This window comes from Podarcis pityusensis, assembly GCF_964106645.2.
Source record: "Podarcis pityusensis genome assembly, chromosome: 5".
Taxonomy (NCBI): domain Eukaryota; kingdom Metazoa; phylum Chordata; class Lepidosauria; order Squamata; family Lacertidae; genus Podarcis; species Podarcis pityusensis.
In genome coordinates, this window is record NC_138032.1 from 42,433,477 (window position 1) to 42,542,250 (window position 108,774).

A 108,774-nucleotide genomic window follows, 5' to 3' on the forward strand; every position below is an offset into this window, starting at 1 on the left:
ATTTCAGGCAATGAACAGACTGCCATCACTGCTCTGGGAATCTGGCCGAAGGGAAGGCCAAATATCTCTGTAAGTGATAAAATAAATATTCTCTTCCCAAATTTGGTGCAAGTCCTCAACAGCTTCACAGGGGCAGGAGTTTAGGAAGAGACAGACACCCAACAACGAATAGTCTTTATAACAGCTATATATACAAGATCCTTAACATACTTAGACTGAATAGCCAACCTATAGACAATAGCATTTGCCCTCTCTGCATCAGCCACCACAATTCCATAAACATGAAGATTTGAAAGAGCTGTTTTGAATAATAATTAACTCAACAGGTGTGGAAGGAGGTGGCAGCCCTGAGGACAGCAAGGGGCTGGGGGATGGCAGTTGGAGTGTTTGAGAACAGCAAAGCATCAATAAACATCCCTATCAATCTTTTCCCTCCTGCCCCCAAAGTAGGTAGCCAGGTTCTGATTTATATATAACTTATATAATTCAGTGGCTAGGCTGCTGGTAGAGAAGATACATCATCCTAGAGAGTGAGCAGTATTATCTCTTGACAGCTACTGAATAAAACGATCAACCTTTCTGTCTTTGGAAAGTGCATGAAGAATTATTCACTCTCATTACTGAACTCAGGAGCTGCACTACTGAAGCGGTTCATATGTTAATGGCAACCTGGGTGACATGGCCTTGTCCTCATTTTTTCCTCCTCCTTGTGCCCCACGTCAGTTAGTTACTTCCTCTTTAGGACAAATCACAGTTTGCCATCACATCTAATCTGGCAAACTGTGGTTCACACCTATCCTCCAAGCAGGAATACAAACAAGTTTTGGACCATAGTGTACAATCTTGGAGAGCAAGCACAGAAACTATAGTTTGTACTCTGATGAAATGGCATCTGAACAGAGGAGAGCTATGGACTATCGTGTGTGCTAAAGAGAAGGAAACTAACTGAACCTGAGTATGGGAGGGAATAGAGTTGTGTGTGAACACAAAGCTTGTTCAAATGCAGTCAAACCCCGTTTGTCGAATGTAATCCGTTCCAGAAGCCCGTTTGGCTTCTGAAATATTCGACAACCAAGGCTTCCGATTGGTTGCAGGAGCTTCCTGCACTCAAGCGGAAGCCGCGCCAGATGTTTGGCTTCCGAAAAACGTTAAAAAACCAGAGCATTTACTTCTGGGTTTTCGGTGTTCAGGAGCCAAAACGTTCCAAAACGGAGGTGTTCAGGATCCGAGGTTTGACTATAGTACCAAACCATGTCTGAACGGAGCCGCTATTAGAAGCTGGCTACTGATTCCAAAGAAAAAGCATTCACATTAGTTTCTTAGCAGGATTGGTCAGGCCTATCTCTCACAAATGAGGGAATACTCCTGTTTCTCAGTGTACCATTGCAGATTTCTGTTAGGGGTTCAACAATATTGAATGCTCTTCCATTTAAAAAAATGTATAGAAAACTAGATGGCTAGGAGAAGGATGCTTGCCTTTCTCTCTAACATGTTAGTTTTCTATGTGCATTTCTTTTGAATGGAGGAGCATTCAATTACTTTAAATCTCTAACCATTTACTGAAGTGGTACAGTACAAACACAGGTTTGCCACATGAGACAACTAGAGCTCAGATTGCCTGAAGTAGAACCTTATACTCTTATTTTGTAGCTTCTCTTTACCTGAGCTCTAATTGTTGGGTACATAAACCTCATATCTGAATATTTTGCAAGCCCACATAATCCATGGAAACTTACTCTCCAGCTCATTCATAAATAGTGTTTGCCAATCTCTGAATCAGAATGGTATGAAGTATCTTAAGTAAATATATAACTGTTCAGTCCAGTACATATACAAATGCATGCATAGGACATCATCTTAGAAAACAGTTTTTTTTCAATCTAGTTTACTAATTATACTGAGATGTCAAATCAACATTCAATTACAATGTCAATCAAGCAGTTCCACAGAAACTGAAGAAAGAATCAACGGAAAAAGTGACCGAACTAATGATGTAAACCAAGCTTTCTATTCAGTTATCTGAACGATCCTTGAGAAAGTCAGGCAAACTTAACAACTATCATCAGTAAGCTAAAATGATAGAACCTCGGCCTAACTGAAACCCTGTCACAGTCCAAAGCAAGGGTAACCAATGTGGTACCTGTTGTTGAACTATAACTCCCATCAACTTCAGCCAGCATGAGCAGTTGTCAGGACAGCAGCCATATTTAAGTACTTAAACTGGGCTATAAAGATCCTGGATAGAGTATGGCTTCTCAACAGCATTCCCCTGGGTTCTGTTCAATCACTGTTGGGCTTTCTTTCATTTGTTAAATTAACTAGAAGAATACTGGAAACTTAAAGGACCAACACACCAGCATATTTAACTGAGAGTCACATTGATTTTAATGGAACTTGCTTCCAATTAAGTATGCTTAGGATTGCAGTCTCAAGAGGCCAAATAAAAGGTGAACTGTGCTTATTAAGGTCACTTCTTAGACCTGTTTATTGAACATTCATCCTATTTTTTGTTAGCAAAAAGCTTGCAAGGAGGTTAGACAACATCATTCTGATTTGTTTGAAGGGAGTTTACACAATATTACATCAAGCAATGGTTACCCCCCATTTTCACAGTACTTTCCTCATCACAAAAGGTCTAGTTTTGTGGAAAACACATTTAATAATAATAATAATAATAATAATAATAATAATAATAAATTTTATTTATACCCTGCCCTCCCCAGCCAAGACCGGATTCAGGGCGGCTAAAACCAGGTAAAAACAATTGATTAAAATACAACTTAAAAACAAGATTAAGTAATTTGATGTACAAGAGCATCAAATCAACCACATTTGTGTTCCTTGATTTGGCAGTATGTGACTGAACCCCACCTGAAAATAGCAACAGTCTAGCAGCACCTCAAGATCATTTAATAGTTTTTAAAATGAACAAGGGATGTACTCATGACATTTCACTGAGTCTGGTCCAGACACTGCAGTCAAAAGGTTTCTTAGCAACAATTAGGATACAGGTAGGGTTCCCCACTAGGTCACAACCTGCAGAACCTTCTCATCTCTTGGGTAGAGCCACAGCCATTAAACAGGATTCAGCTGTGGCTTTTCCTGTTTCTCCTCCTAGGCCTCTTACGCACCCTCCACCCCCAGCTGCTGTGTGTCAAAACAAGAGTTTCTCTGGCTGCAGCAGGTGGGGGAAGTGTGAGTGTGGAAACTGAAGCTGCATCCTCCTTCAGAGCCGCAGTAATATTAAAGCAACAAAAGGATTCTCATGGTTGTCGCCTGGCAAGCCTTGATGCATGTAGGGATGTCGAATCTGGATCTTGATCAGCTAGGCTCACACACTGCAGAAGAACTCCCATTTGTGTAAGAACAAAAGAACATCCAAAATGGTGGTTGTTGCATATGCTTGTTTGCAGATAAAGTAACTCTTTGCAGGATCCACTTTTCCAAAACTCTTGAGAGCCTCCAGCTTGCATAGATTTTCCTGCACATTTTAAAAAATACTAACTTTTAAAAATCCCAGTATAAACACATCTTTCATTGGAAATTGAGGGTGGTTTATTTCTGCTATCCTTTTTTATTACTTTACCTTGTTGATCTGACACATCTTAGCCCCTATAAAGCCCCCCCCCATTCATCAAGGAGCTCTGTTCCTCTTCTGTTGTGCACGTAATTTTAAGAGCCTAAAGGTCACCCGCAACAGATTTCACCTCTCTGCCTCCTGACTTTGGGGCTCTTATAGCACCTGCCACAGCTTTCCCCAGGGCAGCCATCATTGCTTCTTATTCCAGTTTGTCACTAAGTACGAGAGAGAGAAATCAAGGGGCAGTAGCTGTCATTTGTTCAAACACAACTGTTGCCATGCAACAGTCACAGTGCCACAATTAATGCTTTTCAGATTTTGCTCTGCAGTGCAGCTATTTGCATAGCTGGATGCTGAAACATGTCTATTTGCACAGAGCTGTCACTGGCTGGTGTTCTGTTCTCAATTAGTATGTGTGCACAAATCCCTACATGCACATATACAGTCTGTTTGTTGTTGTTGTTGTTTTGTTTTCTTCTGAAGGATGCACACAGGCTGCTAAAGAACATTTTAAAATTTCTGAGCAATGCTGGTGATTTTTAGGGTGGAGGCAGAAGATTAGCTACAATAGCAAACAACAGTAATCTTCAGTTTGTAGGGATTTGGAGGGTTTACCTGAGAAATGTCGTTCTTGAAGTTCAGGCCATTCAGTTTGGCCCCTATTTGTATAACCACCAAAATCTTCTACTGAACACACAAAACACCCCCCTATTTCCCACTTCCTTAATATGACCAAAACGGATGCATCTTCCCCAGCTACAGAACAGACTGTTTGGAATCCATCTAACTGAGCTGCTGTATATCCAAATAAGAGGGGTGTGTGTGTCCCAATTAATCACCCACTGCCTCCCAAGTTTCCTTTCCATCTCCATTTAGCCCCCTGGTAAATCAGTTTGACAGAGTATAAGTTTACAGGTATGTTTTGTACCTCAGAGGCACAAGAAGAAGCAGCAGAACAAAAGTTCAAGGCTAAGTGTTTCTGTTCCTTTCAGATCACTCTAAGCACCACGATTATAGCTCTGTAAAAAAAACAAGACATAGCTATAAACTTATAAAACCCAGCCCTGGTGTTGTTTTTTTTATACATCAAGAGGGAGACAGTTCTCTCCCTCTCCCTTATGCTTTTCAGCAGCCAACTCACAAAACAGATTATCAGCAGCAGAAGTCCCAGCACCCAGCTGTAGCAGAACTTCCTCTCCCCTTCAGGCTGAGGGGCAACAGAAACCTCGGTCAGAACATGAAACAGAGTTTGAATTTGTCACAAGATGGACATGGTTTTGAGCCTGGGCTGCAGAGGCTTTAGAAAGGTCAGTGAAGAAGTGACACATCGCCTCTGTGCAGAAACACCCCTTATGAACAGTGGTCCAGACCTCCTCATAGCAACCCAAAAAACACAGGTGGTTAGTTTGAAAAACTGCAGTCCACACCTAGATGGGCTGAGGAAGAAGAAAAACACACTAGTTTCACCCTTAAATGCATTTTCAGAACACCAATAATGTCTTTTATTCCTGAATGAATCTCTTGCCGATGATTTTTTAAAAAGGGGGAGACCCACTTCAAACTGAATAAAATTTTCCATCAATGTGGTTTTTTTCATGCAGAAAATGCAACAAACAAAACAAACTAAGGCCAGTTTGTGTTGCCTGTGTTGTTTCAGGCTGGCTAGTTTATGAATCAGAACAACAAAAGCATTGGCCATAATATGGAACAAGTCTCGTGCTTCCCCCCATTTGTCACCCAAATGCAGGGTGGTTGGCAGAAATTAGTCTACTCTGAACACACAGGGAAATCTGAGCCAGAAAAAAATAGTTTATGAATCAAGGGGCCCGTAAAGAGGAGGGGTGGATTTTGTACACAATTATAAAAAAGCCAAATACATAGGCAATCCAACCTACAAGTCCCTTGATTTTCTTTGTTTTTGATGATGTCTTTTGGATTAATATACTCTATATGGGAGAGCAAGGCAGAATTTTAGCCCTTCAGAGTATGGAATTTTGGAAGTACCTTACATTTTTTAAAAGCAACCTTCTTCACTATCTGAATCCAATCAAGTTAGGTAAGGAAGCCTCTGCAACCTATATCAAGGGTACCTGATCTGTGCATTTTATTTCTTTCCAGAGCGTTCTGCTCTCCTTCCCACCCACTTTCCCCCATACAACATTTTAATCACCAGCTGTGACGCATCTAACAACCTTCTTGTGGCTAATTGAAAAACGTTATCATTCAGTCCATCCCTTTTAAACCAGGGGAGATTTATCATGCTGAAACATTAACCCACGTACTGCTTTCATTTCAAGGGCTTTTCACAATGGTCCTTGCTAATTTTTCTGATTATCAAGGACGTTGGGGAGCTTTTCTTCCTCTCCTCCCCCCCCCCCCCGGGTGAATGCATGGTGTTCCTGCCACTGATAGTACAAACACCACTCACTCACTTAACAGCTGGGCGTCGTGGCAGCCACCACGGCCACCTTTATAAAATAAAAACACAAATAAGAGATTGCAAACTTATGAATTGATGAAAGGCTTTAAACATGAAACTCAAACCCAGAACAAAAATCTTCTAATCTAACAATTCCAGAGCTCTGAGAATGATCTCTGTAGCTAGGAATAGAAGCCCCAAGCTACAGAGGGCTACCTGACCCAAGGCCACTTCTACTACATTAAAAGGTTAGTACTGTGCAGGTTTATATAAGTCTCGATTTTACTACACTCTATGAACAAAAGATACCATTCATTCGCTTAGCACAAGTTCATGCATCAAATCCACCGAGTTATCTTAAAAACTTCAGGTGAGGATGTCAACCAATCATTAGAAAATGGATGAGCATCTTTAAAACATCACATGATGCCCGTATCCTGTGCAAATAGAAGTTTTTAAGAGAAGATAAATATATGGATGGGACGCGGGTGGCGCTGTGGGTAAAACCTCAGCACCTAGGACTTGCCGATCTCATGGTTGGCGGTTCGAATCCCCGCGGCGGGGTGCGCTCCCGTTGCTCGGTCCCAGCGCCTGCCAACCTAGCAGTTCGAAAGCACCCCCGGGTGCAAGTAGATAAATAGGGACCGCTTTATAGCGGGAAGGTAAACGGCATTCCATGTGCTGCTCTGGTGCCGGTTCGCCGGAGCAGCTTCGTCACGCTGGCCACGTGACCCGGAAGTGTCTGCGGACAGCGCTGGCTCCCGGCCTCTAGAGTGAGATGAGCGCACAACCCTAGAGTCTGTCAAGACTGGCCCGTACGGGCAGGGGTACCTTTACCTTTACCTAAATATATGGATAGCATAATGAATTGCTGTTATGTGAGTAAAGCATTTGTTATTTATATAGATTTATATGCTAGCCTCATATTACTTATTATAACCCAGCCTAGAACTATGGCAAACAAAGCGGATAAGAAATACAAATAAATAAAATCATACAGTAGCTAAAGGTATAACCTGGGGTTCTGAGTGCAAAACAATGGGCAAGACAGCACTCTCAGGCACCTGACTTGGTGCCCCCCAATCCTCCTGCCCTCTTAATTTTTTTTTAATTTAGTTTTTTAGCTTCTTAGAGAATGTTGACTGTGTTTTTTTCTGTGTTTTATTTGCTTGGGGTGTACAGTGTTATGTCTGTGTTTTTGGGAAGGGGGATTCACAGCATCTCCAGTTTTTTCTTGTGTGAAACTGGCACTTTATAGCGGCTACAACAGTTTATTCAATTTCCAAACGTGCCCCTTGACAAATAAAAGTTGAGGACTCCTACAAATGCCTTGAGTTATCTCTCATGATTAAGGCTACCCACACTCGACAAAAGGCACCATCAGTGCAGTGGCATAGGAAGGGGGTGCAGTGGGTGTGGGCCGCCCTGAGTGTCATCACTGAGGGGGTGACAAAGTGGCAAAAATATGTGTTTCTGGGTCACTATTGGGTGTGCCGCAATGCTCAGTCGTGCACATATTGAACGTGTGTAAATGGGGGCTGCCTGTACTGTACACACACAGCCACAGCCCCCCCCCCAACACCAGTATCTACTTACTTCTGCATAGAATAGGATCTTAAGACCACTGCCATGGTTGCCAGTTCATTTCTGGGCCTAATTCAATGTGTTCATGTTAGTGTTTAAAACTGTAAACAACACAGCCCCCAATTTTCTGAAAGACTGCCTCATTCCCTATAGACTATGGGTAGGCCAACTAAAGCCTGCGGGCCAGATCAGGCCCAACTGCCTTCTGGATCCGGCCCGCGAATGGTCTGGGAATCGCTGCGTGGATTGCCAGCACGTGCGTTCTTTCCCTCTCCCTCACACGGCGGCGCCGGCAGCGCCTCCTCCCTCTCTCCTCCTGGCTTCTCCCCACCCTGCCTAGAGGAGGAAGGGGGCTGGGCTTTGTTAGTGCCAGCAGCAGCAGCGCTTGAGCGGCCGCCATTTTAAGCAGCCCCTCTCCGGAGCCCTTTGGCGCGCTGCTCATCGTCCCCCCCCCCCCGTTGCCGCCAGCCCCTGCCACTCACAAGACACAGTTAAGCAGCCACCGGGGCTCGTGGTGCTCTTGCATCATTCCCCTCTCTAAAAAAAAATATAGTCTGGCCCCCCACAAAGTCTGAGGGACAGTGGACTGGCCCCCTGCTGAAAAAGTTTGCTGACCCCTGCTATAAACCGTCTCAGGTGCAGCAACTTGTGGGCGGTGTAGCAGCCTCAGAGAGGACCTTCTCTGTGGTGGCCCCTAAGTACTTCTTCCTCAAAGAGGTGTGTCTGGCACCTCTTTACCCTGACTTTTGACACTTGAGGTATATATCTTAAGATGGACCTTATTTTGTCTTAAACCATCTTTAATATGTTTTAACCCACCCTGGGATCTTAGATGAAGTGCAAGAATCCATCCATCCATCCATCCATCCATCCATCCATCCATCCATGAGAGTACCAATAGACATGACTGCAGCAGAACCAAGCAGGACAGAGTTCTGCTTTCTTCCACAAATTGAAACCAGTGCCAATAGGGGCTAATGGAATCCTTATTACTGGGACTATGCTAGAGTTGACTGAATTCTCTCAGAGAAAAACGCACTATTCAAATCTCATCCTGGAAATTAGCACCATTTTCAGTGTTGTGTTGCTGAGTAAATTTTATGTTAAAGTTTATTTACATGCCTGAAACCTCACAATGCTATTTCAAAAGGATTTTGTGTGTGTGTGTGTGTGTGTGAGTAAAACTAAAGAATTAAAGACAAAGTTATAATAAAAAGGAAAAGTCACAGCAAGATGCCTTAGCCAAAGGTAACAGCATGGCATGAAAATCATGCAGAGCCCTCCCTCCTCAGTTGACAGGGCAGTGAGGAAGGAAAATCCAGCCTTGACTTACCACCTGTATTATGTTATGTTGAAAGAAGTATATAGAGTTTCTCTACTGCTGTGCGATGAATTGAATGCAAATTATGCTCCTTGCAGCAGATGGAAGGGGGGGGGGGAGCATAGAAGTTGTTTTTTGCTACCTGAAATAATAGCCACCTGAATTTTCTACTGCCTGTATTGCTCTTCCCCCTCTTCTCACCCACAGCACAGGAAGCTTTGCTAGTGAAATGAGCTGTTGTTGGGTCTTAAAATATTTCCAATTAGTTGAATCAAATATCTGGAGTCTACAGGCAAACACAGAGCTTAGCAATACAGTGAACAGAATGAAGTGCTGCCAGTTACTCTTGTTATGCAGAAATAAGTAGCTATAAGCATTTTTAACAAAATCACATTATTTGGGCTGGTATACAGGCATTTCAGGCATAGGTAGTACTAGGCCTGCTGTCAGGCTAGTTATTAATACTAACATCAAATCTTCAGCCTATGTGGCATATGAATCACAAAAGAAAATGGGTCCTCTGCTTGTTCTGCAGCCAGCAGCACCCACGCATGACTCACTAATAACAGCACACATATTGGGAAGTGAAATCCCACTAAACTCAGTCAGACTTCCTTCCCAGTAAAGGTGTTTAGATTCAGGCTGCTACCGTTAGCACCTCCAGCTAAACCTATCATGAGGGCTGCTACACTGAAAGGATTGGAAGGTTGTCATTCAAACAGAAATCCACTGGGCAAAGATTATTTTTTTGCCAAAATCCCATTTGATTTGCAAATAATAATTTTAAAAAATCAATGAATTGTTTGGTGATCCAAGGACGCTGTAGGATGTTTGTGCAGGCAAACATGTTTCTTGCTTATTCTGACTAAAATAGAAAGGATGAATTGTACACCACATCTCTTGGTTCAGCCACTACCTAACTGGGTTCAGTGCTGATTCGATAAGCTTGAAAGAAAACAGCCTAATTAACACACGGATGAATCCAGACTTCACTCCTGTTGACATGCACATCCTCTGAGCAGAGTCCCACATCAGAGAACACTTTCTCTAGCAGAGTAACTTCTGCAGATTCCCTCTCCCTCTGCAGCCCCCAGTGCCACTGCCTACACTCTGCCGGAGTACTGGTGGGTACTCCAGAACAACATGGGAAGTGGTACTGGGAGCTCCAGGTGATGGAGAAATCCGCAAAGTTGGTTCATCCCATTCACCAGTAGAATCCCTCTGCTGCATCAAAACCCTTCCATGGATTGAGTCAGTCTCTCCGTCAACAGAAGTTAAAGACAAATTTGCCTATTCCTAGTATGGATTACTTAGCTAAAATACACTGTATAGATAATTAATTGCACCTGGCCCACCAAGGCTTTAATTGTACTGTAGTAGCTTTTACCTATATGGATGCCCATATACATGGAAAGCCTGGCATTCCCCAGATGTGTATACAAAGGCACATACTGGCATATTTTTGCTTCCAAAATTCAGACTATTCCTGCAGTAAAGATGGGTAGAAGATCAGAATTTCATCCAGCAATTGAGAGCACAGATTGTTAGCCAAAGTAGGTCAGTTTACTTGAACACTAATTGGTCAGAACTTCCCAGGAAACAAGTGCCCCCCATGTTATTTAGTTGAAAGGTAGAGCTGTTGGCAGTTCTTGTGCATTTGTTCTTGTGCATTTGGGAAACAACCTGCCCAGACAACCCTCCTGAAAAGAGTCTAAGGCTGTGGGAGAGGAATCAATAGGTTTCCAATCCCTCTCCTAAAACAAAGTTTGGGAAGGGAAGAAAAGAATACTATGCTTCCAGGTGTTAAGTGCAATGTTTAGGTAAAAGGAAGAATGTCCTTACTCCCCCCCCCAAAAAAAAAACCATGGGGTGCCACCATGTTTAGTTAGGGCAATAGGGCAGACTGCCCAATTTCAAAAGCAACTTACACCACCACATTAGATCTGTGACAGGCCGAAGGTTTGAGAGAGAGGTGAATTAGTAAAGGACTGTGTGTAGTAAATGCATATGGGGAATATAGCGGCGAAAGAACTCTACTCCAACTTGACAGATCTTTAACACCTATATATAAACCATAATTCCCAAGATTCTGTGGCATTCCAATGTCACATTGAGAACAAAACTCTGGATGGGGACAAGCAAAGGGAAGGAGGGGTAGCTTTAGTTCTCAAAAGACTTTCATTGAATTTATTGAGACAAACTAAATGGTCTACAGTCTGGAACACCATCAAGAATAGATAGGCAACAGCAGGCTTAGTTCTCATGCCACTATTGGGCCGCAAGTAGTTCCCTTTAATTCCTCCTATATAAGTAAATATTGGATGTTCATTGAGAAGGAGGGAAATAAAACATTAAGATTTCTAGCCAGCTTTGCAGTGCAGGCAAAACCTTTCACCTCTGGCAATAATAACCTAGTGTCTACTGATACTGAATTGTGGTTGACACCGGGTTGCAATATACAGCTGCTGCCTACGTACAAGAGAACACACTATAACGATGAACATTCTGCAAGTAATTCATAATTTGCAAAGTGTTTATTAGGGACAGACAGAAGGAATTGTTGAGAGTTGGGATAAGTAATATTATTATGCAGAAACATTATGCCGCTATGCAGCTACACTATGGAAAATGTGATACCCAGCAGAGGCAAGTCTTTTTGACCCTATAACAGTGTACAACTGACCATGTCTAACCAGAAGTAGGTCCTATTGAATTCAACAGGGCTGACTCTCAGGGAGTAATCTTAGGACTTCAGCCTTAGGTTCTCAGAGGAAGGAATTCCCCTCCTCTCACAATGGACTAGTCAATTAAAAGTCCACTTATGATGGCCCATAGAATTTAAAGAGAGTTGTTGAAAATGAAGCCTCTTTCTGTCCACATAGCCTTGCCCTTGGTTGTGTTTGTTGCTGATGCAAAGTGTGTGACAAAGGAGGATCCCAGAAACATGCACATATATAATAACTTGAGAACTCAGCAAACTACACAGCTGAGGTAGTTAAGAGTGCATATTAATAGGAATATGAGATTAGAAGGAAAGTGCTGTAAATGAATCATTCTGAGTGAAATATAGGGTGGTGGAAAGGTTGTTTATAAAAAGTACAGGCATCACTAATATGGCCTTCTATCCAGCAGCTGCCGAAAACCATAGATCTACTTCTTTGACTGACTGGGGGGAGACGAGACTATGTAGAAAGGCCCTATAACACTGATTTCAAATCAATGCCTAGTGGCAGCATTATGCTACACGTAAGCCATATGCAAAAGGAATTAACTTTTTATCCAGATATGTACTGTGTTGCTCAAGACTTTTGTCTTGCCCATATAAATTAAAGGCTGTTAGCAATTACAATTACAACATTTCACAGTGTCTGTGGTTAGATTCAGATATTCATTTTTGAAAGAATGTAGCAAACACAAGTTCACACATTATTTTCATATTTTCATAATTTCTTCTGAACTTGCTCCCATGTGGCAGGCCTGAGATTTATCATACCTCGGATACAATGAAAACATACTGTATCTAGTAATAATACCTCACTACACTGAAAAGAGCATTCGGAAGAACCACAAGGAAGTGAAAGGTAAAAGACACCTTGTGGTGACATTTCCTCATTTGGTACAATTTATTTTTAAATCTTGCATCCCAGTTCTATATAGGAGCTTCAAAAGAGCTAAGAATAAAAAATCTTTTTTTTATTAACAGGCCAATCAAATCAAATAATATACCTACACATCAGCTAATCATTAAAAGGTGGCCGAAGGAGGGAACTGAAAATGTGGCTGAGAGGCAGTTACTGCATGACAAGAGTACATTTTTACATTCATGAACATCGGCTCTGCTACTCAAATACAAAACACGGTTTTATTTGTATATATAAACATATATCGACCCACCCTGGTACTCCACTGAAAGAAAGCATCATAAGGAAACAGAACCATAGATATTTTAAAAAGACACTTTAGAAACCAGCGCTTTGAACCATTCAAGTTTTCACAACAAAATTTATTAGAAGAATAGTGGTTCTGAAAAGTCTAGCATCCAGTGAAAACTACCATACACGTTACAGCTGGGAATGTGTTTTCAAAATGACATGGCCAAAGAATACAACAGGGCTGTTAAACCCTTACACATGCACAACGAGAGAATCAGCGCTTTTGACATACAATGCAAAAAAAAAAAAAAAGTGGACCACGTGAATTAAAAATTTATAAGTACTTATCACATACATTAAGACACAGCTTATTTAGTCCAGTCAAAAAATCAGAACTGCATTAAAAATTAAATGTAGTGCAATCAAACCAAAACCTTAATTTGTGATCATAAGTGCTCTACTACATAAAATGTTGATCATAGCAAGGAACAAAAAAGTTCAAATCACACAGTACAAAAAAAATCTGTAAATAAATACAAACTACAGTACAAGAGAAATATTAAATTATACAATTCCGTCAAACTGTAAACAGTATATTGAAATGAGGTCCATAGATTAAAAAGGGGGTTCCTGCTTTATTTTTCCATGACACTTGTACTTTTAGAGGTCTGTGAAAAATGCCATTTTTTCATACTCTACATAAATAGAACTTTCTAAGGTGTAAAGCATCAAATAATAAAGCAGAGGCATTGCTGACGCACAATTATGGTGAAATTAATGCTGGTGCGAGCAGCAGGCTTTATTTTAATGTGTTACACACATGCTCACCAAACAGACCCACCACTACAGGCATGAAATGCCAACACACTCACAATTAGTGCGCGGCACAAGAGGTGACACACCCAACAAGGAGCATAAAGGTAGGCGCTATCATGTGCTCCCACAATCTATGTGCTGCTGCTGATTATTTGAAAGTTTTACACTCTTGCCATAAAACACCAACTTTGGCAGAAGGGTTACTAATAAACTCAAGCCCATCTGGCCCATTGGCTTCCATCACAGTGGCCAGTGCACAGAATTCCTAGAGACATTGCATAACTAGAATGTAGAGGTCAGACACCCAAGGGCCAGGGCTCAAGTTTAGAAGTACCTGGGATGAAGGAGAAACCACAGCCGTACTGAGAAGCTGCCCCTGTTCCATTTACAGGGACAGCCAGGAATGTATTTGACATTAGCTGTGCTGGCTTGGTAGTGGCATTTTTAAATATATACGTTTAAGATTACATATATAATATATATGTATATAACATAATACACATACTATATATAGAAATTTCTTACAATACATAATTATCAGGAACCCCCATGCGATCTTGCTCAGTAGTAATAACTGAATATACAGAATGCCACTACGTGTCTGAGGCACTGCGTGCTGGAGAGTAATATGCAGCTTTAAAATCCGTTTGGCTGAGTTATACCTGGATACCTGAACTGAGTTTAAGTTGACATTCATCAAGGATGTGCTATTAGCACATCAAAAGAAAAGCAAAAACAAAATACAAGTCACTGCTAGGTTTAAGAATAGTGTACAAGTACCTGAATTGAGTGAGGGTAGTGTGTAAACTGTCCCTGAGGGTTTTCAAACAGTGTGTGTAACAAGCTGGAATCCTAAGCACGTTAGTTTATAACTTACACTGCGGACTGATACCAACATTTGACAATTTAACAAGTGGAGGTTAGAAAGAGTTATGAGCAAACACTCAAAACATATTTATACATGTTTAAGCAGCAGTAAGCTGCTGTAAGCAAAAATCCCATGGATATAACCACCCAATGGGACTCTGAGAGGCTGCAGTCTGTAATCTGTTTTTCTGATGCTAGGGCATATGACAGCCGCCATCCACCCTCTCTCAACAAGTAAAGAAGTTTCACCTGCTAATGTAGAATGCACCTAGTTACAGACTAGCAATTCAAGATTAGATTTTTAATCAAAGACTTTCCTATTACATACTAAAATCTCTTAAGATCACTAATGCTGGTATGCTAATCTAGTTAGTTTTTTTTTTTAATTTCCCCCTTCATTTAAGAAATATACCATTCGACAACTTAAACATTAAGATCCATTTTCAGTCCTCTGATGTAAAAAGCATGTCAGTGAATTTATATTAAAAATTTACATGGTAAAAAGGCTTGAATTTCAGCCAAAGATTCTAAATACTGCTCATTCCCTGAAGACAAAAGGGAGAGAGAATCCCTACCCATTTTCCTAGTGATATACTTTCAAACTGAGCACTACACAATGGTCTAAAACTATTCTTCATTTGGGAAACTTTACCTAGCCTCCCCCATTTAGATCCCAAACCTTAAAGCCCTGAAATGGTCTACTGAAATGTTTAATTAAAATATCATGCGTGTACACCCAGAAGCTGCCTGAACATTATAAAATTCCTGGACTGAAACTTTTACAGTACCTTAGACTCTGAAGACCAGATAAATTAAGACTCTAGTTGTAACAGTAAAAGTGCTGAAAGGTCCCTTTTCTGTCTTTTTTTAAAAAAAACAACAAGCGGTCAGACAAGTGCTTTAATGGTCTATCTATCTTTCTATCAAGTCTGTAAAGGTCTGATGAGTGTAGCACCAAATGTGAGGTACATTAGAGGCTGAAGTGGCATGTCCACAATTTTAGAGTGGGAGAGGAAATACTTAAGTCAGATTTTTATAAACTAGCGACCAAAGACGCAATGTATTTATTGTATAAAGAGATGGAACATCTAATCTTCTAAGGATCTTTTTTTTAAAAAACTTTGTACTAATAAAAACGGATTGTGCAATCAGGTTAATAATTTCAGAATTTTATAATGAATGTTTTCAGGCCATTACCTAATTACAGGTAATTTTGCAGGCTTAAAAATATTACTGACTTATACAAACTGACTAAATCAAATCTAGATATCTGTCAGAAAGATGCTGCAGTGGCCAACAACTTGAGTTTTTATTTCTCTGGCATTTTGAGTGCATCTGTGGATTATTTTAGGTGCCTACATAGATTCATCCATAAATTTGCAAAAAGTAACATTACAATACTTGTTACATCCAATTAAACTGCATCTGCATAATTTTAGACTTCAACAAAAGCTTGCTCACTTGCAAAATTTCAGTTTATGACTAGATATTCTATGGTGTATTTCCAAGGAAGTTGCCAAGTTCTACATTTGAGAACTCCATAAGGCTAAAGGGCCAAAAGACGCACATCTCCAAATCCTTCCCTCTCTTCCAAGCCCTAGATCAGGCCCAGACCCTGGTCAGTCTGCAGCTCCTTCCTTCTGCCTATCAGCCCACAATGTCAGAGGCCCAAATATCTACAACTGCATTCTTCTCTTTGTCTCCTTTGGACCTAATGTGAAGCTGCAAGCTTTTGATGGAAGGAGTGAACAGAAAATCTCTATCTCTAGTACACCAAATTCTCCATCAGTGATGTTCACAATCTTGAACTGCCCAGATTTGGCCAACCCTGGTATATATCACGACAATTTAACAAACTGTTCACTTATCAAAAAAACTTGGAAAGCACAGATATAATGACCACATTTGGGCATAATGTTAAACTATGGTTTAGTATTATGCCAATGAGCCTCGCCTCCTGCCGGGCTCATGTATTTCCTCTCCTTATTCCTGCTGCACAGCAGGGAAGAATTTAAAAGCTTTGGTTTGCTTTTAGTTAAGTAGGGTGTGCCGCTTCATCCTAACTGGGGATTGTTGTCTAACACTAACTTTGGCTAACGTCACGAAGCCAGCTGCTTAACTCATGGTCTGAAAGTGGCTTATTTTTAAACTAACCAGTCTGTGTTGAACCACAAAGCCTAGCTTGAATGAAACATACCACAGTTAACTAAAACCAAAAGCAAATGTTTCTGAGCTGCTTCTGTGGAAAGTGTGGAGGGAAGGAGAGAACATGCGAATTTAGAAGGAGACTAGACTTGTTAAAATGGTGCTAAATCACAGTGTTTTAAAATTCAACTATGAAAGCCATTAGACACCCATGTGTTATAAAAGCCAACTGCAGAATGTGTAATTTGCAGACAGCAGGCAAGTCGACTTTTTTAATTACATTTCTGAAACTGCAAGGGAGAAAAGCAAAAGATGCCTGATCCACAAAGAATGGACACCCTATAACTTCCTAGAAGCACCTATTTTTTTGCCTGAAAAGATATGGAAAAAATTATTTTTAGGTCAAGTTTATCTTTTCAAGGCTGCCCAAGTCCTTCAAGCAGCCTTGGCTAATATGTGAACCATCCCACTATGGGGCTGAAAGCTAGACTTTTAAAAGTTTCTGTTTTAGAGTTCTAGCAAAGTGCTTTTGGATAAGAAAGGGGAATGCTAGGAATGCTTCCCCAACCCACTCAGGTGCCATGCCTTTATCCTCTTTATCACCTCTGAGACACTCAGAGACTTTAGGAAGATTTAATCCTAAATTTATTATACATGGAGGGTGGAATCTGCTTTTCCCTGTCAACACCACAATGAAATTTGATTCCCTTTCCATTTTTTTGGCTTGCTAAGGAGCTTACCATGAGACATCAATAGCATGATGTCAATGGGATCACAAATACAGCCAATGTGTGGAGGTTTTCATGGGAAAACATTTTTTTTTAAAAAATGCATAAATAATTCCTGACAGTTTCTGAGCAATCATGGTGTCATCTGAGATCATAGTTCAAACTGCCCCATCATTTGTCAATATGCTTTGGGATAAGCCACAGGAAACAAAGCAGACCTGCACTGCTACCATGTTTATAAGGTACATCTCATTCTTAAAGGATAATGAAAATTTATTCCAGATTTGCATTAGAAAATATTTAAGAAAACATTCAGACTAGGCCTTTCCTTTGGAGGCAGAGCAGCAGGCAGTATGGAGCAGTCCTAGGGCCATACAGAAGCAAGGGCATATTCTTGGGGCATTTGGCTAATGCAAGAAGAGGATCTTCGTGCCCCTGGAGGAGTTATCTTTCAATTCTTTTAATAAACTCAGGAGTTTGGAGATTATATATATATATCTATATATATCTATATATATATATATAAAGTAAGGGCAACAGTCCAAACCCTACAACTTCCATTCTTTATAGCTGTAGTGAAAACAAAAAGGCCTGGGGCACAGAAAATGAGGTTCTAGAATGGCTGACAGAGGTAATAGTGTATCAGATCGCCAGGAAAGAGCTTTTATATTTTACAGATCCAAGTAAAAACTGATACATTTTCTACACACTGGGCTCGCTCCACAGAACTGCACAATAATTAACTCCACACTTGTACCCCTACAACACTAAGCCTTACTCATCTGTATAACCTGCTGTAGCAAAAGGTCACCAAGCAACATCTAAATTCCAGTACAATAGTGAACTTGATTTTAAACGTTACACAAACACACTCTAACATTAGTCTTCTAGGCTGGGAGTAGAGGGAGAACCTATCCTTCATGATACCTGGTCTGTATAAGCAGAGGCTGCCACAAATACTGTTCACAGTTTCATTCTGTCATCCAGGTGCACATGACACCGTCAACAGATACACAATAATTCCACCAAATTTTGGTTCTGGATCTAACACAATCAAAATGTCCAGTTCTTCCTCCCAAAGACTTCACCATTTCTGGAGCATTGCACTTGGCTTGTCCCCTCAATATGCTCTCAAAAACGACAGGGAAAACAAGGCCTAAGCCCTATGTCTTGCGCAAGTTACATGAGCATCCATTTACTGGAAAACAGGAGAAAACAAGGCTTCTCTTACAAAGACAGCAGCGAACCACATCTTCCCACATCAAGCTATGGTCAGTTGAGGATTTTGGCCATGCAAACTTCTGTTCAGCAGAAAATTAAGCATGCTAATGGATAAACACTGATTCCATTTTTTCCTAACAGGAAAGATGCTCCCAAATACTACTCAAAGCTGCACCAAAGGCATCTGTCAGAGCAGTCTTACTTCAGTGAATCACTTAGGATCTAGAGTGAGATACGGTCACAGGATGAGCCACCTGGGCAAAAACAGGTGAGATGAAGTCTTAAACAAAAGTTAAACATTAAAAAGGTGCACCTGAATATTACAGACTAAGTTTACAAAACCTACAATAAGGTAAAATATAGATATATTTATATCTTTTGAATATTCAGCAGCTTTTTGTTTATTTTTGAGAGGCTTCTGAAATTTTAGAAAGGGACAACTAACTAATTTCAACCATGCTTCACAAAACAATAATGGCTATTTTATATTGCAATTACAAAAGTAATGCAATTAGTGCTTTAAAAATAACCTACTTTTTCCTTTTCTTTTTTTAAGCAGAGACCTTTTGAGGAAATATGGTTGTTCCAAAGCTTCTGGGATTTTTTTTTTACCTGAATAGGAAGTGATCACAGATATTAAGTGTTATATTTCAAAGCTTTGCAGATAGGAATCTTACAATCGTCAGGTCCCAGGACTTTTATCTGAGAAAATTAAGTGTTTGGTTGTTTAATTCATTTTCTAACCAAAGCAATAAGAATACGCAACTATCACTATCTATTTACAGTTCTCAACCTATGGTCTGAAATGACGTACAAGTAGTTCTCTTTCTAAACTGCAGCATTAAAGGGTAGGCACACCATTTTTCTGCTGCACGATTGTCATCCACTTAATGATACACATAGAAAATATTTAGGTAAGTAAAATGAACACTCCACATACACTATGACAAGGTTTTACGGAACTCAACTCATACATCACTTAAATAAAAACAACCACAAAAGGTTAAACCTCTGACAGTAAAACTCTATGCAAGTGTTACACTTCTAGCTTGCAGCAAATCTTCTCCCACACTTTCAATAGCAGATGAAACCACAAATTTAAAACAGTGCATTTTTATTGCAATTTCCAGAAAAACTGGAGTATATTGCAGAGTTTCTACACCACTATGGAGCTTCAAACAGGTTTCTGTACTGAGATGACACCTAGATAGCTAAAGGAACTCTGCTTTTGAGTATGGAAACACATTAAGCTACCAAAACAAAAAGAAAAGTCTAAGAACAGTAGTACAAAGCATATCTGGGCCAAAAGCCCAGTCTCTCTCAAGAATGAGAAGTGCATATTTAACACGACAGCAATGGTGTGCCTAACCTTTGAATACAGTGGGTTACTGGGAAGCAATCAACCAATCAAGAAGGCCAACTCAATTAATTGCCCCCAAATTCAAGCAGCAGCCCTGGGGCTATCTAGGCCTTCTTCCTATGAATCTTAGCATCCACTTTCAGTCATTAACACAGGATAACTAATTAAGAACAGTGCTCAAATGATGTCTCACATACAAATTCCATTGCCTCTTTTGGTTGTGCAAAGCAGTAGAGTGGAATCTTACCAATCTTTTGCACAGCTAAGATTAAATTGTTTCTCTACCCAAAGAACCATTAAGTTTGATTCAGTGAAGCTGCAAGTCCAGAAAGCTTTATTTAAAGCTTAACATGTAAGAATGTTCAGATGCCTCTGCAACTAACAAGACTGAACTGTGGATTTAGGAGTGCTAGTGGTGATCTGCCTATGCGAGTGTGTGCTAGTCCCCTATTAAAATCAATAGTGGATGAAATAAAAACAGAAATTCAGGATATGCAAGCACATTTCCTGCTACTGGCAACTGTAGTATTTAAAAAGGAAACACCCATTGGGTGTTCAACCCTGACAGTGTTACAACTAGATAAGATGCTCAGCCTAAGTCAGACCAGAGTGATCTGATAATGGGTTTTATTAAAATTTGTAAAAATTTCTTCCCTGAACATTAACATAGATCCTTCATTTACATGACTATTTAGGCAGACTATTGAGGTTGTATGTTTAGAGATCAGTTGGTTTGATGAGGATTTTTGTTTGTTTTTTGCCCAAGATTACAGTAAGCTGTTATATGTATTCCTGACTCCCAGAAGAGAGTTCTTTAAACAAGATGTTGGAAACGCACAGTTTAGCAAACTCAGAATCCAGTCTGTTAAAAAGCACGTAGGTCACAAAAAAGCCATTATTTTGTTAAAGTGAGGAATACCCTAGTATATCATTCAATGTACCCTGATGCTCCTGAATGGAGTGTTGAGATAAGGCTACATCCTCAAGCAGGCAAGCTGAACTCTTTCGCCTTTGCAAAAGAGCAAACACAATTACAGTGAAGGTAGTGTTCCAAAGGAATGAACCAAAGCATTCTGAAGGTAGTGTATGTAAAGTTCCCCCATCCCACTCCCACCCGCCCCGCCGGGTGAGCACTAAGCAGATTGCAAATAGTAAAGGAGGAGTTGAATTTAAAACAAAATGGCTCCGATTAGACCCAATTGACTAGGAATCCAATCACTAATCACTGAATTCAAAATGACTAGCCATACTTAAAAAGGTTAAACTCTCTTTCAAGCCAACTGGATCAAAGAAGAAAAAAACTGTGAAAGCCTAATTATAAGCAATTATCCAGTTTTTGTTTTACAAGTCTGGTACTAGAGCTCAAGAAAGTGTTTTTTTTAAAAAGGCCATATGAAGAAAGCAAACCCAATAAAATAACTGAAAGTCCATGCAGGCTCAAGAGGCAAACAGTCCACTTCCATGTCTGCATTCTTTGTGAGGTAACTCAATTCTCTATAGAATATTAGAGAAACATGCAAAAGGCCAAAAAAAAAATATCCCCCAACAACAAAACAAAACAAAAACACAAAAGAGGGCTCTAAGCCATTCCGGGCCAGAAAATTTACAAATATGCAACATTCAGAGCACCCTTTTCCCCCTGTGTCCACACAAGTCTTTGCTGAACTGCAAAGGAGCATGTCCTGCACCCAGTGACTGAAGAGGAGTTGGGTACATACAGCAGGAGTTGAACAATGCCATAGTGCTCACCCAGTTTATAATGTAATTGGCACTCTACAACATCCCTAATCATCCTTTGACTCATTCGCACTCTGTGCTGCCTCTCCCTGGGGATCTATCTCAAGCTTTACAGAGACATCCTGTCCCTCCGACCGCATTAATTTCATTTTTTTCTTTGGAGGGTTTTTCAAAGTGCCCAGCCTCTCTTTCACTTTATATTCCAGGGTGCTATGGGGAATCCCATAAATACTCTGAGCTTTGGAGACGCTCATTTTCCCACTCATCACCACAGAGATCGCTTCTTCCAATATCTCACTGTTGTACTGTCTGTATCTGCCTCTTTTCTTCCGAGGTTGCTTAGAGCCAGGATCTCCCTCTTGATCAGAGGTGGGATATGGCTGTCCAGAGGTAGATTGCTCAGCATCTGAGCCCCAGGAGTCTGGTCCGGGATCCAGCAAGCTCCTTCTGTTTTGTTTCGGAAGGATAGCCCTTAACTTTTTACTAAGCGCGCTCTCCGTTTGTGAACCCATCACCAAAGAGCTATAGCTATACTGGTCGCCAGAACGGGACTCCCATGAAAGGTCCATGCCTCGAACTTGTGGTATCTTTAAATCCACAGGAGTTGAATGGCTCATGTCCTTTTTCCCATCCTGTTTAGTTTGAAGTGCCATTTTTTGAAAGGCTGAATTTTCTGTAAGAAAAGGAAGGTCACTGATGTTGCTGAGTGCACCGTTTCCCCTGAATTTCATTCGGGTGAAGTTGAATTCGTAGTGTGGTTTTGCCCAAGAAGCCTCCCTGGATAGTATCATGTGCTGTCCGTGATTCTGCAGCCCAGACGGCCCATGGCTGGCAGCTGTAGCATGCTGGTTTCTGCTCAGCAGTTCTTCGCTTATCTGCAGTGATCGAGCCAATGGAACTTTGAGAGATGTGGAGTGGCCAGACCCTTCCCTCGTTCCATCCTGCCAACTTCTCGGGGGCACCCCATCACCACTCCGAAGTCCCTCTGCATGGTGCTGGCTGGGTCTCCCAGGTCGCCTAATTGGATGGAAGGAAACTGATGTGAGCAGGACTTGCACAGGTAGGGAGGAATGGGTGAGGGGGCCACTCCTTTATTAGAAGACCTTGCTTGGGTAACATCACTTTTGTGGGTTTTTATTTTTATTTTTTTAAGTCTCAGCAGTCAGTTTTTTAAAAAATTGTTCAAAAATAAAGAGAAGCTTTTTGGGCAAAGAAAAACGAAACCTGTCAGCTGGTCTTTGGTTGGGTTCACAAAATCTTGGAGCAGAAAAGGCTTCGCGCAAGTGTCTGAAAATAGCATCTTAATTATAGATTAGAAAGGAATAATCATTTGCTAGAGTCTATTCACGACTGTATTACTAGTGTGACGTTACCACTAAACAAGTACAGTAATAAAAGAGTAAGCCAAGTGACAAAATGCAGCAAATTCAACACACATACTCTCACACACCAGCCACCTGCACTTTTTATAAAATGCTGAAAGCTCTGGAGGGCATGGATTAACACTATATATGCTAAAGTTGCTGCTCAGCATCAAGAGCGCTCAGCAGAACTCAAAGGTGTTTGCTTATTTTGCATTAAACATTAGAACAGACAAACGGAATGGTTCTCAAATAAAAATGTTGCACAAATTCAGACTCCCATTTCCTTTTAAAATTAATCATAAGCCACATAAATATCAATTTGATTCTGTTTTTCACATGCCTAGGTAAAGAAGCAGGATATTTTCTTGCCACATATGTATTATTTATTATGCTCTTTCCAACTTTACTGATTAAACAGATCCGGGTTAAATCTATTTTAAAAAAAGAGTATGATCTACAGTCTAATCAGACTATCAATCTTGTTTTATGTACACAATTATTTCATTCCCTGTAAATAATATGAACAAAAAGTATGCAATGCATTCTTGGTACTTTGCTCATTAAGATGATTACTGTGTATATCCTATCTAGCAGACAGTCTTTATATATTCACAGACCCCTTTAACCTAGCCATCTGAGATAGGTATTTTAGGACCCACCTTACTCTCTTTACTGTAATTTGTATTTCAATATTGTATTTTTACATTTTTGTAACCTGCCCTAGGACCTCATGATGAAGGGCAGGTAAGAAATCTAATCAACAACAACAACAATAACAACAACGACAACAACGTACAGAAGATTTGGATGCATAGCAAGGCAGAAGGAAGAACTTACATTCAAGTCTGGAATTCCTAACTCTTTAGTAAATGCCTATTAAACATTACTCAGAATTTGAAGATTCTTAATTTGGTAACGAACAGTCCACATGAATTCAGAACAAGAACCACCCCAGTGTCAAGGAAAATAATAAATTTCTACCAGAACTTTAAACATGCATTGACTATTTCAGCTAGTTCTAAAACAGTGAATCACTGTCCAGATATAAAGATTAACTAGCGCAGGCTTCTTCAAACCCTCCAGATGTTTTGAGACTACAATTCCTATCATCCCTGACCACTGGTCCTGCTAGCTAGGGATCATGGAGTTGTAGGCCAAAAACATCTAGAGGGCAGAGTTTGAGGAAGCCTGAACTAGCACTTTGAAAGACAAAGGGCAATAGTTAACTGACATTTAACTTAACAGTACAAAGCAGAAACACATGCTGATCTCTTAAAGATGCTTTCAGTCAGCCATGTAGGAACACTTTCTTTTTTTTAATGCACAGAACCTGTTAGAATATTCAGAAAGGGAACAGAAATTGATATTCTCCTTCACAATACAGTGTTTAGAGTTCTGACATACAGGGTTAAGTAATATATCCATGTTGTGAGGAATTTAAATGTCTCTTTTGCAGTTATAAGTCAGTGACTGTCAACAATGGTTATTTTTATATCACTAGAAGTCCAGCAACTTGAAGATTATGTAATTCCACATCTATATTCAGCCGCTTAATATTCTAAAGGCCAATTAGCTTTAAAATTATACAAAAAATGTATTCTATTGCAGCATTTTAAAGTATCACCCCAAATTTCTTTATTCTCATGTATCTTCTCCCTATCAGCACATGCAACAAAAAATACAAAGTTGATGGGATTGTATAACCTTCACCAAGAAAAATTTGCACCCAGAAACTGCCTACAAGTCTAATAATAGTATAGTATTAGTAATGTTTGAATTATTGAGTATTCATCTTGGAAACAGCTCCAAGGTAAGTAATTACAAATCCGTCATTAGAAAACAAATGGAATTATAGCACTGTACTATAATAGTAGGTTATACAAAAAAATAATCCTAACAAATATTTTACAATTCTTGCTCAACCACTATCTTTACTTTAGTGGCCTTGCCTAACATTCTGACTACTAAAGGAAACACTGTTTGGTTTGCTGATCTATTCAAACTAGGCAGCCATCATCCCATCCTATCAAAGGCTGAGATCGGGTTCAGATACTCATCAAGCCTCATGTGATCACCTGTGGGATGTGCATGGAACTACCAAAGGTTCACAACCCAACAAAGATCATGTGCAGCCACTGGTTGTATGACCTGATACCCCATACATGAAGCCACTGAAACTGCATTGTGATAACACTTTTTGACTTGCTACAATCATGAAAACTGCAGTAGTCATTTGTATAAGCTTCAAGGGGAAATGGTTGTTCATACAACTGGCACCCAACATAACCCCTGCCAAGTTGTTAGCCCACTCATAGGCCCAATGCTCCCATAGTCAAATGCACAGGTGTGGCTGAGCATGTGAACAAAGTCAAAATAGTCAAATTTTCAAAAGGTTGAAAGATCATAGCTCTACATTTCATATATCAGGTACAAAACCAAAGTATTCCTGAAATGGAATTAATTTTTCAGTTGACTTCATATTTAAGGATTGGAAGAAGGTGTTTTAACAAGATGTAATTATACTCTGAAGGGTTAAATCAACCCTGTCTATGGAAGCAATAAGGAAGAATTTGACCCTCAGTTTGTTGTTATGCAAATAACTTGAGGGGGGTTTTAGCTTAAAAATACTAAGAATTTCCCTTACCCATTCCCAGGAGTAGCGGAGCAGCCAGGTGAATGGCTCAAGGAGGCGCTGCCTGCACATGGACTTTTCTTAGTGGACAGATCAAGTACTCCGTCTGCAGAGACATGAGAATTACTTGAGAATAGGAAGAAATTAATAAAACTAAACACACACAAACATACAACTTGGTAAGTTTTTATGGCTGAAACTCTCTCAGTTAATCTTGGGTTGCTTTGGAACTTCCTACTGAACCTCAACCAAAGTCTCTTGATATATCAGCCATTATTTTATTTTCCTTATTTTGTTTTGTTAAGGGCATATCGATATTATGACTTTCATTCAATAAAATATTAATGGTAGATTAAACAGTATGAACACATTATATCTGAGAGCATAGAATGCAGGTTAATTTCAAAACATAGTTCTCTGCATATACTTCATAATGTCTGAAAAGTGGATCAAGTTACTTCTTTTTGTGCATGTATACTTCTTGTTATCCACCATACATTCATTAAGATGTAGTCTATGTACTGATAGTTTCAAGTAAGACACAAAGCAGAACAGGAAAGAAAAAACATCTTAACAAGCAGAACCGAAGTTCATGTACCCATAAAAGAAAACTCAACAAGTGTTTAATTCAAGAACTACAAAATGGAGCAAGAGTGGAGAAATTATTGCCTTACAATTATTATTGCAAACAAACTGCAGCTTTCATATTAAGTATTTTCTGGGTACACTTCATTTTATTTAATATATTTATATTCCATCTTTAAATTTAGCAAAAACAATACAATTTAATGGGAAAGCTTACAGGGCACTCTCCAGATTCTGTGGACTACAACTTCTATTATCCCTGACCACTGGCCATGTTGGCTGGGGTAATGAGAGTTGTACCCCACAATATCTGGAGTGCACCACTTTGGCTACCACTATTCTTGCTTTTTAAAAAGTGCTGCAGTCCAGATATTCAGTCCATGAGCTATTCAGTTAGAACAGAGATAACTAGTTCAGCAATGCTAGCCTTGCAAGTTCCAAGGCAGATGGTAGAAAGTCATGTGACTGGATTTTAAAAGTCATGTAATAATATATTTTGCATTTATAAGATAATTGAGATATTGTTAGCCATTAGTGGAAGACTAACTAGTAAGCTTGATGAAATCATTTTTTCTACACAAAGACTACAGCCTATCTTCCATGAAGCTTAAGTATAAACATTCTTAAAAGCTGCACAATTCTGGAAGGTAATAAGCTACTTGTTATTACTAACAACTTTTAAGAGGTAGCCAGTGGGAAAGAGGAAGGGTAAGTGGTGGCAAGTGTACAGTAGTTACCAGACAATTTGCCAACATGTAAATTTACAGATGCCCGCATCCTACAAGCAGGATAGATTCTCTCTTCTTTTTCTTAATAAGCTGGATAGATTCTCAATGAATTACTGCTGTGTTTCATATAACACCTAAACTCTCAAGGGATCCAACTCCATTCCCAGCATATGGAGTATACAGCAACTTCTAATGCACACAGGAACTCACTTTTTAGCAGCTGCAGCTCAGTGAAACAGTGTCTCCTTTTCCAGCAAACAAGTACCAAAGCTATGGTTGTACAGACCCCCTTTAAGACTCTTATCCAGAACTTTATTATGAATCTAAATCTTTCTGTTCTCTCCTCTATCGAAACAATTTTGGAACTGTTTCAAGTCTGTTTGTAACTACATTATTAGTACAGTTAAGGAGGCTTGTTAATATTTGCTGTCCATGCATTTATATGCTAAAATGTACTATTTGGCTCACAAAAATGGAAAACATTCAAGTTCATAATTATTCAAAGTAATGTTATTTAAAGCAAACCTAAATTTCAAGATCATCTATACTGTTTAACAATAAAGAATATTTAGTTTTTCAACATGTATTTTTGCAATTTAAGGGGCCAGAGTAAGGTCTGAAAAAGGTCTACTTATTAATAGAGAGATGGGGCAGTACCTCATTACACCCTGTCCAATTAAATACTTCTTTGGTTCTGCGAGAAAACCAACTAGAAGACCCATGTTATTCTTCCAAGGTAGAGATTCACAATCCTTTTCACTATCACTTTTCATCTGTGTCTGGTGTAGGTGAAGTTTTACACATATGAAATAACATGCAGAAGTGGAGAATAGCCAGCTGTGCATGCTTACAAGGATTTGAGGCTTACAGTAGCTAACAAAATTAAGTGTGACTCAACAACATCAACCTGTGACAAAGATTAATTCTAATTTGCATTACATTAAGACTTAAGTAATAACAGTATTTGTCGGTAAGACACTATTTCTAGTGGGTCAAGTTTCTGGTTCAATAGCTTAAGAAAGTGTTTAAAAGCTAGTGGATTCTGTATATATGTGGAACTCTCTCTGGTAAATTATATGAGGAAATGCTACAGGAATAGGTATATGTAGCCTTGAGACCAGAAAGGCAAGTGGGCAAACAAATTATTTCAAGAAATACCAGAATGGAAAGAATGAATGGTTTTTTCAGCTTTCTATGAAAACAAAGCAAAGAAGTTACAGGTTTAAAGTGGGAATTTGATGCACACTCCCTTAGGAGAAAGCACAATTGAACACAGTGGGATTTTATTTAGTAAACATGTATCAGATTGCACTGTAGATTACCTAACCGTAATGATTCAGAAAATGGACAAGTTGCTTAAGCTGAATGTGAAAATTTCTTAAGGTTTTTAAGAAAGCTAAAAAGAAAATGCTAGACAATAATATTTTAAAATGCTTTATTTTCTAACACATATGTATTGACTTTTCAGCAAAGTCCAAGTGGCATACAAAATAATCCAACTTTAGGGCAAACAATTGCTTTTAATAGCTTATGGATTTCTCTCGTCTCTAGAATGCATTAAAATAAACATACATTATAATGTAAGATGAAGGGCAAAATTCTTCAGGTCCATTAAAGTACTGCGTATATGTTCACTTCCAAGGGGAAAGAACAAAATGTTCAACTGCTACAACCTTGCATTTGTTCTTTCAAAAGCACTTGGTCAGCACCAACGTTTTCTTTTAACATAAGCACCACAATCAGAGGTTGACAAATGCAGTTACCATATCTTAAGATGCTGGCAACCACCTGCTACCTCCAGTACAAGATGAGAAACGTGGGGCTCATCTCTAATGTTGTTCGGGACTTTGGAAGAATGTAAGGGCCTGCTGGATTGGGCCAATGACCCATTCAGTCAAGCATCCTGTTCTCACAGTGGCTAATCTGATGCTTGTGGGGCTCAGAATGACACAAGCCACAAGGTCCTGACCCTGCACCAAATCTCCTTTGAATGTCGGAAGACTAGGTGGAGAACAGGGTCAGTGATAACCACAACTGATTCCTGGCTAACAAGGTCAGTCAAAATCTGTGGATCTTGTTTAAAGCCCTTCACCAGAAGACACACTCTTATGTGTAGGATAAAGATAAAGGTAAAGGGACCCCTGACCATTAGGTCCAGTCGTGACCGACTCTGGGGTTGCGGCGCTCATCTCGCTTTATTGGCCAAGAGAGCCGGCATACAGCTTCCGGGTCATGTAGCCAGCATGACTAAGCCGCTTCTGGCGAACCAGAGCAGCACACGGAAATGCCGTTTACCTTCCCGCCGGAGCGGTACCTATTTACTTTGATGTGCTTTCGAACTGCTAGGTTGGCAGGAGCAGGGACCAAGCAACGGGAGCTCACCCCGTCACGGGGATTCAAACCACCGACTTTCTGATTGGCAAGTCCTAGGCTCTGTGGTTTAACTCACAGCGCCACCCGCGTCCCAATGTGTAGGATACCACATACTTAAAAGATGTCACACACAAAGAACTAAACACACAAAGAAAGTTGTAATTGACACGAAGGACTATATTTTAAGTAAATAAAACCGCCTTTACTAAGCGGCTGCTGTAAGACAATTTGAGTATTCAGCTCCAATTACATGCATTCTGCTTATGAGCAAATTGCCAAAATACTTGCCAAGTGTGATTACAGGCACAATTCACTACATGGAGGCTGGAAGTACACTATCAAACCCATTAATTTCCCAGAGAGTAAGTTTCTTTTCTGGCAGACCCAGCATCCATCTGGAATATGCTTAATAAAATGAGGGCACATAGCTGTTAGCACTTTCGCACCATTTTCAGCACAGCTTTTCTCCATTCCCTTATGCACTACTAATCAATCCATGCCTCTCTTCTTTCCGTTCTATGATTTACTTAGTCATTAATGGCCAGCAAATTGCAAATGGTTGCAAGGGGCTATGAACAGAAATGTGGCATACCTTGTTCGCTAGGATCCAACTGAGACTTTCTGACAGTGAGGTCCAAGGGCGAGTCCTGGTCAGCCATGAGAAGTTTGCTGAGCACAGGATTTTGAGCCGTTGCACCCACAGGGGATGAGGCTACCAGAGATGCTTTCAGCAGGCTTTGGTTCTTTGTGCTATTGGGCGAGCTGGAGTCCTGAGTAGAGCTAGTTTTTGAGGTATATTCAGCAGCAAACTGTCGAATCATCCGCTGCATGATCTCACGGGCCACTAGGGGAATGTTGGGGTCAGAGACCCTATGACTGTCTAAATGGTAAAATAAAATTAAATAAATAAGAAGGAAGTTTTATGTAGAACAAATTTTAAAGCAAGACAACTTCCGATACTGAGGGTTGTGGGTTTTCTTAATTTAAAAAAGCTACAATATTATAACGTGTAAGTGCAAGATAATAAAAAGGCACAGATCTTACATCAGGGGCTCTCTTAATTGCATCTTCAAGATCTGAAGCAACTTACAGAATTGTGCACCCATTCCCTACAGCTCCCTCTCTTAACTGCATTTAAAAGAGCCGCTATGTCTGCACCAGCTCCTTAAGATCACAATGCCCAATTTTTAACACAGAGAATTTAAAAATGATATAATACATTCACAAGAATGAAATAATTTCTTCAATGCTGGAATGGGAAGAGGGAGGCAAATTAAGCATGTATTTCTTTGTATGGCGGTTTAAAGAATCACATTCCAGTATAGCAGCCCTTTACCAACATAAGACAGAGACCCTATGTATGTCCCCAAATTGAATTCTAGGTCTGCAATAATCTGCCCACCAAAATAAGCTGAGCTACAGAGCATGAACTAATAAATTATCAATGTGAATCTCACCTAAGCCGAAATTCTCTAGGTAGAATTAGATAAGCAATCTTAAATCCACAATTTCTCTTACCTTCCCCACAACCACATGGATATAATATTTGCCTATTTACTGGTTCTGAGATAATATATGTGTGGTACTTTGAACACAAACTCTGCTGTGTAGATGCTATTATTACTAACTCCCCAAAATTCTTCTCTTCCCACCAGTCCAGCTGCCTGAGAAATCTTGGGCACTACCAGGGCTTTTTTTCAGCTAGAACTCACCAGAACTCAGTTCCAGGTGGGTGTGATTGCCATTATAAGAGAAAAAGAGAAGTGTTCATGGCACCTCTTTTTCTAGAAAAAAAAGCACATGGCACCCTGCATGGAGACAAACTACCCAGAGGGTGGTGAGCCTTTTGGGCCCAGTGGGACAGAACTTTATCTCCCCTCAACTCTGTGAGCCAACTTCTAACAGGTGGGTAGGATTGCCCAAATGTCAATCATCTAACATCACAATAACACCGGAGGATTGATACATCAACATTGGGCCACAGGAGTCAGAGGACTCAGGAGATAGTTCAAAAGTCTTGTTCTTCTCTGTATGCAGCACTTCACAAATGCCTGAAAATTGTTGGGCCTCTGGGAAGTGCTTGGGAAGCATGTCAGGTGCAAGATATATTTAAAGGTGTCAACCAGTGTCCTTTATAGATTATTTGTACAGATTAAAAACCTTGAGATTTTATGGAAATAATACATGGCTATCTCAAAAAAAGTATATTAAAAAGATCAGTTAGCTAAGCATGCAAGCCAGTTAGAGTATTGATTTCATTCTTTCATCATTACCAACCTTTTCGATAAAAGACTGCATGGATAAATTCTTCCGCTTGCCTCTCGAACCGAATGATTTTCGCTTGCTCTTGTCTAAGCAGAGCTTGGTGCCCAACTTCCAAAGCTGGCTCATCCAGACTGACTAAGTGTTCCTATGAAAAATATTTAATACAAATGTAAAAATATAAACACCTCTTCTTTTTTTATGCTGACTTTAAAAAAACTGCTCACTGTAAAGACAGTGATACAATTTGATCTGATACAATTTGGAATATACGTCAGAATTTGTCAGCCATCTCTCATTGCTTAACATTTAGGGCTGCACATTTATTAAGAAGCAGTTTCCACTAAACTCAGTGGCAGCTACATCTGAGTAAATATATTCAGGATCTTAATTCATTTTAAATGATGAATGCACCAACAAAGTCACAATATTAAATACAAAACAAGAAAGACAGAACCATCTTTTCATTATTTAATAAAATTTACCATATAAGGAAAAGTATTCAAAATTTTCACTTCAAACTGATTAAACACAGGGTTGTTCCAACCAAGGCATTGGGGGTGTGTGTGGAGGAATGGCAACCTGCCTGGCTGCTGATTGCAACTCTACATTATGTGAACGGGCAGGGGAAAATTGGTTCAAGGAAAATATGGGGGGGGATTATGTCGCCACTGCTGCTTTTCCTACTAAGTTCTGCGCCAGTCTTGAAAATTTTACCACTTTCTCCTGCCCTCCAAAAAAACTACTTCATTTTTCTCCTCCCACCCACCTAAAAGTCCCTTTCCATCAAAACCTCTACCACACTACTCATAAACTATATTTAGGGAGAGTACATGCAAAGTAGCTAAGGAAACTGATCAACACTGAGGTCAAATCACATGCCCAGTTAGGCATGTAGGTAACCTATCCATTTTCTGTCAAGGTTGAACTTAAATCTCCAGAGTCAAGATTTTATGAAAAAATGACTGTCTGAGAACCCAATCATAAGCACACAATGAAATTCAGTTTGTTGATGCTCTTACCCCTATTTAAGAAATTGGGAACTTTACATCTGAAATAGACCTCTTTAAAAGAAATCCCACATCAAGCACAGCAGTTTGTGAAATCACTAATACAGGAAACAGTTACAAAGTCCCTACTTTCCATATGCAACCACTAGATAGCACTCCTGGCCATGGTTGCCACCTGGCCTTTCCAAGAAGAAACCTGGATTCAGAAGATATTGCCAAGCAGCAAACCAGGTTCTTTAAGAGGAGTGTGATTACGTTCAACAGGAATTTCCCCCTGTCTCCATTAAATCCCTGTTGATTAATTCTTATCCAAAATAGTCTGTAGGTATTTATGCAGGATGAGGACAGATGCTGCTGGATCCAAAATAAAGAAAAATTGCAGTTTGATGTTATCCACATGCAACTCTTTCCAACAGTCTAACCATCTCAACCCAGTGACATTATACAGCTGTTAAACCATATTGGCAAGTGAGTATCTCTAAAAGGTATCATAGAAGTAGTAAAGGTGCAAAAATGATAATCAAGGTCACAGCCTTTAAAATATTGCTTTAACTATGGGAGCACGTGTAAGTAGTTCCTGAATGTTATAGATGGAAATGAAAAGAAATGCTCGGTAGAGCCTTTCTTGTACTAAAGTGAAGAAAATGACAAGATGGTGTGCTCACCCTAGTTTTGATGTAACAAAATAAGTGGAGGGGGAAAAACACACCTCTTTCCATTTGTAGGTTCTCATAAATAATTATTTCACCCCACACAATATATAAATAACATGAAATTTCTATAAGACAAGATGGTTTCTAGTAGATATAAACCTATCAATGAGTATTAGACACAATACCTAAATGTTATGCTCAAGTTCAAGAAGCAACATACCCTTCAGAATCAAAGTCTAGAACTGAAACAACAGGAGGCACCCATTATCATTCTGTTCTGTTTCTGAGCTTTCTAGTTATTATTCACCACTGTTGGAAACAGAATGCTGAGCACAACTGAATGGACAGATCCATTTTTAGGTTCTTAATCCAAAAGGTCGTCAAAACATTGCCCTTCAACACACACACACACAATGGGAACAAAGAAAAAGAAAGGACTTTAAAATATATGATCAATGCCCGTTAAGAGGTTGGGTATGAGGTAAAGTTTCTAGCATGTCTTAAGAAACACTCTCCCAAGTGCTTCAGGCAACTTATACCTTTAATATCCCACATAACTCCTTGCCAGAATTATGCAAAATAAGCAGCTTGGCTTAAGCTCTTCAACCTATGCATAATTTATAAAGGCTAAATAATTTTATTTTTTTCTTGGCACAATTTAGTTTACCTTGCTACCTGTTTGATTCAATTTTTGAAACAGAAGTGCCCACATGAATTTTAAGACCCTACTTTATTCTGCTTTGTCTGAAAATCCATCCTTTCCTTACAGGTAAAAATACCTTGTATAGAACAAGGTACCTAATGCTAGTATATATCAGTAAAGAACTCACAGCACTTTAAAAAAAAATACTTTCAGTAACACTGGCTTCATTGAATAGGGTTGCTGCTGTCCACATATGCCAACTGAATATGGTGTTATAGCGGTGAAGGACAAAAGTGGATCGAAAAGCAATTGTAAGGAAGGAATAAAGAAGTGGATCAATTACAGTTAGGCACCAAATGTCTTCAAGGAAAGAACTACCCTGTGTGCTGGTGTATAGCACACTGTCAAACATAGGCTAATAACACAAAACACAACATGCTCAACAGTTCCAAAACATCAACCACCCTCAGACTAAGGCTAGGTAGGGTATTATGTAGCCCCAGCAAATCTTAGTACAAAAAAGCAACAGTGAAGGATATCTCATGTATCCAGATCACAGCAAGGACTTACACCACTCTTGACCTATAGAACCACAATACGTAGGATCACAAGAAAGAACTTGGTGATGCGAAACTTTAGTGAAAATGTACTGTACACAAACCCAAGGATAACAGGGTGCTGATAAAAAAGTGCTACAGAAAACAAAGAAAAATAGAACATTTGTGAGTTCTGACTTTCCAAAGGAATTCTACAGTATTTATTCATGTCACACTTTCTTCCACAAGGCAACTCAACGGTGCATAGATAGGGTTCCCAAGTGCTTTCCCAATCAGGCACTGGCCAGAACCAATGCTACTTTAGCTTCAGCAAGCCTGTTGCAACATGTGCCCTCAAGCCATGCCCTAGGATCTGGACACAAATGCCAAACAGAAATTTCAACTCTTAAGCTAAAACGCAAGATGCAACACAAAGCACCAGCACTGGTAACCAAGGGAGGGGGAGGGCAGTTTAACACCAAAGTGTATCTTAACATACACCCAGAACAGGGATGGGCCAATGATCAGCACCAAGATCAAGAAATGTTTATACCCAGGTAAGTCCCCAAGAGAAGCTACTAAAGGAATGCCAAGCACAAACAACCAAGGCCTTGGATTTCAAGCACTCTGCTCACTGGCGGTGCTAGATCTAACAACTCTATACTATCCTTTCTTGCATAATAAGCACAACCAGAAAATACACGGCAGAATAATCATGACTAAAGTAAACTATGACTGCCTACTGTAAACCACTTAGAAGTCTTTCGTTGTAGTAGACTGAAAATAAATGTTAAATAAATAAAAAATAACTTCAGTGCAATATGCTCCTCTGGAAAGATGCATACAGTCCCTAATATTAAATTTTCCAACATATAAACCCCACCTCAATTATGGAGGTGACCACAATGACAAGAGGAGCATGTATCAGCGAGACTGATGGAATGGGGATACAGATTGAGGCTTTCTTGTGCACTGACCAATCCACTCCTTTGCAATGAATGAATATATATATGAATGATTTGGTACCTACTTTTCTTTATAAAATAATCTGAAACCAGAGTATAACACAATAAAATGAATTAAAAATCAAGCAATCAATGAACAATAAAACATACATAGCTCAATAGCTATTTAGAAAGTGCAGTGACACAGATTCAATCCAAAGCCCAGATGGTTAAGTAGGTCTTCAACTAGAGCTGAACGCTAACAAGAGTTTCCACCAACCAGTGTTTCCTTCTAGAAAAAAGGTACCAGTGCTCGCCATGAAGTTGTTACATTAAGTGCCACATTTTTAAGCAGTGCTTTTCTTCTAGGAAAAAAAGTGCTGGTACTACGTAACCTTGAGTACCCCCAGAAAAAAAGCACTGCTGCCAACTGTAAATGAAGGGTAAGGGAGTTCCACCATCAGGGCACCATGCACCCCAGGCGCAAACTATCTGATACTACTGTTAGCATGCATCTTTTTTGCATTGCAAACTACGATGAAATACCCACTAAGGCAAGGGTGCTTCCCTACTTGGTACCACACAAACAGCTAAGATAGCCTGGAGAAGAAGCAATCATTGAACACTACTTGAAACCACCAGAAGAACTGAGAGAGCTGAAGCAGTTAATCCATTTACTTGACACTATTGGAGGTGGTTCAAGCCCAGGAACACCTCTCCTGCGCACCACCACAGACTTCACACATATCATGTGTATGCAACAGTGCCCACAAAGGGATAACTGAGGCACTAACTGCCTTGCTGCAATAGCCACCAGAATGGGGTTTAACATCTTCCCAATGAGTAGTCACTCCTTATCAGCCATGATGATCTGGCAGGCCCCTCATTCCTGCCTCACCTAGAAGTGCCAACTTCTAGAATGTAGCCAAATAATTATTTTTATTTATAATCCACCAACTCATTAAAAAAAAACTAAGGTGGTGTACAGTTAAATCATTAAAACACCTTAAAATCTTAGGCTCATAAAATACAGAATGAATGGCCAACAGTGAAAATACAGGGGAAGATGGGAAATGAACACAAAGTGAGAGATGACCTGGGGATATGAGCATTCACTGACTCATTCCACCCACAATGGTCATTGAACTGTCAACCACTCCAACTAGTTTCCCCATCCTCTGTGGGACTTCACAGTTGAGGACACCAATAACTGCACTTGGAAACTTGTCATGAACAAACAAAATATTGCACCCAAATTTTGTGGTCCACTTGTATCATTAGTGGAACAGAGCCAACAAGACAAAGATCAGGAGTTGAGGTTGGGATGTTGCTCTCACAGAGCTAGGTTCTCGCCCCACTGTCTCAAATAAACTGCCTCTCTGCTACCTCTATCATTTACCATCTGAAACTGTTGCCAGCAAGAAATCTATTCAGCATATTGCACTTGTACAAAAACATTATCAGTGGCACTAGCATCATCTAAGAATGAATTTATGCAAACCATACCCATATACTCACAGGAACAGCCTAAATATCCTAGAGTCTCAAGTGTAATACACAGAATCTACACCTAATATGCCATTCTGCAAGGCATGGATGACCAACTGGCTAGACTGCTGATGCAGGCAAACTGCCAATGGCATGTAAGAACTCTGCTAAACTATCTGCACTGGCTGTCCATTTGCTACTGGGACCAGGTTCCAGGCTCTTGTGGTAATATATAAAGCCCTGAACAACTCGAGTCCAGGATACCTTAAGGACCACCAGAGCCCTTATATCCAAACTCAATCATTAAGATAATCCAGAGGAGCACATAGCTGTTCCCTGAGTTACAGAGGTCCAACTGGCTTCAACCAGAGGGAATTTAGTGTTGCCAGGCCCATGCTGTAGAATATTCTTCCACCAAAGAAACAGGAGGCACCCTTGCTACTGACTTTTGGGTGTCTCATGAAGAGCTTTTTATGCTGACAGGTTTATAAAGTTATTTAAACTTTCCTGATTAGCCAATCATTTTAATGATTACTATTGGGGGGGGGGTTGTTTTCATGGCATGTTATGTTTTATTGTATATACAGTACTGTTGTACATCACCTTGATATTTTATGAGTTGGCAGTATACAAATATTTCTATAAATAAAAATGATAAAAGCAGTGCAAAGCAACACCATTATCGCACAGCATAGCCATCTGCAATGCAGACACTTTGGTTACAATCTTAACACCCTATCACTGATCTATGACAGAATCTCTGTGAAACAGGCATCATCATTGCCTCTTGTCTAAGAGAAGGGAAGAGTACAAAAATGGTTCCACATATGCAATAAAGAAACTTCTGCTAAGCTTGGACCCTTGTAGATCAAAATGAGCACTCCACACAGATCCCTATTCAGCTTCTTAAACATGACATGGGACTGATCTACTTCCCTCAGTGGACTCCGGCATAACTGTACAAAGGGTCATGGAGTACAGACCACAAGTACATGCATGCCATCAAAGTTTCTTAACACCTACTTAAATAGCTAAAATGTATAAGACAAAAACAAATCTGTGCTGGAGGTGTGGTAAAACAGAGGGGAAACATACATATTTGGTGGACCTGTGAAAAAATCAAAAGCTTCTGGAACACAGTGTATGATGAGCTTAACAAAATGTTTAAGTATAACTTTATGAAAAATACAGAAGCTTTTATACTACGGATAACGGACACAGGCATAGCAAGAGATGATCAAAAATATTCCTTGATGCCATAGGAGCGGCAAGGATCCTAATTGCTAAAAACTGGAAAAAAGAAACTGTGCCAACAAAAAAGGAATGGCAAGATAAACTGTTACGAGTATACTGAACTGGCTAGATTAACAGAGGCAATTAGAGATCACACTAGACAAGTTTCAAAAAGCATGGGGGGAAATGCAGAGAATACTTCACAAAACAGTGCCCTAAAATACATACCTGGACTTGTTTCGATTAATGTCTGCAGGAGACTTTGTGGATATTTAAGTTATAATTAGAAAAATCTTAATAATTATTCATAAAGGACACAATTTATAAGAAGTAAATAAGGAGGCCAGATACAGGATAAAGGAAGTCTTTTATTTGGTTGTTTCTATTGTTGTATGTTATGTTCACTGTGGGGTTTGGGTGGGGGGTTGTGTTATGTTGTAAATAAAATTCCAATTAAAAAAAACAGTTTCCCCATAAAATGTGTAAAATGAATATAGATAATAAAAAAGAATTAACGCCAAATAGAATTTTTTGAGAGTTTTGATATTTTGTATCTGACAAAGAGAAAGAATGATACCTTGATGTTAGTATTTATTGATTTATCCCCTGCCTTTTTCTCTGACGGAACTCAAGGCAGCTTACAGATAAAAGTAAGAACTGCTAAAAACATAACAATCATTTAAAAAAATGAAACATCAATAGAATTAAAACTATATACATATATAGAATCTGTTAAAACCATACCAATAATTACAACACAGCATCAGCTCTTTCATTAAAACAGTCAGTTCACAAAAACATGTTGAAGCAAGGAACTCTTCACCTGCAGGCAGAAATACAACAAGGAGTGAGCCAATGTAGCTTCTCTAAGGAGGGGATTCCAAACTCTGGGAGCAGCCACTGAGAAGGCTCCCTACCAAGCATGACTGTGAGGGTGGCAGAACTGAGAGAAGAGCCTCCTCTGAAGTTCTCATATGAACCCTGGAAGGTTCATATGAGGGAATACGGTCTTTCAGATAGCTTGGACCTAGGCCCTGTAGGGCTTTATAGGTTGTAACCAGCACTTTGAATTGTGCCTGGAAACAGACTGGTAGCCAGCGGAGCTGTTATAGCAAGGGAGACATATGCTTCCTATAACCAACCCTGGGCCCCAATCTGGCCACAGCTCTTTGAGCCAGTTGAAGTTTCTGAGCAAAGTGTAAAGTGTGTTGCAGGACTCCAAATGGGATGTAACTAAGGAGTATGTCACTGTGGCCAGTGATCAAGGGGTACAGTTGGCACACAATCTTGAACTGTGCAAATGCACTTCTTGCCCCCACAGAGACCTGGGCATCCAGGCCCAGGGCTAAGTTCAAGAGCACACCCAAACTGCAAACCTGTGTCTTCAATGAAGTGTTACCCCCATTCAGCACAGCCTGAATCCCTACTCCCTGTTCTGCCTTCCAAATGACCACTACTGTCTTGTCTGGGTTCAGTTTCAATTTGTTCACTGTCACCCAGTCCTTAAAATAAGTGTTCTGTGCTCATCTAAAATACAAAACGAATTATAGAGCTCCTACCAAATATATTTCTATTTTTAAAACTTTTTAATGTACATTCTGAAAAAACACACCTTTCTTATCAGGACATTCATCCCTCCAGATTTTCCTCAAATGTCTTATTATCTAACAGTGATATCCAATGCAGTGCTCACACATGAGGGCTTCTCCTTTCTCTCCTCCCCCTGCAACCACTTATAAACCTCCAATCTGTTTCAGAGGATTGAGACACTCTCCAGAGCAAATACTGGGGGCACACAGAGGCAGTAGGGGGAGAAAAGAAATCAGAAATCCTATTCTGCAAGCAGATGAATATATTGGACGTTGTCCCAAAGTTATGCTTGTTAGAGCTTTTGTCTCTAAGTGCCTTGTTGAATAGTCTCTCCATCACCTGAAAGAAAATACATTTAACAAAGCTCAAAAGACAATTGCAATCATAACTTAGGATGGCAACTGCATACTAACACTAGTCATGTAACATATCAACCTAGCTTAAATTTATTTTATCTAGCATTTATTTTTCACAGGACAAAAACAATCTGCAACTTTAGAACTGAGCTAACAGACAAAATGTTCAATACCTTCAGCATGACTGAGTAAAGATAAAGGTAAAAGGACCCCTGACCATTAGGTTCAGTCGCGGATGACTCTGGGGTTGCGGCGCTCATCTTGCTTTACTGGCCGAGGGAGCCAGCGTACAGCTTCCGGGTCATGTGGCCAGCATGACTAAGTCGCTTCTGGCAAACTAGAGCAGCGCACGGAAACGCCGTTTACCTTCCCACCAGAGCGGTACCTATTTATCTACTTGCACATGCTTTCGAACTGCTAGGTTGGCAGGAGCAGGGACCGAGCAACGGGAGCTCACCCCATCGTGGGGATTCGAGCTGCTGACCTTCTGATCAGCAAGCCCTAGGCTTTGTGGTTTACACCACAGCACCACCCACAGGGGCACTGCAAATTCATATCCATCTTCCTGAAAACAGATTAATATTCACTGCATAAGGACATAAATCAGGGGTCTCCAAACTTTATGAGCCCCAGGACCATTTCACAGAAGAACAGGCAATGCCCAGGATCCTCCAAAAACAGGCCAAACACACCTACATGGACACAGAAACACACACACACCAAAACAAACAAAATGCAGGCCAAAGAAAAAGCAGGCAACTTTCCCCCAAACAAAACAATTATCAGTTTTTTAAAAATTAAATATTAGGCAGGGCAGCGGGTCTTGGCAGGCACCAAGGAGGTGTCTGAGGGCACCACAGTCCCCACACTTTGGACCCTAGGCTTAAGGATATGTACCCTACATGCATCAGCTCAAGCGCCTGCCTAATGCTATAATAGCCATATATGGATTCAGAATGGAAACAAGAATGAATTAGGTAGAGAACTTGCAGTGAGGTGAGAAGTGCCATAAGCATAGTGCTGTTCCTACACTTAAAATTAGGGTCACTAACATCTGCTTTCCAAGCAGTCCACATTCTGATCTGCCTAAATTACAAAATACTTTCTTCTTCCCGCTTTAATAATGATACAAAAAAGGACAGTGGTGGTATGTACAGTGTGAAGATACTTCCAAAAACAGCAAGGCACTTGTCGCTCCTCTAGACACTGGACTCCGCAAGTAACTGCAGTATCTCCTGAGTTTACTGACAAAGGTGCATAGCTTATTTAAAGATTAGTAGAAAAGCTTGTGAATGTAGTACACAGTCCACTATGCCAAGAAAAGAAGGTGCAAAGCTAATAATATCTATTGGTAATTGTGGATTAATGTGTGCGGAGAATGAAACAGCTGCCATCAGACTGAACTCTACCCACATGCTAGGTACTTATACAAGAACCACAAGCAAGCAAAGAAGTTAGATTCTGGCAGATATAGCTTTCAGTTGTTCTTATGGCACAACTTCATTGCAGTGAAGCAATAGATCTCCACAGAGTGCACATAGGAAAAATGACTCTATATTGCAATCACAGACAAAGTGACATGCTAGGTAGCTCCTATAGACTGAACCTCACAGTTGGCAACCACTGAAGGAATTGAGTACCATTTGCCTTCACATACAACATAGAATTTAAGCACCCCTTGACAATATAGATTCCTCTAAATAGGAAATGAGTAAAAGAAAAAGACCTCCACTGCCCAATTTTCTTTTTCTTTTTCCTTTGTTCGATGTCCTTTTACTTTAAGGAAGCAAATGTAGGTTCCTCTACCCATTACTATTTTGCCAAACTAAAGCCAGATAAAAACCCAAATCCTTTTTTTTAAAAAAACTGAGCATATTTGCTTTGTTACCTTCACTTTCTCTCGTCTCAAACAGCAGAAAAGACAATTTTCATCAAAAGACCAATCAGAGACACCTTCAGGCTCAAAGTCTGTGAAGAAGAAGAAGCCGTTACTTCATATCTATAAAGACCACAACTTGCTTATGGCTAAAGCTCATTCCCAATTCACTACATGATTTAGAAGACACTTGGTGAAATTCAGAAAACACAAATTTGAATTTTGTCATGCTTTTAATTCCACAATGTTACAAAAGTATAATATTTGCCTACACACAAAGCTGATTTTCCTAAGCAACACCAAAACCACTGCCAGTTATACAGAGATGAAGGCATGCTCATTAGTAATTTTAGCCAATATGAAACTAACTGTGAGCATTGCCTGGGGGGAGGGAAAAAGCACAAATCACCAAGGTAACATACAATTTCTAGAGGCAGAGCAGAGGTTGATTTTGTCATTAGAAATGCAGATCAAGGCAAAAAAAAGGGGGGGAGATGTAATACCTTTAAACAAACTCAGATCTTTTAATAATTCAGGTCCAAACAGCCCTTCTAGAATACTTTCAAATCCTAAAAGCAAAGAAAGAATAGTTAGCTTTCTCTATAATATATGTTACTGTCAGAATATTGAAAATGGTTCTTTATTCATCTGTTCCTAGGATGCTTTTATGCAATGAACTCAAGGCCTCCTGGTCAACCATGACAAATAAATTGGGGGAGGAGAAATGAGCCTTTATGTATATTATCTTTAAGAGTTACACTAAATAACTATATTAATAATTAAGAAGTATATGGTAGAAAAAATGGAAACGTTTGTGTATCAATGCAATTAATTTTTCCACAAAAATCTACCACTCTTTTTAGGTTATAAAAAATATGTATTTTTCTCATCTTATAGATCACATTTTAAAGCAAAGATTTTTAACTTTAAAGTCTTAGTATTTCTTAGAAAAAGGAAAGCCACTAAGGTGCAAAGGAAACAGCAAAATACAGTGTGCATGCATTGTGTATGAGCTTGTTTATTACAGAGAAGATTTTCTATGCCTTTTTAAAGAGTGCAGTGTGTTTGTGTTCTAAAAGATTCTACCACCACCACCCAATTATTGCCACTATTTGTAAATGTAAATTCATTGTTAATCTAAATCATGGCTTGCAGCTAAAGAGATAGCCAAACTAGCTACCCGTTACCCATACCATAAGGAAAGGAGCACATATATATACCAGGGACACATATATACCAGGGACATTTTAGGAGACATTTGTTAATTCTGCCAGAGAGTTTGCTCTGAAAAATAAGACACATTTTTGGGATTTTGTAGTACAATTTCCACATATACTTAACAGTATTGCACTTGTATAATTTCTACTTTTACTACAATATTTGAAGTCAAGAAAGAAAATGATTTTTTTTCAAGAAAGCCTTGAAAAAAGCAATGAAACAGCTATTTTTGGAGCCACAATAGAGTGTAATATAGGGCAATTTTGCTTTAGAGATGCATGACTCTCTCTCTCCAACAAGCTTCACAACCCAGTGGTTGTACCTTCATTTATAAAGTATACACAAGAACCATATTGCAAATTTGGATGTGTTACAGTCATTAGGTATCAGATGTAAAACTTAGAACACACTTCTATCATTTAACGTTAGTAAGAGGTTAAAATTGCTACTGTGGATTGAAACTGCTAACAGAAGCATCTCTTGATCAATGTTGATCAGCTAACAACAAATCTATCAGGGTGAAGCACAAACAAGGAGACAAAAATACAGAGAAAAGAAGGGGGAAGTGTAATAAATATACATGTGTGTAATGCAATGAGCACACAATAAGCCAAAATACAATGGATGCAGCTGGACATCATTATCTTACAATTACTCTGCTAACTTTTAAAAGTTACAAAGCAAAACTGACAGAAATATAAGTCACAGTCAAGTCTGGGGAAACATCATTACTAAGAAAAAGTTAAAATTCTAAAAGACTATCTGTATATTATGCACATGTTTGCAACAGAGAACCGTTTGCTTTATTATTATAAAAAATAAAAGCCAGAGAATGGCAAGCAGAGAAATGTCCCTTCCTGCAAATGACAATTATTTATTTTTGAAGAAAAAAGTGTTGGGGCACTCTTGCACATATGCAATGTAACATGTAGATGTTATATAAATATTTGTATTTGCTTTACAACAACAATAACTCAATAATGTATTTTGCTGGTATATTTTATTTAACTCTTTCCACAAGAGAATGGCTGTGTCTGCATATAACACTAAACCATGGTTTGTTTCAACCATGCTTTGTTCAACAAACTATCTTTCTATCTTTCTATCTATTTGCATTTATATATGAACTGTTTCACACATAAGCAAACAAGTCACGGCCTGTTTCTCCACCTGCTCTTGCCTCATGCCTTTGTAACTTGGTGAGTGAGGTGGGGTGGCAAAACAAAGCATTGTTAAGTGAGGCTATAGAGTATGGACATAATATCAAAGCATAGCCAGAAAAGAAACCATGGTTAGTCTCTTGGGTCGGGTCTGCAAGTTCAGCAAACCATAAAGGTAAAGGTAAAGGACCCTTGACAGTTAAGTCCAGTCACGAACGACTCTGGGGTTGCAGTGCTCATCTCGCTTTACTGGCCGAGGAAGCCGACGCTTGTCCGCAGACAGTTTTTCTAGGTCATGTGGCTAGCATGACTAAGCCGCTTCTGGCCAAACCAGAGCAGTGCATGGAAATGCCATTTACTTTCCCGCAGGAACGGTACCTATTTATCTACTTGCACTTTGACGTGCTTTTGAACTGCTAGGTTGGCAGGAGCTGGGACCAAGCAATGAGCGTTCACCCCGTCGCGGGGATTTGAACTGCCGACCTTCCAATCAGCAAGCCCTAGGCTCAGTGGTTTAGACCACAGCGCCATCCGTGTCAACAAACCATACCCAGGCTAAACAAAGCATGGCTTTACATTATATGCAAAGCAGGCCAAATATTATTAAATTCTACTTATACACGCATGTAATTTTGTTCCTGTTCATTATTCCATGGTGACGTCCTATGTTACTCTAAATTATAAAATACTTCCACTATTCAATAAAATCATTTTTGTTTATTTTCCTGCCTCAATCAGTGGTTTTGTTAGCTTTGCCAATAGCCTGCTTTCCAAAGCTTGCAATACCATTGTTCTAGCAAGATTTACTTATGTCTTCCAGTTTCTCACAATGATCTACAACTTGCTGGTGAGATAAACAGTAACATTTCTTTGCATGGCATAGTTTTGTTCTGCCCTTCAAATCACATGGTAGTTTGGGCGTACATCTATGCATTGCCGTAATATTTTTACACACAGAAAAAAAATGCCAGAAAGTGTTTTTCAAATTGCCAGAAATTGTTTTTTTTCCATCACATGTGTTAGAACATTGCCACTTTTAGGCATCCTCTGTAACACTGAGGGCTTGGCAAACTGTATATGTGGTGTATTTCTAATGGTGTTAAATATCATCTGTGATTTTGACTGCATTCTAATCTTTGTTGACACAGATTTAAAGGGTCTTTTAGTCCATAGATTCCCATTGTTCTCCTTGTAGTTGATCCCCCATGTCTTTTCTTCCTATAGCCACTATACCTTCTGTTGTGTCATAGATTATTTTACTATTCTTCTATATATGAAGCCATAGTTGTTCATATTCTATTACAAGTCTGATTGCATCTGCTCTTACTTTAATGTCAGAGGAAAAACTAATTTGTAGTCAGCTACTTTATATTTTACAATTGTTATTTAAATGGCTATCCTGGTTTTTTGTTTGTTCAGGTATATTAGTCTCCTAACCTGTATAGGTCCTTAAACTCTCTATCTTCATATTGCTGATTCTTTTCCTGATAGAATAGCAGGCAATATAAAAATGGGATAAGCTGAAATATTCCCAGGGATATTTTTTAAAACCATGCCCTTCCCCATAATTGTAATGTTAACAGGATAAATGGATAATGTATTCTGCTGATGTTCTTTTATCCGTTATCTGGGATATCTATTGTTTTTCTACATCTCTTTCTGTACCATTGCTATCAGAAGCTTTAGTTGGTATGCTTCATCAGACCATCCAAAATTAGATATTCCTATATGACTTTATGTTTGTTTTTCTTCTAAATCCATGGACTCCCCTCCCCTCAAAAATGTATACATGAAATCAGCAGCTTTTGCTAGGTTTTTAATTTCTCAAGAATATAAACTAGAAAAACTGGGTGGGGTAGACAAAAAGCTTGGATACAAAAGCATGTAATGTGTAGTTAGTATCTAAATGTTACTACTTAAGATTACAGTCAGTTTAGTTCTGTGCAAGGCTGAATGCTTTAAAAAACACACCCAAACCTCTTACAATATCTGTAATAGTAATTACCAATGATTCATGTCCCATGGAGTTTGCTATGAATGCAATAGAAAATTCACAATGTCTGCCAAGTGGGTTACACAGCCTGGACAGTATAGAATCCCACCTTGTTCACTGTTCTCACCAATGGTAATGCCACTTGATTTTTATTAATATTAAATATTAGATTTAACAGTTGCATAGCAACAGCAGAAGAGCTTATATGTAATACTTGTCACCAAAAACGCCAAATAAGGCAAGAATGAATATATTCAAAAATTATTTTAAAGGACTTGGCATAATGCAGCAGCAAACAACATGCAGCAAGAAGCAACACAGAAATGAAGGGATATGACCTGCCTGCTACTTTCAATCACTTAAGAGTCCAGAAAAAGCATGCGCATGTATCAGCAACAAATACCCTGAAAAGATCTTGAAAAATGAGATCCTGGCTAGTTTTTACTAGGATTTGTCTCAATCACTCTTAGGGAGATAGGAGAGAACATTCCTTTCTCCAATGATATTTTCCTTCCTTCCCTATTTGACAGATTATGTTTTCTCTATATTTCAAAGGAAAAGAATTAACATGGCTGTCTGTTAAATTCCTGTATTCATACCTTCATCATTCACATGCATGTTTGATCATTTACAGCTGCTGAAGAGAAGCAGTTGTACAACAGTGACAAGCATAAGAGCAGGAATTGTAAGAGACTCGGGATGTTTTATTTTTGCTATTTTTCACAACATTTCACAACTGATTTTACGTAAGAAGACTTGGCAATAAGAGAAGGCCATTTACAATGAAAAACAGGCTTGCTGGTGTTTTCATTCTACAAAAATGAGTAAGGGTACCTGGATTTTCTAAAGTTTCCTCTACAAGAAATTAGCTATTATTTACTATAGAAGGACCACTGATTAATTATTGTAAGAGTTGCTTGAAAGGAAACTGTATCTTGATGCATGCATATACACACATTTTCTTGCACTTTGGATATTATTATTATTATTATTATTATTATTATTATTATTATTATTTTGTACCCAGCCACTCTGGGCGGCTTCCAACAAAGACTAAAAATACATTAAAATGTCACACATTAAAAACTTCCCTAAACAGGGCTGCCTTCAGATGTCTTCTAAATGTCAGGTAGTTGTTTATCTCTTTGACATCTGATGGGAAGGTGTTCCACAGGGTGGGCACCACTACCGAGAAGACTCTCTGCCTGGTTCCCTGTAGCCTTGCTTCTCGCAGTGAGGGAACCGTCAAAAGGCCCTGGGCGCTGGACCTCAGTGTCTGGGCAGAACAATGGAGGTAGAGAAGCTCCTTCAGGTGTACTGGGCCGAGGCCGTTTGGGGCTTTAAAGGTCAGCACCAACACTTTGAATTGTGCTCAGAAACATAATGGGAGCCAATGTAGGTCTTTCAGGATCGGTGTTATATGGTCTTGGCAGCCACTCCCAGTCATCAATCTAGCTGCCGCATTCTGGATTAGTTGTAGTTTCCGGGTCACCAGCTCTTTTTTCAAACTAAATTGAACTTGGTTTTTGAAAAACAACTTAAAACAATTTGCATAGTTACCGTATTTTTTGCACCATAACACTCACTTTTTTCCTCCTAGAAAGTAAGGGGAAATGTCTGTGCGTGTTATGGAGCGAATGCCTACAGATGGCGGGGGGATCTGCTGCAGTCGTGAGCAGAGGATCATGCTTCCCCTTCCTTCCCTCTTCCATGGCTCGCTTTGAAATAGCAAAGCTGAGTGGGGAGGAAGGAGAGAAGCAGAGCCTGCTTGGTTTAAAGGAGCAAAGCGGGAGAGGAGAGGAGCCTTCTCCTCTTATACCCCTCTTCTGCATTATTAACAGCATCCTTCTCCACCCACCCCACGCGTGTTCCTTGTCCCTTGAGTGGTTTTCCTTCCCTCCCCACTTAAAACGTGGTTACAAAGCACGGATCCACATGGATCCTCAGGATTTTTGCACTGGGTCACCCCAAATTCACCATCAGATCACATAGCATGGCCATGGCTACAGCTTGCACCAAAAAAATCACGTACCCACTGTTGCCTGGGGCCGCAGTGGTGCAAAAACGTGGTTACAAAGCATGGATCCACATGGATCCTCAGGATTTTTGCATTGGGCTACCTCAAACTCACCGTCAGATCACATGTCTTTGGCCACAGCATGAACCACAAAAATCATACATCCACTGTTCCGTTTAGAATATTTTTTTTGTTTTCCTCCTGTAAAAACTATGTGCGTGTTATGGTCGGGTGCGTGTTGTAAAGCGAAAAATACGGGTAAATTTGGTAGTAAATAAATTTCACTGTGGGGTATGGGGGTGCGTGTGCATATATGCACCTAGAATATGAAAACTGGCCATTTCCCCTATTATCTAACCTTGTATTTTAGGCTAATGGTTTAATGACCTGTTCCCCTTCTTTGATAATTAAATCTTTTGGAAAATTTTGATGTACACATGCACACACACATTGCATCATGTAGGCTAAAACAAACACAGTTCCTTTAGCTTTTCCTTGTGTAATGTGCTGCATTATCATCTTCAAAGCTCAACACAGTTCAGCACAGAATCTAGGCTGGCCCTGGTCTTTTGAGTCCAATTCATCACACTGAAGACTCATAAACCCTAAAATATCTCTCAATTGCTTTACTTAGCCAGTTATCTCTTATTGCATACCCTGGCTTTACATAGCCATTTGTCTAGTCACCTGTAATGAACACACACTATAAAAAGAGGGAGATTGGGTACCTACACAAGTTCACAATGGAAATAGGATTACTTTGTGGCACAGAATAAAATGCTCTATTACAGCCCTTTAGAGACTAGACAGAAAGCCCTCTGAGTCCTAGAACCCCTTCTACTGCTCCTGGAGTGTTCCCTAGCCACTGAAGAGCAGAAACCAAGCAGCTTAGTCCTTTCCTTCCAAACTTCATACAAGAGGTCTCAAATGTCTGTCAAGAAACACTGTTTTTGCCTGGGTTTCACATGAGAGACTGCATGTGAGCCAGCCAGCCTGTTTCCTTTCCAGAAAAGTGAGGATTGGAATGCTAGCCAAGCCAGGGAATATGAGCCTAGGTTTGCTTCTCAGAACGTGTTGTGTCATAATGTGTTCTCAGTGATGTGGAGTAGATGGCAAAGGCAGCTGCAAGAAATTAATGGACTTATCCCTGGTTCTTTCAAACTGCACAGAATACAGAACACCTTTAGGTATATGACTCAAACTAGTAATCTGCTATAATATTGGTCTTACAAAGTTGTAGTAAGAGCTTTGTGCTACTATTCTTGCTTCTCACTTGCCTCAGATTACTCAGTCTTCTGTATCAAGTGGAATAAACTCACAAATTTTGATACACTTACACACTCACATTCAAAGAACTAACATGCAAACGGGTAGAAAAGGTTCTTTCCTTTCATATATTTTCTGAAGACCATGAAAATAAGAACACTGTTGGACCACATCAACTGTATTTCTAGGCTACCACAGTGTTTCCCAAGGTGGCCAACCAGGTGCCTATGGGAAGGCCAAAAGCAGGACATGAGAGCAAGTCCCATTCTCATTGTTATTTCTCAGCAACTGGGATTCAAAGGCATGCCACCTCTGATTCAGGAAGCAATGTTTAGCTACCAGGACTAGTAGCAATTCGTACTAGTATGATGAGAGACAAAATTTCCACACCATGCATAACATTATACACTTCTATCATCCCCCACTAACTCACCTTTTTTTCTAAACTAAATAGAACCTAGCGTTCAAACTTTTCCTCATGGAGTTGTTCCAGCTCTATGGCTGCACCATAGATTTGTACAGACACATCAAGATCACAAGGGGTTTTAATTTTTGTCTCTTTCCTGCTGATCTTCAACATGGAATTTGCCTTTTTCACAGCTGCAGTAAACCGGATGGTCCCGAAGCTCTCCATCACAATCCCAAGATCCTGTTCCTCATCATTTACTAGCAGCTTGGTCTCCATCACTGCATATATATGAAGTTAGGAAAAACTGTGGCACTAAGTGGGTACAGCATATGTGAAGCTTTCTCCACACAGGCCATGTGGTGCTTCCCCAGCACTTCAGGCAATTTAATACAATCCACCCAGTAACAACTCCACAGCCAGTCCAACCCACTCACCAAACCAAAGGCCAAGACTTCACTCATTTATAGATGGCGTCAGTGCGTCAGGGTGCATTGAGAGATACCATAGGCTTGCTAGGGGGATGAGGAGTCAGTCAATGTGGCAAGCTTTCCCTTCAGCAGATGGATTTATCTCCAGCTGACCAAGCACACTCTTGCTAACTTATAATCTAAAGGGAAATTGCAAAACATGTTCCAATGACTACTGCACAACAAAGCATCTAGACAGGATATGTAGTCAAACTCTAGTTATTCTCAATAAGAAACTATTATAAAGTTTGCGTTGTATGCTTCAAAAAGAGATTTACAATATGTATAAAGTGGGACACCAGTCACAACTTCACACTAATAAAGATGCTACACCTGAGAAAGAGGTAAAACAACAAAGCTACAGAACACCTGCAGCAGGCGCCAACTCCCACTCTCCTTTGCTGCTTAGGAGCAGCAAGTAAACTACAACACATGTATGAGCAGGTGGGGCCTCAGTTTTTACTTCAGTATTAGCAAATAGGATACAAGGGAATCAACATTCTAATCCAGCACACATAGGTACCGTATAAGACTAGGTTTTTTTACTTTAAAATAAGGTTAAAAATCTGGGGGCGTCTTATACACGGATAGTGCATGTGTCCATTTTCTAAATATGGGGTCTCCAAAACTAGGGGGCATCTTATACATGGGGGCATCTTATAAATGGAAAAATACGGTAATTATCAAAACAACTGATTACATGGGGGGAGACAGGGCCTTGCCAACATAGTGTAGTAGACACAAGTTGGCTTTGGACCAAAGACATGGGTCCCACTGTCATAAAGCTCACTCGCAACCTAACTTCATTTACAGTGTTGTTTGGGATAATTCCCCCATGTATGTCATCCTGAGTTCCTTGGAACAAAAGCAGAATACAAGTGTGACTAAAGACAGTGCTTTGCAAGGGTGCTGACAGCCCCAGATACACACACAATCCTGACATGAGAATGGGCCTATCTTTTAAATCTAATAGTTTTACAGTTGAAGTCTGACTTCACTGTTCTTGCAAATTTAGTATGTATATATGTTGGCTCCTTTGGGTAAAGCAACTTTTAAAATTTTGGCTCTGTTCATCAAGAGATAAACTGCCTTTGTTACTTCCGTAGTGATTATTCAAAATGAAGAACTTCACACCAAAATGTATATATGTAATGCATATATATTATACATACATGTAGGAATGTGACCTTAGCAAGTGGTAAGATTTCATATAAATGATTGTGTGAAAACAGGATAGATGTTTATCAGGAATTGTGCAAATTAATTCATTCGGCCACAGAGCAGGACATGAGTTACATTAACTCCATGAGTGTCTTTGAATTCTTCCAAGAGATTCGCATCAGCATCACTTCCACCTTCACTAAGATCCTATTGATGACAAACATCTAATATAGACGCTGTATAGCCTTTAAGGATCATATCAACTTCGCATTTTAAGAACATCCTTCACATACATTGCACATAAATCCTATGTACACAGCTACATGTGCCAAATGCACACACTTCAGTATATGCAACATAAGTCACACATATTAATAATCATATGTGATGAACATGTACACAGAGTTTTTTATTAAAAAAAGAAGCATTAATGTTGCAAAGATATGCTTGGAAATGTGTGGGTGTTGCTTGTTGAAATGTCGGAAGCCAGAGGAATTGCAGAATATGATTTCCAGTAGTTAAGAGAACAGCACTTCAGCACACTGTAAAGCTTTGTGCCTTCTCCATGACAAACAAAAAACAATGTAAGTTATGCAGAAGAGTAAAAATCGCAGAATTATGCAAAGTACAGTAAGAGGAATCATGCATATCTGCTGAATATTCATAATTTATAGAAGTTGTAGAATTCAGCTTCCCTTATTACAAGAAAGAGAGAATGAGAAAAGCAAAACACACTCAGCCTCTTACTGAAAACATATTCAGTCTCTTCTAAAAATATATAGCAAAGCATTCAAACAGTTTCATCTTTATATACACACCTTGAATACAGATATTTTTTATAGACTCCCTGTAAAGTAAAACAGCATTATTACCCCATGTTGTGGTTAGGGGCTAAGGTTGAGAGAATGTGACTTGCCTAAAGCCATCAAAATTCAAGATTTGAATAAAGGGCTTCCTGATTTGTAGCTCAGTCTCTTAGTCACTATACCACCCCAGCTCTCTGCTGACATCATGTAATCACCCGCACATCCCTAGGCAAAAACCTAATTGACATGGATGAAACAAATCTGCAGATCCTAGGTAATCGTTGCCTTTACCTTCACATGAAGTGGTAATTGCTTTGGCAGACTGTGTCTTAATCTTCTAGATTTGAAGGGGGTGGGGAGCAAAAAACCAACACATCCTTTAGCTTTATGTACTTTTGACTTTTAATCTACCTAACTGTAAAAGCTTTTCTCTCACTTTCTACATCCAGTCAACAACCTCTTCTACCCAGCATACAAGATATCACTACTGTCCCTTCATCATGCTCACAGAAAAAGCATAATGGATTATTAGAGGAGTACTGCGTTTTTTTTCCTCCAATTGCTTTAATAATATTTAGACTAGAAACAAAGATTTTTAAATAAGAGATTATTCTGCTGGCCAGACACAACTTCACAGGCCACAGTCAAGGATTTTACTTTTTTTTTACAAGTGTTTGACTCTCTTTACATGCAACAGCAAATGCAGTCTTGTGAATTCAACAATATGGAAGCCAGAATTTCTAAAGCACCATGCACAGCAGAGCTCTTTCCCTAGTTCTGCACTGTTCTGCCTAAGACCCCTGCTGGCAGTTTGCATATTCTTTACACTGGATGATAACAGTTTTACTTCTCATTTAAAATTAGTTAAGAGTGGTCCAAGAGAATGAAATCTAATTTCTACCTGCACAGCCAGAGCAAGAACTGACCAGTGAAATCCATTCCTAGAAGTAACAGCAGCCTTTTTAGGACTAATGGCTTCTAAATCGTCTAAGATTTGGGGCTGGTACTGTCAGCCAATCCAAAAATTGTGATTGCGAGGGTCTTCCCCACTTCTGGCTTGTTAGAAGCAAGTACCTCTGCCCAACACCAAAAGAAGTTATCCCCCTGCCCAACCTTTCCTGCAAGCCAGAAGCTTGTGAATTTCAGCCAATGCTTAGTGAGAGAGCTCTGGCCCTTCCACCAAGCAAAGGCTCAAGAAACATCCCCATCTTCCTCGCCTTCAGGGAACATGCAAACTTCAGCCACTACTCAGCAGGGGACCACCATCATCAAGCAGTGGCTGGAACCCCTACCACCTCTTTCTTGCAGAAAAGAGTGCTTAGGATCATGTCAGCTTTATCAGCTGCTCAGAAGCAGAGCTCCGGGCCTGTCTCCCAAGCAACAACTGTAAAGGCCTCTTTATCTTGTGGGAAAGAGAGGCAGGAATGTGGGGGATTCAGCTGGTGAAGGCAACAGCACTTGCTTTCAAATAGCACCCAAGACGTCCATAAGCAGGAAGGGAGAGGTATTGCTGGTTTGTCCCTCTGGGACCAAGAACTCCAGGAGGCTTGGATAAGTGTTAGAAACTCAGATATATAAGCTAATTGACAAATTGCACTTTAAACCTAGGTTATGGTCATGTGTTTGTTGTTGTTAACTTCATTTCTATACCACATTTCTATACCACTATACCACACATATGAGATTTTTTAAAAAATCTTGAAGTGGTTTACAACACATTAAAACATCAAATAAAACAATCCAGAATAAAACAAATTCAAGATCCAAGGAAAATATTTAATATCCTTCTCTAAACATTGTTTTGCTTTCACAATATTTATTTACCAATTTAATTTATACAGCAGCCCAATAGCAGAAGTACTCTAGGAAGCCAGTATGGTATAGCGGTCAGAGTGTGGACCTGGGAGATCAGAGTTCAAATCTCCACTCAGTCATGAAGCTCACTGGATGACCTTGGACAAGTCACAGCCTCTTAACCTAACCTCAAAGGGTCATTGTAGGGATTGACTGAGATGGAGGGTGAACCATGTAGTCTTTGGAGAAAAAGGTGGGATATAAATGCAATAAATAAGCTCTTCTGCTTACCTGCTCAAGATAACTGGAGGGGCCACCCAGATGGAGATGTAAGTTGCCAACCTGGCATCCACAGATCTCCACATGTCGCAATTGGACCTGCACCAGTCACAAAATGTGCCTGGTGAATTTCTAGCACAGGCTTGAATCACACAACTTCAATACCATCCCTAGCCTTCCTCCCAACTTTAGAGAGGTGAAGTTGCCTGGACATTTCTGGGATGATCCTTCCCCATTCCCTGGTTTTCAAAGTTGGGAGGAAAGCTGGCCACTCCTCATGCTTGCTAGAGGGTGGTGCCACACTTGCCATGACAAGAGTAATAGCTGAATCCTGCTCTGCTTGAAGCAGCAGATACCATTTCTCCCTACCTGCCTCAGCAAAAGAATAGGAAACAGTTGGTGGCATTGGATGAAAGAGCAAATGGGCGCATCTCTCTCAGTCAGCCAGCAATTTGTCATTCAGGACTTTCTTGTGTAGTTACCAGAATGAACGCCTTTACATGCATTTATCTTGCTGACATTCTTATGGTCAGCAAGGATAAGTGCAAATTAAAAGCTTATTAACACATGGTGATTTTAACAGGAACAAAGGAAGCACACACATGGAAGGATTTATTAATCCACAGAAATCATCCCTGAGCTAGACAAATATAGGGCTTCCCTTCCCTGGGTAGCAAAATATAACAAAAAAAAAGAGGAACTCTCGCCTGATGGCACAGCATGCAGTGTAGTGAGAAGTTTAAAATATCTAGCATATGCCACTCTTGTCAGTAGTGGAAATCAACATCCAGGAAGAGGTTATATATTACAATTCCCACTGCTTGATTGGTTGTACTTTGCACTCCAGTATGAGATGAGCTCTCATACTTGTCCCATGGGAACAAGAACCCTGAACTACTCTGAGTAGACCCACCGATATTAATGAACATTACTTCATTAGGTACATTCATTTCAGTGTGTCTACTCTTAAGTAAAACTTAGTTGACTATCACCCTTGAGTTTTTTACTCACATCAGCCCTGCTTAACATATAATGAAGCTCCAGATAAAAGTATCTTGTATTAAAATGTGAAAATTGGGGTGAAGCTGCAACAACAGAATGTACAACTCTGTTCATAAATAGGGCTCCAGACTTCATACCAACTTCTAAGCACATCTATTTTCAAGCCCCAAATTTAAAGCCCAAAACAATGGAAGGCAAGATTCTCAACATGAATTTTGAGCCAGAGTTACCCTTGCACAGCCCTGTGTATTATTTTCACATTAGTAATCTTCAATACTCATATAAAAAAGAAGAGACCTATGAACATATCACATGTGAAAAGGGGGGGGGGTCAAGTAAAGTTTGCTCTGGGAGGCTAATTTACTTTCCCCATCTTGTGATCCTTCAAGCTGCAAGGAAGCAGCCCCACTTAAATACTTTGTTTGGAAGGGTAGATTGGCCTCAGAGAATATACATCCAATTTCCCCTATCTTTGGTCCCTAGGCAGATGGCCATTTGCCAAAACTCTTTAGCCTAACTCCCAGCACCAGCTGGCTAAGGGCTCTTGCATACATGCTGCTCCCTGCTGCCAACATTCCCTGGCAGCCTGCAAAGAAAACCATCAGCTTCCACTTGTTTGGGGGGTTGAGGAAGAGATGGAGGGTCACTTGCATCCCTAGTGCTTTTTCCACAAGGGTAGGAGATCTGAAAATTCTGATGTGACCATCTCTTATCCTACTGCCCTATCCCAAGCACACATACATGATCTAAAACATTAATTTACTAAGCAAATGGAGGGCAGGGAGAAAGCAAGGCAAATAAGAGGATTTCCCCCCCTCCTGTAACTTTCCACCCCAAAGCCCTCACTGACAGACATGCCAGAGACCAATTTTTCCAGAGGGGTAGTTGTGTTAGTCTGTTGCACCAAGAACAGAATCCTGTGGCACCTTAAAAAGAATAATTGTCAGATGCAGGAAGTGAGATCTGAGTTGGCAAATATGTACTGTATACACAAGGGTTAGGGAAAATAAATATATAAAGTGGGAGCTAAATGGCAATGTGGTGCAAAAAATGCAATCAGTGGTAATTCAATCAGAGCTTAGATGTATGTTAAACAGGCACAATATAGGAAAGCATTGTGTCTATTCAAACCAAATTAATGTTACTGAAGCATGGAGCCAGCTCTGGAAAGGGCTTTGGAGTCCTTCTGTAATCAAGGCCAAATACAACTGTGAATTGCATGAGCATTATGCTAGAAATCATTCTTGCCCACTCTTATCCCTGCTCATTGGGGCCAAACTGTTGTGGCACACAAAGTATAAGAGGCTTCACTTTTTCATCCCTTTTGTCCCTGATATTTGCCTCAGATCCTATTCTACTCTACTTCCTGGCTGGACCTGATCTGCCTTGCTCTTTTAAATCCATCTAGGCTTGGTGGCTCCAGCTTTGACCAGAAAAGGGCACAGAGCTCCAGAGAAGGAATGCCAAGTGCCCCAGAATTGCCACTGAAACCACAAGTTAATCACTGCACATTGCTCTTTATTTACAATAAACTCACTGGGTGACCTTGGGCCAATCAGTCTCTCATCCTTCCCTACCTTCCATGGTCGCTGTGGGGATAAAACAAGGAAAAAGCAATCATGTACATCACCTTGTGCTCTTTAGAGGAAAGGTAGGATATAAATATAATTAATTAATTAATTAATATATACTATACTATGCATGGTGTAGCGTTTTATAAAACTATCTTCTCTAAACTGCTTTCTGGTTCTATTCCCTTAGCGTACAGCCCCTCTCGTCTGCTGCAGTGATATGCACAATCTTACTGCAATGCTACTGTCCCCCCAATCACCCTTCCATCTCCTTTTTGCCTTTACCCATTCACAACTCTCTGCTTTTTTCAACCACTTTCAAATACTCCACTGGTTCATTCATTCCTCCTCACCACAGATTTCTGCATCTTGAACTTAACCATTTTTCCACTCACCCCATACAGTATTTCATTCACTCCTGTTAAACACTTCCAAACAAAATATATGAGAGATTCGTGTCATTTCCACTTAAGAGATATCAGGCAGCAGTGACAGGAAAAACTATCAGTGCTTGATGTTGGAGAACCTCTGCCGGTAACTAGATGGACCAGTGGTGTGTCAAAGAATAGGAAGTTGGTAAGTAGCAATTGCCCCTGGACAAGTAGCCAAGTGGCAAAAAGGACCACATCCCATGCTTCCTCTTCACCCTCCCACTCCAATGAACTTCCCCTTTGACTGCATTGCCTGTTCACTTATTCTTATCACTGCCCCTTATGATTCCAGTTATAGCAGGACACCTCTATTATGTCTTCCTGTATGTATGTTTGCTTTCTCTTTCATTTCATGCTTTATTTGGAGACTGAACAAAGGGAAGCAAAAGACATTTCTGAAAAGTTATTGACAAAGCTAACATTACTGTTAAGAGAAAGTTCTAGGGATCTGACCATTTACAAACTGCTTTGCATAGCATTTAGAATATGGTAGGGGAACCATGTTTTCATATTTGGCTGATTCAGCTATACCCATCAAATTATTAAGTTTTCAGTCAATCCCTCACATTACAAAATAAAAAGAAATAAATAAAGCAGACACCAAAGTCATGTATTTCATGCAATTTGCAGCTCTCCTACTCAAGATGGAGACTTTACTGAGAAAGATTGGTATTAAACTATGGAGCACAGACTATTCTGAACCAAATAAAAATAATGGAAAAAACCAATGCCATTATTTTTGTGTTTTAGATATTAAAGTCTCTACAGACTAGAATCATCTCAACATATAGCCACTATTTAAAATTATCTTGCACAAAACACCTGAATGCCAACCATTTTATAATACCATAATCACAAAGTTTTTATTCCATTTTGGGGAAACAGACACCTAAAATCAGACCCCCCAAGTACATTTGGCTTTATTTTAGTTAAAAATACTGAGCTTTCTCAACTCTCACTTGATAAAGGGAACAGACAGTAGTCAGAGCTTCCAAGAACCTATCATATTGGGATTAATTAGGCACTAGGCTTTTGGCACACATTTTCAACATCTTGGCCAAACTTTACAGAAGCTCTGTAAGTTAACTTTTTTTACTACTGCTATTTATAAAGTGCCACAATAGCCAATCATAGCCAAACAACCAACGTACAAATAGTTATTGGCAACATAACAAAGGAAGGAAAATGGTTTAAATATACTAACATCCTAGTCTTGGGGCATCCAGTCAAGCTACGCAAAGAGGTGTTTTTGTCCCTTGCATACTCCCAAATGTGGAAGTAGGATCAGAAACGGGATCTGGAAGAAAGGGTAAACAGCATGTTAGTTAAATTCACAGATGGTACTACACTGCGTAATGTTGCAAACATTAGCAGGAACAAAAATATAAATGAATTTAGGAACATACGAAGGAAAACACATCACATTTCAGGAAAGTGTGCTAATGACATGTAATGAAATTCTAGCACACAACAAAAATGTTCAAAGGAAACAGAGGATTAGTTGTAATGGATGAAAAGGAGATAAAGGGGACTGCAAGAGAGCAAGAAGTTAGAAAAAGTGATGTGCAAGTCAGTGTGCAAGCAGGACTAACACTGGCACAACAGAACATCCCTTCCCTCACCTCCCCCCATACAACCCTTATCTACTTTGTGGAAAGCAGGGGAGAGAGAAGTTCTGTTGCAAAAGCAGAAGTTGTTCTGCTCATGCAATGATACAACACTGTGCCTTCAAGCCACACTAAAGACACTCTTGTCTCATTGTGCTAGAGTCACTTGCTGTAAGCCATTGTACCAGTCAGCTTTCTTCACTCTTACACACTGCTTATCTGACTAGTAGATTAGGACAGGGTGGGCAGATCTTACACTGGTAAGATCAACTTTGTTTTTTCACTAGAATTCTGAGATCTACCAACCAGAGCCATGTGCAAGGCACACATAATTAAAGAACAAAGTGCCTTTGAGCATATTCTGAGCATTTTCAGGATCACAACAAATTGAGTTTAGTGTCTTTTCACACAACAGTCTAATCCAGATTAATCTTCATTTCAGCAGACTAATTTTGGTAGGGAAAGTTGTTCTGTTGCCATTGTTTAATAACTGGGAGTCAAAAATACTTGCTGATCTACCAAAAATCATCCAGAGATCCTGAATTACTGTCTGTCTACCCCAGCTTAGACAATGATACAGTACTAGATAGATTTTTTTTTTGTTTCCCCAGAACTTTTTTTCTTTTTTTAAGAAAGTTTGGCTTCAACAGGAAATAAATAAAATTCTATACTTCAATTGTATCATTCTCAGCAAAGCATATTCCAGGAACATAGAAGTTTATGTGGCAAGTTTGACCTTAAGACTGACCCTGAGGTCAATCTAGAGTTTTACTTATATATATATTTAAAAGTCACTGAGGGAGGGAGACTTTGCCAGTGGTCAGCATGCAGCAAGCTAGGCATGAAGATGTGGTGGGGGAAAGAGTCATATGATGTAGTATTGAAATAAAGGATTCAGAACTGAGAATGGAAGATGAAGCAGGGGGAATAGTTAGATGTCTAAAGGAGGAAATGGAATTAGGAAGGAAGCACCCAAAAACAGTGGCAAGGAAGCAAGAGATGCACATTCCCCTTTAAAAACGTAACCCAAAAATGAATTTCTACAATTGTTTATTCCTTTGAACATTACTGGAGGAGGAAACAAAAGGGTCAATTTATATTAGGGTTGGCTGCCTTTTTTTTTTTTTTTTTTTTTTTTTTTTGCCTAGAACTCTGGCCAATTAGTATTGGACCAACTTTTCCAAGTTGGTCTTCTTAATGTAGATAAGAAATTAAGTTCAGTACTTAATACAAGAAAAATGAAATGTAACTGTTTCACTCAATATAATCTCATGGGATTCAAGATGAAAATTTTTGAATAAGCATTTTCAGAATAATTGCAACAGTAAGAAGAGCTTCAATTTATTTCCAATGGTCAGGAAACAGAACATTTGTGCAATTTACCTTCCCTATGCTGCAGTCCCTCCCAGCTCTTTCTCTCCCCAGGAGAACTGCACACACACACACACACACACACACACACACACACAAAATAACCAAGCCTTATTACTCTACTGGAATGACAAGAATTAACCAGAAGCACCAGTGACCATGTTTTGGACCTTTTTGTACATAATCCGAATGGTTTATAAAATCTCATTATTAAATGTGCATAGTTTTTTTTTCTTGGCCAAGAAAAAATGGAATAAGTGTATGAACTAATAATGGCAAGGTCCTCAGAGTTAGATTTCATACTTTTAACACCCACTGAGCTCTCACAACAGACACAAATCCTGTAACTAACTTTATATAATTTAGACAAAGTTCAAAGCACAATGCAACATATACCATATATTCTTAGCACATGTCTGAGAAACCACAAAAGATGCAAAAGAAAGGGGTTTCCTTCTTTAGTCAAAGAAGATCCCAATGAGAAGAAAACATTTCAATATCTGTATATGACAGGGACGCGGGTGGCGCTGTGGGTAAAAGCCTCAGCGCCTAGGACTTGCCGATCGAAAGGTCGGCAGTTCGAATCCCCACGGCGGGGGGCGCTCCCGTCGCTCGGTCCCAGCGCTTGCCAACCTAGCAGTTCGAAAGAACCCCCGGGTGCAAGTAGATAAATAGGGACCGCTTACCAGCGGGAAGGTAAACGGCGTTCCGTGTGCTGCGCTGGCTCGCCAGATGCAGCTTGTCACGCTGGCCACGTGACCCGGAAGTGTCTGCGGACAGCGCTGGCTCCCGGCCTCTAGAGTGAGATGAGCGCACAACCCTAGTCTCTGTCAAGACTGGCCCGTACGGGCAGGGGTACCTTTACCTTTACCTTATATGCTGCTTAACCAGGGCCATCTTAGGTCAGAGGACAGTGTTAGAAGGTATTTTGTACACAGGTAGAGATCGCTGAATAGAACAGTTATATGTATGTCGTGTATGAAAAGCATATTCTATTTTTATAACACATGAAAGCTGGGCTCAATTATTTTCTCAGTTATCACTTATAGATGTATGAGCTTCACATAGACATTTTGAGAACAGAATGCTGGTCTCTGTAGCTAGAGCATGTGCAGTTCTCTAAATGTGCATTGTGCATTTTGTTGAAGATTTGTTGTTTTAACATTTTCCACTGCTCTGCAAGTCCCAAGTTACCTGCATATTTGATGCTGAACAACCAGAAAAGCCTACAAACAGAAGTCAATGAAAACAGCCTCTATTCACGATCAAAGAAATAAGCATGACTGCTTTACATCTTGGGAAGAATAACCACCAGGCTATTCAAGGTTTGTAAGTGTATGCATCTATAGTAATACCAATTCCATATTTTAACTTTTATACAGTATCTAGCACTGTAAAATGAAAACTAGATGTAATACTGAACAACCTATAGTTGCACACCCACTCACAATGTTCCCAAGTTCAGAGGTACTTGATTTACAATCTACAATGCTACTATTATGTAGACCATACATAATGATGGATTTTAGTTTCCCAGGATGTTCATGATTTTTAAAAGGCTTAGAGCCAAATCCAGCAGGTTATAGCATGTACAAAAAAGGAAACATATGGGCACATTGAAGGTTTACGGGGTCATTTTTTCTTCACTATTCAGGGAAGTGTATGAAGTAGGTTCAGGGGTATATTAGTGGAGCTCTTATGAAAGGGAGAAGGTTGAACAAAATATTGGCATGTACACTATCGACAGGAAACAAAACATACATTATAATGCACTTTCATTAAGATTCAGAAGAAAATTGTGATTTCATTTTTCTGACAGATTATTAAAATTTACCAGAATAGTGACAGAACATCTTTCCTTGTCTTCACTGTGCTTCTAATTTTAAGTATCATACTTCAGCTTCACAGAATTACATCTTTTGGAATCTGGAGCCAGGTAAGTGTGAGTGTCACTATGATGCCTGCATGAAGGTCTGGTGCATATAAATTCTAAAGCAGCACTTATAGGGACATTCCGATATTAGGTAATCAAAGTATCTTGTGAATTACTTTTTATCAATACCAAAAGCAACCATAAAAATAAAGCTTGTCGACTTTGTTCCCTGTGTTAGAAAGTGTTAGAAAGTAGCCCTTAGTATCAAGCCTCTATCTGAAACTTCCATTATTCCCTCAGAGCATTCCAAATTAATGAGATTTGTATCAAACCCTGAATTGGTATGAGATTCGTATCAAACCCTGAAAAACACACTCCTAATTTCTAAAACATGCAAATCAAAACTACAACTCAGCGGTACACTATTGGTATGTGATCCCCCCCAATAATCAGTCATATCACTTCACAGATGTGTAGCTTTCAACAGCAAGATGAAAATCTGGCTATCTTAGCATGTAACCTTCCTGGCACCAATTATAGCACTTTTTATTACAATACATAGAGCACAGATATCTGATAACTTGTAAAATGACAAGTGGTTATCATTTCAAACTTAAACTCGCTGACCTGGCATCCAGGCAAATGACCTCATTTTTAACAACGCAAAATCAAACAAATCATATATATTTGCTTCCAAATCCTGAGCAATAAGGAGAGCTCACTTAATCAAAGCATATTTTGGTAAGAATAGAACTAAAGATTTCCATTCCAATTTTTAATACTCTCAGCTAAACTTCATTAGAGTATAGTTCTATCAAAACAACTGACTTGCTAACTTTTAACACTCTGTTCTAGTAAAATTCAAAGCCTTTAAATCAGTGTTTCTTAATATTTTTTTTAACTCATGCCCCCTTTTAGTAATATAAAAATCCCACTCTTCCCCTTCAAACCTGGCTCCTACATTATTTTATTTTAATTCTCAAATGGATTGAAATTTTGTTTTTGTTTTTTTACTTATAGTGTACATATTTTGGGAACACTTCTGTCCCCACTCAAGATCATCAAATGCCTCCCTCCCGCCCTGGATCACAAACACTGATTTAGATGTTTAAAAATCCCAGTTGGACTTTCTCCATACTTCTTCCAAGACTTCTATTAAAAATGTTGTTACTGCAATATGGCCTAACCAAAGACCATGAACACAAGATAAAATTAACAGTTTTCTTATGGACTTATTGGCCCAAATAAGACCAATGATAGCTGCCACACATAATCAACCTATCTTCCATTGGAACTAGAACCTTGCCTCTGAAGCCACAGGTAGTTCTCTTTCCCAGTACTGTTACCTGAGACAAAACCTAAAGTCCTGTATGCAAACCAAACCAATCCTCCCACCCACTAAAGTTTTATTTGGAATGGACTCATAAACTCAAATATTTTACTTTCCCAGAGAAAGATCAGGGGAAAATATCACCAATACTTATTGCACCCTGGAAGTTTATGAAGCTAAGACCTCATAAAACTGATCAATTTGAAGTTCAAACTGTTAGGTGCAATGCTATCAAGATAAAATGCTACAAACACAATTATACTTTGGACCTTCTAAAATGTTTTTGTACTTTACCTCAAAAAATAATCTGGATAGCTAGGTGATTAACTTTCGCAGCTTAGTCATCTGCTTCATATCTTCTGTTTACACAAAAGGGGGTAAAGTGCACCCACATAGATACCAAGACTATGGGGTGGGGAGAGAAGCAAAAAGAATTGTTCCCCCTAGATGCTATGTTCATTTTTTCCAAATCAGCAACAGAAGTGCTCCAACATGTTTCCTACTCAGAGTAGACCCACTGAAATCCATACTTAAGTGGTCTACTCCGAGTATGACTACCACTGGATATTAATTTTTTTGAGTTTGCAGACATCCTTAGTATTTCTGACCAAGCTTGAGTAAAACATCAGTAGCAATCTCCCCTGCAAATCACAGAATTTCAAACAAATGTCCACAAGTACTAACAGGGATACATAACAACTCAAGTAACTGATGACCTGAAATAATTGGAGCAGATATGTGCAACGATTGCTAGCCTTTAACTTTCTAGTATACTTTAACACTCGGACACAAACACCACCATTCAAGTACATAAAAAAGATACTAGAATGAAGAATAAATTTGTGTTCAGTTCCATCAGGCAGAGGAAGTAGTAAAATGATCTTCCAGAGACAGGCACCTAACTGGTAGATGCTAATACAAACAAGCACACTCACAGCACATATTTCTCCTGAAGAAATATTCTAATGCATTACCTGCTGAAGCTTTTCCAAAAGGCAAGAAGCCATTCCTTTTTTTAGTCAACCAGTTAACTCTGACCCACCTTGTAACCAGTGACATCATTCAGATGTGCTTGTGGTTCTCTCCCAAGCCCTGGTCTATTTTTTGATACAGTTAAACAAATATGACAATGTACTACTGTTGGGCTACTGTTTAAGCAAGAGTTGTAAAGGCAGTTAAATTACAATTAAGAAAAGCAGGCACTGCTACAGAATTTTAAGGTGACTTGCTGGATTACAGTTAACATGATCAGCATCCTTCTTTTGCTGTCTAGGAAACTTAAAATTATCTGCTTCTACTGCCCTTGCTTTTTTACTCAGTAAATACTCAGTGTTTCAGGATAGTAAAGCTGCTATCCCTAAGTCACATTTAAGGGATAAACCTCAGTGAAAACGGTGGTATTAATTCCTAGTAAGAATGCATGACTGCATTGTAAGTTTAATAGTATGTAGTCCATCTCTGTGTATTAACAAAGCTACTGTCTTAACATGTTGGAATGATGTAATGTTATCTAAAGAAATCAAAGGAGAAAGCACATGGGATTTTTAAGACATTTAAATGAGCAGAAAACACTCTTACATGTTGAAATAAACCTGTATTTCACATGAAAGGAGCTTTGTCAGTTCAAACTGAAGACTGCATTATAAATAATATCCCCTTCCATATAACTGCACCTTTTCACCTGCTTCTATATTTTATAAAAAGTAAATGTGCTTTCCCTAGCACAGTGGTTCTCAACCCTAGCAGCTTATGAAGATTCCAAGGCAAGTTATTCTGTCATCTTCACAATCCAAAAGATTTAGGGGAATACTACCTTTTCAACAAGAGGTATCATGGCAATAGGGTATATTTTTCCTAACATCTGAGAACATTCTGCAAGGTAAATCGGTGACTATAATATTTACACACACACACACACACACACACACACATCCTTATACACAATTCAGCACCAGGGGATAAACGGAGCAGGATCCTAGCTCCTTGGCCACACGGACACAATGTGACTGAACATAGGAAAGCAAGGAGCAAACCGATTAGGGGGACGGGGAAGCAAGAATGACCTGTGTGCAAAAATCTGGAAATGGGAGAGGGGCGTGGTCACCCCGGAACAATCCTGCTCTGCCATCATCCCCAGCAAGGGTAACTTTCCCAAGCCGAATCACCCTCTGACCAGGGGCGGGAGAGGGGGGGCGTAATATATATATATAAATATATAGTCGGGCGAGGGGGGGTGGGGAGGAGGCCACCCGAAGCACTTCCTTCCCTGACCCATTCCGGCGGACACAGCCCAGCTCACCCCCTTCCCCCAAACAAAGGGCCCTCTTCTCTCCCCCGTCCTCCCACCTTCCCGAGAGGGGGCGGGGGAGGGAGGGAGGGAGAGGAGAGACCAGGCCGGAGTGGGCGGGGCGGAGCCTAGGCCGCGGTTGCTCCGTGAGGCGCGAGGAAGGGGGAGGGGTGTGAGGCGCGCGTGGAGCGGCTAATCCGCGCGGGAGGGAGCGAGCGAGCGAGGGCGCGCGCGCGGTCAGCCGGCGGGCGAACCGAGGAGTGGGTGGGGGAGGGGCTCAACGCTCTCTCTCCCCTCACTGTGTGGAGAGAGATGAGGGGAAGTGGGGCGGAGGTGAAAAGGGGGGGGGGATCTCCACACAAGCGGTCCGCTTCCCCTCCACCCGCCCGCCCGCCCGGGCTCCGCTCCCCTCTCCGCCCCCCCCATGGTCCCTCACCCACACAGCGCAGCAGCCGGTGTCGCCACGAGTCGAGCTGGTGGCGGAAGCCGCGCCTCTCGATGGAGCACTCCTGCCTCCCGCACGGACTCGCCATCTTCTGGGGGAGGGGCCCCGAGCCTCCGCCGCCGCCGCCGGCACGCCCGGCGTTTGCGTCACGCGCACGTCATCGCGCACGGCCACGCGGAGGCGGGGGGGCCACCGCGGGTGCAGCTACCGCCCAAACCTGGCGGCGCGCGGAAATGCGGCGGGGGGAGGGGGGCGGGGAGGCGCGGACGGTTGGCCATGGCAACGGTGAAAGGCGCAGCAGGAACCGGGGGAAAGGGCTCTTCCTGGTCCGCGCGCCGGATCCTCTGGGGGACCCCTGGGCTCCGGGGGCTCAGAGAGAAAACGAGGAGAAGCAGAGAGTGGAGGTGCGCGTGGAGCCGAGTTCACGGGGCGGATCCAGGGTATCCATGGCTGTGTCTTCAACCCCACTGATGCCAGCGAGTCTGCCCTACGCATGAGTAACACGGGATCCAGGATCCAGCCCTCTGTGCAGTAATGCTTGGGTTGGCAACAGCTAGGCTGCCGTCCTAATCGCACTTAACACAGGGAGTCCGTCCTAGTGAAACCCAGGAGAGACTTGCTGCTGCCGAGTAAATCTGGCGATGGTTCTGCTATTAAAAGAGAGAAATCTGACATGATAAGAATTTGTGTTTTATATCAAGTACCTTTATAAAAACGTGTGAAAGTCAGCATTCCTAGTGAAAACAAAAACCATGGTGTAAAAACCTCTGCTGGATCAGACCAAAAGCCAGCCTACTATCCCAGCAGCCTGTTCTCCCAGATGTTGATGATAAGCTTGCAAGTGGGACCTAAGTCCCACAGCATCCTCACCAGTTGCAATGCCCAGCAACTGGTACAAAGAGGTATGCTGCCTGTGCCAGTGTTGTTGGAGCATAACCATCATGGCTAGGTGCAGGATGCCTCTGTAAACCAGTTGCTGGAAATCACATCTCTCTTGGATATCATGGATGTCATGGCGTCTTCATCAGGTTTAGCAACAATGTCTTTCATATTCTCACATCCCCTTGCTGCAGCCATCTCCCAAAGCGTTAACCATTGTGAGCCATGTTTATGGTGGCAACAAACTCACCATACTGATGCCATGCTGACATAGAGCATTTAACCCAATAAACTCTTAATCCTGCTTCCTCCTTTCCAGCTATAATTCTGCTTTTTTTGGAGCAACAGAAAAGGCCACACACACACACACCAAACTACTAACAGAAGAAGAAATCATTTTGAATTTGACCCCACAAGTTTACCTGAGCCACATAGGACACCAGAAAATGGACAGGTGGGCATGGTTTGGGCCAAACTACTTGGACCAAATGTAGAGGCCTGGAAGGCATAACTAGGTCCATGGGCTGGAGGTTCCCCACCACTGAGAAAGCTGATATGTAGGAACCACATTGATTTTTAGCCCCACTCTTTTATATTGGTCTGCACACTATACAGTAGTTCAAAAGTCTGTTGTTAAAATATTTCCCACTTTCCTGAGTAGTGAGGAATTCCAGGAACAGCACTAACATATTTAGTTCCCTTTGAAGAGAGACAGCTAAAAAAAAACCTAAGGTGTTTTCAAAATAGTGCTTTAATTACAAATATACAAGCACAGCATAAGTAGCAGACAGATACACATAAGGCAGAAGATTCCCCATAGAGCAGAGAAACCCCTGAGGCAGCAATTGCATTGCAGCCCCAAGCTAATTTTTCTGCTGCATCTTTCACTTACTCAAGCACAAATATCTGTCTTCTTAGCTGGAGGAGTGCCATCTTCTCCCAAGTGCTGACAGTGGATTACTCATACAAAAACCCAGGTTCTCAAGTCAACTATCAACCATCTCCTAACCGTAACTACCTACCTACCCATCCTATGAACTCACAATCCACTGAACAAATAAATTGGTCAACCAGCAAATATAATACTGCCATAAGCTACTTGAAAGTTGATGGCTGCTGAGATAACTCAGTCAGTAGATCGTGAGGCTCTTAATTGCAGGGTTGTGGGTTCCATGTTGGGCTAAAAGATTCCTGCACTGCAGGAGGCTGGACTAGAGGACCCTCTTCAATTCCAGTATTCTATGCTGAGGTGTAGAAATACGCTTCTCTTGCTGTTCATGAAAGGCTTTGCAGCTGAGGCCAATTGTGTGCATACAATGAATAGTTAAAGTATTTAAGGACCCACACACGGAGATCCAGTTTCACCAAGTTTGTCCTGCACTGATTCAGTATTTCTGTTTTTATTTTCTGTTTTAATGTGAACAACCTTAGGAGGGTTTTCCTGAAAGGCAGCATACAAATTCTGAAATAAAATAAATCATATCACTTAGTATTTGTGTTATCTTTACCACTGCCAGAGAGATGTGGTATTTCATCCACTCACTGCATTAGTGAACAAAGCTTGATGAGCAATAAGTGTTCTCTAATGTGTGTTCAAACTGTATAGTTCAGTGCCTTCCACTATTCCCTTCATCTCCTGATTTCAGATTCCATAAAGATATTTGCCATTGTTGGCACACTTGTATCAGAAGGAACAGTATCATCTGCTATAATTTATTATTATTATTATTATTATTTATACCCCACCCATCTAGCTGGGTTGCCCCACCAACATCACCACATAATTCTGAGAAGCAAGTTGTAAGACAGGGATGGAAAAGCTGCGGCCCTCCAGATATTGCTGGACTGAAACTCCTATGAACATTGGCTGTGCTGGCTGGGGCTGATGGAAGTCTGAGTTCAGCAATACCTGGGGGAGCACAGCTTCCCCAGCCATGGTTAGGGTGATGCAACAATTTTTGTTTTGCACAAATTGAAATTGTACCTCATAACCATAAGATAAAATATAAACCTTCATATTAAAAAAAACCCAGATCCCTGTTCTAGAAAAAAATAGGGCTGCAGTCACACAAGGGAGTAAGCCCCCATTCAACATAGTGCAACTTACTTTCACATAAGCATGCATAGGATTGTATTCTTGGTTAGGACTGCTACTGCATCTGTTAACTTCATATCATATGACATAGGCTTTCCCCACTGCTAAGGGGACGTATCTCAGTGATTGAAGACATTTTTGTATGTAGAACATCCCAGGTTTAATCACTGGCATCTTCCATTTTTAAAACCCACATTCGTATATCAAGGGTTAGGAAAGATCTCTGCTGAGAACTACTTCAAACCTCTTTCCAGATTTGTTCCATAATCAAATCTGACAAAGTAGAGCCCCTCCTTTTAAGATGAATGTCCTTAATTTGGTCAGTGTTGTAGACTCAATAAATTAATGTAATGTCCAAACTTGCTTTTCAGGTTTTCACATGCATGAGTCTTTAAAGAGAGCAGAGAGTTCATATCAAATAATATACTTGAGGTAGTCTGCATTTCTTTATCCAGTGGCTATCAGTCACCCAGAAAGAGTGGCAGCACCCATATGAAGTATTTCACCTGTATGAACATTTTTGTATGAAGTGGGTTTTAGTCCACAAAACTTTATGTGATAATAAATTTGTTAATCTTCAAGGTGCCACAATGTTGTTTGTTTATTTATTATTTATTATTTATTATTTATTATTTAATTTCTATTTTGTATTTTAGTATTGTATTTTGTATTTTCAGCAAAGCAATGCCACACATATATTTTGTGAAGTAGATTGTTGACTAATGGCTCAGGCATGGTGACCAATGTTTCCCTAAGGAGAACTAATGGTTAGAGAATGGTTTCTTGATCATCCCTCAATTTTTTTTTAAGCAGTTTTTGGAGGATGACTAATCCCTCCCCAGCTAAGCATGGGTCTTAAAAGTTTGTGGGTGGGAAAACTGTGGTTTAAAGAGCAGCGAGAAAGAGGCAGAGCATGAGACAGTGATGGAATCAAAGAAAGAGATATTAACTGGAGGCTGCAAAGCACCTTGGGGGTAGAGGCACATCTCTCTGGGGTGTTGATGTGGGACAGTGAATCTACTGCCTTCTGTGACTATTGGACTGCTTACCTCTACATGTAACTGCTTGCATAACTATATCAAATATTACAATAATACCATCAGTCTCCAGAGATCTCTCCTGCAAAAGGAAGCTAAAACCCTGGTAGCATTACCCTTTGACAGCTGGGGAAATGAGAAATACACATCAGTATTATAGCTCCAATTTCTTCTGCTTCATCTTCATATTTAATGGCATCTCCAGCCAAGTTGCTCGCTAGATGTTTGGGGCTCCTATGATCGGCATGCTGAATATGCCATTCCCTTGCTTGTGCCATCCAAGGACAAATGGAGCAGAGTTCCTTCTGGCAGAAAGGAAAGAAGCGAGCTCCCTTCTGTTCTCTGCCAAGTGACCATGGTCAGTCAGGTCTTCCCTCTTGCCACTAGCCTTCCCAGAAGGGACAAGATGTAACCTTTCAATAGCCTTGTGTTCTCTGGCCAATGGCAGAAATATCAAAGCAACTTCCCCATGATCTAGGACACCATACTGAAGGTATCTGTTGTTCCTCATTAAAACCAATAGCACAGCAAAAAAGCCAGTAATGGAGAAGTGAGCAAAGGTTTTGACATGTGAGTTCAAGAACATAACCACCTCAGTGTGGTGCCCCATGACAGCAAACAGAGGACAATTTTGCTGCAAACCTGAGTACTGGCAACTCCTCATTCACGTGGGGGTTAGGTTTTGAGGCACTGCACAACTGTGAAATCACATATATTGGGAGCACCATTGAAAAAGCATGCAAACACCATAATCACTCCCATCAAACCTTCTTGCTCAAACTCCAACTCTCCACAGGCCTCAAAAGGTTGGTGCAAGGGCTCCTGCACTTGCAATGGCTTGTGGGATTGCTAAGCACTGTTTTTGTGCCGTTTTGCAGTTTACATGCTTTTTAGGGCCATTTTTGCCCCTTTGTGCCATTTCCAAGTTCACAGCGATGCATGCATGTGCCGTTGCACATGTATTGAATGTGCATCAATGGGAGTTGCCCGTACTGCAGTTCTAAAACGTAAGCACATAGGTAGCACCATGAAGCCACTTTGTCGCTGAGCTTAGATGAGTGTGCACATCAATTATGTTAGGTGTCTTTTGAATAATTTTAACTCTGCTCTGGTTCTTCAGTTGCATTTTTGTCCTGTATTGGAATGGATATGTTAATATTGTTGAACATCGCCTCAAAACTTCATGGGAGGCAATATAAAAATGTTTTAAATAAATAAATAAATAAAACAATGAGTGTAAGAATAGCAGAATACACTCAATCATGGTTGGAACAGTAACAGTGAGTTCCACAGGCTCATTTTCAGCTTGCAGTGTTCATGCTGAACACACAAACACTCCTTGGGCACCATATTGGGAGAGTGTTATGCCCAAACCAAACTTCCCAACCAGACCTCAATACTGTTAAAAGCAGAAAAGAGAAAGTCATTCTTTTGGTATTTATGTTATGGTTTGGGATCACTTGAGTTATTTGGAAGTACTGAGCTGTGAACTGAAGAGCACAGGGATACAACACATGAAAATATGTTGAACCAAAGTGATATTCTAGACATTGCTTCAGTCTAATATACAGTGGATGCTCAGGTTGCGAACGTGATCTGTGCGGGATGCACGTTTGCAACCTGCAGTATCCGCACCCTGCAGCGGGGTGTCTGTGCACGTGCAGGTTGTGATTCTGTGCTTCTGCGCAAAGCACGATTTAGCACTTCTGCACATGCGCAACCACTGAAACCTGGAAGCAACCCGTTCCAGTACTTCTGGGTTTCGGCGGTCCATAACCCAAAAAACCTGCAACCTGAAGTGTCTGTAACCCAAGGTATGACCGTACTTCACACAGGGCAACCTTCTAGTGATATGAATGTACAATTTGGGGTGGCTAAATTCAGCACCCCAGATTAGCATGGTTGGGCACCTGTCAACATAGGAACCAAACCCTAGGGGCTGGGGGGGCTTTTTCAAGCTGGCCCCCCTGCCTGTCAAGATGCATTTCAGTACAAGGACCCAATCACAAGCCACCTGCTGCACCTACTGCTGCCTCTGGCTCACTCTCTTGCCCTTTCCCTCTGTCTTAGACAGAAGGATGCAGCTTCCAGTTTCTCATTTGGCAGCCCTCTCTGTGGCATGGGAGCAGCTGGTGATAATGGCAGCAAGGGTGAAGTGGGCCCAACACTGAGTGGGGTGACAAAGGGTGAGCCCACACCGGCTTCACAACACAGAGCCTGCAACAAGGGATCACCTAAAACCTATTTAAAGCTTGAGTGCTCAAATGCAGGTTATTCAATCAGCATTTGTGATGACATATAAATGAGAGGCTTGAACACTGAAATATCTGTACAATGACAAGCTGACTTTAAAATTGCTACCTGTTGAACTCCTGGCTGGGCCACATCTTCCTCTGTTCAGAAGGCCTCAGAGCTTCACAGCAGGATGCCTGTTAACATCATAGGTGTCTACCCCGTTTTTCTCAGAAAGTTACATCCTAAGCAGCTTACAAAGTATCTAAAAGCACATCATAATTTCCATGGCACTTTGAAATTGATGGATACATACTGGGTTTAGGCAACTGTTATTCTTAGTTACACAGACATCAAAGCAAAGCTTGGAAGGCGGATTTTATTTCTGACATCTGTATGGTGCCTCCCGACTTCAGGTTCTCTGGGCATATTTCATACCTTCACAGAAACAGCTGCTTCTCTTGCTCTCCAGCACTATCTCAGAACAACAAAACTAAAGAAGCACACGTCAGTGCAACTGAACTGTTGAAAAGTTGCTGTATCCCCTGCAAGCTAACACAGCACTGTATCCTAAAGCTTTAGGTTTTTTATATTTGATTTGGTAAGAGATTATATCAGCCACAATGCCTTCCAGGTCAGCATCTAAGAAGAGATTTACTACCAAAAACACTTGGTCCGCCCAAATTGTTTAATTTCAGCCAGCAAGTAATTTATGCATTGTAACAAAAACCAACCAACCAACCCAGGAAACAGTTTTCCCCTAACAAGTCCTTTCACACACCAATGAAGCTTTGGGTGAAAAAATGTCATCAGGGCATGTCTAGGGTACAGCTACAATGGCACAGACATATAGTGTGAGACAGTGAGATGCTTGTTCTGGCATATAGTTCTGTTTAAGATTCGTGTTGCATCTGTACCTCTGAACTGTAAAATGGAGAAGGAACTTCAGATAAGAAACTAGGAACCAGCTTCAGCCTCATGCTTTAAAGTTTCAGCTTTAAAGTCCTATACTGGCTTACTCAAACCTTTTCACCCCAAGTTGCATTACTGATTAACTGCTGTTTTACACTCCCTTTCATACTCGCTACAATTTTTAAGCAGTGCCTTGGACCTTTGGAAGTGGCAAAGTTCACACCACGAACAACAAAGGGAAACAAGTGCAATCCTGCAAGAGGAACAATGCTCCAGGCACATAATTAGCCATATTTCTCCATCGTGCAGACCTCCAATGACAAGTGTCCAAGAAATCTTGAGACTTGAATTCCAGGTTTGTTGTCTTTAAAGCATTTCCAGCTTGTGACTTCCAGGTAAATGCGCCCTAGCTGAGAGCCCATGCTGCAGGAGATCTAGGAAAAATATAGAGCCAGGCCAAATATAGAGCAGCGGTGCCAAGGCATAGGATCAGGAAAGAGGACTCTGTTCTTAAGTGAGGAGTTTGTGGAGCAAACATGTAGAGAGCAAGCAGATGGGACATACGGACTTTACTTTGTATTATCAAACTGCTTATGAGTAGTAAGTCTAGACAAATGTGTGGTTTCGTAACAGGCACTGCAAGGAGGAGCTGAAGAAACAGCAGCACCCAATGGCTTTTTCTATTTGGCTTCAGAGAAACCCTCACCACATGGGTTCAGAAGATCTGGAAGGCAACTCCTATCAGCTCCAGGGTGCCTGGCCAGTTGTCTGGGCTGATGGGAGCTGGAGCCCAAAATGTCTGGAAAGCACCATGTTGAGGAAGGCTGCTCCCAAGGATGGATTCTGCTTCAGAGGCACTTGTTTCCTGGAAGGACTCTTATTTTGAGGTTAGAGGAAAATCAGCTTGCCAAAATGATAAGAGACAGAATGTACTAATAGTTTGAGAGAACCAGAGGGCACACATTAAGTTTTATTAAGCTGTGGCTGTTATAGAAGGTAGTGCAAATGGGAGAATCTCAGTGTCATTACGGGAAGATATACTAGATACCGCGCCTAAGAAAGCCACAGGCACTTGCTCTCCTACAGGCCCCAAGCTGCAGCTTCCACACCAAATTGTCTGATGACATTATTGATCAGGCAAGTTGCAGAAGATATGGCACTCTCTCATGGATTCTCTTGTATCCTATCTGCTAATACTGAAGTCTCATGTAGTGTCCTTGCTGCTAAGCAGGAGAATGGGAGTTGGTGTCAGCTGCAGCGATTCTGCAACCCTAAGACTACTTCCTTCCCAGGGGAAAAAACCACCCCTTGAAGAACAGCCTGAGTGTAAGAAAGGATTTCCACACCTTCAATGCAAACATCTCTACCACATTTGCTACATCTGTTTCAGTGATGCAGGATAAGCGGGAAAAGCATGTGTCAAATACAGTCATACCTTGGAAGTCGAACAGAATCCATTCTGGAAGTCTGTTCAACTTCCAAAGCATTCAAAAACCAAAGCGCAGCTTCTCACTGGCTGCAGAAGCCCCGTAGGATGTTTGGCTTTCAAAAGAACGTTTGAAAACAGGAACAGTCACTTCCGGGTTTCAATTGTTCGGGAGCCAAAACGTTCGAGAACTAGGCTGTTCAAAAACCAAGGTACAACTGTACATAGAAATGCTAGCAGATGTTGTGTCCAATGAGGACTGAGTATACTCAGTGCTGGCTGACTGAAGGTGGGGGGGGGGGGGGCAGAGGAAATGGCATAGTGTCTGGAAGAGAGCGTGTTTGACTGGCTCCCCGAGGTGGAGCACTCCAAATTGCAACCTTTTCCTAGAGATCCCACTTCTACTTTGATACTGTGGGTTCCTGAATTCTCAGTCCAGGCACCAGAGGGCACCACCTATTTCAAGAATGGATTCACAAACATTACGCCATGTAGTCATAGTGAAGAGGAACTTGCCCAAAAGCAAGCCTGCATCCTAGTTGCTGGCAACTGACACGGAGTTTGCAAATAGAATGTGACTGTGTTTGCAATCATCAGGGAAAATTTTTACCTCTAAAACTGCATCCTGAAAAAGCTGCTCGGAGCTGTTGAAAAATTAGCTGTGTAGCTGGAAGTCTATGTTTACTGCGTATCTTCCCAAGCTGCAGGATAGTGTGTAGATAAAATAAATTCTATGGGGGATTTTATGCCTTGGTCTAAAAACTTCCCTAATAGATTCCAGTTGATGGTGCAGATTATGTTTTCTAAACCCTCTCTGCAGTGTCATTTCAAGGAAGTGGGCAACCATATGTATATAAGCAGGGGGTAGACACTCTCTTCCTGAGAACATGACCTAGCACAGCTCCCTAGGGGGAGACGGAACCAGTGCAAAGATGCCCCCAGCAGAACCCACAAAGTACAGAATACAGCAGCCTAGGTTGGAGTCAGCTGGTAATCCTGCCAGGATCTTCTGAATGGCATCTTATTCTCCATGCAAAGCAATGACTACATAAAAATCTCCTAGCTTGTATGGCTTGAGTGATGCATGGCACCAATCTCCAAGGAAATAGTTCAGGGAACAACTAGTGCTTTTAATGTTATTCTGTTCCGGCTTCAGCAATTATGCTATTTATTGACTGATTTATGTACAGTGCCATCCAGTGGTGTATGAGGCCACTTGCTCCAACTTGCTAAAATAGATCCATCTCCCACACAGCTTCTCTGATCAGCTACTTGAAACATTCAGGTAGGACTTGAAACATTCAGGATGCTTGCTTTTGCCTTATTGCCAAGCAGCTAAGGCAGAAAGCACTGTGGCAGCAGGTTTTGGGGGTTCCCCATGCTGCCCTTGTGCTTCTGCCCCTTTCTTCTATCTCCATCTCCATTCCCACGTCTCACACTAATTCTCTCCTCAGGGTATTAATTTCCTATAGAATACCCGTTTTCTTTAATGTCTGCTTAAGTTGTATTGGCATAGATTTCTGAGCAGAATTCACAGGCCCTTAAATCAAGCACTATGCTAGCCTATTACTTGGGCCTGTGCACAGCCACACGGAGGTGCAGGTCTGATGGAAGACTGCTGGAATGTGTGCTGCTTGCACTTGAGCTAAGACCACGTTCCTACTGCAATTCAGCAAGAAACCTGAAGGATACTATATTGGGCACAGAATCCAGTTTCCAGTGAGCCTCAACTATCAATTTTTTTTTAAAGGAAGAAAGAAAAAAGAGGCAGGTTTCTAATCCTTACAGCTTGAAAATTTTGTTTGAATTTCAGCAGGCAATGCCTACTGAGATCTCAAATATCAGGTGTTGCTAGACAAGATTCTTAGTAATCGGGGCTTTGTAATTCCTTGCTCCTATCAACAGCTAGAAAAAGGGGTGTATCCAAAGTAATGCCAAGTAACAGACCTTTCCCATCCCTGCATGCCTCACTGAATCTGTCCTGGCTTTCTCCCCACCAACCCTCCAGAGATTTTGGAGAGGGCACAGGGCAGGCATGAGTGAAGGGCAAGTTCCATTGTGCAAGCTTAAATCCATGGAGCACATTAGCTAGATACTTCCCTAAGTGATTGCCTTGGTACATCATCATCATCGTCATAGCAGTAGTAATAATAATTATTCCTACTGTGGACTTGCAACTCTAGAAAAGGGGAGAACAAGTCTGTAGGGTTTGTTGTAGAAATATACCATAGGCAGAGCAAACAGAGAAGGGGTGTGGCAGCACAGGAGACGTTCTGGGTGAGCAAGAGAACAAAACCAGCCCACCCAACCCCACAGGAGCTGAAACACATTAACTATTGGCCATTCAGAACTGTGGTGAGCCTACATTCTTTATAGCCCTGGTGAATGTAGACTGGGAGAAACTAGACAACAAGAAGCTTCTGCAGCCCCACCCACAGCCACCTTACAGCCCACCTGTGGCTACCACAGGTCATTAAGACAACAACACATCCTAACTTTGTGTGACACCCCAGGTGACCCCTTCGGACCTTGATCAGATGAGCTTGATTTCACACCTGTATGAAAATCCCTGAGGCCTTGTACCTTGCCTCCTCCAATCCTGCTGTGACAGATACAGACAGACAAAAAGTAGGAGACTGGGAAGATCTATGATTAGAGTTTATTGTCTGCATAGTGATTAAGTGGACTGAAGGCGGTTGATGTTGTTTTTCCATTCCTGTCCCCACTGTTAGAGAAAGTGTCCTTCCCCTTAAATAGTCCCTAGAAAAACAGCCAGGATAAAAATTGTTTATGGGATTTTTTTTCTGTTATATTTCATTACAAAACCACGCTGGACATAGCAGCTAGGCCTAAGGGGCACCTGCCCCTGCAGCCAATCTGAGGTAAGGCTGGTGTAGGCAGATGCCTACCGGGCAACGTGACCCCGAGAGAGCCAGCGTTACCTCTGCAGACTCCGCTGAGCCTGCTTCAATAAGGTGTCGAAGTCAAGGGAGTCAAATTTGCTCCTCGCGGGAGCAGGCTCAAAGTCATCTCGGTTTGAGTCTGAAAAACACAAAGACAGGCACCGGTGAGTCAACTAGAATTAGCAATCAGAAAAGTGCACTGGAATGGAAAGGCTGACTAGGCCTCTAGCCACCTCTACACTCCCCCTAGACTGTTTGCCCCCAAAAAACTCTGGAATCAATTATTCCGAACTCTTCTCTCTCTCCCACCTTCTCTATCACACATAGTTCATGAATATATGGGGGTGTTACTATTATGTTATCCATTTTGTGTTTTTATGTTGAAAACTACCCTGTGATCTTTGGATGAAGGGTGGTATATAAATTTAATACATAATAGGGAAAAATCAGTGCCAAGCTAGCTGAACCTCAACTGACAACTCCATTACCCAAGATACTTAAGACCAAGCTTCCTTTGCTGTGTTGAGAGACACCTCAGTGCAGGACTGACACCACAAGAATCATGAGATCAGCAAAATAAAGTTTAAGCAGAGGGCTAACCTCCTGCACAAAGAAAGTTCCAAGAACATGGATACTCATGGCAACTGTGTTTAACCCAAGCTCACAGTCACCTCCATGGACTCACCCAAGTCGGCGTAGTTTCTTTTGCAGAACTGCCGGCGTCCTCCAAAGCACAAGTCAAAGGGCTGCTCATCAGGGCGTTGCAGTGAATGCCCACCGTCTATGGCAGCAAAGGCATCTTCAGCATAGCGGTACGTCACAAAGCCATAGTTATCCCTGCCGGATAGGAAGGACAAGGAATTACAATTCTACAGCTGGGACCAGCCAGGAGGAAAGCGAAGGGCCAGAATCAAACACCCCATCCTCTTCCCCCCTCTTCCCATTAGCTCCATGCAGCAACGGAGGTTGCCCAAAGGAAGGCTTGATCCCCTCTTACCCCTGCTCCCGGAAGTGCAGGGTGCATTCCTCAATGATCCCAAACACAGAGAAACGGTGTCGTAGTTCTGAACGAGTCATCCGGCTGGGGATCTTCCCAATGAAGACAACACGCCGTTCTTCCTATGCACATAATTGAGGGAGAGAAGGAGCATAACTCAGCCACAGTTCTATCAAGCAATCATCTTCCTCCTGCCAATCCACTTGCCCCAACAAGAACACTCACCACAAACTCATTTTTAAATATAGATCCCCCTGCTTACTTGTGCGAACCACTGATGGGGAACTCATGGTCCTTCAGGATGCTAATAGAATATACATTCCAGCATCAGTAAGTACTGCCCACCCAAGAGCAAAAATCTGGAGGGCCACAGGCTTCCAAAACTTGTTCTAACCCTTTCCTTGGTGCCTTTGTGGATCACTAAGAGAAGGGCTACAGCTTCTCTGGAAAGAGTCGGAGAATTTTGGGACGGCCTCACGTTCACTCTCTATGTGGCGAATGTGTTCATGTGCTCTACGCATGAACTTCCCCACTGAACAGAAGTCATGAGCCAGTTTAGCTGCTATGCAAATACCCACAACTATTACCTTTGTTCATGCAAATCAACTTCAACTTCTAACAGAAAGTGCCCCAGGACCAAGACCTCACTTGGAAGTTTGCCTAAAGGGCTAAGACATTGTCAGGATTTCCTCAAGGGAAGGGGAAAAGCCCAAGTAGGTGCACGTTCCCAAGGTAACTCAACCGTATGTGTACCATATCCAGGGAAAACCAAATTCGGCAACCAGCATGCTTTTTTGCTAACTGAGTGCATCTGTTTTTATTTTTTCTTCTCTTTTTTTTGCAACTCTTGTTGTGTATTTGCCTATCTCAACAAGGACAAAGACTCTGAAGAACATACCAAGCCTAAATCAGCCACCTCTATGGCTTCTGAGATTTCAGCAAGCATGGCCCACATACTGTCAAGGTCATCTCTGCAGCTCAAGAAGTAGCTACTTGCTTTTTTTTTTTTTTTAAAGCAATTGCTTGCTCAAAAACTGCACTTCTGCACTGTATTAGCACTTTGGCAGTGAGGAAAGTTTACTGTCACTTAAACAGGCCAGCCTCTCCTTGTCCTTGGATCAATGGAAAAAGCAGAGCTGCCTGGTTGTGGGAAAAACAGTCGAATAGCATTAGGTTGAAGAAAGTGTATCAATTCCAGAGCAGGAAAGCGACACATGGTCTTACAATAACCATGATTAAGGCAGCCCCCCATGGTGTAGCTGTCCTTCCTAGAACACTGGTATGTCCCAGAAATACTCACTATTGCACGGTCTTTGTATCCGTTTTTCTGCCTTTGGTAACGCTCACGGGAGCTGCTGGAATTGTATCTGTATGGTTTTTTTAAAAAAAAAGAAGTCAAAGCAAAGCAGAGTGAAAAAAGTGAAATGGTAGCAGAAAGGTAGGAGCAGCTTGATTCTTCACTTAGGGAGATACAGCCATCATCTCCTGGTTTTAGCTCTTAGAGAAGAATGAGGTGTTCCAGGCTGCAAGCAGCTTCCAAGGAAGAGAGGGGGTGGGGGACAGAGAGAGAGAGAGAAGTACAGACACAGTTGGGGTCCACTCACGTGGCTGGTCAGTATAAAGCTAAACACCCCACTCTTTGTGGATGGGGGGGGGGAGTGCCACACAAAGAAACCCGCAAGCTGTTTATCAGGTGACAACTAACTTGTGAAAGTTGGCGCAGTGGCAAGAATACAGGCAAGACCTGGAGAACCTAGGCTGCAGTTCAGCTATGAAACTCAATGCAAAAGTCACAGCACACTTTACTGCACACGAGGCAAAAAACACACCTCTGAGCCCCTTGGAGGAAGGGCAGAATACTAAGGTGCCGAATACGTGGGAAGGGTTCAAGGTTTCAAGAAAGGAGAATGCAAAGCTACTTCACAAGGAAAACCCATATGGTGACTAAAAAAGGCACAAAAATGTATTTAAAGCATTTCACATGTGGGGAAACAGAGAGGGAGCCCAAACTGAACATAAAATATTTGACTTTACTTTCATATTAGAATTGCTGGGGTGGTGGTGGAGAAAGGGGAAGACGACAGATTATCTATCCCACTGTTCAAGAGAACAAACACAAGTGCTGCATGTCTCACCTCTTCCTTCTGTGCAGAGAGGGGGAGCAGGAGGATGATCTTGAGATGTAGGAGGAACACGAAGAAGACCGGGACCTGCCCCTCGACCGACTCCAGGAGCTCCCACAGGAAGAGGAGCTGGAACTTCGAGAATGGTACCTGGAGTGAAGGAGGGAGCCCAGTGAGACCAGCGGCTGCACACACTGTGTGTCCATGGGAGTGCATGCAAACACACACAGGAGCTCCCCTGAGTGACCTTCAGCTTGTGCAACCAACCTGCTTGCCATGGAGCTTCAGCATGCCTTCTCTCCCAGGGAACAAGGGGTTCCCAAGACTTTGTGGCAGAGCAGACTGTGACACCTACTTGCATTTGTAGAGGTCTATCCAAAATATACGCGGGTGGCGCTGTGGGTAAAACCTCAGTGCCTAGGACTTGCCGATCGCATGGTCGGCGGTTCGAATCCCCACGGTGGGGTGAGCTCCCGTCTTTCGGTCCCAGCTCCTGCCCACCTAGCAGTTTGAAAGCACCCTTAAGTGCAAGTAGATAAATAGGTACCGCTTTATAGCAGGAAGGTAAACGGCGTTTCCGTGTGCTGCGCTGGTGCTGGCTTGCCAGAGCAGCTTCGTCACGCTGGCCACGTGACCCGGAAGTGTCTCCGGACAGCGCTGGCCCCCGGCCTCTTAAGTGAGATGGGCGCACAACCCTAGAGTCGGACACGACTGGCCCGTACGGGCAGGGGTACCTTTACCTTTACCTAAAATATATTGGTCAAATGTTCACCCTAAGACATACCCAAGACGCTTTAACACTTGTTCTGTAAGGGACTGGAGCTTAATAATAGGGCATTTGCATTACATGCAGAAGATACCCAGTGAAATTCCTAGCATCTAAAGTAAAAAGAAATCAGTTAACAGGAGATGGGGAGAGCTACCCTGGAGAGCTACTGTCAAGAATAGACAATGCTGATCTAGATGGATGAACAGGAAGCTGCCATATACCAGGTAAGACTATGTTCAAGAAGTAACTTAATGCTAACAGTAGAAGTGCAGGATATGCACAGTGGAGTTAATTAAGGGCTGCATAGCCATTTCTATCTCCCCACTACAAGAAATACCAGAAGTATGGCAGACGTTCAGGCCGCTGTATTCCACCACAAATCGGGACAAAGGTCAGTTTCTGTGCTTGGTATGCATTGTGCAAGTTAAGGCTTCATTTCCATCAACAGGTCTTAATACACTGGTACCTTGGGTTACAGACGCTTCAGGTTATACGTTTTAGGGTTGCGCACTGCACCGAACCCGGAAGTACCAGAACAGATTACTTCCGGGTTTCGGTGCTCGCACATGTGCAAAACAACTAAATCACACTTTGCGCATGCGCAGAAGCGCCAAATCGCAACCCGTGCGTGCGCAGACGTAGCACTGCGGGTTGAGAACCCTGTGGGTTGTGAACGTGCCTCCCGCACTGATCCCGTTTGCAACCCGAGGTTCTCCCGTAATTCACCTGATCAAAATTTCTCCAGAGAGAGGCAATTAAGAAGAGAGTGCAACTTGCGCATCTGTTAGCAATGGACTGTTGCCACCTATGCCATTGTGTGGCTAACCTTCCACTCCAAGGGTCCTGAACACTGGGTTTTTGGAAATACTTGAAATCTTAGGCCTTAATCAGCATCAGCATCCATGTGCATTCCACAGTACCATCAAGTGAATAGACCAGCTGAGGGCTGGATATTGGCAGCTGCCTCAGGCAGCACAAGATGTCACTAGAAACAGAACAACAGAACTGATGGAAAGAGAAGCAGAGGTTTAATGGACCCAGTTGAAAAGGTTCAGCAACCCACAGGCTGCCATTCCTAGGATGGGAAGAGTCCTCATGGTGACTATATGTTACATGCAAACTGATTCAGCCTGTGGCCCCTCCGTATAAGGTGCATACCAAATTCACCAAGAAGGGTATCCAACTAACTAACAAAAGGATTTCCATTTAATCAAATATGCTCCAGAAGGCTGGCAGAACCTCCAAAAATAAAATTAGGGGCATGGGGAGGCAGGGAGAAAGTCCTGTTGTGCAAACAGAAATCCCTGTGCTAACGGGACTGTGACTTAGCCCTGCTTTGGATTCAACCCAAAGGGACAGAAAGAGATGCTAGATGCACACTCATTAGAGCAGTTTGCAAAGCTATCCTCCAAGTAACAAGATACAAGCTGAGAAGTTCAGTCCAAAAGCTCTTCTGGAAGAGAACCAGAACAGGCGTGTAAAGATAAAGGTAACGGACATCTGGACGGTTAAGTCCAGTCAAATTTGACTATGGGGTTTTTTCCAGGTCATGTGACCAGCATGACACTTCTGGCACAATGGAATATCGTGACGGAAGCCAGAGCATTTACCTTCCCTATTGGTACCTATTTATCTACTTACATTATACAGTACATACATAGGCAGGTATACTGTAGATAAGAGCCTAAGACTCGCTAAGCTAGGAAAGGACCCAGCTATCCACAAGGCTAGCAAAGAGTGCAGTGGGCTTCCTCTTGGGCAACGTAGACTCCATTGCTGCTCATGTGCATGCAAAACACCCCAAGCCACCCCACAGCACTCCACACCCATAACTTTCAGCCACAACAGCTGCTGAGGGAAAAGGCCCATAAAACCTTTGTGTCACGCAAGGACACTCGGGGTGCCGAGTCTTGGCAAGAGGAAAGAGACTTCATCCCTCACCTTCGCCAGCGCTTTGCTGGGGGAGACCGAGAGCGTGACCGAGAAGAGGACGCCGAGGAAGAGGACGAGGAGGAGCAGGAGGATGAAGAGTCACTGTTGTCACTGTCTCCATCAGAGCTGGAGCTGAAGGATCGGCTGGCGCGAGTCCTGCTGGCGCGGGTCCGCCTGCCTCTCCAGGGCCCCTCTGCTGGACTGGCTGACTTCTGCCTGCCCCGGTAGCACCGCAAGGAGCGTTTGGAAGCCGGCCGCTTCTGCTGAACCTCTTGAGGCTGCTGCAACGTGGGTCCTTCTGCATCCCGGCAGGGGGACGCAGCCGGAGATAACAGTACGGAGCACGGATCGTCGCTGCCCGCGGACCTAGGTGTGCTAGTCCGGTGGTCCAGGGGCTCCTTTTGTGAGCTGGTGGGGCTGCTGTCCAACAGCGGTGACTCTGATGTGTCAGGGCTCGAGCTGGCTGCAACAGGAATAGAGGCTCTGAGCTGCTCCCGCCCAACATCTCTGGGATTCTGGCAGGCAGCCGCCGTGCCAAGGGAGCCAGCAGGGTCCAGTCTGACAGCAGCAGGGAGCTGGCTCGCAACAGGGGGCTGATCTGGCACTTCTTTTGCCACGGCTTTGATAGGCTTTATTGTTATGTCAGAGTTTTGCTTGACGTTCCACCGGGCACCTCCCTTTGGCTGAGCAGCACCAAGCTGACAGTAGTCATGCTCACCGGAGCCGACGTGAACGGGGGCTGCAGCTTTCCGGTGAGGCTTGCTCAGGGATTTCGTGAGCCTGACGCCTTTGGTGGAGCCAGCCTTACCCAACAGGGAGACGGCCGCCAGGGGTTTCCAGAGCTGGTGGGGCGGAGTGGCTGGAGGCGTCAGTCCTGCAGAGAGACAGAGAGCCCTCAGGAGATGGAAGAGAAACCCATGTGCACAGCACCCCTCCCACCCTCAAAAAACGTGGTCCAGGCAACTGGCCTTGTTGCCCCTCCTATGGGGGATGTAAAAGTTTTTGCCCCCAGCAATAGCCCAAACCAGCTCAATTTTGCAACTTTCTCCCAGAAAAAATTAAGAAGTCTCCATCTTCTTGAATAGGCTATGCGGCGGGTAACCTTTTTTTTGTTTGTAGCATTCCCTTCCGGGCAACCTTCCAGGGACCGTATCCCAGTGTTGGGCAGAGCCAGAGATATAAGTGGGAAGAGCAACTTTATGCAACTTTTACCACTGCACAGTGGGCTACTTTCTATTTACACACCCTTCTCTGCCCCCCATCTGGACAAGCAATATACATTTTCAAAGTCTGAGGACACATTACAGCCAGAGCAAAATAGTTTGGGGTGTGAAACACAAGTCAGTAAGGACTGTTGCCTGGGCGGAGTTCCAAGGGCCACACAGAGAGGCCTGAAGGGCCACACTCTGCTTCCCCATGCTGTAAACTCTTCCTATTTTTCCTAGGTCTTTGAGTGAATTGGTTGCCCCCCCAGGCAGTTTACCTTTAATGTAAATTTCATGCCTTTGCATTTTGACGGCAATTTATAATTACTCAATTCTTTTTCTGCTTTTTAGCTTATGTCTTTTCATGTTTATGAAAAGGGTGTGTCACAGTTGCCCCATCTACCTTCCCAAAAGAGCACCCTTCCTCAGCATGAACAGGCCCCTCAGCAAGAGCTCAAAAGAGAATCTCAGGAATGCATTTTTGGGTGCTGAAGAGATGAGGCAAAGTAGCTCTGCCCTTAGCACTCACTTCACCTCTACCCCACACCACTCCTGGAGAAAGAGCGTGTTGAATTTCCTGGCATTTCAGTCTCAGGGAACATCTCTCAGTACAGAAAGAGCTTAACTCTAAGAGCCTTCACCTGCAACATTGGTGAGCTCTGGCGCCTGAAGCCGGTCCACCATTTTCTTTTCCTGCTGTGCCTCAGAGCTGAAGGGGAGAGAGAGAGAAAGGCCTCTATTACACACAGAGTGTCCCACACAATCAGGAATCACCTAGTCAGCACATGGAGCACTGAAACACCGCACGCTTGGTACTCCTTAGCAGGTTATCATGTAACTTAGTCCAGGATGTGCGTGCTCTGAAAAGCAGGTCTCTTGCCACCAGTGCCTCCAGAAATGCAGTGCTATTTGTCAACCAAGCGGAAATAATTGTGGGTGGGAAGATACCTGGTTAGGATCAAGTTCTGTACTCACCCATTGTTCCCCAAAGTCACATTGTCCTTAGATTTTGCCATACTAGGAGCTTCCTTTTTGGCTAAAAAATAAAATAAAGCAAAGCATTATTCACAAGCATTTTTTCTGAGCACAAAACTTGCCTATCTTTTCTGGAGACCTAGGTTGTTTTCAATGAAAAACACATTCACCCAAGCCAGTGGGCGCATTTATTTTATTTTTACATTTATATCCCATCTTCCCCTTCCAGCAGCGCTAAGTAGCATACATGGTTCTCCCCTCCCCCATTTTATCCTCACAATAACCCTGTGAGGTAGGCCAGGCTGGGAGGCAGAAGCTGGCCCAAGGTCACCAGATGAGCCAGTGGGGAATTGAACTCTCATCTCCCGGCCAATACTCTTAGCCACTGTACCACACTGGCCCTCAGATAGCTCTCTTCGTTTCCACAAGAAGTTTGGTGCTTTGTGGAAAGAAAGTGCAAGGAAGCCTGGGATTGGCTGCCACCTTCATGTGATACACAAGGCAGTCAGGCATGTTTGTGTCAGCTTGCATTTCTTAGTAGAGAAAGTATTGATCTGATATGCAGAGATCTTTCCTATTCTGATTAATTCAAGAGGGTTCTGGAAGCTTCTCTGTGTGAAAGAAACAAGCAGAAGGTTCACGATGTTTGGGTTATTCCTTCAGAGAAGGCAGAGTATAGCTGGCTTAAACTGGTTCTGTTATCTCTTTTTTCAAAGTCATGCTGACTGTAATAGGAGGCCAGAAGGAGCCTCGGTTTCACTTTCTCTTTCTATCTCTTTTCCCTCTGATGTGGTGTTCTGTATACAGTCGTACCTTGGTTGTCAAACAGAATCCGTTCCAGAAGTCCATTCGACTTCCAAAATGTTCGACAACCAAGGCGCGGCTTCCAATTGGCTGCAGGAACTTCCTGCACGCAATCGGAAGCTGTGGAAGCCACACTGGACTTTCGGCTTCCAAAGGACATTTGCAAACTGGAACACTCGCTTCTGGGTTTGCAGTATTCGGGAGCCAAAACGTACAAGTCACAAGGCGTTCGGGATCCAAGGTATGGCTGTATAGTGTTAAGGTTTAGACTTATTAAAGTTGTTGTAACTTTAAGTTAAGTCTGCTGCAACTGGATTTCTTATGGACAGTGCCAGTCCTGAGTGTATTGGATTTGTGACCATTATGCTCATTTGCCTTCAGTAGCGGCAAAGCTCTGCTCAATGAAATACAATTGCCTCGGGGAATCCTGCAACATGTTTAAGTTTTTACTCTGCTAAGTATAGGTTGGAATCTGCTCTGGATCAATATGGAGTAGAATTTCAACGACAGTTTTGGGACAGGCGAAGAAGCTGGAGGAGTGAACAAGCCTGCTGGCACACTGGTCAACGTGCTGAGCTGCTTGTCCAAATTTCGCAACTCACCTTCTGTCTTTTCAAATTGCTCTAGCAGGCTGGACAAATCAGAGGCTTCAATTCCTGAGGGGAAAATGATAATATTAATGCATTGTGTACACTCGTTTGGGCTTCGTAACTTCTCAGAAGAAGCTTCACTGGGCGGCCGGAGAAGCAGGCTCCCCACAATTACGCCTGGCCCTCTTTGCCAGCATCTTCAAAACACTGTCTTAAGAGCATGAGAGGGAGACAGACAAAATATGTAACTACTTAAGCATAAAACATGGAATGCAGTTGTTTGGAGCAAAAGAAAAAAAAGGGGGGGTAAACAGGTTGCGAACATGTGATGAGCTAGAAAGAGGACTGTCCCCAGGCTTTAAAGCAGGGCATCCCAAAGGGATTTTGACCTCCTGAAGCGAAGGGGTCAAGAAATACCATGGGGCAGAAATAGGAAAGGAAAATAAGTTTGCAAGATATAGTGCATAATTAGGAACTATTAGCCTCCAATGGATATGGGCTTCCTTTTCCATTGAGGAACCTCTAAGAAGGGGATCCCACCATACAGGTCTATGAGCCCACCAAGGGGACACCCTGATCTGCACCCCAAGTTCTGTGTCCATCAAAGGACTGCCTGCCATGCCATTCTTGGGCCACAGATGCCATTTAACCCCCCCCCCCAAACCTCAGCAGCACAGCCACTCACCAATTTCATTGATAAAGGCTTGAACAATGTCCTCTTTACAGCTGCGCTGTGCAATGTTGATGAGTGGTTGGTACTTCCAAATATGGGTTGTTTTCTTGGAGAGCTGAGCAGTTTCATGCACCTTCTGGGGCACCAATGATGCTGGAGAAGTGGTTGCTGTTGGGGCAGCTTCCTCAGCACCCACCTCCGTTGCAGTTGGCGCTGGCAGCTTTTCTGGCACTGAGGCAGCAGGAAAGGAAGAACGTTCTTCTTGCGACCAGGAAGCAGGAGGCGCCTCTTTGGCACCTGAAGCTGCAGTGGGTATACTCAAGGTCTTCTCCATATGGCCAGAGAGCACAGGGGCCTTCCCTGAAGGTTGTAGCACAACAGGAAAGGACAGCTCTTCTAAGGGCTTCGGGGCCTCCCTGACTTGCTGGGAAGGAGGTGCAGAATGGGGTTCCCCCAAAGACTGAGGGCTGGAGCCCTTCCTGGCACAATGAGTCAGTGCCGCTTCCCCTGAAGGCTCGATGACTGATGGAGAAGGCAGCTTCCCCTGAGCTACTTGCCTCCTTGGGTCAGACACTCTTCTGGGGTCAGCTTTGATGGCAGAAGGGACATGTGCCAGTGGGAGCTGTGTAGGCAGGCTTGGTTTCTCACTGGCTGCCAGGCTTTGCATTCTGAAGTGAGAGGGCTCTGGCATCAAGGCTGCATTCTGGGGACCAAGTGCCCCTTCGGAACAAGATGGTGCAGGCAAACTGCCAGCCAGGCATCCCTGATCCCCGTAAGGGATGGGCAACATTGGATGGGGTACTGGCACGCCCGGCCAGTACGGTGGCTGTGGCGCCCACTCGACAGAGCTGTAAGGGGGGCCTGGGGCTAAAGGTGGCAAAGGAATGGGTGGGGGAGGCCAGGTCGGAGGGGGCACAGGAGGAACCATGTGGAAGACAGAAGGGCGGGCCTCAGCAGCAGGAAGTGGAGGTGGCAGGCTTTGGTAGGCGGCTGGCACAGGGGCAAAGGGAGGCCAGGGAGGCACAGGTGGTAGGAAAGCCCCTGAGGCTGGGGGCAGGAAAGGCGGAGGCAGCGTTGGAGGCACCTGAACCCCAACAGGGGGAAAGGCACAGACTGAGCTGGGCAGTGGGGATGCAGCAGGGAGAGATGTGGTAGGTGGTGGTGGTGGAGGAGGAGGAACAGGGCTCATACAGCCATGCTGCAACGGAGGAGCCACTCTTGGTGCAGAATTTGGAGCTGGCATGGATAGAGGCGGGGCACTTGCACTGCCAGCTGGGACAGGAGCAGCGGAGGAGCCAGTGGGCTTCTCAGGGTCCTTTGCCAGTCCAGACGAAGCAACTTTGGAAGCCAGCGGTGGGACCAAGCAAGGAAGCTCAGCCAATTCTGTGGGGAGTTCCGGGAGGCTGGGCCACTTGCTGGCACTCTGGTTCTCTGTGCCACTCCTAGAGCTCCCATCGCGAGGCTGGCGCTGCTGACGGCGCTGCCTGTATTCGCTCAGGCTGAGAGGCTTGGGCTTGGCTTCCTTTGGGGGACAGCCAGCATCCTCATTACTGAGAGGCTGCCTTTCAAAGTCTGCAGTACTGCTGGGGAGCTGCTGGGGAGCTTCTGGGCCAGCCACCTCATTCGCCAGCAGGACAGGCTCACTCGGCGCATCCCCCTCCTTGTGCTCAGCAAACCGCAGTTCCTTGTTGCATGGCACAAGTGGGGTTTGGGGCTCCAGTTCCTCCATCTCAATGTCCGATCTTTTCACTGTATGGGCTGACTGGTCTGAGAGCAACGTGCCCTGCTCTTCCCCTCCAGTTTTCTCCATCTCCTTCTCTGGCACAGGGTGGCTTGGCTTAGTCCCAGCCTGCTCTTCAGTACAGACAGGAATCGGCCCACAGCTTGTGGCCTCTTTGCGCCCCATTGTTTCCTTGTTCGATTTTCTCTTGGTGCACATCTGGTCCTTTGCCAAGGCACTGCGCTTTGCTTTTTTGTGTGCAGCTGAGCTAGGTTCAAATATATGATCTTGATCATCCATTGGGTCCTGAGCTTTTGCCCCTGGATGAGCATCTTCTACCCCTTCTACCCTGCCGACATCTTCAGCCCGCTTGTCCAGGTCAGGCTCTCCGTCCAGGCAGGCAGCCTTGGTGCTGTCATCAGGTGGTAATTTTTCCAGGGCAGGGTCCAGGAGTGCTGCCCCTTCATCCACATGGCTAGCTGTGCAGTTGTTCTCAGTTACGTCCTGGATCTCTGTCTCCATTCTCTGCAGGACCACAGGGATCTCCATGCTCTCTCCACTCTCAGGCACCACCTCCAAAACAAGTGGGCCGGCAAGGAGCTCCTCAGCAAGGGGCCGGTTGTTAGGACTCAGGCACACTGTGAAAGTGGGTATGCAGTAAGGGTGCATGGACCTCACCAGCTCACTGAGGGAGATGCTCTCCGGGGCAATGACACAGGGACCATCACTTGCAGGTGGGTTCGGTTCCGCCTCCTTCATCGCTGATGCTACAAGGGTCTCCTTCACACCTGCCCCCAAACCCTGCCTGCTGCTTGTTGCGGCCGCTTCCTCCTCCTCCTCTTCCTCCCCATCACTGCGCTGCAGCACAGGCAGCTCTCGGTCCCTATGCCTAAACAGCACCCGCTTGGTACTGGGCTTCTTTGAAGCAGCCGAGTCGTTGTGACAACTTGGAGGCAGTCCCAAAGGGAGGCTGGCAGTGCTGGCTTCAATCTGGAGGGGAAGAGAGATTATGTAGTAAAGCTCCTTGCAGGTATTGATGATTTTGGGAGGGGGGAGACGTGATTTCCGACTCCTTTGCTATCTCACCAAAGGATGCTTAATAAACTCTGACTTGAAAATACAGAGATCCCCTGCTAGAATTACAGTGGTACCTCGGGTTCCAACGCTTCAGGTTACAGACTCCGCTAACCCGGAAGCAGTACCTCGGGTTAAGAACTTTACTTCAGGATGAGAACAGAAATCGCGCAGCGGAGGGAGGTCCCATTAGCTAAAGTGGTGCCTCGGGTTAAGAACAGCTTCAGGTTAAGAACGAACCTCCGGAATGCATTAAGTTCTTAACCAGAGGTACCACTGTTTATTAGTCTCTTAGGGTTGCCAGGTCATCACCCAAGGGGTGCTTTTACTTATTTAAAGCATTTTTAAATGCATTTGCGCCTTTCATAGCTATGTGAAAGACAGCAGCTAAGCAAGTGGCATTTCTTCCATTTCTGAAGTACTCTGGTTGCAGAGGTTGCCCTTACTCGGCTCTTGCTGATTTGGAACTCAGCTCCCCCTCTATGTAGCCCCCAATCCAGGAGAGGCCATGCCAAAGAGGGCTTCATAAATAACCTTGATACAAGGCACAGATAGGTGCAGGGAAATATTAGTTTAATATTTAATTTCATATATTTTTTATACACTGCTTGATTGTAAGCCTCAAAGCCGTTTGCAAGATAATGTAACAAACGGTAAACCAGAGAGATAAAAACTGGGTTGCCCACTGCACAACCCACCTATTTGGTTGGAATATCTCACCTTCTCTGTCACAATGGAGCAAAGTCTAGGCTCCTTTAAGTCCTCTATGGTGCGGAAGTCTTGCTCAGGGGGTGTCACGGACAAGCTGAGAAACCTCTGAAACTGACAGAAGGAGAGTAGTTTGGAAAGCAGAAGTAAATTCAACTAAATCTGAAAATGCCATGTGAAGCGCTCCCATTTTACCAGCGGAAGCTGAGCTTTGCAAGATAGCAGCCAATCCATGCTTGCCTGGGGTGCATAGATTGAGGAATCTTCTTCAAACCACATTTAGCATCTTTGCATGTTTCCACCCAATGGCAAGAGAGCCCTTTTAACACTACCTAGCCACCTCTTAATGCCACAACATGCGCACCAGAGGGCGCTCTGACCTTGCAGAGTTCACAGTGTGCTAGACCCATTACATTTGGATGCCAACTTTGAAGAGGGATCCTTGCCAGGATTTTCTGAATGCGTGTACTGATGCACATGCCTGCCAGGAAGAGGCAGCTAGCCTGGAGAAAATGATGTCACTATTGTCAATGTATAAGCAAAAAAAAAACGAAAAGAAAAAAAAACATGACTGTCCAAAGAAACTTCATCATCAAATGCAGATTGAAATGAGATCACAGGTGAGAAAAGGGCCTCCAGAACTTCCATAAGGGTGATAAGCATGATCCTGGAACTGTGACACAACCCACAAGAAAACCAAATGCTAGCAGCCAAGAACAGGATGCTGTTGTGTGTATATAATGATGACAGCAATAAGCTTGGAAATCTTGGAGCTGAGTACCAAGCAAAGTATTAAGCAGCTTGGATGCTCAGCCTATGGGAGAAGTTTCAAGCTGAAGGAAGAGGAGGATGAGGTCATTCACATCCAAGTCTCCTCTCGGTGGAGAAAAAATATATACTTGTGAACTTAGTTGAGATTAGATGAGACAAACTCTGCCAGGGTTCAATCAGCCTATGGTATTACAAAGACAGGATCAAAGTTACATTAGCTTCTGTCAAACTGACATTTCATAATTAACCTTACCCGGGATGGGCTGCAATTTCAAAGGTGCTACACACTGTTGTGGTAACCCCACAATTTAACTGGCCACACAAGAGAAGGCAAGCAAAATCTTCTGTCCCATAAACCATGTCATACCGAAGAATTATCACGCTCTCTGGGTGATGTCAACAATTCAGAGTCAGGAATGGTATCAAAAGGAGAGAGAGACTCGTCATCGGTGCTATCCAGAATATCTGTGATTGCAGTCAAGAGGGAAAGCTCGTTCTCTACATCCATGCGGCCTTTTGTCTGTTAGGAGAGGAAAAACAAACCAAATTTGGAATAGACACTCAGTTCACATATGAAACTCAGGGATGGCCAATTTAGCTTTACCCAGGGAGAGTCCAAGGAAGGAAAGGAGCAACTCTCAAGCTCATTACCAACACAGGCTTAACTCACTGAAAGTTACATGGAAAACAAATCAAGTAAACAAGCTGTGGAGGTCAAGGAATGGAATGATAACAGAGGGTTGCTGTTAATGGCAAACAGCTCAGATCTGTAAGATGAAGGAGCATTACCAAGATAGCTTCACAACCAAATAAACACAGAATAGTTAGAACAATTGAAAATAGAATCCTTGCAGCTGGTTAACATTCCTCATACCATCCAAATAATGACTTCTGAAGCAGATGTGAGGAATTTAGATATTAGGCCAGCCAGCACATAGCCACTAAGAGTTTAAGGTCTATAAATCTCCCAGAGGAGGTCTAAACTTTGAGCTTCAATGCAGGCCCACACCAGTAGGTTGCTGTGTGCTGGCTGGCTTTCGTCTCTCCATAGAGCAGACCATACCTCAGTCAGACTGCTGAAATCCTCAATGATGGAGATGACGGAAGAGTCTAAGTAGTCCTGCATCGTTTCCAGGAACTCTCCTGCTTCAAGGATGGTTTCTGCATCCAGTGATGTCAAATGCAAATCCTCTGCCAATAAGTACTGGGGTGAAGGAGAAAAAGGAAGAACAGATGAGGGCACAGAAAGCTGCTTGGGGGACAATTTAAGTCAATTAAACATTACCTGCTAGGTGCAGGTTAGAGCCTTCCTAAAAGTTGACTGTCTGATATTAATGCCCTCCCCTCTATTTCAAACACTAGTCTAAACAATCGGGTATCCTTCAGCATGAAGGGTAGGATATATATCAATTTAATGAAAAAAAGGTACACACAAAAGGGATTTATTGCATGTGTGGCACAAGTACCAGTTCTGCAGTTCTAAGCAGTCAAGTGGGCACATATGGGGTGAAACACTCCTTCCAGTAGCCTTGTTCCAAACTGCTGAAGGCATTATATACTAACAGAAACTTACTATACATACATATAGTACAATAACATTGTTTTCTCAAGTGTTACAGAGCAGCTACTTGCAAGAAAAGCCTTAATGCCAATAAGGCTTACATTTTTGGTGTTGAGCTTCTTAAGAGGGAAGCAACACTGTATTTCTAAGGCAGAGAAGACCAACCATTCTGAAGTTTTGGAAAAACCTCCAAGGTGTGAAAAAACTCACCCCCCCCCCCCCAAGATCATATAGGGGAAACACATACTGGAAGAATTTTGCATCTCAAGGAGATGGGTTAATTGGTTTGTACAATTATTCTTCCTTGCTTCTTAGCACATCCTTCAGGACTTTCAAGGGCTTTCTGGTTTGCTTTATTGTTTTGACTTGCTGCTTGTGTTTCAAGGATAAGTGCTGGCAGAATGTGGGAGGATCAGCTTGTGAGCGAGTTCACAAGGTTGGGTGCCTGCCAGGAGCAGTACAGCTGCAGAATTTATTAATTAGGCCAATGGACAGGGGCCAGCATATCTTACCTTGCAGGTGATGTGACATTCCTCACACCATCCAAATAATGACTTCTGAAGCAGATGTGAGGAATTTAGATATTAGGCCAGCCAACACAAACTCTTAAACTAAGGGTTTAAGGTACATTTATATAGCTCTCAGGTGGGATCTGAAATTTGACCTTCAATGTAGATCCAGACCAGTAGGGTGCTGTGCTGGCCAGCTTCGTCTCCCCATTTTAATTCTCATCAACTAAATAGGAAAGTATCTTATCTTGTTTCTGTTATGTTGCTCTGCTTAAATACTGGTTTCAATGACTTTTATTTTGTATTGAGTCTACTATTTAATAAATCACCGAGTTTTTCTCCCCTGGTGTTATTTCCACTGACTCCCAAAGAACTCTTGCATTTGGCAAAACAGATCACTAGAGTCAGAAGTGCAGCCCTTTTCATCCAATAAATGTTCGATTCCTGCCCCTAAGTAAACTCAAGCTGTTTTGCTAATACCTTATCCTCCAGTTAGGGTACCAATGTTGCCTTACTACTCAAAGCTGTGAGTGCTAGCATGCACTAGGTCAGGAGTTGTCAATGTGGGGCTCTCTAACTCCCATCAACCCCAGCCAGCATGGCCAATGGAATTTGTCTGGAAAGAACAACCTTGTTATCCCTGCACTAGTTTCTATCCCCAGTTGCCTATTTCCACAGTCTCTGTTGATTAGCTCACAACATGGAACTTTCCTGAGTCAGTGCATGGTTGCGCCCGACCAACACACACACAAAAAAAAGAGAAATGCCAAGCCACAAAATAAGGTGCAATTTGTTGCTAATGCAAGAAAGGTTCATATCATCCAACTGTGCTAAACATGTGTCTTTGAGGAATGGATCTTCAAACATTCTAAGCAATGAAATTATCATATCAGCACTGGAATATTCAAGAGACATTTGCACAATAGGATCACCATGCTGATCTCTTGATCACTTCTCAAGGGCTAGGAGGTGGTGAGAAAAGACAGGAGCAGTCACTGTAAATGGTTTGCCTTAAACAAGGACAACTATTTCAAGGTAAAGGCTAAGCTGGAAGAAAGCAGTGGTCTTCATCTATTTCTACACGGCAGATTCTACAGGAGTAACATGAACTACGAGGCAGCATTCCAAAATCAGTATTGTCAGAGTCAGCAGCAAATAAACATGCATGATCTCTGGGAGGAGCCACCCATTCTGACCTGGGAGATATTTTCTGGCTGCTGAATCAACACATTTAAGATGGGAAACTTGCCAACCGCCAAAGTCTGCCTTCACTACTGGTTCTGACAGATGGATATGGTGGGAATTCCATTTTCCAATACCTGCCCCCTAGCCTTTAGGAAGACATAACTGCAAGAGAACATGATGAGCAAAGTTATGGGAAACTGTGACAATGAATGGATTACGTGTGGACCTCCGTATGCTATTGGACTCCCAGCCATTGTGGTCCAACAACATCTATAGGGCTATAGGTTTGAACCCATACTGGACCCTGTTTAGCTTTGCAGACATGCTAGCAGTTTTACTGCTGCACCACTAAATCCCACTTCAGATCACAGAAAAAATGCAGTTGGTCTCATTCACCATATGAACAACAAAAAAAAAATCCATTAATGCTCCTTTATTTCCGAGGAATGTTCTCCGGACAGCCACTGCAGTCTAATATAAGCCAAGGAGCATTATAAAGTCAAATATGCTGTAACACACTGTACTACAAAAAAACCTTCTAGCACATGCATTCAGTGAATACTATTGCAGTCTGACATATGTTTTGCAGTAACTTGGGATCCTTCTTCGCCCCGTATATCAAACTGCAATGGGAACAGCAACATTTTTATACTCAACAACTCAACAAATCAAGGCATGGCCACCTTGCAATTAACCACTTGTTCAGAGTTGCAATCCTGTCCACGTAAGCAGTTTCCTACTACTTAACTGCACTGCACACACATGGATGTCCAGCAGGCAAGTTGGTAAATGTTATGCAATTATCTGTAAACACTAGGTCAATGGAAGGTAGCAGAGCTGGCAGGATAGCTGAAGACTAGCTTCTCGGGGCAAAGACTATTTTTGTTATGTAACTGTAAGGTGCCCAATGGTTGACCAAAGTGAATCTGAAGGGTAGCCTTTTGTTTTCTTTGTGTGTACATACATGGTTAACAACCAAGTCACCATAAGTAGCAGTCCGTGCTCTCCTGCCAAGGTAACAAATGCTAACATGGAAGTCTGACAGCTGAAGGACACTGTTCCTGGCAACTGAGAGATCACTAGATGAGATAATGTTTTAGAATGCTTTTAAGAATTGTTTTCTTGTGGATGTGTTTGCAGCCTTGGACTCCTTTAGGAAGGGCAGGATACTACTACTACTACTACTACTAGTAGTAGTAGTAGTATACTAGTAGTAGTATCATCATCATCATCATCATCACCATCATTAACAATATTCCATCAAGAAATTTGTTCACAAATATATGCCTAATGCACTGTACTTTCACATTACAGCTAAACCTTACTCCAGATGAGTTTCTGGAACAGAAATGTCCAATTCGTCATCCTTCATAGAATCTATGATACAGGTCCCAGGAGCCACATGGCTCCTACCTTTTCTATCCCTGGTTTCTAACACTGGTCTCCCATGCAGTTGGGGTGGGAAAGAAATAGGGAGTCACATGAACTGTTGCTCTTCCCAGATACCAAGCTCAGAGATGCTAAACCCCTTCAGCATGCCTGTTATCATTTTCTCTGTGCTCTGCACTTGCATCAACTCAGTGGCAATGCCCCCGCCTCCAGCAGCATGCAGGGGAGGAGATCATTCTGTCTGGCCAGCTAAAATGCTGGTGCTGATGGAACATTCACCATAGTATGAAGTTGAATCCCACCCTGAGTTAATGCTTGCTAATCACCACCAAAGTTCTGCACCTCTCAGTTTGGCTCTCGTTTGTCATAAATCCTGGTTTCCAGCCTGCCGTATTTTCTCATGTCCATTCCTCTGTGCAAAGGCCACCGTAACAGACTCTCTTACCTGTGGCAAGCTAGGGAAAGGATGCTGCTTCTCTACAAACAAACACCTTCTGATCCATTTCAGCACTTTGATCCTACTGCTGACAGTACTTTAACTCCACCAAGGCAGGCTCATAAACACCTCTTCCTAGGGCCACTCCTTTTTTTGGTGAAGCAGGGCTAGTCTCAGGGATGCAAACACCCAGAGAGCAGCCAGCTCAGCTTCAGGGAGGGAGGAAATGTGCAGAGCTGGTTAGAAAGCAGCTATGGAACAAGTTCTAACTCAAAGCACGTTTAACCGCTTCCCTCCCTAGACATCCAGCTGAAATTATTGGGCTTTGCACAGCAGACTCTCACTACAAGGACTTGGCAATACTCCATGAATACCTGGGAGCATTCTTTGGCCTGATGTCTCAGTCACCAAATTTTTCCATGACAGCTTCCCACCTAGTCAGCCAAAATTCTTTTCAGATGCAGAATCCAGAGCAGGGCTGCTAAACTGTTCCACATTTTCCACGTGGAGGAGTCTGCACAGCTAGCTTCTCAGATTCTGAAAATTCCCATGGAGTCGTCTGCATCGCTAGCTTCTCAGATTCTGAAAATTCCTAATCAGTTTAAGCTTGAAAATAACCCAAACAAGCTCAAGATAAGATGGTTTCACATGTGGGGGAGACAATCCTGGCCTTGGATCTCCATTGTGATCATTAACATCAACTGCTCATCTTTTGGTTGGGAAAGTGGATTTGTCTACCATCTTTCTCTGAAAGTCCAAATGTGGTGTTTTTAAGGCACTTCATAAAACGAAAACTGCTGCCACAGCATGCAAAAGGAAAAAAGTGAATTTCTCAATAGGACCCATAGCTCATGATGTCAACTGGATAGGACAACATCTTAGAATCATAGATCATAGAGTCATAGAGTTGGAAGAGACCACAAGGGCCATCGAGTCCAACCCCCTGCCAAGCAGGAAACACCACCAGAGCACTCCTGACATATGGTTGTCAAGCCTCTGCTTAAAGACCTCCAAAGAAGGAGACTCCACCACACTCCTTGGCAGCAAATTCCACTGTCGAACAGCTCTTACTGTCAGGAAGTTCTTCCTAATGTTTAGGTGGAATCTTCTTTCTTGTAGTTTGGATCCATTGCTCCGTGTCCGCTTCTCTGGAGCAGCAGAAAACAACCTTTCTCCCTCCTCTATGTGACATCCTTTTATATATTTGAACATGGCTATCATATCACCCTTTAACCTCCTCTTCTCCAGGCTAAACATGCCCAGCTCCCTTAGCCGTTCCTCATAAGGCATCGTTTCCAGGCCTTTGACCATTTTGGTTGCCCTCCTCTGGACACGTTCCAGTTTGTCAGTGTCCTTCTTGAACTGTGGTGCCCAGAACTGGACACAGTATTCCAGGTGAGGTCTGACCAGAGCAGAATATAGTGGCACTATTACTTCCCTTGATCTAGATGCTATACTCCTATTGATGCAGCCCAGAATTGCACTGGCTTTTTTAGCTGCCGCGTCACACTGTTGGCTCATGTCAAGTTCTTGGATTAAATGTTTATGGGTGGTATCCAGCTTTCCTGTTCCACTAGCATGAGAGACTGTGGACCAGAACCCCCCCCCCCCGTGCAGTCACCAGCACACCCTCAAAGTTAGCTCTGGAAGGCTAGGAGGGGGGGACCTTACAAAGATGATTTGGGGCACAAGCAGGGCAAGGACAAGGGGGGCTTTTTTTGCTGTGCAAGCAGAGGTCTATTTGCAGAGCACTGGGTACAACCCAGGCAGTTAGTTCAGTTGGTCAGAGCATGGTGCTGATAAGGCCAGGTTGTGGGCTCAATCCCTGTACAGACCAGCTGCATTTTCCCCTGTCGAAGGGGTTGGAATAGTTGACCCTTGTGGTCCCTTCCAACTCTACAATTATATGATTAACCCTTCATGTTCCCTTTCCCTGCTGTGGATTTCACCACTAACCTCTTCCCACCCCCACCACCATGTATCTGTAAATGGCACCAATGACTACAGAACAGTTTCCCACCATCAGTAGATTACTGTGGCAAAGCAGGTACCCTGTCACTAGGCCTGAGTCAATATGCTGCATGAAGAGCTAATCACCTAAGCGAGCATGGATACATCAGCAGGTAAATTCCTGACACTGCCACTGACTGCAGGTTTGACCTTGCTGCTCCCTCAAACTGCTGTAGGTTATGTTTGGTTAGCCATCAGGTCCCTGATTACAACGCCATGTCATCTAAAGTTGGGTTTTCTCTCCCAACCCCTTTACAACTGTGGACCAGGGATGATGGGAGTTGGAGCCCAACATCCAACTCCCTAGAGAGCTACATGCTCCTCCTCCCTGCTATAAGCTCACAAGATCTTTGTCTATGCTACCCAGTGTCTTATACTGAACCTTGTTTCCAGATTTGCCTTCTCCAATAGGCAAACACACTCCGGTTATATAGTAAGCCCACAACTTACACCAGGGTTACATTCCAGGGGTTGCACCTAAAGCCAAAATTGCACATACAGTAGTCAAAACGCAATGGATTCAGTGGCAGGTGGGATTGCCAAAGTCATTTTTCCCAGGCCCCTTTCTGCTCCCTTTCATCATCATCATCATTTTGCCATGCACATAAAGCTGAATGCACACAAGTTGTGGGCTTACTGTATCCTAATAAATGCCCCTATAAATATACCATACTTCAATTGTAATTTAACAAAAGTATAGATTATTAAGGAATTAACATTAAGAATACAGTGAAGGGAAATAGAAAACAAAACAAGAATCCTTAAAGAGGATTCTAAACAAGAGATGACAGGTTGAGAATTAACACATCTACCACTGTAATAAAGTCACATATGTTATGAAGCCTAAAGTCTGGTACTTGTACCTGCTTAGCAGTGTGTTCTCTGTGGTATTAGGAATATAGGAAGCTGCCTTACACTGTCAGACCATTCCAATGGCCCATCTAACTCAGTACTGTCTAACTGACCAGAAGTAGCTTTCTACAATTTGTGATAGGGTATGATTATACTCAGAAAGAATTCATGGGCTTAGTGAGCTTATTACACTGCGAAATTCAATTTATATATGCATGCGGAATAGTGACAAATGAAAACCTAAGATAAAATCTTGCAAGAGAAGCCAAACATAGTGGTTCAGCTTCTGCAGATGAAAGCTATGGAAGGCAGGTTCACCTACTACTTAACACCCCTTCCACTTCCAACTGTAACAGGCTGGTAATTTAGCAATATAAATTATGTTAAATGCATTTTCCTTTACTTCTCACTGCACAGACACACAAAACAACTAATTTATTTTTGCATGGTCAGGACACAGTCTGCCATCACATGCTTAGTACATTCATCACATGGTATGAACGTGGTAGGAAGGAACTCAATTGGAGAAGAAGTCCAGCTGGAGTCCCAGCAGACTCTTCCAGTGAACAAAATGCCAAAACAGGCCACATGCACATTACTGCTATTTATCATTCCTAACATGGGCATACACTCTCAACTCCCATAAATGGCTTCTCTCTGAAACTGCTTGCTGGAAGCAAAAGCCATGCTCCAAGTGATCATACTTTTTCCAAAAAATATATAACCCAACACCAAGGGTTTTCAGAAACGCTGGTAGAATCAGATTCAGAGAACAAGAGATGCTAGATTGTTTGGAGCAGACAGAGGCATGCATGCTTGTAGAGTGCCTTCTCTCAGAAGAATTGAAACTGCTGAAAGACTGCATCATCAAATGGGGCTGAACAGGATCAGCAAGTGGGTGGGGATGAACACACCCAGAAATGAAAAGCTTTGGGTGGGGGGTGTATAAGAGGAAGAGGGTGGAGTTAAGGCAGGCAAAAGCATCAGGGCCCATTTTTACATGAGGGAGCGCTTCCCAGTCTGCAGCCAACCCAGCGCATGAGAGACAGGGCTCACCCATCTCCAGAACAAGCAAAAAGTGCTCTAGCCCACACTGGCATGGGTGGAGGAGACAAAACGAGCCCCGCCCCGTTATGAAAGATAATGTGGATATACCACAGAAGAGGGAGTTAAAAAATAATCACGGGAAAGGGGCTCATTCTGAGCCAGATTTGATCAGAGCGATTCCTAAAAGATTCATATGCCACGACTAAGTGGGGAGGTCCTATTTCCCTTGCTTAAACCCAGGACCCCAGCCAAGTCATAAATACCCCAGTTCCCCACGGAAATAAGTCCAAAACTGCCCCAATGGTAGTCTAGGAGACACCCCCCCCCGACAAAACCTTAAAGCTAGGACTAGCATGTCTTAAAAACCTCCAGTTTAACGTATCCGTTATGTCGAGGCCCTCGATAACTTTTTTTGTCGGGGGTGGAGGCCACCCCCAGATCTCTGAACTGCAGTGGCCCTGACCCAGCTCCCCAAAGCCCACCTTGTGTCACCGTGTCACTCGTCTGGCCGCCACCGCGCGCCCGGGGCCCACGCGAGGAGCCTCTCGCAACTTCGCAAAAGCTGGAGCCAGATGTTCCGCGAAGCATTTCCCCCTCCTGCCCCCGAAGCTCCCTTCCGAGGGCACCGGTTCCTGCCCGGTTCCAGCGCTGCCTTCGCCCTCCTCGCCTCCCAACCCCAGGGCCATGCTAACCCCGGTTTCCCGGTCGTGCTGGCCGGTGCCACCTCCCTATGCCGGCCACGCCGCCTCCACGTGTCCACCCAGCGCCAGCCAAATGGGCTAGCCCAACTCTCTCCCGCCCGCTACCAGCCGCCAGACCCGGCCATTACCTGCGTGGAAGAAAGGCCATTGCCCGCCACGGGCTCCGGGCCCCCTCGCAGCGGGAGGGTTCCCCCAGCCCCGGCATGTCCCGCGCCGCCGCCCCACAGCGCCGCCATCTTGGCACCTCCTCGCAAGCAGTTTCAGCAGCCCGGCCGGCACGCTAAAACTCTGTTTCCCAGAAGGCAGCGCGGCGGGGAAGTGAGCTTTTCTTCTGGCGCGATGTATGCTGAGAGCTCCGTTCCCTAAAGCATCATGGGCGTTGTAGTTTCTTCTGCTGGAGGCGGGCTCAAACAATAATCAATCACTTCAGGCTTGCAGTAATAGCGCGGACATTCAGTGGTAACAGCATTGCTTTATCTTTGCATTGGTCTGAGGTAATGCTACAGTTTTTAGCCTATTTGTTATGCAGTTAAGAAACTGTACAGAGGAGAAATCGTTTGGCACTGGACTTCAGTGCGGGGTATAACTAAGAGGTGTTCTTCAGCCTTCGCCTGTCTGAATCTGATGCTTGGTGATGGGATCTCATCAAGCTGCGTGGTTGATTTTTTCCAGCAGCTTGATCGGAGGTTCGTTTTTATGCAAGATGCAGACCCTCAAAAGTTGCTCTCCTGTTATTCTACTACGTCGTTAGCATGCAGGAGAAAACGACGAGGAAAGGCTACGGAGATCAGTATTGCAGCAATTATTCTGTTTAGCCTTCTCTTTTTTGTAACAGGTCCAGATCCCAAGAACTATTTTTTTTTAAATGATATATTTTTTTAAATGATATTTATACCAGATCCCAAGAACTAAGGTTGCAAAAATACTGCCAACTAGCGTGCCCATTGAACACAGGGAGATTTCATAGGTCCGACTACGCACGCATAGGATCGCGGTGCTTAGCACACTATGTGCGCGGTAGGCAGCCTGGTGACTGATTTGCAGATTCGGTGACGCACAGTCTGTCGTTTTGTTCTAGCCTTGGACCCCGAAAGACGTCTCGGTACAAAGCAGTATTAAATCATTTCCGACAATTTCCTTTTTATTGAATGCGGCATTTCCTTGCTTACAGCTGCGATGAATTCTATATTCTTCTTATGCGGCGCGAGAGAAAGCAGACTCTTAACAAAGATCAGCTCTGGACTTAAGGCCGTTAGGCAATCTTATTACATGATTACAATACAATTATGAGAGGAGGAAGACATTTTACAGTTGGGCACGGGCTGCTGCCTCAGCTCCTTCTTAATAGTAGGCGGCCCGCCCTTCGACTCCTGGAGTTGGTGACGTCACTCAGCCCCGCCTCTTTGTGGCCTTATTTTCCCGCGGTTAGAGCCCGGAAGTTTCCTCCCACAAGCTTTGCTTGGTGCGTGCTTGGCTTCCATGTGGGCAGCTGAGCTGCTGCGTGGTGAGTCAAGCTTAGCTGCAGCTCTGCCAAGAAGGAAGCAGACAAGAGGCCGTGGTAATACTCCAAGCCTCAAGGGGCGAGCGGGCTGAGCAGCCGGCACTCTTAGAACCACCCAGTCCAGCTGCAGCCACTTGGGCTCAGAGGATTTACTTGTTTGTTTATTATCATTTTTTGCCGTTCATACATTTCATAAATATTAACAGTATAATAGCAGTAACAACAAGAGCATCAAAGAGTGCAAAAGTGTAACATGAATTGAGTTCAGCATGTATAAATCTTAAAATATTTTCAGCTGAAGATTCCAATTCTAAACGTAGCTAATCCTTCCATCCGTCCTCTCAGGGGGTGTGCAACTAAAGCTATGGAGCAATAAAATGCCATTAACTGAAGCAGAAGCAGCATAAACATTTCATTGAATTACCAAATGAAAATTAAAATATATATCAACACAACAGCTTATAAAATACAGGCGGCCATCTATTCTGTATGCAGAAGGTTTCAAATTTAATTTTGGACATCTGGTAGGGCTGCAAATGTCTCCGGCCTGAAGTGCTGCTGCCAGTCAGTGGTAGACATTACTGAGCTAGATGGACTTTATTCTGGTCCATAGGCCCAAAGGAGGGCTTGTGGGAGTGGTTGGGTGCAGGGATATTAAAGAAAGATGTCAAAAATGCCAGAGTGATCAGTTCTAGGGACATATTAAAGAGAAAGGTGTAGACTTACAGAAAATCAACCTGCAAGGTCTCCCAGTTTTTACAGATGCAGGGTGGACACCACATCAAAGAGATTGCTTATCTGTGCCCAAGCAAACATTTATGCATTTTTTATACACAAAGCAGCATACATCATTTTAGCCAGGACTTCCCATCACTTCACCTGACCAGATGAGGTTATAGGTGGCAAATACCCAAATCATACAGATAGTTCCTTTTCTGGGCTCAGAGCCCAACACCCGAAACCCACAGATAAGGATAACACCAAAGCAAGCCAATTAGCTTATATCAAAGCATGTGAATATAAACATATATGAGCTCATTGCTACAACAACTACCACTTAATTGTGGGGTTATCTTGACTACCAAGATGGTGTTGCAGAGCTTCCAGAACAGTTCAACACAGTTCTTTGGTTCAACACAGACCTAAGGTCTGATTCAGCATGAGGAAGGGAACCCGAGGTATGTCAAAGCCAGGTATTTCATAAGGATGGGATGACACAGAAGAGCCCTTATCTCTTGTGCCTGCTAAGCTGATAAATTTTAAGGATGGGCTTCTTGAGCAGGACCTCTGCACTCTTTCTTAGGACATGGACAGGTCATAGAGGTGCAGGCAGTCCTTCAGAGATACTTTTTCAAGGTTTCTGCCACTTTAAAAGCAATCACCAGCCCTTTAAATTGGGCATGGAAACACACTGGCAACTAGTGCAACTGATACAGGATTTGGATTTCCAACCACCTTGTCCCTGCAAGCAATTGGGTGGCTGATTCTGCAACAGCTGAAACTTCTGGACCATCTTTAAAGAAAGCCCCATGCAGAACACATTACAGTAAAAGGTAAAGGTAAAGAACCCCTGACAGTTAAGTCCAGTTGCAGACAACTCGGGGGTTGTGGCGCTCATTTCGCGTTACAGGTGAGGGAGCTGGCGTTTGTCCGCAGACAGTTTTTCCTTGGTCATGTGGTCAGCATGACTAAGCTGCTTCTGGTACAACAGAACACTGAAACCAGAGCAGTGCACAGAAACGCTGTTTACCTTCCCACTGGAGCAGTACCTATTTATCTACTTGCACTTTTTGGCATGCTTTCAAACTGCTAGGTTGGCAGGAGCTGGGACCAAGCAACGGGAGCTCACTCCGTCGTGGGGATTCGAACTGCCAACCTTTGATCGGCAAGCCCGAGAGGCTCCGTGGTTTAGACCACAGCGCCACCCGCGTCCCAGCTGGCTGCAGATATAAGTCCAGTCCAGTCCAGTGCCAGAGTGAGGCCACATACAACAGCACTATTCTATATGTTTGTGTGCAGAAAGCAGACATGGTCTCAGTTATACACACACACTGTTTAAAATCTAGGGTAGAGTATTGTAATGCTACCTGATGGGAGCTACCGTTAAAGAAAGTTCAGAAACTTCATTTCGTTTTTTTATTATTAGATATTTTTTCTTAAAAATCAGCCAGCAGATACTAGAAGAAACTAGATGGCCTGCTTTGCTTTACCCCATTCCTAAATGAATTGTATTGGTTACCAAGTTGTTGGTGGGCTCCCATTTAAACTGCTGGTCTTGATTTTTACAGCAGTAAAAGGTTTGAGACCAGATTATATTGTTATAAGAATTCTGTAAGGTATCATAAATAAAATGAATGTTCATAAGTGCACAAGGTAAACACACATATATAAATACATGTCTGAAATAGTATGGGAGAGCAATCCTGAAGCCACCTGGACACTTAATGACCCCAAATATTTGCTCTGCAGAAGGAAGCATCTTGGAAAAACCTCCCCCAATAGTTCTTTTCAATTGCAAACCTTTCTAATTTTGTTTTAAGGGCATATTTTGTATATGAATAGGGTAGGCCTGTGACCTGGATTCAAGAAATAAGGTATTTACCATCTCAAAAGAATGTCCCAGGCTGGCCAGGTAATGCAATCAGTGAAACATTATCAGTTATCTTAAGATCTTCCTTGTTTTCCTTCTGCTGGTTCCTTTCTCCATTCAATTTTCTCTCACCGGTAACAGAAGTAGGGGATACTGAATCCCTTGATGGAGAGTTGGGCTGTAAAAGCCAACCCCATTTTTTTTCTATAACAATATGAATTAATTACCCGTACATGTAAATCTGCCTAAGCCTGGTGATTGGCCTCAGTAATGATGTACGAATTAGAAACCCAGGGTGTAAAGGTAAAGGTAAAGGGACCCCTGACCATTAGGTCCAGTCATGGCCGACTCTGGGGTTGCAACGCTCATCTCATTTTATTGGCCAAGGGAGCCGGCGTACAGCTTCCGGGTCATGTGGCCAGCATGACTAAGCTGCTTCTGGCGAACCAAAGCAGCGCACGGAAACGCCGTTTACCTTCCCGCCGGAGCAGTACCTATTTATCTACTTACACTTTGACATGCTTTCAAACTGCTAGGTTGGCAGGAGCAGAGACCAAGCAATGGGAGCTCACCCCGTCACGGGGATTCGAACCGCCGACCTTCTGATCGGCAAGTCCTAGGCTCTGTGGTTTAACCCACAGCGCCACCCGCGTCCCTTGACCCAGGGTGTAGGATTCTGTTTTTAAAAAAATGTTTCAATATTAATTGCATTTAACCTTTAGCTCGATTGCATCCATGAATGATTCCTGCATGCCAGCATTTTGTGACTCTCATGCCTCCCTCCTCCACTGCATTCCATCTCTCCTATCTGACCCTGAAAGTGGCACAAAAGGCAGGATGTTTTCCTATGTCTGTTGTGAGTTAGCCCCAACATCTTCTTAGGGGTTTCAAGGAACAGATAGGGACAGGAATGTCAACAACCCTGTCAAAGCCTGGGTTGCTAAGGAAACAGTGATAAAGTAGCACATTTGAGACCCAAATGGCCTGAGCAGTTAGGAGCACCCAAAGGTAATTGTGGAGGTGAAGTTACCTGTATGGAGCCATGTGTGTTTTATTTCTCATGACCTGTAAACTTTCTTGATGTATGCAGAAAACTGCTTGATGTTGTATGATGCTTTGTTTGCTGTGTTTGAACTACTGTATATAAGTTTTGTTCTGATTTGTCTCTGGGCAGCCTTTTTGAACTGGTTCTGCTGAGTAACTGATTGGCAAGACTGTGCTACTGCAATAGTAAATAAACCAGGTCCCTAACTGAATATGCTGAACCAGGTCCCTAACTGAATATGCTGAACCAGGTCCCTAACTGAATATGCTGACACTTGCTGTAATTCTTTTGGTTCTGTGTTTTATTTAAAAGGTGTTCCCTCACCTGGGTAACAAACAGGTGGTGTAGAAGCCAAATTCTTACCACAGTAATCACATTTTGTGGCTCAAAATTGGGAAGTAACAGACTGGCAGGCACCAGAGATAAGGCTGTTTTGAGGGTTCTGCTGCAACAAACAGCCGCACAAACAGGAGGCAGAGATGTGAGAGGGCATCAGAGAAGGAAGGGAAGGAAAGAGGGATAGAGGCCAGTGTTGCTCGCGACATCCCTGACCATCATTCAAGGCACACCAGAGTGCCATAGCACACTGGTTGAAAACTATTGATATGTGGTGTGAATTATCCAACATGCAAGAACACACATGCATGTGTTCAGAATAACCCTCCTGCAATTAGTTTGCAGCAGAAGTGCAAAACAGTCCCTGTGTATCATATACCGTAGGTAAAGACTCTGGTTGTAAAACTTTGCACTTGCTTCTAAAGGAAGCTCCAGAGCACAAGAAGAACAGCTTTTTTCAGCCCTAAAATGCCTGGGTGAACAGGATGCAGCTCACCTTAGGCAGCTGCTGCTTGGGCAGAATGCCAGCTATCCACATGCTTCAGATGTTTTTTCATAATTCAGCCTATGAGTGGCACATTTCCACTTTCTGCCCAGACATGGCTATAGGACTGAGGAACTGTTGATTGCCATTGGGTCACCAGTAGCAGAATCTTAGAGTGCCCAAAGCCACTGTAGGGAGCCGGATGCCTTGTGATGGCATGATGACTTTGCAAGATTTAGAGAAGGTTACCCCGAAATGACCCAGCTACGAAAATGCCCTTATTCCATGTGCTGTCATATACGGCTCACCATGGAAAATACTTGCCTACAAGACTTCTATTGCCTTTTGATGAATTTGGGAATTCACTCTTGAGAGGTGTGTGCATATGTGAGATGTTTGGACACAGCAGGTTCCCGTATTAAAAAAGCCCTGAATAAAATCTACTTCTTTCCTTAACCCCAAGTAACATCACACATAGACAGAAACAGGGATTTAACTTTCAACATGTCCTTGACATGGACAATGCGAAATAGCCTCAGTGACCTTGGGATGACACTGGATTGTAAGACAGTGGTAGGTTGGGGTGTGTGAGATGAAGCATACAGTTAGCTTAGTGCTATAGCTGGGCATAATACAATGAAAGAAAGAAAGAAAGAAAGAAAGAAAGAAAGAAAGAAAGAAAGAAGTGTTATCAATTATTTGATTGAGATTCCTACATTTCAGGGGGTTGGACTAGATGACCCTCAGAGTCCCAGCTCTACAGTTCTATGATTCTACCTGCCACTGCCAGCCTGCTGCACATATTCCCACCCCACTCCACCCCTTTCCCCTCATTCAGCGAACCAGGGCTTTCCCAGACCACCTCCAGTCACCCCAGTCAGGCTGCAGAGGAG

General features: G+C 42.5%; 3 protein-coding genes across 3 annotated transcripts in view; all 3 read right to left on the minus strand.

Moving 5' to 3' along the window:
* LOC308477942 (uncharacterized protein) overlaps positions 1 to 4,574 on the minus strand; it is an 18,071-nt gene extending 13,497 nt beyond the window's left edge. The window contains exon 1 of the mRNA XM_081007059.1: positions 4,509 to 4,574. The gene's annotated coding sequence lies outside the window, so the exon portion shown is untranslated. The remainder of the gene's footprint in view (positions 1 to 4,508) is intronic.
* Positions 4,575 to 12,886: 8,312 nt separating this feature from the next.
* Positions 12,887 to 66,545, minus strand: LCOR (ligand dependent nuclear receptor corepressor). The gene is made up of 7 exons (XM_081007086.1): positions 66,402 to 66,545; positions 42,427 to 42,492; positions 41,936 to 42,015; positions 31,610 to 31,742; positions 29,925 to 30,212; positions 25,659 to 25,752; positions 12,887 to 22,667 (listed from the first exon to the last, which is right to left on the minus strand). Exons 1-7 carry the CDS (start codon positions 66,496 to 66,498, stop codon positions 21,698 to 21,700), a joined length of 1,728 nt encoding a protein of 575 aa, XP_080863212.1. The 5' UTR covers positions 66,499 to 66,545; the 3' UTR covers positions 12,887 to 21,697.
* Positions 66,546 to 77,635: 11,090 nt separating this feature from the next.
* On the minus strand, positions 77,636 to 102,253 carry PPRC1 (PPARG related coactivator 1). Its single transcript, XM_081007058.1, has 14 exons — positions 102,054 to 102,253; positions 93,299 to 93,439; positions 92,603 to 92,755; positions 91,477 to 91,578; positions 87,975 to 90,672; positions 87,302 to 87,355; positions 85,896 to 85,956; positions 85,562 to 85,629; positions 83,725 to 84,589; positions 81,027 to 81,164; positions 80,192 to 80,258; positions 78,892 to 79,013; positions 78,580 to 78,731; positions 77,636 to 78,033 (listed from the first exon to the last, which is right to left on the minus strand). Exons 1-14 carry the CDS (start codon positions 102,159 to 102,161, stop codon positions 77,930 to 77,932), a joined length of 4,833 nt encoding a protein of 1,610 aa, XP_080863184.1. The 5' UTR covers positions 102,162 to 102,253; the 3' UTR covers positions 77,636 to 77,929.
* Between the last annotated feature and the right edge of the window lie 6,521 nt (positions 102,254 to 108,774).

Bases quoted from the DNA above. Each gene is read 5' to 3' on its own strand.
- LCOR (XM_081007086.1), bottom strand. From the start codon at position 66,498: ATGGCGAGTCCGTGCGGGAGGCAGGAGTGCTCCATCGAGAGGCGCGGC. The intron at 42,493-66,401 runs GTGAGGGACCAT...CTTTGCTTTTAG, and splicing joins CCGGCTGCTGCGCTGTGTGG to GATTTGAAAGTATTCTAGAA. The intron at 42,016-42,426 runs GTATTACATCTC...TCTTCTTCACAG, and splicing joins AGATCTGAGTTTGTTTAAAG to ACTTTGAGCCTGAAGGTGTC.
- PPRC1 (XM_081007058.1), bottom strand. From the start codon at position 102,161: ATGGCGGCGCTGTGGGGCGGCGGCGCGGGACATGCCGGGGCTGGGGGA. The intron at 79,014-80,191 runs GTGAGTATTTCT...TTATGTGCATAG, and splicing joins GATACAAAGACCGTGCAATA to GAAGAACGGCGTGTTGTCTT. The intron at 78,034-78,579 runs GTGAGTCCATGG...TGTGTTTTTCAG, and splicing joins AAGAAACTACGCCGACTTGG to ACTCAAACCGAGATGACTTT.